The following is a 144,179-nucleotide window of genomic DNA, read 5'->3' as shown; positions in this document are numbered from 1 at the left end:
GGAAGATGCCATCTTTATTTAAAATTAGAAGGAACGTACATGTTTAAGCAAGATAAATATTCAATTACCCCTCTTGTTGATTTTCTCATTCTCTCACGTTCCTCTATCTCTCCCCCTAAATATGGAAACTTATTTTTCTTTTTGATTTTCTCTTCATCTCTCTCACAATTTTCTCTCCACGTGCTCTTTTTTTTCATTAACAATGATTTTATTAAGTAAAGGAAATTACAAGATACAAATAGAGAAAAGAGAACGAAAAAAAAGAAAGGAGGGAGATGAGCAAAAAGGAGGGAAAGAGAGGAAGAGAGAGAAAAGAAAGAGAAGAAGCTGAGAGATCAAGCTAAAAAATCAACATCGCCGTTTATCTCTGAGCGTGTGGCAGAATTGAACCTCCTTGCCTTTGTTGGCTAAAGAAATACTATCCATAATAGAAGTCAAGCACCAAGAGATTGTGGGAGGATGTTTGCACCAATTGATAACATTAGCCGAGTCTCCCTCAATTAAAATGCACACATGGTTGTTTTTCCGTCTTGAAACTCCTTCTTGCACTGCTCTTAACTCCACTTCATTGATGTCTCAGTAAGCGAGACTACTGTGGTATGAGAAAATAGAGGAGCCCTCATGATTTTTGAGTAGCCCACTAAAACCAGCCGAGAGCGTTTGAGACCTGACACTGCCATCAAATTATGATTCAACCAGCCAAGATGAGGTGCAATTCATTGAGATGATCGCATAGTATTGTGAGGACGATGAAGAAGGATGTCCGCGAAATTGGAAAAGAAGAGCTCTTTCAGGTACATCATTAAATTCAAAGAAGACATAGAATTGTAAGCCTCATAATCCGTTTAATGACATCTTCGATTGAATGCGAACCTCCCTAAAAAATTCAATGATTTATTTCTTTCTAGATGGACCAATAAATTGCCGCAACCAGAATTCGCCATAATTGCAAAGAATTCCATGATGTTCTCCGGCATCACCCATTGCCAATTAGCAAGACCACAATACCTTGCAAAAGGGCAATGGATGAAAAGATGATGACAATCTTCACCCGCATTTTTGCACAAGAAACATACATCAACAAGAATCTCCCCCCTCTTTTTCTTATTGATCGTCAGTAAGAACCCTTCCTTGCTCCAATAGCAATAGAAAAGCTCGAAATCGCTTTGGTGATGTAACTGCCCAAACTTTGGTATTCCTATTGGTTGTCTCAAAGATTCTATCATTACTGACCTCAACATGAAGAGCACTAACTAAAATAATACTAGAAGGGGATAGTCCATATTAGTGTATCCTGTCTAGAAGTGGAAAGAAGCAAAAAGAGCTTAATTTATGCAACAAATAAATGTTACGATGTTATGTGCTTTCAGTTCCTGCCCATCCACAAGCTCTGCTATGTAAGCTTGTTTATTCACCGCAAATTGTAAACTTCAGTAAACAAATCCTTCAAGGGCATGTTGTTGAGCCATTTCCCTAACCAAAAATTAGTTTGTGTACCATCCCCCACTTTCATTCTATTGTAAACCGTAAAAAGGTTGCGAAAGGGGTTAATCCCCTTTCGGTCGAGGAAAATCTACCGAAAGATAGTTTTTTGGGATATAAGTCATTCTGATCTGAGCTATATTTTAAAAATATAACCTTTTGCCAATCTTATCGCGGTGTCGTACTCACTCTCCACCACAATTTCATGTGTTTCTGCAAACTTTATCCCATCTAACGATGTGGTATTCTGTTGATTGGCTGAAAAGTTATGTATCAAGAACTCCAATTTCTTCAACATAGACGATGATGATTTAAATAAGGAGAGAAAGTAAATTGGAGTATTTGCTAAGGTGGAGTTGACAAGAGTCGTGCGCCCAACAAATGAGATATACCGGCACTTCCAATCGTCACGCTTGTATTTAAAGCAATGGTTTAAAAAACGGATCGGTGACCCGGATCGAGCTTCCAAAAAACCGATTCGGATCGGCGAATCGGCGATCCGGATCGCGAATCGGGTGAATCGGTCAGAATAAAGCTTCCAAAAAATCCGAAAAAATTATTAAAATTCATTATAAATATTGGTTTTTAGGAATTCAATAAGAAATGAGGGTACTCCATTAAGAATTTTCATGTTTTTGAATGAATATGCGAATATTGATATGTTCTTTCCCTGCATGAACCGCCATTCAGCATTTAATTTACATCACACAAAAGGATAAACATAGAATTATCATGGAATAAGTATATCAACATACATGGACTACAATAAAGCATAAAATTAGTAACATATGATCTAAAATAAAACGATAGACGACGTTGTTGTTCTTCTTGGTCACGCTGGTGCCATTGATTGAATTCGTTTGACAATTCATTGATTCGATCTAAAAACGAATCATCGATATTAGCGGGCATCTGACTATTCCCAAATCCCTGAGTGTTAGTGTTTTGTTGTGTTCCCAATCCAAAATCCCCGAAGCTTGTCCATCCTTCATGCTCACGTGCATTGTCGTGCTCATCCCTACACTGTTGCTGTTGGTACTCGATATGTGAATAATATGGCTGGGATAGGGTGGCCTCATAATCATCATCTCTCTCATTTTCTCTTAGACCCCCTTCTTACTCTCCCTCATTAGGTGCAATATCACCGACATATTGTGGATACATTGGCTGGCTGCTTCTTCTTCTTTCATGCTGCTCATCACTTTCTTTAATATCTTCATCACCGATAGCCTCAAGGAACGCTCTCTTGTGCAACACTGGCTCCTCCTCTTCAACTACTCATTGGTCTGCTGTGTCTGTGACAAATATTGTGTCTAAGTCTATCGGCCCATAGTCTTCAAGCTTCCTTCTTATTTGTCGCTCTCTAAGGTTTAAATTATAATGAACGTAGACTAGTTTATGAAGCTTCTTAGAAGCGAGTCGATTCCTCCTAGTAGTGTGCAACCATTGGAACGTACTCTAGTTGCGCTCACAGCCAGTAGCAGAACATGTCTGGGAGAGCACCTTGATTGCTATCCTCTTTAGGTGAGGTGCATCAGTACCATATATCTCCCACCATTCAGCTGGATTAAAATGTAAAAAGCATTGTAAGGGCAAGAACAATTCATAAGATTAAATATATGAATGAACAAAATATTAACGAGGGGATAACCTGGATCCATCATAGTTCGAGAATTTCTGGCAAGTCTAGTTCCGAAGGATCCTATAGCATCCCTATACATAGCAAGCTAAAACAAATATATTACGTTTTAGTGCATTATTCCTCACAAATATAACAACTCAATGAAGTTCTTATCCAAACATTAAATAATACCTCTTGTATTGCTGCTACTTGGTTTCGATGGCTTCTCTCCAACCTTGCAATAATGTATCTGACCCCTTCCATAATCTTGTGGGGGTTGTTCAGGTGTCAAATAGAAAAATTTTGGGTTGAAGTAGTAACCTAAAAAATATATAGGTAGAAAAATGTCATTTACAATTTCATAAAAAAATGATTTAAACTGAAACATTGTAATGATATAAATATATATTTACCAGCATAATGAATTGGACGTCCAAATTTGGTGTTCCACTTCTTTTCTATAATCTCAATCACTTAGCTAGCAAAATTACACTTCTCCCCAATAGTTGATTTCGCCCTCTCAATACCTTCATAAATGATACCCATGGTAGCTTTCTTGTCAGCATCCACCATTCTTAACACCGTGACCAAAGGGGCAGTGGCCTCTACAACACTGGAACATCGAGACCAGAACAACCTATTTGAGATTATGTTGTCCACTTTTATACCGGTACTAGACTTCGAGAGGCGGTCATTTAACCACTCTTCACAAGTAAACAATCTCTTTAATGCACCTTCAGATTGGAGTCCACAGCTAAGTAATCGGTTGCAAAGCGGGTTATGGTAGGCCTGATTATCTCTTTTTTATTAGAGTGTTCTCTAAACAAAAATAATATTTTAGAGTGGTTGTATATAAATCTCGACACCAACCTTGCTTCATCTAGAGTTTCCTTCACAATTTGATCTCACCGGTCTCCTCTAATATAAGATCGATGCTGTGTGCAGCACACGGGGTCCATACTAGATGCTTCCTCTTATCCATCAACTTGCTGCCCGCAGAAACATATGCACGCGCATTGTCCGTAATAAACTGGACTACATGCTTATCTCCCACCTCCTCCACTATCTGATCATATAGTCGTACGTAGAAGTTTGCATCCTTCTTCGTCCCTGATACGTCTTTGCTAGACAAAAAAACTGTACCTTTTGGGGAATAGGCCAAGAAGTTTAAAAACTCTTTTTTGCTAACTTTATTCAACCAACCATCACTCATGAGAGTAATTCCTGTCCTTGGCCAACTCTGTTTATATTCTTCAATCCACTTTTTAACTTTCTCTACCTCTTCATCTAATATTGGCCTACTGAGCTCATATGCCGTCGGGGGTTTTACCTAGGACCCGACTCTCTGGATTGCACTAATCATAGGTGGAAAATATGGGCTATTGGCTGCATCAAAGGGAATCCCTTTATCGTAGAACCATTTACCAACATATCTCCCTAACATGTTTTTTGTACCTTTAACCATGCCTTTTAGGGTCATCTGTTGTGACTTAGGCTTTGAGAGAAATGGGTCTTTACGACCATGACCTGCAATACTGACACTCCTAGGTAACCTAGAAACAATTTCTTCAACAACTGATTCTCCTTGATACATATTGCCACCAACCCCTCCATACATATTTGAGCTGGGCCCGCCATACATGCTCGAGCTGGGCCCGCCATGCATATCTGAACTAGGCCCACCATGCATATCGGAGCTAGGCCCACCATGCATGTCTGAGCTAGACCCACCGGGCATTCTAAACCCATGTTCCCTCTGATATTGTTCATGTAAACTCAATCTTGTGGCCATGTCCAGCTTATTATTATATTGCTCTTCTAGGTCATTATTATATTGCTCTTCTGTATCATTCCTGCTTGATGGTGTATATAAACTAGCTATCTCCTCATTCATCCTATGTTTGGCAATTTTTTTACCTTTGTTAGCATTAAGAATTGCCACCATTTGTTTTTTTACATTATTAGGGACACTAGTGCATGCAGAAACTTCTCCCTTAACCCCTGCCAAGTGTTGCTTGAACCTATGTACCCCACTACTTATCACTCTTTGACAGTAATTACAAATAATTTTGTCTTTCTTGTTGGGATTAAGTCTGACCCCATGTTGCCATGCAGGGTCTTCTGCAGATCTTGACAAGATTCAACTGTTTTAAGATGTAAAAAGTATAAAATTAACCTGACAGTTCAAAAAGAAAATTAATCACCATGTGTAGTGATAATATGTTGCGGTAGTTCATGTAGTCATATTCGTTGTTATTTGTTATTGCAAAATACCTTTTTTGACAATAATATTTTCGTACATATCAATTACAAACATTCAGAATAATATAATACAAAATGCAAGCTCCAAACATGGCTACAACTCAATTATCATGAACAAACATTTTTTGTATTAAAAAATTAATAATAAAAACAATTTTTCAAAGAGCCAGCTAACATCAGTCATTCCAACTAAAAAATCCATGAACAACAGATAAAAAAAATACAGATTTGCATTAAAAATATAATAACATGCATTTTTTTGCATAAATAATCCATCAACATACAATTTTTTCAACAAAAACTTTAACAATAAAAATTTAAAATATGGTTTAATATCTCATGATAATTAAAACATTGTCACGATTTTCACATCTTTTAGGAAAATCATCATTTTTCAAAAAATTCGATCATGGCAAAAAAAAAAAAATTACAGCAAACTCAAACAATAAAAATTAAAAATTGGGTTTAATACATCATGATAATCAAAATTTCACATCTTTTCGGAAAATCATCATTTTTGAAAAAATTCGATCATGGATTAAAAAAAAAAAATCACAAATTTTCAAAAAATTCGATCATGGATTACGAAAAAAAATTCGATCATGGACTAAAAAAAAAAATCACAAATTTTCAAAAAATTCAATCATGGATTACAAAAAATTCGATCATGGATTACAAAAAATTCGATCATGGATTACAAAAAGTTCGATCATGAATTACATAAAATTCGATCATGGATTACATAAAATTCGATCATGGATTACAAAAAAAAAAAAAACATAAAAAAACAAAAAATTCGATCGTGGATTACAAGAACAGAAAAAAAACAATTCGATCATGGATTACAAAAAATTCAATCATGGGTTACAAAAAAAAAAAAAAACAAAAAATTCGATCATGGATTACAAGAAAAAAAAACAAACATTTCGATCATGGATTACAAAAAAGTCGATCATGGATTACAGAAAATTCTATCATGGATTACAAAAAATTCGATCATGGATTACATAAAATTCGATCATGGATTACAAAAAAAAAAAACAAAAAATTCGATCGTGGATTACAAAAAAAGAAAAAAACAATTAGATCATGGATTACAAAAAATTCAATCATGGATTACAAAAAACTCTATCATGGGTTACATAAAAAACAAAAAACAAAAAATTCGATCTTGGATTACAAACAAAAAAACAAACATTTCGATCATGGATTACAAAAAAAAAACAAACATTTCGATCATGGATTACAAAACATTCGATCATGGATTACAAAAAATTCTATCATGGGTTACAAAAATAAAAAATAAAAAATAAAATTCGATCATGGATTACAAGAAAAAAAAACAAACATTTCGATCATGGATTACAAAAAATTCGATCATGGATTACAAAAAATTCTATCATGGGTTACAAAAAAAAAAAAGAACAAAAAAAAAAAAAAAAAAATTCTGTTCTTCACAGAGCCGTTTTACATAAGCGATTTTAACTAAAAAATCCACCTCTAAGTGAATAAATTACATCCAATTGAGTATATTTTCTGATAAACAACAATATAAGGAATCAAAACCCTAAATTTTTAACACATTATTTATAATATATCATGAAAACAAAATCAAAAAGCGGAAAAAAAAAAAAAAAATAGCGGAATTTTGGTTCCGCAGACATCTCAGTGTTCATCTCAAATTTCATGCTGTAATTGACCAGATTACGTAAAATTGAAAATTTTAAATCATACTAGACACAATAAAGATTAAAAACCCTAATTATTGAACTCATTATGTTCAAAATATGCCGTGAAATAAATCAAATGGCGGAAAAAAAAAAAACCCACACTTCTTACCTGATTTTGTGAACCGAAGCCTTCAATCTCCAAGAAACTCTGTTTTTCTCAACGATTATCACAAATTAGTAACAAAAGGTTTTGATTCACAGCTTTAAGATCAAAATGCCTAAAAATTTTGAAAGATTCATGCCCTATTTGGCATGAAACTTTCAGAAAAGGCGGAAACCCTAAACACCAAATTTTTCGTGATCCAAAAACACCAAATTTTTCAACCATTTAATCCTTGAAAAAGCTGAATAAAGCTGTTTACAGCCTGCAAATTAAATCATATGCCAAAAAAAACAAGAAAAATGATCAAAAAATGACAAATTTCAAAGAAACCAGTGAAGAACACTGTGCAACCCGTGTTCTTCACGGACTCGCCGATACCGCACAGTGACTCGGCGAGTCACTGTGCAGAATCGTCCGATTCTCTCTAAAACCGAACGATTTCCAATTTCTTAACCGATCCGATCCCCATTTCGCGATTTCCGAGTTGAGCCGGGCGAGTCCTGTTCGACTCGGCGTTTTTTAAAACACTGATTTAAAGCCTTGTATAATGGGTCACAAGCAGATCTTGGGAGCCCTCTTTCTTTCACATCTCTCTCTTAAACATAGCGATTGCACACCCTAAATCTTTTTATTTAAAAGTTACGTGGCCTACATACACTCTAGACTTTGCTATGACTTAACAATGTAGTATAGATAGATATTTGAACTTGGAATCAATTCATACTACTCCCATTCTTTTTGCCTCGGTCCTCGCTATTTTATTGTCTCAGTGACTCTCCCCTGTTTCAAACTTCGAATTACCTCTATGAAAAAAAAAAAAAAAAAAAAAAAAAAAAAAAAAAAAAAAGAAGAAAAGAAAGAAAAGTGTATAGCATGTTCCCATGGCAGTATTGTATGCTGTGTAGATCTACTCGCTCTAGCAAAAGACCGTTTCTCAAAATTTGAAACTTAAGAACCAACTTTTGAAATCACAATAGGACATCGTTTCTATGGAGAAATGAATCACTTCTCGAAAATCTATTTTTGAGATGGATTTTTGGACTTAATTTTTTAAGGATAAATAATCTCTAACATGGAGACCATGATTATGAAAAATAAATAATTTTTAAAATTAAAAATAATAATTTTATTAAGAAAATATTTGGACCATTAGTTTCAATTGTATTTAGATGAACCACTGATTTGCATCTTAAATGGGTGCTTTATACCTTGAAGACCACAAATGTAGAAATACGGTCCGTGCCGCATGAAATAATTTTCCTTGTATAAATATTACCAAAATATATGGGGGTATTTTTGTTATTTTTATAAAAGATAAAATTGAAAGTTTTACTACTCGATAAAGGTACTCGATTAAATTTCAATTTTACCTTTAATTATTAAATTATCTATTAAAATAAAATTTAAAATAAAAATTATTTTTTGATAAATATACCCGTCACAATTCATTCTAACATTGAACTTTGTATTTTGAGAGGTTGTTAACTCTAAACAAACTTTTATTTAAAACAAATCATTTTTTTGACATTGAGGTCAAAATCACTTTTAACCATTAAATGTGAAATTCAATTAATAAAAATGTATCACAATATTCAAAAAATTTTATTTTAGATTTTTCGTCCCAACAGTAACATATCCTCAATTACTAAGTTTCAAATATAATAGTGAATAATAATTATGAGCCACTTATATCCAAAGTAAATGTGGTTATTATTCACTACTTATATCAAAAGTAGAGAACATAACTATATTTACTTTTCTAAATTTTGATTGTCCAACCAAAAATAGACGCTGCATAACCCTCCTCGAATTAAAGTTGCCGCGCAATACACGCTGCACCAAAAGGAAGACGTAAGTCTCAATTGAGGAGCGGGAAATTCTTGAGAGCAAGCTCACATTTAACAACCGCAGCTACCTGACGAAATACGAAACGCTGTTGTTTGATCCCCCTCTCTCTCTCTCTCTCTCTCTCTCTCTCTTTATCGAGCACTGTAGCAAACTGCGCGCGATCACTGCGTAAGCGTTCTTCTCAACTCTTTATCTCCGCTGTCTCTATGTTTTTTCTGTTTTTTGGGTCTCTCGACTCTGAGCTCAATTTCTTTCTTTTTCTGTGGACCAAGTTTCATGGTGTTCAGAGTTCGATTTGCATTTTAATGGAATAATTTGTCAGATAGTTGCATTTAGATTACATGCACCTGCTTATGAGTGAATATTTAGGCGTTCTTTTGGGGGTTTTGTGTTATTTACTGAGTTTACTGTTCTGGAAGCTGCATGCTCTATCTGAGTTGTCCTATTGATTGTTAATTGTTTTTAATGTTCGGGTGGTGAGTATGTGACGGCAGTCATGGCAACCTCCCTCTCTCTCTCTCTTTCTATTTTTAGGTTATGCATTGTCATTCATTTAGTTTCTGGCCTTCTGGGCCATACTTTGCTGTTTTGAGGGTTAGGACATAGAGGAGTGGAGTTTGGGACTGAATGTAGTGAAATACGCTCTGCTTTTGCCTTGAGCTGAAACTCAGTACTAATTTTCATTGTCTTCACTTCTATTTGTTTGTGGTACGGATTGTTCGTTGCTTGGGCTTTATGTTGAAACAGTGAAGTATGAACAATTTCATGCGGGTTTTGTACTAGTTATGGGTTTTTGGTTTGTTTACATGTAACTCGAGAGCGAGAAGCACTTGGTCTTTCGGTTTTAATGAATTCACTGTCGCTGTTTTGATTTACTTTGTGAATAAAAAGAATTGGTGTCTTTTAATTTGTATTTGTATCATTCCTGTATCTTCTATGGTTAAAATGATTTATGGTGAATTATGAAATGTTTGTAGTTCAGTTCAAGGTTGCTTATTATACGTATTTCTTAGTACTTGAAAGAGTCTATTGTACATGTAGTTTATTTGTTTTGTAATCTATTGTTTGGAGCAATATACTAAATAGTTGCATCTAGGGAGCTTTCTAAGTCTTTGTTGGAAGAGCTTGTTGTGATTCCTATATTTCTAGTTAGTTGGTTCTCTCATGTCTAATTTGTTCTACCTTTTTGGGAAGTGATAGTTTCATGAATTGGAGACAAAAAATTACATGGAAATAAATTTTATGCATGATTTTCCCTACATGAAGTATACCGTATCACATATAATGAATTCTGCAGCATCTTCATCACCCTTGATTCTGATATAGACCAAGGAGATTCTTGGTTATATTCCTGAACCAATTATAGTTATGACCGTAATTTTTCATTCTCCACCTAACAGGCATCCCCCCCCCCCCACACACACACACAGACAAAAATATCCGAACCCAAAAAAAAAAAAAAAACCAATAAGAATGGGTTGCTTTAATGTTGTCTTGACGCTCAAGGTCTTTAGTAATATTACTACCTACAGACGAGGCTTTTGAGTCCTTGGTTTTTCAATTACTCCACACATGTGTCTCCTTAGTAATATCCATTTTTTTGAATGAAAAATTTTGATTTTTCATGGAATAGCTCAATTTAAAAGTTTCATGGTGTTTCTACCTCTCAGCTTTGAGGGTACATGACCCTCATTGTCGACATACCTTTCCTCAGTGTTTTAAAAAGCGCTAGGCTGCACCTAGGTGGCCGTGGGGGTCCAAGCCGCCCAGTAGAAAGAAAAAAGTTAGAATTTTGATAACCACAAATGAGGAAAAATTTGATATTCTAACCACAAATATTAAAATTTTGATATTCTATCCGTAATCCATATTTAATATTTCCATGAATGAGGACAAGTCGAGAAAAGAATTTTGATAGTCCGTAAGACCATAATCCATATTTTCATACAATGCTAAAACCATACAAGTATACACTGATAGTCTGATTTTGATACACACAAAACAAAAGTCAGATAGTAGAAACTAGAAACTAAAAATAAGAAAAAGAAAATATATAAGAATTCAGAAAATATACAGTCCAGGAGACTAGGACACAACAGTTAACACTCAATAGTCAACACCAAGAGTCAACACCAAGAGTCAAGTGTCTTTAACTCTTCATTCGTCAGTCATCATCATCATCAGAGGGAGTAGGGTGAGCCTCATCATATGCATCAGATTCGAAGCCATCATAGTCAACTCCCTCTTCAACGTAATGCTCGTCCTCCTCTGTTTCTTTTGAATCTTCCTCTTCCTCCTCTTCTCTTATCTCCCTCTTATTATATGCAGATGAGGCCCTATGAGTCTTGGCTGCTCGACCCTTTTCTATCTTTTTGTTCTTCCTTTAATTCAAATATTGTATAAGCTCCTCCCTAGTAACCTCATGAACATTTTCACACGGGTCAACATCACCCTTGATACCGGCAAGGTGTTTCTTGAACCGGTAAATACCCCCATTAGTATCATTTCCACGATAATTACATTGAATACGATTTTTGTCATTCGGATTCGGGTTTTAACCATACTTCCAACTCGGATCACTAATTCTAGAAGAAACTGGAGAAGATATTTCCATAGAACAATGCTCCTTTTCATCCTTTTCTGGTTCTACTAAATTCATAAATTATCTAATGTCATCCCGAATAGGTTCAGGAACCTCTTTACTAGAAGTAATATTCCCTTTAATACTGGCAAGGTGTTTCTTGAATCGGTTAATGCCCCCATTGATATCTTTTTCACAAAATTACACCTTATACAATTTTTATCGTTTAGTTTCGAGTTATGACCATACTTCCATGCGGATCACTTCTTCTAGCAGAACCAAAAATAGACCTATTCAATTGACAATGATTTTGTTCATGTTTTTGTTTACAGAACTCATATATTGCTTAATCTCCTCTCTGATAGCTTCAAGAATATTTTTACAAGGGGTAACATCCCCCTTACTACCGGCAAGATGTTTCATAAACCGATTTATGCCCCTTTTTGTACCTTTTTCACAATAATTGCATCTTATGCAATTTTTATCATTCGGATTCGGGTTATATCCGTATTTCCAACCCGGATCTCTACTTCAACTAGATCTTGAAGAAGGCATCTCAAAATAAAACAAGCAATCTAAAAAATAAAGTTTTGCACTTACTTTGATTGCTCGAACTCTAAACTTCCACCTCTGAGAGGTTTTCTGGTGCTAATATATTAAAAAACACCTTCTAATAGCATTAAAAAAACTCTAAAACTAAATCTAATCTACCTGGGTGATGTTTGGATCCATTTCCCGTAACTTTGAAAAACATTTTGATCTAATAAAAACCACAAAATCTAGTTTTTTTAGGTTTCTCTCTCTCTCTCTCTCTAAAATGCGTTATTGTGGGTTTAGGTTTCTAATAACCCTAAAACCCTCCCTTAAAAGCTTTTTTTTTTTTTCAAGAAACCCAATAATACCCTTAATAAAAGAGTCATTTTCGCCCCTGGGTGGGGTGCAGTCCCTGGGCGGCCGCTCAGGGCTGGGTGCCTGCCTAAGCGAGTGCCATAACGCCTAGGCGGCCACCCAGGGACTGCCGCCTAGTTTGGCAGCCTACGCTTGGATAATGCGCCCAGGCCTCTTGGACCGCCTAGGTGCTGGGCTGTCCACGTTTTGAAACAATGCCAATCCTTCATTTATGGCTCTCCATAGCCATAGTGCTGGCACTATATAATTTTGGATGTAAATATGTATCTTGGCTAAATAACATGTTGAAAGTGATAGAAACTATATAAAAATCTCAACAGCATGCTAATTTGATTGGAAATTGTGCAACCAAATGGAGCTAGGGGATGCAAAAATAATGGATTGAATCTTGCTAGACAAGTTGGTTGTGGGAGTATCTTAGCTACTCTAGCTTCCTATGTGTATCAATTTGATTAGGTTATGAATCTCAAGATAGCAATTTTCCAAGTCAAAAAGTGGGTAGGCAATAAAATTAGCAGAAGAGGGAGGGAGGGATGGTGCTTTAGATACTCACAGGAAGATCATAGAAAAATGTTTGATCATGATTGTTAATTAGTATTCTTATATTTTCTTGGTTGGTGATTGCTAATTAGTTGGGATTCATCATCATCATAATAGCTGATCCATTCATCATCATCATAACCACCCGAGCCTTATCCCAACAATTTGGGATCGGCTATATGAATCTTGTTATCTCATTTTGCTCTATCAGGGGCTTAGTAAGAATATATGTGATCATATCGTTTCTCATTACTTCTATCCATGTCCTTTTGGGCCTACCCCTTGCACTTTAGAGCCTTCCATTTGGACCAAATTGCACCTCCTAACCAATGTTGTATTATGTCTATGCTGCACATGGCCAGCCACCTAAGTCTACTTTCCCTCATCTTATCGTCAATTGAAGCCTCACTTAATTTTCCTCGAATGTATTATTCCAAATTCTATCATTTTTTGTCTTGCCACTCATCCATCTCAACATCCTCATCTCAGCTACACTAATCCTATAGATATGTTGTTTCTTGATCTCCCAACATTCTGTCCCATATAGCATGGCTAGTTTTACAACTGTCCTATAAACTTCCCCTTAGTTTCATTGGTATATGCAGTGATCACATAAAACTCCGGTTGCACATCTCCACTTCGCCCACCAAGCTCTAATTCTATGTACGGTATCATCCTCAATCTCTCCATTCTTTTGGATTATCGACCCAAGGTATCGAAAATAACCTCTTTTAGGTATTTATTGGCCATCAATCATAATTACTTTCTTGTTTCTGCTTGTATTGTTACTAAACTTGCATTATATATAGTTTGTCTTAGTCTGACTAATTTTAAAACCTTTAGATTCTATATCGTCCGTGAATAACATGCACCACAATACCTTATCTTGTAGGTGCTTAGTTACCTTGTCCATAACCGAAACTAAGAGGTATGGGTTTAGCGCTAACCCTTGATTTAGGCCTACTATCACTGAAAACTCACTTGTCTCTCCATTAGTTGTCCTCACACTAGTTAGCGCTCCCTCTTACATATCTCTCACGATGTTAATATAGCCTCTGGAGACTCTTTTCTTTTCCAACACACACCTCTAGCTACCCTATCATCTGCTTTATCTAAATCAATAAAGACCATGTGGAGGTCTTTTTCTTCCTCTCTAAACTTCTGAATCAAGTGTTAAGTAAAAAAAATGGCTTTAATTGTTGACCTCCTTGGCATAAAACCGAGCTTATTTTTTAATATACTCGTTTTATGCTTTTAGGTGTTTCTCGATCACTCGCTCCTACAGCTTCATACTGTGGCTCATAAGCTTAATCCCTCGATAGTTTGTACAATTATGTATTTCTCCTTTGTTCTTGTAAATAAGTACCACAATGCTTTTCCTCCATTCATATGACATTTTTCTTTGTTCTCAACAGTTTGTAACAACTTGGTCATGCAACATATGCTAATATCCACCATGCACTTCCAAACTTTTATCGGGATACCATCTGGTCCTAAAACCTTTCCTATCTTCATACTTAGATTGGATTACTTATGAAAAATCAATGCATGTTGTGTTTTAGCTAATGTCTACGGTATGCTGCCTCTTTCTTTGCTGGTTTGCTAGAGACGATTGACGTGTTAACGTGTGTCAGCAACTCAGAAATTTACGTCTTTTTTTTTTGCTTTGGTTTGCCTATATTGACAAGAGTAGATTAAGACCAGGAGACGACCCTTATACAAAATAAAAATAGGTTTATACTCCCCGGTTATTAATGTGGAAGTGCTTTTACTTCCACAATGTGGAAATGACCTTATGGAGCATCCCTTTGAGAATTCTAGTTTCCCTGGTATCCTCTCAATTTTGGTTCATGGATGACTTCTTTCTAATCTCATCGATTTATTGAGTGAACTTATCCCCTCATATTAAGTTTAGGTCAGAATTTGTGGAAGTTAACTTTGTTAACTGAAATGGGTTCACAACTTGGATAGATATATGAACAAAGAGGGCATAGCGCACTTCCATTTAAGAAAAGATAAAAATATGCTTGATTACAAAAATGTGCAGAGAACCAAACACATAAAAAGTATGGTAACTCTGATCATTCCTTGCATACTGGGGCACCAAGTAGTTAATCTATTTTTGATCAACGAGTTTGCAAACTACTAAGTAGCCTCTCTGAAGAGGTGACATAAGGGTCAAACAGTGTCATCATGTAACTCTCCTTACAAATGGTAGTGCAACTCTATAGCCTTTGTCTTGTAATGGAATATGATTTAGAAGCAATATGGATGACAATAATGTCATTCCTATAGGAGTAGGAGATGAAATGAAAATCCGGAGATCCACCTAAATAGGAGGCAAACAATCTAACTACTGGCACAATAAATTGATGTACACTCTGCTGCTACATTCGACTTGCCAATAGTAGCTTATTTCTATTGTGCGGAGGAACTGGAGAATCTTCTTGAGATATAGATTGTCTTGAATCTTTTTGATATTCACAAGCCACATTTTAATTTTCTAAAATCTTCTTCGCAAACAGATTTCTCTGTACGCTGCATATGTTGTTAGTTGAAAATTTGATGAAAAAATCACTAGTCATTCACAATAATACCATACTATTATCATTCTACTGACGTGTTCAACTAGTTATGTATGTGATCCTCGTAGGCTAAACAAACTGACCAACTAATTGTGTCTGAGCAGGTGATGCTCTTATATAAAAGTATGTTTTGGGGCTGATTCTGTGAGAATATCACGATCTTCTAATAAGAGCTTAACATCAAGTGTGAAAGTTGATCATTTGTCTTGGAATCTCTAAAATGTTCTCATGAAACTAGCATTTACTTGTATTTATGTCGAGTCGCAAATATGTTTCAAGATATATGTGGAACCTCAAGTCTGTAAAATTGGCACCGACACTTGACATCTGATATTGATGCTGCAAAATATGCTTAAGATGTTATATGGTGGAGACACCATTACTGATAATCACAATAATATTGTTTTAAATTGGAATTAGAGTAATCTTGCTGCCTAAATGTTCAACAAGGAAGTGCTGATGAAGCCATGGTACACTACATGGATTCCACAAGTCGTAGCTGCTAAAGATTTCTCAAATGAAACTCTGGGTGCTTGTTTAAGATCACACAAGATATTTCATTGGCCACAAACAAATCGATGCTATTACTTAGGTTGGATGCACAAGTATCTCCTTGTGAAGATCCCTTTTAAGAAAGCAATTTAACATCCATCTTATCAAATTGTAATGGTGGAGCCGTGGCAACTGCTAGTAAAATCCGAAGTGTGGTCATTTAGCAACAAGATCAAAGGTCTCTTCATGGCTTATCTCATACTCTGATTAGTAGACCTTAAATACCAAATGATCTTTATACCTTCCGATCGACCCATATGATGTGGCCCTCACCTTATCAACCCACTAAATGGATGCCCATTAACAGGAAGTATAATTGAAGCCCGTCTACTATTGTAACACCCTGATTTGCTCTTGTAAGACTTTTTGTCAATTAGTCATTATTTTCCCCATTCATTTTATGATAAAAGGTTCGAGATCAGAAGAAAGAGATGTAGCAGAAGTAGATTTAAAACTAGAAAAGGCATCATAAAAATAGCTATCATGTACAGAAGAAATATAACATGCGTGACGAGCAACCCCATTGGCTAACAATACTCAATGTCACTCTTTATGGTCTCCAATGAACTTATCAAACAATGCCTTATATCACTCTTTGAATTGCCAATTTTTCTTTTTAAAGTTGTAGTAAATTAAAACCAGAAATGATCCAATGCAATGTGGACACATGCTTACAAAAGTCAATTACCTTGGGCGCCATGAAATGTCATCTAAATCAATCTAGTTCAAAGTTATGTCACAAATGTATGGAGTCTGCCATATGGATAAGTGGCAGCTCAGGATGTGGTTCAAGATAGCGTTTAAGTCATCTTCAAATGCTCTTCTGAGACATCCATAACGATTTGCTTTTCTGGAAATGCTTCACTTGGCTGAGTTAGTAATGATCTTTCGAACAAAGGAGTATTCTTTGTGGGCACATCTGGGACACATGAGCTAAGAGAGTTCTTAATGAAGAATATGCTCTGTTAGTAGGTAGCAAGGATTGACAACCATCAAATCATCATTGTCTCTAGTACTTGTATGTTACTTGTCGAGATGCACATGTTGAGTAGACCCTCATAACTGTAGTATTCCCTTGTACTCAGTGAAGGAATCCTATTTGCTGTTGTATCGTTCCATTGCACAAGGCAACATGATTAAGTCACCAAGTGATTCTGGATATCTTGAGTTCTCTATGTTCACAGTTTGTTTGTCAGACAACCCTCAACCTATGTTTCATTCTCCCATGTCAGGAGTTCCGATAAATTGTAAGCATAGAAGCCTAAAATACCACTCAGAGAAGTGAGAAAATTCTTACTGGCTAAGCTATGGGAAAGCTCACTACATAGTTCCTTCCTTGATATCCTGTCCTCCTCAATGTTGGAGTTCATACCTTCCCTCAAGCCCTCTAGTTGTTGCACAAGGACAGTCTGAAAATGAGTGAGGGTCTTTGAACATGATACCCAAATGAGTTGGTAGAATATTCATTTCATCGAGTCTTAGTCAGTTATTGCCCCTACATTCTCTTCTTAGGTAATGGTGGCAGGCAAGGGTTCCTGGAATCTGAAACCTATAAGTTAACTTAATTTTCTTGATATATGAGCAATGCCGTGTACAAAATGTGGAATTATCGAGATTAACCCAAAGAAAACAAAAAATAAACAAAAAAAGGTCTATTAAGGGGAATAACCTATAACCAATTCTTGCCTATGCATTCCCACTTTAGCTAGCTACTCAGTTAAAATATTTGCTTCTCTCCAAGAATGCATAAACTTACTTGAGTACCTGTACATTTGTCTAAAAAGTCATCAAATCTCCATGGAAAAAAGATTGTCTCCACCCATGCAAGAACATTTGAACAGTCACCTTCAAGGCTTGAATAGTTACAGATGTCCACCTTGGGTTCAAAGAGCCAATTGCTAGTAGCAACACTAGAGCCTTAGCTTCATTACAGTCAGTTCATCCTGCTGGTTCTGAGGAAATGAGTAAGATTTTTGTGTCATCAGAAAATGCCCCAAACATTGGTTGGGCCAGGTTTCCTGCTGAACTACCATCAAGATTAAATTTGATAGTTCCGGGGTTCCAGTTGCTTGGTTGCTTTGTTTATGGTATATAGGACCAAGCTAACAAATGCCAGTGATTGAGAAAGTCTGTTTTTGTGGTTCTTAGAATTCTTTTTTGATGATTGCCCATGATATAGTTTTAGCCTTTATACCCTACTTGATGCTCAAGTTGGTGACATAATAGACGAACGACAGTGAGTGGCCGTTATCAATGTAATGCAGCCTCCAAGAAACAGGAGATTACTTTTCCATGCAGCAAGTCTTCTTTGGCATCATTCTGTGACATTGCCCCACAGAAACTTTCGAGGTTTTCCTTTGCATAAAGGAAGACCCAAATACTCGGTAGCATACCAGCCATCCAATTCAATTTGCCATTGTCCAAACCTCTATTGGTCTACATCCACCCCCATCAAAGTAGCCTTCTGCATATTAATGGGCAGTGTTTCAAAAAGCTGCCCTGCCTAGGGGTGAAAATGCCCCTCGTTGAGGAGAATTTTTCATCTTTTTTACCCCTAAATAAGGAGAAAAAGGGGGGTTAGGTTATTGTGTGACCTAAACCCCTTTGTTTACCTTTAGAATGAAAATGTTTTTAACAATAATCACTTTTTTACATTTCTAAGACTTTGATCGGGTATTTCAGAGTTTTGAAAAATCGATCCAAACATCGTCTTTTTGGTTTAGATTTAATTTTGATGATTTTTTAAGCTTATTAGAGGCTTTTTGGGAAGTATTTGGAAGGTTACTTAAAAATCTTCATAATTGAGATTTTATTTGTTATTTGAATGTTTTCTTTGGGTTCTTTTGGAAATGATGATCCGGGTTGGAAGTATGATTATAACCCAAATTCAAATGACAAAATGGCATTATATGTAATTTTGGTGAAAATATATACTAACGAGGGTATAAACCCGTTCAAAAAACACCTTGCTGGTATGAGGGGGAATGTTGTCCCTTGAAAAAATGTTCTTGAAGCTATCAGACAGGAGATTAAGCAATATACGAGTTCGATAAAATACAAACATGAACAAAAGTCTTATCATTTGATAAGTCTATTTTTGATTCTTCTAGAAGTGGTGATCTGGGATGGAAGTATAGTTATAACCCAAAACCAAATGATAAAAATTGTGTAAGGTGTAATTTTTGTGGAAAAAGATACCAATGGGGGTATTAATCGATTCAAGAAACACCTAGCTGGTATTAAAGGGAATGTTGCTTCTTATAAAAAGGTTCTTGGAGCTATTAGGGATGAGATTAGACAATATTTGAATTTAATAAAACCAGAAAAGGAAGAACATGAGCCTTGTTATATGGAAATATCTTCTCCAGTTTCTCCTAGAAGTGGTGATTCAGATTGGAAGTACGAGCATAACTTGAATTCGAATGACAAAATTGTATAAGAGGGTATTTATTGTTTCAAGAAACACCTTGTCGATATTAAGAGGGACGTTGTCCTGTGTAAATGTTCCTAAGGCTATCAAGAAGGAGATTAAGCAATATTTGAATTCAGTGAAACACAAAAAGCAAGAAAAGGGTGAAGAGGCACTAGGTAGAGTGGCCAAGGCTCCTAAGGCCTCATTTGCACAGATATAGAGAGGGGTAGAAGAAGAGGAGGAAGAGGTAGATTTAGAAGAAATGGAGGAGGATAGGCGTTATGTTGAAGAGGGAGATGATTCGAATGATGATGGCCTCGACTCCAATGCATATGATGAGGCTTACCCTACTTTTTTTTATGATGACTGAAGACACTTTGAGTCTTAGATTGTATATTTTTTTTTTCTTAATTTTTAGTTTCTACTGATCTACTCTTATGTGTATGCATTAATGATTGTATCATTGTATGGAAGTATAGATTATGGAATGATATGAACTATGAAGCATGGAGTATGATACTCCATGTATTGCTAATTTATTGATTATATATATATATATATATATATATATATTTTGGTTGTGCTAGTAGTCTATCTATTACAAATTTATGCTAGTTTGGAACTTTTTGGATTATGGGATTTTTAATATTTTGTGATGTATACTCATATTCTCTTGCCCCCTGCCTGTCTTCTTGAACCTAGGTTCTGGGCGGCAGCTTAGGCGCTGGGTGGCCAGGACCCCCCGGCTGCCTAAGCACCCCCCGGTGTTTTTTGGAACACTAAGATGTCAAACAGCAAGCTCAAAACATCTCACCTACTTGTTGTCCACTATGTGTCTCATAAGATCATGGTGTTGTGAGCACATTGTGATGAGGTATTACCGGCCCACTTGACACTGCCGCAAAGCCCCGTAAAATTACAGGTTTTTGGACCCTTTCCATCATCCAACTGAAAGCGTGCTCTATAATGGTGAAGAGCTAGGGTGATAATGGATCCCTTTGCCTTGTACCTTTACTGCTTGGAAAAGAACAACATGGGGTACCATTTAGTATAATTGAGAATTAGGCTGAACATTCACAGGCATGAATCCAACTTGGTATTTCTCTTCTCTTGAATTGGTCAAGTATGCCGCACTGGACAATATCGTAAGCTCTAAAAGTCATTCCACTGACAAAATGGAATGAATTATAAAAATCTCTTATAATAATTGTATATGGTACAAAATATTGAACTAGATCAGAAAAACTACTTGGATCCTTGGCTATGTTATTAGCCTTGCAGTTAGGACACAACAAGACAAGACGGGTAAATCATGAGTTGATACCAAGATCAGGTATATCGGATTGAACTGATGAAAACCTCTGAAGAAGTGGTTAGCTATACTTCGTAAAATGCTCTTGCATAACACTGGGTTTCTGAAACTTTACTCATGTCCATGCTGAAAATTGTGACTTTGTGTTATACTTTCTCATTTGCACATTTTTCTGATTTTGGTGCAGTAGTGGCATTAGCTTGAGCCAGTGTGGTTTACAGCCAGTGTGGTCTGTAAACCACAGTATAAAAGTAGTGGATTTCAAGATATGGAATTGAAGAGAAATAACACAAATCATGATGTCAATGATGCGGAACGCAGTTCTCCACCTCTGGGAGTTCTGATGTGGGTGAAAATACATGATGGTTTATGGTGGCCTGCACAGGTACACAAACTATCTCTTGCACATTTGATGAGCTTATACGAGCTCTATTACCACTCATGCTTGATCTTTAACTGGTGTTAAATAACATGACATACATATGTGTTATGTGGAAGACGGGTTCTAATATTTATTAATATAGAGACCCCATCCTAATTACTCAAGCTATCAGACGGGTTCTAATGTTCATTAATATATACACCCAAGCTATCAGATGGGTTCTAATGTTCATATCAGATTTCAGTTAACATATTTCCCAAAAAAAAAAAGAAAATCTTCAAGACTTGATGAATGGAGTCATCATTCTCTGTGAATTTGATTTGCTTATCAGGTTGTAGATGATAAGATGGTATGCGATAGCAATAAACTCAATGACATAATAGAGGGTGGATTTCTTGTGCGGCTCTATGGAAGCTATGACCAGTCTGTGTTCCTATCTGATAGATATTAAGCATTTCTATATGATTTACTGTTTTACATCTTCCTACTTACTGATGATCTAGTTCATGGTTCCTGCAGCTTATGGGTGGATCCGATGATTGATCGATCTGAGTTTGAAGATGTTAGTGTCAATGAGTAGAAAATACTTTTTTTGATGTCTTGATACTCCTAATTCATACATCTTTTATCCTCCAACTTTCTTTTATTTAACAATCCACCCATGCTTCTTGTCTGCCACACCATCCAGATTGTTAAGCAAAACAATTACAGTGAAAAGGAGACCTTCAGAAAAGTTTTAGAGCTGGTAGGTATCTTGTTTTTTGGTGCAATAGGTTGCGGTACAAGATTCTTTCACATATGGAGCGTGGAATATCGAATAAAAATTAATTGATGCTGTACCATGCTCCGTACCATGATTTAGGACATTGCTGAAACCAAAGCTGGTGATAAGTCTAAACGGAAACCTGCCCAATCTAAAGGTTTGTTATTTGATTCAACCGTGTCATTTTAGGCTTTGTTCCTCTGTTACATCGTAATTCCTTTTATTTTCTTCATGTAGATTTATAAAGGATATGTTAATAATAAGGATTGTATACAATATGACCATTTGACTTTGGTACAAGGAAGTCACAATTACTTATAATAATCCGATATGAAATCTGATAGCTTGGGTGTATTACAAACTTCGAGAACATTTCTTATGAACTTTGAGCTTGGTCAATGGAATAAATGCAAGCACCGAATTTTACATCCAATGGTCAATATTAATTGTGACCACCTTGTACGAAAGTGAATGGTCTCATTGTATATTTTTCCTTAATAATATATGTTGTTCCATGGCACCATAATTGTAATTATTACCATGTGGAACTAGTCACTCATGAATTCTAGATATGTCAAGAGAGATTATGTAGAATAATTGAAAGAAGGGAAAGAGTATGGGCTTCAATGACATAAATTAGCTTTAGTTTCCAAGAATTTGATTAGGCACTTTCATGGCTTGCTATTTTATACGACATGCAATTTAAAACTTTTTCCGTTGTCTTGTTATAAAACTTTTTCCGTTGTCATGGTAGTGAATATGCTTTCAAGGTCTATGCATGTGCACTCTTTCATGGTAATCTTATCTTTGTTATGTAATTTGTGCCTTCGTTCATTCTCTCTCACTCAGAATTTTCTTGAATTATTAATATGTATGTTTGTGTATTCATAAATGGTGAAAGCCTCCAATTTGGTTCTGTTTTGCATTTGTTTGATGACAAGATCCCAGCCCTGCCACATTATAGTGCACCATGGTATCAAGACAATTGCTTTATTGATATGGTAAATGACTTTGTGTGTGTGTGTGTGTGTGTGAGAGAGAGAGAGAGAGAGAGAGAGAGAGAGAGAGAGAGAGAGAGAGAGAGAGAGAGAGAGAGAGAGAGAGAGAGAAGAGACGTTAAGCCTATTATCCGGCTCGATTGCTTGCATTGTTTTGGCGAGGATAAACAAACCATTCAACATTGTGTTGCAAGTTACCTTAGGAAGGTGATCAATAAACTTGCCTTGCTTCATACCTATTATGATTCAAACTAACTTTGATGTGTCATGTGCAGGAAAGGATTACACCAAGGAGAAGAAACCAAAGAAATGCATGGTCGAACAGGATCAGAAAGAAACTAAAGCAGCCTCTGTAAGTTAAATTTTCTTATCGTCTCCCATATTGTCCTTCAGTTTATGCTTTGGTCTGAATATTAAGCTTGAGGATTTGGGGGCTTGAATTTTTAATTTGTTGACTTTGCAAGACCACATACCAAGTTCCAAGTCTACTGCTGAACTACCCAAAAGGGAAGAATCAACTGAGCTTTCTCTTTCTTACCATACCAAAAAATAAAACATATCTTTGCTGTCTTTGTTTACCAGGAAACCAGAAGCTTAGAATGCTCGAATGACTCAGGGACAAGGCGAGTGAAAATGATGCGTTGCCTTGGCCTTACTGCTCCACCTGGGTCTCCCTTCCAAAATTCACGTTCCTGAGTACTACAGACTTTTTCGTAATAATTGATGGTTCTGTTGTGACGGTAGTGGTTTCTGTTTTACACGGTTCTCTTGCCAAACCAACCTTTTTTCTCGCACTGAATTTCTTTGGGTGCTAAAGTAGCGGTTATGAATGAATCAATGTCCATGTGGATATGCTTTCCCTGAAGTTTTGCGGAAGCCCTTTGGAAAGAAGAAAAGCAAAATACTTGACCTGAAGTTTTGGGTTTCACTGGTTGTCGTTTGCTTGAAATACTGTACAGGGAAGCCATTGGATTGAGCTTCATTTTGCTTTAGGGTTTTGTTAGTGCAAGAAGCTCAACGCATTTTGGTTTTTAACATGCGAACGTCATTTGACCCTTAAAATGCAGTATGCTTGTTTTTGTTCCATGCATGATGCTGGTAAATGAATGTTGACTGTCAAGTCGTTTACATGCATACTGACTGATTGTTGTTTGTGATCCTGGTGGTAGAATTGTGGAGAATGGCCTTTTTTATTTTTTGAAACATTTTTACCACTTTCCCACCCCTTTTCTCATTTCTCATTATGTTTTGTATGTGAGATGAGCTGAAATCATTTCCCCTTTCTCCCCCAAAAAAGTACACTTAAAATTCTAATGATCCTTTGCAAAAAACAAAATTCAATTTAACTTTCAATTATTAAAGTTTTTGAGTTTGCAAAAATTGTAATCCATGTCCCTGAATTTGCGCTCTGAGAAACAAAGAACTTCAGATTGTATGATTGGATTCGCTTATCGCCACCATGATCCATTTGGGTTACATTCCTTTTGAGGACACATGCCTCATTGGGCATGATACCGATAGGATTGGCGATGGACCGGGGCCGGGATGGGCCACCTCAGACCGAGGGCCAGGCTTAGAACGAGGGCCATGGCTGGCTTGGCCCTATTTTTTCTTATATCTGTGCATTGTTTAAAAGAATTTTCACTAGCCCCAACCTGGATCCGGTACATGCCTGGATCCCAGACCAAGGCCGGGCCTCTAGAGACTTGCTAACCTTAGCCCAGTCGTTGCCAGCCCTAGGTACCAAAAAGTATTGCCTATATAAAGTCAGAAACATGGACTATGAAGGTTTATTATAGGCATCATTGACATTAGACTTTGCGTGGGACATAAATTATGCCCAAATTTGATTTTTGAGTGCCTAGTTCTTTGTGCCACGTGCTGGGTTCGTTTCCTTTATATATTCGAATATATTCAGTACAAGATAATGGATTGATTCACATGTGCATTTTTTCATGTATATTTTGTGAAATAATGCTTGTTTTTTATTTTTGTTTTTGCTCTTGCAGTTTTTTAATGAAATGAAAGACCCCATTTTCTAATGTAGCCTTGGTCCTCGAAACTGATTTGTTCGTTTCAATGGTTTTAAAAGCGGTTAACCAACCGTTCAATTCGGCAATTGTTGGGGCAGGTCCGATTTTGTCTAAATATCGGGAACTGGTCAAGTTTTTGGACAAGACCGGCTTATTCTGTCAAATAATCAGTCTCATTTTATTTTTAAATTTTTTCATTTTTTGTACCTTAGCTTTATTTAATTTTTTATTCATCGGTTCACTAAATCGGATTGCCGATCTAGACTGCGGATATGTTGTTCCGTACCTATTTCCCGGAGGTGCGATCTGCTACCTTACCGTGTTTTTAAACCTTGGTTCATTTTGTTTTGCATCTAAGAAACAGGTCCAGTTTTCGTTCAAATCAGGAACCTGAAACGTTTTTCACTTTTTATATTTTTAGGGTTAAATATGCTTTGGAGGCGCGAAGACATGTCCGCCAATGCCCAATGCTTACTAAAGCCTTTTTAAACTTATTATCAATAATATTAAAAAAAAGAAAAAGTTTATATAAAGTTGCAACCTTAAACTGTACAATTGCAGATGCACCTCAAAAATTTATTGAAAAAAGTTGGTTTAATGTTGCAAAACCCTCTAATTGATGTACGAATATAAAAAATAAAAAAACTTTGAGTCTCAGAAATAATGCTTCTTGCAACACATTATCTAGACCGTTCATTTTTAATATTTTCATATGTTTATAGATCTACTTGATTTTAATCATTTTTAAAATTTAAAATTTTATAATTAGATATAAAAATAGATTTTGAAATAATCCCAAAAAAAATTTACACTAAAATTACATGTTATGATAAAATTTGGAAGCGCTCATTAATTGGATTGTTTAAAGTTGCCACATTAAGAAACCACACCCTTAAAACAATGTTGGTGCATTTTCCCCTTCAAGTTTAAGTTTATAACGATTCAAAGAAAAAGCAAAAGAGAGGTGAAAAGTATAAAGTTGGTTAAGTTGTCGACAGCGAGGGAGGGAATGTTTGTAGTTGCAGGTCCTGCTGCTGCTACAACCACAGTCACCTTGTCCCATTCTCTCCCCTAAAATGGATAATATCAAATCACTCTTTACACCCCTAGAAAGAAGGATATTACACCCCTACAAAAATGGACTTGGTGCTCTTGAAACATTAATTGTATTTTTCTGCTCCTAAAATACTAAAAGCCTTAACTTTTGAAAAAAAAAAAAACTGAAAACCTTACTTATGGATCATTGAAATAGACGGTCCAGATCGCATGTTGAAACAACATTCAAGATGGGATATGTTGTCTCTTCAAAAACAAGGTTCTACACCTTTTCTTGCTGTCTACATTTTACTTCTACCCGGCAGTGAATGAGGCACATTACTAGTATCTCAAATAAGGTTTTAGAAATGGGCAAGCTTTTTATGTTCTATCCTTCCATTTATCCAACTGTCCATTTTATTTTTAATTTTTTTTCTATAAACTACTTTTACAACAAAATTTGTACGTCTATTCTTCTATTAAACTCGTATTAGCAAAAAATATAAAAAAAATATTTTCAATAAAATAAAATAACCAAAATACTTTTGAAAGTTTCAAGAGGTATTTTAGTCATTATATTTTATCAAAAATTATTTTTAATATTTTTTATTGGTGCTCCACAATGAGAGGATGACACGTACCAAATTTTATATTCATACAATTTGTAAAAAAAAAAACTAAAAAGAAACTACTTTGAGATGTTGAATCTAAAATCGAACGGTGAGTAACTCTCTTGATCAAAATTGGATAGTTGGATGGTAGAGAGATGATAGAACTTCTATGTTATAGGGGAAACATAGAAACCTTTTTTTTTTAAAAATAACAGTTTGGATTGAAATTTTCTAATCCAAATTGCATCTAGTGGGGAACTTTTCAGGTTTATGGTCCAAAAATTGGATGATTCTAACCATTTTTTATTTCTATTATCATTTTCACCGGAGGACACAAAAACCCGGTTCCGACACCGATCTCGAATGTTGGCCTACATGTCCTGCACTTTGATCAAGTCACTTGACACAGCACAACGACTTGAACATCTGCCAGCTCACACTCGTTGCTTTTGAAGAAAAACGGTGCCATGTTCGAAGTTAAGGTACAGTGCAGAAGATCCAAAAATAGGACTCTGGTTTAGTTTTTTCAAATATATGAATAATGGATTGCAATTTCATATTTAAAGATGACCCCTTTAACAAACCACATCCAATTATTTGGAGGCAAAGGATTTATTGAAAAAGTGTGTGGAGAGGCTATTTATTTTTAATACAAAAAGTCACAATCATTTGTGATTGTCATAATTCAAAGTAGTTGGTCATGAAAAAAAAATTTCAAACTTTGTGATGCACTCCAAGTCATCCAATTTGATATGCTATGAATAATTATACTATCATTGTATAAAAATAAATAGCCTTGTATATAATTTTTTTGGGTAAATACTGGTTGATATATTACTATACAATCCTAAAATTTGTAGGCACAATGGTGTTATGGTATTAACGGGGTTTTCGATGGCTACGAAATATCGGCGAGGATTTGAAAACGGGTGCCGTTTGTATAGAGCCCAAGCTCTAAACAATCAAATTAGAGCCTACCTTCAAATAATATCAAGAAATGTGGTTTTAAGACTGGAAATCACTGGGATAGACTTAAAATATATTTTCATATTTATTTATAAAGTTTAAAGCTTTAAAAATAATGTAGATGGATAGATCTATAAAAATTTAAAAATCTTAAAAATTGATGGTTCAGAAATATATTACAAAATACATTATTTTCAATACCTTAAATCTAAATTTTTTTTTATCTGCATGCATGTTAATGTCGAGATGATCAACTTAAGGTTATTTGGGCATCAAACTAACCTCATTTAGTGAAACTTTTCCCCATTGAAAAGTGGTTGGAACTTGGAAGAGAGGGAGGAGGGAGGGGATTTGGTTGATGATAGGTCCATTTTCCTCACGGGTGGGGGGCAAGAGGAGGATATTGTCAGAAAGCGGCAGGGGATACGTGGAGGGTATTGTCAGCTTTGTGTAGGGATATTTCCGACCAAAACCAATACGAGCATTCACCATCCCGTAAAAGCTGTCGGCCGCCGCCGTAACCCCGCCTGCTAATCATTGCTCCACGTTCCTCCCATCCGCACCTCTCTCTCTAAATCCCACCCACCTCTTTCTCTTTCTAAATGCCACCTCTTTCTCTCTCTAGGACTCAATTCTATCAATTTTCTCTCTCTAAATGCCACCTCTTTCTCACTCTATTACTCAATTCTGTCAAATTTCTCTCTCTTAATTCACAGTCTCTGCTCCATCTTTATCCCTTATCACTATTTCTTTTTATTTTGCTACATTCTTTTTATCTCCCTCTTAAATCGCTCAATTATTAATCTCCCGTTTCTCTCTCTAAATAATACCCTCTCGGAGTTCCCTTTCTATACTTTTTTTTTTGTTTTCCACTCTCTTCCCCTCTCTCTCTTAATTTTCCAATCCTCTCTCTCTCTCTCTCTCTGCTTTCTCTCTCTTGGGTTCTTTCGGTTAATAAAATATGTATTTACAGGATGATGTAGGGATAGAATACTACGAACCTGCTAGCGTGAAACCGCGACTGTTAAAAAGCGTTAGTGTTTCTTTTCGTCCCCTTACCAGATCCCCCCCCCCCCCTCCCCTCTCTCTCATCTTTCTCTCTTTTCTTTTCGCTTTACTGGTTCGGTCTCAAAGAAGCGTTGGAGAGCTTTAATGGCAGGAAACCTTTTCTTTTGAATTAGAGGGAGAAGCGAGTGTCTGAAGTTTCCCAGAAAGAAGTAAGCATGGTTTCAGAGCTGTTTGCCTGTAAAACTGTCAAAGCTTTCCACTCAAGGCAAAAAAAAATTGTGTCTGCTTTCTCTGAGCTACGTTCTAAAGACGAACATTTGCTTCTCCTTCTTTGATTGCAGGATATAATGTTCAGGGCATGAACCTCGGGGAAAGGATACATGGCTCCTAAAAAGCTTCCGATTCAAAAGAGATCACCATAAATAGTAAGTTTCTCTTTTCTCTCTGAGTTTTTTGAATCAGGAATCGAGTTTAATGAAGGCTAGGGTTTTACATTTGTAAGCGTTTGCTCCGAGAGCTTATCGAGAATTGTTGAGATTTTGCCGTTATTTTGGGACCGAAAATTGGCATTGGGAAGGAGATTTTATTCATGGGGGGTTTTTGGATAATATGAGAAAAAGGTTGGGGCATTATTTGGTCAAATTCCAGAAGCAGAAATGTTTCAGGAGAGAGATCAAAGGCGTTTTACCTTTCGCTCGCTTCCTCTTCTTCTTGGTGAACTTCTCACATTCTCTATCTAAAAATTCATCGTTCTCTCTCTAAATACCTCTGGCCATTTTTTCACATGCAGACAAAAACCAGGAACGCATGCATAAATGAGACAGAAAAAAGCGCTTGACCTTCCTGTTTCCACTGTTTTGCAGCACTTTGAAAGTGAGAGGAGAGAGACAGAGGGCTACCCTGTCTGTAGAAGGAGAGAGAAGTCTCTTTGCAAGTGACGCTCAGCTTCACTGTACATGTCAGAGAGAGAGAGAGCCCAATTGTCTTTTACGTGAAGCACAGGTCTCTAGAGAGAGACAAAAGAAGAGAGCCAACTGATTTGCATTGAGAGAGAGAGAGCGAGAGAGAGTTGGGGAATGATTCCTTTTGTTCCTCCCGGCTTCACTTTGCGCGACGGTTACTGCTACATGAACAACACCACCACCACCACCACCACCACCACACAGTGTTGGGACCAAGGTCGATATTTACAAAAGCTGGCCTGTAAATCATCATCTTCTCCTTGTTCGGTGCTCACTCTGTTGAATGATGATAATAATAATAACAGTGAGAAGGTGAATATTTGTTGGAGAGAGAAGGAGGCGAAAGCAGCTGCTGCGTCCAAGAGTCACAGTGATGCCGAAAGAAGACGAAGAGAACGCATCAATACCCACCTCAACACTCTCCGAAACCTCCTTCCCAACACCACCAAAGTAAGCACCACCAAATAAGTTCAATCTCTCTCACTCACATAAACTCATGCATCTAAAACAAACACAGATTCTCTCTCTTCACACCCAAACCCCACAAAGTAAGACAACTCTCTCTCTCTCACACACACACACCACACACCAGACCGACTCTCTCTCTCTCTTTCTGTTTCTCGGAAGTGAAATCCAATTGTTCCCAATAACGTCAAAAAAAAAAAAAAAAAACGAAAATACTTTCCAAGTTAAAAGAAAGAATATGGGAAATACGTAGAAGAGAATGAAGGAGAGTATGATAATATTTGGTACTTTTGAGATTTTGACTTATAGAATATTATGAAGGACTCGTAAATATATCGGAATATAAGAAAATAGTAGTTCTTCACATGGCCCTGAGATTTGCTTTTTAAAAGCAATCTTCGTCCTTTCGATCTTGACGTGATTGGATTTAGAATCCACTCACGGTTTTCTCGAAGCTTATTAAAACTTCATTTTATTTCTTTTTCTTCTTTTCTTTTTTGAAAATCTGTTTTGTTTTGTACTTTTGTATGGTTTGGATAGCAATATCAATTTATCATTTTCTGGTCTTTCATATTAATATACATCTTCTTTAGACTTTGAAAGGTGTTTATTGTATGTTTTCTTTTCACTCATTCTTTATTTTAATAATTCTTTTGTACTTTTTTATTTTTTATTTTATTTTTCTCAATTTTAATCTTTTTTGCACTTGCGGATGACTTGGTCCAGTCGGCTTGGAGTCACTCGAGTTACTCAGGCTCAAGCGCATAGTCCCTAGCCCGAGCTGAGTTTTGCAGCTCACTTCTTTCCCATGCTACCAGTAGCTCGTATTCTTATCTTGATTCTAAGCCTGTTACTTAGCAAATAATTATTTGTTTAAATTTACAAGGGAATTATATACGCGCAATGTATTAATTTTTAAAAATTTTGTTACTTTTATTTTACTATTTTACATAACATGTGAAAGTTCCAAGGCCTGCTAACCCACCCAATTATAAATAAAAATGGATGCAATGTATATGATAGTTTTCTCAATCCTTCTCATTTTATTCCTTCGCATTCTACATTTTTTTTCAACTAAAAGGTTTAAGAATGGCAGGATTTTAAACTTTCCCTTAACCCTTTCCAAGCGTGGGTAAAAAAGGTGGGCTGTTAGGTGAGCAGCCAAAATTTTGCCAAAAATTTTTACGAATCTGAAATAGAGCAGAGTGGGATTCATGTAGCTGATCTTAATTAGTTGGAAAAAAGATTTGACGATAATAATAACTGGCAACCCAAAAAAGCAACTGTTGAATATGACACCATGTCTTTTTAATGGGTTTTTTTTGGAACTAATATGACACCATGTCTTTTTAGTGGGTTTTTTTTGGAACTGAGAGTTCCAAATATTGCCACATTTGAACCGGAAATCATTGGTAATTTGGATCAAATAAGCTAAATTTTGCCATTGAAGCATTTTTGAAGTACCACTTAATTCCCATCCTATAATTGGAGAATTAATACGGCGCCCTATAGTAGGAAATTGAACATCTTGAACAAGTAAAACATTGTTCAATACTAAGAAAAGAGCCCAGGTTTAAGTGGTTAACGCTTGACTATTTACAATGCTACGTCATAGGCTAATTCTTACAAAGGGTATGGGCCATCTCAATTCTTACAAAGGGTACGGGTGCTCTCTCTAATAACTCACCCCAAAAACAAGAGTACTAGCAGAGATATTGGGCTTTATAATTGGGGGAAGAAAAATTTGTTAGAAAAAATGTTTAATTAAGGAGTATTTACAGCAGATATAATTGACAGATGCTTTTTGAAAAAATGTTTTATTAGCATCAAAACCAACTGAAGCTTAAATTTATAAGCTTTTGTTGTCGACAGACGGACAAGGCATCCCTTCTAGCCGAGGTGGTCCGGCACGTGAAGGAGTTGAAGCAACATGCTAAGGGCACAGAGGGCCATGGCCCAATTCCCGGAGAGGCGGATGAGCTCACAGTGGTGCACCCCGAGCCCTCATCCTCTCTCATAATGGCCACTCTATGTTGTGAGGATCGGCCGGGCCTCCTCTCCGAGCTCACAAATGCCTTCAAGGCCCTAAGGCTACGCACAGTCAGGGCCGAGATCACGACCCTAGGCGGCCGAGTAAAGAACGTGTTCTTTATTGATCGTGAGCATTCTGAGACTAGCCTTAGTTGTTTAGAAGACACGCTCAAGGCCATCATGGTCAAGCCTGGCCCTCCCCCTATAGTGAGGCATGAGAGCAAAAGGCCACGCATCAACTACCATAACAATGACTTCATGGTGTAAATTTGGTCTACTGGGGGCGGTCAGGGCTTTAGATCAATCGCTAGTCCTCTTTTATTCTTTTTGTTTTTGAGGGTTATGGTTATGTTTTTTCTCCTCTTTTATTCTTTTTGTTTTTGGGGGTTATGGTTACGTTGCAGTCTTTGTGGGTAGTTTAGTGGAAAAGGATTTTATACCTTTATTAAGAATGGAACTCGAGACATCATGTTTGTCACTTGCTACTTTAAGCATTTATACCTTGAGTCCATTACTAAGTCATAGTTAGATAAGGTTTACGGCAATTTAAAGTTTAGAACCTTGGAATACAATCTTTCAAACAAACTAGCCCTTCAAGTTTTGGCATGGTGGGAAACATATTGGTTGTTGGAGGGAAACATATTGGTTGTTGGAATATTGAAAATTTAACCCAAAAATTTCCTAACTTAAAGTCTTTTTTTTTCTTCTTTTTGCTATAGGTCTTCAAACTAGTTTTTCTTTTGAGGAGATGGCTATGTTAAACTTAGTGTGAACTGGTGACACATCAATGGGTGGGGGTTTATTCTTGAGGTCTCAATTTGGGTGATGAAGATGTTAAATTTGAGGGGCAACTCCAAGGTTTGAACCTCCCCTTTTGTAACCTCCTTATTCAAACTAGGTGTCACACCAAAGGGACCAAAAGCTGGTGTGAATTGATATTGATGGAGGCCCAGCTCTATGGGAATAATTTGGGAAGCGTGTATTTTTGTTTGACTAAGATGAGTTTCAAGTCTATGAAATTGGCTGATATTTGCTTTTTGTACCTTTGAAGATAATCTTTTGTTGCTTTAGGGCCCTTCTTTCATTTCTTTGTTTTCTCTTATTTTCTGCTAATTACTTTCACTGTAGGAAAATACTTCGAGATTATGGCTTACAAAGTCTCACATCATTCTTAATGACCAACAGCTAGACGCCTTCTATCATTTTTTAATAGCAAAATAATTTTTATAAAAAGAAAAATGATGACTATCATAAAGTAAAGGGAAATTTATTTAACTACCCTTGATAGATGGGTTATTTAACATTCTACGCATGTCTTTTGATTTAATTTTAAAATGCTCATCAAAATCAAAATACAAGTGATGATTACTTGGAATAATTGCAATCAGGTAAAATGTTACATTGTTGATCTCTTAGAGGTATTTTGATAAATTTCCCTCTAGTAAATAGCTATATCAAATGCCTTTATATAAGAAAAAACCCATTTTTTATGAAAACATAAGGGAATGTATTTTAAAAAATTTTACCCCTTTTCCTTTCCTGTTCTTCCCTTATTTTCTCCTTCATGATACTTTTTCCAGTCCTTTTATTATTTTTTGTTCTTATAAAATTCCATTTTTCTTTTTAACAACTATTACTGTTTCAAAATCTTGCTCAATGCCTCAAACATGATTCTCAAATTAGAATAACAATTACCCATTTGCATCCATGGACATGTATTTTTAGGATTTGCATATCCAAGGTATGAAAAAACAATTTGCATTTGGTACTCGTTTGGTCCCCAAAACATGGATATCGCAATCAATAGGACTCCTCTCTAGAACGTTAAAAAAAAAAAAAAAAAAAAAGGGACACTCTAGGATATCTCAATTAATTGGAAAAAAAAGCCAAATTTGGTATTTCTAGGATATGTCAATTCAAGGATATTATGTTGAGGGGACCATAAGCCCTTCTCAATCGTCCTTCACTACTATGTCCATACACCACTCCTTCATTTACAGATAAATAAAGAATTTAGAGAGAGAGAGAGAGAGAGGAACAACTAGAGAGAGAAATGCGCTGTCAGAAAGTGAGGAGATAGAGAGATTACATAATTAGAGAGAGAAATAACATAGTTAGAGAGAGGATATTGAGGAAGAATGCACACAGCTGGATAGAGTGGAGTTAGAGAGAGAAAATGCAAAATTAGAGAAAAATGAGTAAAAGAGAGATGATATGCAACAATAGAAAGAGTGCACACTTAGAGAGAGAGTTAGAGGGCATAGAGAGGGAGAAAAGAGTTACAGAGACAAAAGACATGGTGAGAGAGAGCACACGTAGATAGAGAAAAGAAGTCACAATTACATAAAGAGGAGTTAAAGAGAGAAATGACACATTAGAGAGAGAAGAGTTACACAGTAGCGTTCGATAGAGAGTAGAGAGAAATAGCTAGAGAATTATATAACTTGAAAAGTTAATAAAAAAGGTTTATATAAGGTTGAGGTTTTAAATAATCAAATTAAAGCACATCTCAAAAATTCACTAGAAGAAGAAAGTTTCATTGTCGAAAAACTCTCAAATCAATCATCTCGACCTCTAGATGTATAGAGATGAAAAAAAGCGATTTTAAGTCTAGAAAGTAGTGCATCTTGTAATGTATTATTTCCTTAGTCAATTTTCAATATTTTCAAGTGTTTATAGATTTATTCGATCTACACTATTTTTTAAGCTTTAAATTTTATAACTAGATATCGAAATTAATTTTCAAGCTGTCATAAAGATTTTGGCTATTGGAAAATCATCTTTCAACACACTGTAGAGGTATGCCTTACTTTGATTATTTAGGGCCTCAGCTTTATACAAACCACACCCATGACTCTCAATCTCAACGCTATCATCACCGTTAATTTGAACTTTATGCTAGTTGTAGTGTCTTGGAGATGTGTTATAGTGAATGTTATCAAATTCGCTTAGTTTCGGCCAAAGAGGCCGAAGCCTTCAGATTTTAAGTATAAACAGAAGCGAAGAGAATCATGGTGCTGCGGCCTCGGCCAGATTCAAGCTGCTTTGGTCTGTTTCGGTCTGCTTCGGGTCTAATTCGGCCGAAACTTCGGGCTGCTTCGGTCAGAAGAGAAATCCCTATATAAAAGTATATTTTTATTTTTTAAATTTTTAAATTTTTAAATTTTCTATTATTTTTATATATTATATATATAAATATATAAATTTTTTTTTAGAAAAATCTGAAGTCTTCTCCCGAATTGGCCAAATAACTAAATTGCTTCATTTTTCTCACCAATCTGAAGAAGACTCCAAAGCGGATTTGATAGCATTAGTTTAGTTCTTAGTGCTCAATTTGAGTGTTGAATTATTAGGCCGAGTCGCCTATGGGCCCACCAGGATCCTTTGAAATCTGGATAATGGATATGATTTATAACATGTATATTATTTGGCCGAGTCGCATCACTGATTAAAACTTGGATTGGTGCGGTGGATCATTGACATCATAGATTTGTTTGGGTCGCTGGATCAGTAATCCAAACTGGTCTAGATCGGTCCAAATCCGCGATCCAAAAAATATCAAAAATAAATAAAACAAAAATCTAATATAGAGATTTATGGCACAAGAATTTATGAGGAACCCAATAAAATATTAGGTAGGCTTCAAAAAAAAAAAAAAGTATAAACTAGGCGGTTTTAGTGGAAATGGTGTTGAGACTCATATCATCCTAGAACCTAACGGTCTTTGACCGATTCTGCATCCCATTCGAGAATTTGAATCGTGAATGACCGGGTTTGAAAACAAGGATAAGAGTCCTGATTTGAAAAAGCTTGGAGACTCTTTCATGACAAGAGGTCGGTCTAAAATTACGTTTCAAAATGTTTATATAAGGGTGAGGCCCTAAACAATCAAATTAAGGCGCACCTCAAAAATACATTCAAAGAGGTTTTTTTGATGCCAAAAAATCTTCAAATCGATCATCTTGGCCACAAGATGTATGAATGTAAGAAAAACAAATGAATTTCAAGTCTTGGAAATAGTTCATCTTGTAATGCCTATTCTAGACCATCAATTTTCAATTTTATTATCAAGTGTTCATAGATATGTTTGGTCTACACTGTTTTTGAAGCTTTAAATTTTATAATTAAAGATGAAAATAAATTTTCAGTCCATCACTAAGATTTCAAATACTGAAATAAAATCTTTCAACGCTATTTCAAGTTGCCCCCTACTTTGATTGTTTAGGGGTTAAGCCTTATACAAACCACACCCTTCATTTATCTATCTGTATTAAATGTTTTATCATTTTACGGATTTGGATTGACATCATTGAGTGTCTTGGATTAGATTAAACACTATGGATTTTTTTCTCAAGAGTTACACTTAAGAGTAGAATCATGCCCTTGGCAGAGAACAAGTGAAATACATTTAAGAGATGATCCGTTAGATCTAGAGGTCTGTGTCATGTGGATGTGAGTTTTGTACTAAGTTTTCTTTAATACACCCTGTGATTTGTTTCTCGCTCTGGGCACTTTTTTGTGTTTTTCTTGGTTGATAAATGCTGGTGCGGGTAATTTTCTGCTGCATGATTTAACAAGTAGTATCAAAGTAAGATTCATGATTTTCGGTTATTTTCTTAAAAGAGTAGAGTATCAAAATCGAAGAAAATAGAATTGACATGGCAGAAAATAGGAGCTTATTGGCTCGGGTTGAGAAGCCCGATAATCATAACTACATCAATTGGAGTTCATGAATAGAATCGTATTTATGAGGGCAAGATCTTTGAGAGACAGTAAATGACAGGGACATTGTCCCTCTGGCAGCAGAAGTTGTAAATGGAGAAGCCCTGTGAAAGTCGAAGATCAGAGACATTATACACAAAGACACCGAAGGAGGCACAAGACATGCTCTTGTCCTTGTTCTCGTGGTGAGCAAGCTAACTGCAATTGTTGAAGAACGAGCTAGGTTGGTTGACAAGGGTTTCATTCTTTATTTCTCAATATTTCGTTAAGGTAGGGAACAAAGTGTAACGAGGTCTGGCCAGAAGTTGCATATCGGTGACAAGCATATGCTTAGGTTGATTATCCTCTTGGATTAAACCGGTGTTTATAGAGCATGGTACAAGCCTACACAATACAGATTAACCGAGTTGGTGAACCAAATGATTAGTCAGGAGTCTCTAGCAAGATAATCGACACGGCTTGGCTTTGTGTAAAAGAAAGTGAGGAGACATTTACAGAAACCCATGGAAAAATAAAAATCTGCGCTAAAGCTAGGCCCTCTCAAAAAGGGCAGATAACAATAGCATAAAGGCAAAAGCCTTAGTGATGAATGCCAAAGAAGAAAGAAAACAAGAATGTTGTGCCAGAGTCACAATGCAATGATGGTGATTGGGAGATGAGGAGATTTGCCTAGCTCTCGCTGCATTCGAGATGGAGCAGGCAACCATGTGATAAAAAAAATTAAAGAGGAAGAACATTTAAAGGCGGAAGTGGAAGAAAGCACGTTGCATAGCAGTAAGCCACGTAAACGCAAAAAAAAAAAAGAAAAAAAAAGAAGAGAGAAGGGTTAGTTATTTAGTCTTTTTGGGTGACGGTTCTTGAGAGAGAAAGACCATGTTTTAGGGCTTGAGAGAGAACTTGTAATCTCTCATATTATCTATACTTATATGGTGTTTTTTTTATTTATTATCTATACTTACATCGTGTTTTTTTTATTAGTGGAGGAGAACTTTATTGCCTATAGACGTAGGCAACTTGCCGAACTATGTAAATCTTTGTATTTTTTTTTTTTACACTATTTTTCTTTCCTTATTTTTTCGAAATCTTGTTTTTATCCTGTACAATTTGAAGATGGTTGAAGGAAATTCAACCTGGTATTAAATTTTAAAATGTGATGGTTTGGATTTCTCAACCTGAAAATTAAAGATGCATGTGGTGTTGGTGAAAGATAGTTGTGTTGTGGCTTTAAAAGGCAAAGAAAATAATCCGGAAAATATGGATGATGAGAATGATGAATTGTCCAGGGCAGATTTTTTTTTTTACGTTGATTGAGTCTGTTTTATTCAATGTCTCCTAAAATACTTCCTCGAAAGATTTATAGGACAAGCTGAAAAATACTTATGAAGGTAAATCCCTTCCTAATAAAAATTTTATTCGTCAGAAATTTTACAATATCAAGATGAGTAATGGTTCATCTTTACAATGACACTCAAATGAGTTTAATGCTTTGATCAGCAAGTTGATGTCACTAGATGTAAAGATTGATGAAGAAGACAAAGCAGTTATTTTACTTTGTTATGTGCCAAAATCTTGGGATGGATTAATCATGAATCTTAGGAGTACGAAATCTCTTGAATTTGATTCCTCATCACTTCTGACAGAGGAGTCTTGTCAAGATTCCTTTGAGAATGTGCTTGAAGTACGGGGAAGATCAATGGGAGAACTACGCGTAGAGATCAATCATGGTCCAAATCAATAGGGTATAAAAAAGTGAAGTGTAGGAGTTATGGAAAATTAGGCTATATGAGGAAAGATTGTAAGGTACAGAAAGGGAACCAGGAAGCCTCTAAATCTTGTTATAATGAGAAACCTAGTTCCAGTGGTTCACAAGGAAATCTAGTAGAAGATGTTGAGTTTTTTTGAAGATGGGGAAGTTTTGTTTGTTGATAGAGATGAAGTTTTGCAGTGTTGATTACTTGATTCAGGTGCATCCTTTCACATGATTCTACATAAGGATTGGTTCTATAGGTACCAACCATGTGCTGGAGGTATTGTTTACATGGCAAATAATGACTAACGTAAAATAGTGGGAGTTAGAGATGTGAGAATCAAAATGTTCAATGGAGGCATATGCACCATCCCACGTGTCAGACATGTTCCAGGTCTCAGAAGGAGTCTCTTGTTCTTGGAAATATTTGATGAGCAAGGTTTCAAATTTACAACTGAAAATAAATGTCTAAATTTTTTTTAAAAAGCACTAGTGGTTGCGAAATAAGAGTTAGTAGGCAATTTGTGCAGACTTGTTGGTGAAACAATTTTGGGAGAAGCTGATATTGTAAAGGTAGACTATGTCCTGACGTGGTACACACATTTGGGTCATATAAGTGAGCATGGACTCGAGGTACTTTTCGATAAAAACTTTCTCCCTTATTTAAAATCTTTTAATTTAGATTTTTGTGAGTCGTGGTTGTTTAAAAAGTAGAACAAATTGCCATTTGCTTTATCCATCGCTAAAAGTACGAATTTTTTGGATTGATTCATTCCAATGCATGGGAATTGGGGTGTGTTGCATATTTTGTCACTTTTATTGATAATTTTTCAAGAAAAGTGTGGGTTTATATGCTGAAAAAGAAATCAAAAGCCTTCAATTGTTTCAAAAAATTTAAGGCTTTGATAGAAAAATAGAAAGGTAAGAGCATCAAGTGTCTAAGAACTGATAATGTGAGAGAATTTTATTCTGATAAATTTAATAATTTTTGTAGTGAGCATGGTATTCCTAGGCAGTTGATAGTTCTTAGAACACCTCAGCAAAATGGTGTTGCTAAGAGAATTAATCGCATCATTATGGAACGTGTCAAGTATATGTTAAGAATTGTCGGGTAGAGCAATGTTTATGGGTAGAAGCAGTTCGTACAACTTGTTTGCTAATCAATAGGTCTCCTAGTTTTGCTATTGACTACAAGATCCCAGAAGATGTTTAGATGGATAAACTTGTTGATTATTCTTTCCTTCGTGTTTTTTACCGTGATGCATATTATTGGATTCCAAAAGAGAAAAAAAACTAAGTTGGATGAAAAATCTAAGAAATGTGTTTTTGTGGGCTATGTTGATGGTGCAAAGGGATACTGATTGTGGGATCCTGCTGACAACAAGGTTATAGTTAGCCGAGATATTATTTTCAATGAAAATTCCATGTAGAAAGAGAAAGATAAGCTAGATGCAAAACCTGTTGAGGTAGAATGCACCAATGCGAACCAGCGAAATGGTGGTCAAGAACAAGAACATGAAATTATCTAAGAGCTTGAAGAATATTTAGATGATCTTGAATTAAGAAGATCTGTTATACCTAAAAATGCTCATGTGAGGCATAACGACTATGTCTTATCCTATACCTTCCTAACATATGAGGGTGAGCCAGTTTCTTTTCGTGAGGCATGTGAGATCGATGAAGCCAGTCAATGGTGAGTCTCTATGGGAAAATAAATGGAGGCCATGCGAAAAAATAAAACATGAGACCTTAATGAACTATCAGAAAAGCGAAAGGCAATTGGTTGCAGGTGGGTCTTCAAGAAGAAGAAAAGTCCTACCAATCGAGCTCTGTACCTTTCAATTGTATTATTAGGATTTTTTTTCTTCTTAAAGACCCACCTGCAACCAGTTGCCTTTCACTTTTTTGGTAGTTTAACGAGGTCCCATGTTTTATTTTTCCGCAGTGCCTCGATCTCTTTTTCCATAGATGCTCTCCAATGACCAGCTTCATCGACCTCACATGCATCACAAAAAGAAATGGGCTCACCCTCATCTATTAGAAAGGCTTAAGATAAGACATAGTCATTAGGCCTCACATAAGCCTTTTTAAATCTGTTAGATCTTCTTAATTCAAAATCACCTAAATATTCTTCAAGCTCTTGGACAATTTCAGGTTCTTGTTCCTAACCACCATCTCTCTGGTTCTCATGGGTATATTCCACCTCAACAGTTTTTGCATCTGGCTCATCTTTCTTTTTCTGCATGGAATTTTCATTGAAAATAATATCTCGACTAACTATAACCTTGTGGTCAGTAGGATCCCATAATATGTACTCCTTTGCACCATCAACATAGCCAAGAAAAACACATTTCTTGGATTTTCATCCAGTTTAGTTCTTTTCTCCTTTGGAATCAAATGATATGCATCACATCCAAAAACACGAAGGAAAGAATAATCAACAGGTTTATCTGTCTAAACATCTTCTGGTGTCTTGTAGTCCATAGCAAAACTGGGAGACCTATTGATTAGGAAACACGTTATACGAACTGCTTCTGCCCAATAAACACTAAGCATGCTCCATAATGGTACGATTCATTCTCTCAGCAATACCATTTTGCTGAGGTGTTCTAGGAACTGTCAACTGCTTAGCATTACCATGTTCACTACAAATATTATCAAATTCACCAAAACAAAATTCTCCCTCATTATCAGTTTTTAGACATTTGATGCTCTTAAATTTTTGATTTTCTACCAAAGCCTTAAATTTTTTAAAACAACTGAATGCATTTGATTTCTTTTTCAGCATATAAATCCACATTTTTCTTGAAAACTCATCAATGAGAGTGACAAAATATACAACACCACCCATAGAAGTAACATGTGATTCCCATGTGTCTGAATGAATCAATTTCAAAAATTTGTACTTTTAACGGTGGATAAAGCAAAGCTTAATTTGTTCTGCTTTGTCAATAAACATGACTCACAAAAATCTAAATTAAAATATTTTAAACCAAGGAGAAAACTTTTATCAAGAAGTACCTTTAGTCCACGCTCGCTCAAATGACCCAAACATGCGTGCCATGTGATGTAAGAGTCCACCTCTACAATATCGACCTCTCTCGAAAAAATTTTACCAACAAATCTGTACAAATTTCCTGCTAACTCTCCTTTCGCAACTTCTAGTCTTCATTTTGAAATTTTAGATATTTATTTTTACCTGTAAATTTGAAACCTTGCTCAACAAATTTTTCCAAAGACAAGAGGCTCCTTTTGAGACTTGGAACATGTCTGAAACCCGGAATGGTGCATACTCCTCCATTGAACATATTGACTTTACATCTCATAACTCCCACTATTTTACATGAGTCATTATTTCTCATGTAAACAATACCTCCATAACATAGTTGGTACCTAGAGAACTAATCTCTATGTGGAGTCATGTGAAAGGATGCAGGTGAATCAAGTAGGCAATACTGCAAAACTTCCTCCCTATCCATGATAAACTTTTCCGTCCATAAAAAAATCAATTTCTTCTACTAGATTTCCTTGAAAACCATTTGAACTAGGCTTCTCATTACAACCGGATTTAAGGGCTTCCTGGTTCCCTTTCCGTGCCTTACAATCTTTCCTCAAATGGCCTAACTTTCCACAGTTCTTACACTTCACTTTCTTATGACTTCTTGATTTGGATCTTGACTGACCTCTACTCGTAGCTCTCTCCATTCATTCTCGTCATGCTACAAACATATTCCTAGATAAATCCTGACCAGACTTTCACCTAAACTCCTCTGTCAAAAGTGTTGAAACAACGGAGTCAAATTAAAGAGATTGCGCACTACCGAGATTAATGATTAATCCATCCCAAGATTCTGGCACAGAACAAAGTAAAATTGTTGTTTTATCTTTGTCGTCAATTTTTACATCAAGTGACATCAACTTGTTAATCAAGAAATTTAACTCATTTAAGGGCCCTTGCAAAGATGCATCGTTACTCATCTTGAGATTGTAAAGTTTCCAACGAAAAAAAATTTTATTAGGATGAGACTTACCTTCACAAGTATTTTTCAGCTTGTCTTATAAATCTTTCGCGAGAGTTTCTAAGGAGACATTGAATGAAACAGACTCATCAAACATCAAGAAAATATCTGCCATGGCCGATTCATCATTTTCATCAAATTCGTCGTCACCCATATTTTTCAATTTATTTTCTCTTCCTTTTAAAGCCACTACATAATTATCTTTCACCGACATCGCATGTGTCTTTAATTTCCAGATTGAGAAATCCGAACCGTCAAATTTTGAAATTTCATATTTGTTTGAACTTTTTCCAGTCATCTTCAAAGATCTGCGATCTACCACAAACCTCGTGCCCAACAAGGGCCTAAAAAATCCCCACAACCTCGTGCCCAACAAAGGCCTAAAAAATCCTAAGGCTCTAAGAAACCTTGAGGCTCTGATACAAATCGTAAAAGATAAAAACCAATGTTTAGCAAAAATAAGGGAAAGAAAAATAATGTAGAAAAATAAAAGAACAGAGACACAAATATTTACGTAGTTCGACAAGTTGCCTACTTTCATGCAGTAGCAAAATTCTCTCCCACTAATCAGAATACAAAGGATTACAAGTTCTCTCTCAAACCCTAAAACATGGTCTTTCACTTACTAGAATACCCACCCAAGGATTAAAGAACAACCCTTCTCTGATATTTCCTTGTATATATTCTCTCTCTATAATGTTGTCTTACTAAAGAGACCATGAGACTCAGGTGACCATCTTTACTCATTCTTAATTCCCATAGATTTCCCACATCCATTAGGATTAGAAAAAGTTTCCCAATAGAGACACAAGACTCTTCCATGACCCTTAAGGATCTACATCCTATAAAATAAGATCTCCCAAATAATCTATAACCCATAAGAGGCTACAAGTTAGGCCATTCCAAATCTTCCATAGGATAACCATAAATCTCCATATGAATTTAGAACTCATATTTTCCTCCACCAATGATCACGTGAGAACACCATAACGATTTCATACCATGATATTAGGAAAGCAAAGTGTAACGTAAATGCCTTTCTTAAATCTAAGGATTTTCACCCATACCTTTAAGAAAGCTAACTTTATCCAATTCGAAAGGTTGGATTCACATGTATCCAACCGAGAACCGGGCGATTCATAGCGAGAACTGGGCAACAGTGACATGGGTGATTTCAACCGAGAACCGAGTGACAGTGACACGGGAGATTTGCGATTTCAACTGAGAACCAGGCGATAGTGACACAAGCGATGGCCGTTTTCAACTGAGAACCGGGCGATTCGTAGCGAAAACCAGGCGACAGCGACACAGGAGATTTCAACGGTTAGGGGTAAAGTCTGAATTTTTAAAAAATTGAAGGGCATTTTTAGTGACACGGGCGATTTACTATTCAACCGAGAACCGGGCAGCAGTAACACGGGTGATGACCGTTTTCAACGAGAACCGGGTGATTTGTGATTTCAACCGAGAACCGGGCGACAGTGACACGGGCGATGACAGTTTTCAATCGAGAACCGGGAGATAGTGACACAGGTGATTTTTTCAACTGAGAACCGGGCAATTTGTGATTTTAACCGAGAACCGGGAGACAGTGACATGGGTGATGACTGTTTTCAACCGAGAACCAGGTGACAGTGACATGGACGATGACAGTTTTCAACCGAGAACCAGGTGATTCGTAGCGAGAACCGGGCAACAGTGACACGGACGATTTCAATGCGATTTCAACTGAGAAACGGGCGATTCATACGGAGAATAGGGCGATTTGTGATTTCAATCGAGAACTGGGTGACAGTGACACGATGAATGTTTTCAACCGAGAACCGAGTGACTCGAAGCGAGAATCAAGCGACAATGACATGTGCGATTTTTTCAATCGAGAACTGGGCGATTTGCGATTTCAATCTAGAATCGGGCGACAGTGACACGGGCGATGCGTAGCGAGAACCGGGAGATTCTCAATGCGATTTCAACTGAGAACCGTGCAATTTGTGATTTCAACCGAGAACCAGGTGACTCGTAGCGAGAACCAAGTGATTCGTAGCGAGAAGCAAGTGATTCGTAATGAGAACCAGGCGATAGTAACACGGGCGATTTCAACGGTCAGGGGTAAAGTCTGATTTTTTTAAAAAATTGAGGGGCATTTTTTATCCCACACATTAGACACATGCAGTGCATGGGTCTCAATCCTGCTAAGTAACTAATGCATTTATTGATGGCCCGACAGAAGCATTTATACCATGCAGACTTATATTAAAGCTTCGATGTGGGATAATTTCCGCACATTGTGTGCGTAAAATCATTATAATATTTAGACGACAATTCAAAGTATATTATTATTAAGTGGTGTAGTTGGTTATGACTCACAATTTTTTCTTGGATGTCTCAACTTTGAGCCCCTTGGGTGCCATCCAACTCCTTTTTGTTGCCTAAAAGGAAGAAAATAAAGTGAAAGGAAAAAAAATACCCTTGGGCGCCATCCAACTCCTTTTTGTTGCCTAAAAGGAGAGAATAAAGTAAAAGGAAAAAAAAAAAAAAAAAAAAAACTAAAACGTTTTTTAAAAAAAAAAGTGCAAAAGAAAGAAAATAAAAGTACAAAGGAAAAAAGTAAAAAATAAAAGGTTTTTCAATAATAAAAAAAAAAGTAATACAATATTTTTTATTTTATTGTCAAAAAAACAAAAGGCAATATGACAAGCATTAAAAGGTAATATAACAAGTATTTATTGTCAAAAAATAAAATAAAAAGTATACAAAATTAAAAGGTACCTTGGTAGCATCATTTTTTTATTTTTGTTGTTGAAAAAAAATGAAAGGTAATACAACAAGTAAAAAAAAATATAGCACAACATCTTATTATTTTTTTGGATTTGTTATTATTTGTATAATAAAATAATTATAAAATATAAACCTACAATTCAATTTCAGTATATAATATTATAGTCAGGTTGTAATAATTTTGGATTATAGTCAGTTAGGTTGTAATAATTTGGATTTTTTTTAGCAGATTAGGGTTTTTCGTCAATTCGAGATTTTAGTAGCCATTTTTTCATCGATTTAATTCACTCTTTATTGTAGTCCATGTATGATTATATACTTTATCTATGATAATTCTATGATTTTTCTTTTGTATGATGTAAATTTAACGGTTAACATAATTCATATAGGGAAATAACATCTCAATATTCACAAATTGATGAAAAAAATGAAAGTTAATAATGCAATACCCTTATTTTTTACTGCATTCTTAAACAACAATATTTATAATGAATTTTAATAAATTTTTTTAAAGCTTAATCTGATTGATTCGGCCGATTCCCGATCCGGATCGCCGATTCACCAATCCGGATGGGTTTTTGGAGTGCCCGATCCGTTTTTTAAGCCATTGAATCCAACACATACTTTCTCAACATATCTATTTTCTCCCACTAAAGCAACCTATAACAAAGAGGAAACTAAGAAAATAAGTACTCGAGGCCTCCTTTATTCCGACCTTTTAGGATGTGTGGTTTCTATAAGGTTGCAACTTTAAACAATCTAATTAGGGCGCACCTTCAAATTTTATCATAACATGTAAATTTATTGTAAAAAAGTCTTAAGATTATCTTAAAGGGAAAATATCTCCATATCCCCTATTTTTAAGTTTCATTTCTTGATAAACCCAAAGTTTCAAAAGCTATCTTCTAACCGCTGGCCACTTTAAAAAAGGCAGATATTTTTATATTTGTTTGGATTAAAAAAATTTAAATTAGCTCAAGGGGGTTAGAAGAAATAAAATCTATAATTTTAATGCCCCAATATACTTTTAAAACCTTGGGTTTATTATGAAATAAAATTTAAAAATAGGGGGTATGGAGATATTTTCCCTATCGTAAAATATATTTTCATATATAATTAAAAAAGTTTAAACTTAAAAAATGGTTAAAAACAAGTAAATCTATAAACATATGAAAATCTTGAAAATGGACGGTCTAGATAATATGTTGCAAGATGCACTACCTTTTGGGACTCAACTTTTTTTTATATACTCATACATCTCAATGTCGAGATGATCAATTAAAGGGTTTTTTAATATTAAAAGAACATTTTCGATAGATTTTTGAGGTACATCTATAATTCTACGTTTCAGGGTTGTAACTTTATATAAACTTTTTTCTTTAGAAGATATAACCATATCGGAAATCCTTCTCCATATACATCATTATCCAAATTTTTTGAAGATTTGAAATTCCCCCCTGTTCCCCAAGAATTAATTGCGTTTTGGGTGAAATTTATTTGACACACGTAGAGGTATGTGTTTGGGTGATCTTAAATTGAATGTGGAGTGGACCCAATACCACTAAAAAAAAAACTTCAAATAATCACTCTAACAGGGTATATCTGAATGCAGAGCTTTGTTTTATTTTTGGTGTATCGTATAATGGAGAATTGAAAAAATTTTGTTGAATCAATCACATATGAATTCACCACAAGAGATATCCTTTTGTAGATAAAAGGGATCGGTCATAGAGACAATGTGATTTTTTCTTTGTATGCAAGTATGTGATTTTTTCTTTGAATGCCTTTCTTTTACCTTGCTTGTGAATATTTATAGCCATCAAACACTTTGATTAGTGGTTTACGAATAGCCATCAATGACTTTGATTAGTGGTTTACTATTGTATCCGATAATTGCAATGTAGTGCATATAGTGGTCGTCGTGTCTTATTTATGTAATGACATTTGGTCTTGCACGATTTTTGTGTGTCTAGAATATTCATCCCATCTTAGACATGTGTTGCGTCATCTTTATCTAGCATGTCATTCTAGAAGGGCGTAGTGTTTCCGTTAGGAGTGACTTGTAGGAAAGGTTTCGTATTTCTATTTTACCCTTCTAGCAATTATCGAGTTTGTCATCTGGAATGTGTTCACAAATCTCTTGACCTCCTGATTTACATGGTAATGGTAAAAAGAAGGGTATTTTTATCAATAATAAATCTTGAGATAAGCAAAAGGGTGATTTTTAGGCTCTATGCACTGGGGAGGTATGAGATGAAGTGATAAATGTTTGTTTTGTATATTCACCAGAAAATATTAGTATAATGAGTAAATTCACCGGAGAGTCTCAACATGGGTATAAACTCACCAAAGAGTCTCTGAAAAATAAATCATGGTTAATGATGCAATATGTCGTTATAGATATGAACTAGGGGGTCATTGCGTTGGCATTTTTGTGAATGTGTCGTACTATTGAACTTAATTCATTTGGGTCCAATACTTAGTCTAAATAAAGTCTCTATCATGCTTGACCTAAGTAAGAAATGGGTTTCTCAAGAGTGTATTATAGCAAAATTTAGGTTGAGTCAAAACTATACCTAAATAGTATGAAATAGATTTATAGATCTTATAGCCGAGATTGCACCCACATGATTCTTTTCCTATATTTTATTCGGATTGGCCCTTCAACCGGTGAAAGGTCAGGTTTAAAATCAATTTTATAAAATATATTCAACTTTTTTTTTTCTTTTTTTTTTTATAACCTGTCAAAATTGGATGGTCTAATTGAAACCGATCAAACATAGGTGTTGACCAATTTTATTATCTAAATTAGATGTTTACTTTGAACTGAACTAGCCCAAACACCAATCATGACAATTACTCGAACCGCGTGTCACATTCCAAACCAATTTACTTTGGAGAGAATATGATACATTCTAATTGACAGAGGGATAACCTATTTAAGAGAGGGGGCAGGGCCGGGGGACATCAAAAATTCAATAAAAAAAATATTCTAAAGAAGTTGGAAAAATTTCCAATTGATCATCTCGATCTCAAAATCTATATATATAAAGAAAAAAAAAAACTAAGCTCTAAAAGTAGTATGTCTTGTAAAAAATCATCTGAACCAGCTATTTGCAATATTTTTAAATGTTCATAGATTTGTTCGACCAGTACTATTCTTTAATCATAAAGTTTCCAACATCAGAACTATACATATCTGTATTGTTTTTTAACTTTAAGATTTTATAATCATAAAGTTTCCGACATCAAAACCACACTTACATCTATAGTGTAAGGGCACACCTTATGGAAACTTCACCCTTTTAATTACCCAAAAGTTTTAAATTTTAGTAAAAAAATAAGGGGGTAAAGGGTTAAGCCTCCGATTCTTTGGGAAATGGCGCACCGTGCGTCCACGCAACCTCTTTAGTGAAAGAGGCACATTTTTTCAAAAAACGAACCGGCCAAAGCCTACTTCTCCCGCATTCTTGGGCTCTCTCTCTCTCTCTCTCCGCCATTAAAGAAAGCACTCACTTCGTCTACTCCGCCACACACTTTAGATGAAAGGTACCCATCTTTATTGTCTCCTTCCATCTCTGGGAATTTCATCTCTCTCCTCTCTCTCTCTCTCTTCCGAAAATTCCCTTGTTCTTCTTTCGGAAAGCTCGCTCTCCTCTCTTTCTCTCTCTAGATGTTCGCCTCACCTTCTTTACCTTCCTCTGTCGACCTCTGCTCCTCAGGCTTCCTGGGTTTTCCTCGGAGATCTAATCAAATGGCAAAGGTATAAATTTTGGGGATCCCATTGCATTATTTTCGTTAACTTTCCGGCGTTTCCCCACCTTTTACTGACAATTTCACCTCTGTTTTTCATTTGTGGTGTTGTAGATCCAGGCATCTCTGCATAGCCAGGCGGATGTTGACTCGTTTGAAAGAACCCACCAAGAATTTGTGGAATTAATTAAGTCAGATTTCAGATCTCTGGTTTCTTTGGTCCTCTTTTTGAAGATTTGCTTCTGATCTTAAAAGAAAAATTAACATTTTTCTCAATTTTTACTGGAATTTTAGATTTGGTTTGGGCTAATTACATAGCTATGAGGACAGCGCTATCTTTTCTGTGAATTCTGCAGATTTTCAGTAAAACATGAATTGTAGCTAAATGATTTGAACACCCACAAAAGGAATTTAACCATATCCACCGAAAACAAACGTTGATCTGTCTCTTAAATTTTCCCTCTCCCTCTTGAATTTTAGTTATATTTGCACTTGAACTGGTTCAATTTCTGTATTTCCATGTTTCTCATTTGAAACAATTCACCCTGTAATTTAATGGGACAGCTTACTTTTATACAGGAAAGCCCCTGCTTTAAGAGCAGCCGCTTCGAAGAAGCTTTTAGGACTGACCCAAGAACTTAAACAGGAGAATTTCAACAACAATGGTACTGGGTTAGATCCATTTGAAGAAATGAGGTGTCGGTTTCTGACCTTCAAAAACGAGCAATTCCTGTAAGTGATGACATCAATTTTAGCCTAAGGGCTCTTTCACAGTAAGAAAGGGAGCTGCTTACATTCTTGATTGCTTAATTGTTTCAACAGGAAGAACTCAGAACGTTTTGAAAGCCTTGCAGAGGCTCAAGTTCCGAAGGTCTTTTACCTTTCTCTCCTACATCTGCACTCTTCGATATTTCTCACATAGATATGTAATACTCTTCATTATTTTCAGATAGAAAGGAAATCTGTGATGGTTCTTCGTTTTCAATATTATTACACAGAAGAAAGGTAAGTGTTTTCCTGACTGACAGTTCAAATACAGTTCATGGTGATCGCATGTGCAGACTCTAGAGTTTGCCCCTCCACTATTCTGGGTTTTCAACCAGGCGACGCTTTTACCATTCGAAATATTGCGAATTTGGTTCCACCTTTTGAGGTAAAATGTAGCTTCTGACTCTTTTAACTCGGTTTCCTATGATATATCATAGTGCTTGAGTTGATTTGTATGTAAAGCGTATGCGCCTAAAAGAGCAGTATGCAGAAATTACTTGACCATTTTTTTGAGCAATTACTTGAACCTTTTTTCTTTCCTACCATCATGCAGAATGGCCTTTCTGAAACCAGTGCAGCTCTTGAATTTGCAGTAAATTTCCTTGAGGTCTCTCTCTCTCTCTCTCTCTCTCTCTCTCTCTCTACAGCAGCATTCTTTTGAGGCTATAAACTGTATTTCACTGGTTCAGGTGGAAAACATATTTATCATTGGGCATAGTTGTTGCGGTGGAATTAAAGCTCTCATGTCAATGGAAGAAGAATGCAATTCAAGGTTAGATAACAGTTTGCTTCTTAATAACTCATGGGGAAGAATGCAATTCAAGGTTAGATAACAATTTGCTTCTTAATAACTCATGGTTTCTCCCCCTACATCTGATATACACATTGTTTCTTTCAAACAGTAGCTTCATTGAAGGTTGGGTGGCCATAGGAAAGCCCGCAAAATCTTGTATAAAAGCTACTGCAGTAAATCTTAGCTTCGATCAGCAGTGCAAGCATTGCGAGAAGGTTCTCTCTCTCTCTCTCTCTCTCTCTCTCTCTCCATTTACATGTCATGAACTTCATCCTACTCCTTGTTTTAGGAGTCGGTAAACAAGTCGATGTTGAATCTGTTGACGTATCCATGGATAGAGAAACGAGTAAGCCAAGGGAAACTCAGGATTCATGGAGGTTACTATGACTTTGTAGATTGTACCTTTGAGAAGTGGTGTCTCCAGTACAAAGCAAGTGGAGAGGAAGGAAACCATGGCTCAATGAGGGATCACTTGTATTGGTGTTGATCTCGGTTTATTGAGATTGCAAAGTTTAATCTTGTGCACATTAACCACCCCTCCATTATGGCTGTTGAGTCCCTCTCTTTTTTTTTCAACTTTTATTTGTGATGTTTCCACTATAATAAGGTACTTTTTTTCTCTTCTTTTTTTGAATGTAAGATCTTCATCTATTTATGTGAAGATTTAATGTAAGATCTTAATCTATATATGTGAAGATTTATGTTTGCTTATGTAAATGAAAACATTTACGGGCCCTTTTCTCTCTCTAGATCATTTCCTTTGGTCATTCCACTCCTAGGCCTTCGTGGAAAAGATAACGAGCCTAAGATTTCTAATTCCATACTTTTCATTATAAATTTCTTACCATATAGGATTGTGGAAACAAGTTTAAGATAAGAAGGCCTCCAGTTTTGCAATTGACACAAATAATTTCTCCTGTTTAGGAGAGGTCCCGCAATAAAAAAATCTTTCCAAATTGACAAAATCAGCAGCTCAATAAACCTACCGAATTCCCATTTTAAAAGAACATATAAAAAACAAGGGAGGACTAGTGACAAGATCATCACCTCATTATAGACCTTTCTCAACTAATTGACAAATCTTGATCCACTATTATGCTCTATAGGTCATAGCCTCAATGGAATCATAAACTCCCATATCGTTGACCCACACCTGAGTTCTTCAAGATGTATTTATTTCAAATTCTATCTCTTCTTGTCTAGTTACTCATCCATCTTAGCATCATCATCTCAACTACATTCATCCTATGGGCTTCTTGTTTCTTAACCGTCCAACATTTCGTCCCATAAAGCAAAATTAATCTCACAACTATCTTATAAAACTTCCCCTTCAGCTTATTTGGTACGCAATAATCATATAATACTTCAATTGCATATCCCCACTTCATCCATCCAACTCTAATTCTATGTGTAACATCTTTTTTAATCTTTTCATTTTTTTAAATTATCGACCCAAGATATTGAAAATGCATTTTTTTTAGTATTTCTTGACTATCAATTTTAACTACTTCCTCGTCTCTTCTCCTAGTACTACTAATTTTACATTTCATACATTTTGTCTAAATCTTGTTAATTTTAAAACATTTAAAATCTAGAGCATCCCTCCAAAATTCTAACTTTGTATTAACGCCACAGGTCTCATAGATCAAAACTATGTCGTCTGCAAACACCATACGCCACAGTACCTTATCTTTGCGAGTGTAGGACCCGTGGCAAGGTAACATACCCAAAAAAAAAAAAAAGGATGTAGTGGTTTGGTTCACTCAATTAGAAATATAGAGTGAAATAAGATAACAATTGCATTGGCAAAAACAGCTGCTCAATATACCCATGTGGTCTCATTAGACAAGAACATATAAAGGTGGGAAGGATTCGGTGGTTTGGATAATAAGATCAAGCAAGGAGCTCCTGAACGGATGGTGCTGATTCAAAAAGCTGAAAATTCCCGGAAGGAAAAGCCCTTTTCGGTGATAAGGCCTCAAAGGTTCTTTTGTTGTAAATAATCCTTCATAACCACAACCTTATAGAGCCCTCAAAGTCGATCTACGGGAGGGTTAATCCTAAATACCATTTCTGTAAAAAAATTCCACAATTAAGTGAAAGCATTGATATTTTTACTCCAAAACAAGAAAAAAACGAGAGAGACTTGACAGATTCTCTAATCAATAATGAATATGATACATCCCTCATCCTCTATGCATGCACAAAAAGCTATCACAATTATAATGCACGCAATTTCAGTTTGTTGTTTAACAAAGATAAAAGACAATCGCCATCATCTTCATTGATGATGGTAATGGTGATGAACTAATGATGAATATGATGTCATACTTGCCTCTCATCTTTAGTCCGGCAAAGCAGTTCCACGCTCAAGATTGTTCTTGATCTCAAGAGTGTATTTGCCAAAAGCTCTTTCGATCTTCTTGTTGAAGTGCTCATTTCTGTCATTGATTGAGTCAATATCTTTCTCTTCATGGAATCTGCGCCTTCTGCTAAAAGCCTTGCGCTTTTCCTCCCTTTCCTTGAGTTCATTCACCATTTTATCTATGTTCTCCTCCGAAGTTTTAGGTGCCTGTATCAGCAAATAGTGTTGTATTATAGGAAGAAAAAACTACCTAGTTTTTTAGAAACAAATAACAATAAACATTGTTAAAAAGCAGTCACCTTCCCATACTGAAGACTCGTAGCATTCCGATAGAATTCTGGATCACATTCTTTCAGCTTCTCATATTCCTCCATATCACATTTGATGTTCTCTGTACGCTTTTTGTAGGCATTGTACAGTGTTTTTTGGTTGAAAACTGATAAAACAGGCAAAATCTAGTAAGGAACTCTGTGAAGTGTCGTTCTTGGGTAAATAAATGAAACAAATAAGATTATAATGGAGAGAAGATAATGCAAATTTTATTGATTCCTGTGCATGTAGAAACTCATAAAGTGAGATCGAGTATTATAGAATAAATAAATAAATACTTGATCACAAAAATAGATAGATAGATAAATAAACAAACAAACAATTCAATTTAGCTGTTAGCAACTAAACCAGTATAATCTCAAAGAAGAGTGTATCTTTTGAAGCTTTTTCTTTCCCCCCCTCCTCTCTAGTTAAACCAGTTCCAAACTTCGGATTGTGCATGGCACAGAACATCTAGGATAAAGCAGAGAGCACATTGAAATCTTAGGAATAAAACAAATGTGCTGGGTTCTACATGGCAAATCCAGGTTTATACAATTTCCAGATTAGGCGTATAGACTTAACTGAAATACAGAAGTGTGGTACTTGGTTCTATTTGCCAAATCCCGGTTGGGACCATGGGTCTGATCACGAAATAAGTTTTGACCAAATAATCCGGTCCACTAAAATTTTTTTTTCTTTTTGGGAGATAAAGTTGACTCTGTAGTAAAACTTTTGTATATACGAAGGAAAACCAAGAAATGAGAAGGCCATCCACAAGCTGGGGGCCCTGTACAGCTCTCAAAAAATACGCGATATCAAACAATTACAAAGTTTGGTTTATCTATACATTATTTACAGAAGCAGTGTAACCATGCCGACCCATCAGCAAAAATTCAGTAGGACAGCAACACGAGAAACAAAAAGGAAAGAAAAATGCTGTCAGCTAGCATTCTTTTCAGCATTCCCTCCATTGGCACTAGCTTTGGCTAGACTATTAACTTTCCACGACATATGTCAATACGAGATATGTATATGTCTGCATCACTCAAAAAACTTGTCAAAGACATGTAGTAGGCGCCAGGGGCATGGGGAGGTCCTAGCAGCCCAGGCAAGAATGTTTCCTAGCAGGTCTACTGTTTATTTTAAATCCCTAGCCACCGCATGTTGCAAAATCCATCATTCGACCATGAAGTGTCACATGTTCCTAACAGTTAAAGGCTTCCTCACGGTCCAACAAGTTTCCAAAATCAGATCTCTAGATTGGACCTCACAAGTGACCATTGAAAAGACCATCAACCCATAGTAGAATATGCCTTTACTAGACATCAGAAAATCAACAAGAATACATCTACACAGATGAAATAGTCATCTAAAAAAACATTAAGCAACAATTGAAATTTGCTAAATTAGACCAAACAACAAATTCAGCCTCCACATTTACATCGAAGTCTCTTATGCCTTTGAGGATAGCCACTGGTGCAACCCCAAGGAAGCACATAAATCTAATATTTTATCCATTCCTCTATGATTCGCAAAGAAGGTAAGGTACTTGTAACCCATTTCACCATCAATGTCTTTAACACTTTTATTATCCCTCCTTTTACCGATTTCCTAAAAGACTACAACTCCGAGGAACAGCTAGCGTCCACAGCAACCACATCATCATCATCATCATCAGAACCTTATCCCAACTATTTGGGGTCGGCTACTTACAACAACCACGTCATCATTTAAACAATGTGCAATGACAGGGCATCTACCATATAGAAACACTGCTAATGCTAAAGAGCTATCCAACAAATGCCAAACCAAAAAGGCTGACTCAGTTAAAGGCAAATAGAAGACAACCTAACTCTATCTATACACAAAAGAGAACATGTGTAATGCAAATCACCCACTTTATCAAATCCTAGGCAAGAGCTTTAGCTTCCATGACACTTGAGCAGGCATCTTTAGAAGTCATATCAAAGTCTGAATCTTCAATGTCATATCCTAAGCTAATGTTTGGATGCCAAGTGTTTGGGGCATTCTGCAGATGCGTTTATATGCATAGATGAGTTTCTTTTGAGATACATGGGGATGCCCATGCCACACAAAGATCCATTTGTAGCATGAGGATCAAACCATGAATTAAAAAGAAGAGAGTCAACCATCTCTTCTTTTCATCAATGAAAGGCGCTCGTCAGGGTCAGCCATGTTCGTTGGGGTCAGCCATGTCTTCGAGTCTTTGCCACTCCATCACTCTCTCACTTCTTGATCATCCTTTTCCTCAGAGTTGTAAAAACAGAACTAGTAGCCAAACTGTAAAGGGCACCAGTCTAGATGGACCGGCTGTTCTGGACCCGTTCATCCCTTGGGATGGTTGGAACAAGTTTAAAAAATAAAAAAATGGAAATAAAAAAGAAAAGGAAAAATAGAGAAAATTATAAGAACATCTAGAAAACTATAAAAATTCAAAAACTTAATAGATACGAAAATAACGTATCCAGCAATATGCCAATCATCATCATTGTCAAAGCCTTTTCCCAACTAACTGAGGTCGGCTACACAAATCCTAGTCCACCATTATGCTCTATTAAGGTTCATACCCTTAGTGCGGCCATAAGTCAATACTCAACAATAAAACATGTCAAAGAAACATCCCATAGCACTTATTTGCTGTCAAAGCCTCGAAATCCATATACCATGATGTTGTCACAAACATCTAGCAATCCAAGTATAGAGTGTGTGGACCAAATAACTAACAGACTCAAAAAAGCCCTGATAGAATGGTTGGCAGAATAATACAACAAGTTCTACAAGATCTACCCAGTAGATTACAACATGGGGATGAAGAATATGAAGAGGGGAAAAATAAAAAACCAATCACCAATTCAAGCTTCGGTCACACAACAATTCAAGATGCTCTGGAAGTTGATCTAGTTATTGGGCACGAAAAAACTCATGGTGGAAACCATAAGAGATCCTAGCATTGTAGTCAACTTGCGATTAAGTCCCACAACCAAAAGTTCAATAAGAAAAGGTGAAAACTTTTAGTTTAAAAAAAATGAAGACAATGAAAGAATTTTATGAATTCCATAAGCTCGAGGTCAAGCTTCGCTCAAACCCAGCAGAATGATGTAATGGGGTTTTAATTTACTATTTTCTAGCTTTTAGGTTTGATTTATTTTGGGTATCTAGTTTTCTTTTAGGGTATTTGTGTCTTTTTCTAGTTGTAGAATTGAGGGGTAGAATTGGAAGATTAGTTCTTAAAAGATGAATGGGTTCGGATTTAGTATTGATTACAATTCCCTAGGGAGCAAGTTAGATTTTCGGGTCTTTCTTCTTTACACATGGAACTACTTAACGAGAAAAACGGAGAGAAGAGAAGAAGAATTCAACTTGGAGTTTGTGAAAGTATATTTTTAGGGTGGACTCCTTTACAGACATTGAGAGAGAGAATAATCTCTCATCCTTTGTTTATTCTTTTAGTTTTCTAATTTATTAATTTTATTTTGCCACCCTTTTCCCTATGTCAAGGTGCATAGCCTTGAACCACCTTAAGGAGGGGGCAAAGTCATGGATGACATTTCAGTAGCCTAACATAAGAAGACCTAATACGGAACCTGCTAGGAGGTGCAAGTTGGTTCAAGTGGAAGGCTTAAAAAGGGTAAAAAGTAGGCCCAAAAGGACATGGATAGAAATAATGAGAAAAGATATGGGGACTTCTAGCCTCACTGAGGGTATGACTCTTGATAGAACAAAATGGCAGACCAAGATTCGTGTAACCGATCCCAAATAGTTGGGAAAAGGCTCGGATGATGATGATGACGAATATAGGAAAGTGGGAATATGATTTTTAATTTTTCATTAGTACTTTTATTTTCAATTTAAGGTTACTTATTATTATAACTCTCATATCTACTTATTTATCCATTAATTATTTTCCATGTTCATCTTCTATTGTTTTCATCTAAATTGCAAGTATTACAACTAGGATTATGAATTCAATGCACTACAAGCTAGTTGGATTTTGGAAGGAGTATCTATGGGACATTGGAAGAAAATATCATCTATCATCTTGGAGTTCTTATTTTTGCTCTTTTGGATTGTTTTATTGAGCAATGAAAGAAGACAAAGTTGTATTTTATGGCTTTCTACCATTTTTGTATTGGGTACATGGAATAAAATAACATATCTATTTTTTTCTATTTAATTGTGCTGCATGGAATTGAAATTTATTTAATTTATTTTTCTATATTCCATGTTCTATAGAACAAAATAATGGACCCATTTTTTTATAAGAAACAATTTATATGAAATGAATCCTTTAATTGTTTTATTATTCCACCCATGTTTGGGTGAATTTTCATATAATTGGACCGGGACAGACTAGGCCGGGTCGATGCCCTATTATTTGGAGCCAGACCAAGCTAGGAACTACCCAAGCTTGACTCACTAGCACCCTTACAATAATGGACCAATATCAACTTTATTTCAAATACCATGCCCACATTGCAAAAACATGAAGACTACTTTAGAAAAGCCACAAAGCTCCCAAAAAAATAAAAAATCTAAATATCATTGGAACATGCAATAAAAAGGACCACAATGAATCCATCCTATTGGAACATGCAATAAAAAGGACCACAATGAATCCATCCTTACCATCCCAACCAAAAGGAGCAGGTTCCTTCTCCCATTTCTTATATTTCACTTCTGCAGCCTCTTGTGTATCCAACATGTAGGCCTTCGTAATATCCAAGCCATTTGCATCCAAAAGCTTCCCCACCTTCTTTTTCCTGTCTTCTATCCATTTTTGTTTGGATATGCCCCGTGATTCAGGAGGTGCTTCTAATCTCTTCTTTTCAGCAAGCATGTCACTTTGATTAGCCTTTCTTGCTTCATTCTGCAAACGTAACATTAATCTGAGCTCCATGATTAAATATATCAAAGAAAAAATAAACAATAAGAGGGACCATTACAAGCTTTCACTTCATCAAAAAACAGGGATTATCCCAGAAAAAAAGAAACATACTTGCAAGGGATTTATATAAGGGAAAAGTTCATATAGAGCCGAGGCTCTAAACAATCAAATTGGAGCCTACCACAAAAATTTCACTAAAAGAGGTTGTTTTGATGCCCAAAAATCATTAAATTGATCATCTTGACCTCAAGATTTATGGACATGAGAACAAAATGGATTTCAAGTTTTGAAAATAGTGTATTTTGTAACGTATTTTTGGACCGTCAATTTTCAAGATTTTCAAATTTTTATAGATCTGTCAATATACACTATTTTTTAAGCTTTAAACTTTATGAAATAAAGATGAAAATACAATTTAAGGCTGTCACAACGATTTCCATTATTGAAAGTTGAAACCACATTTCTCGACACGATTTGAAGGTAGGCTCTAATTTAATTGTTTAGAGCATAGACTCGATACAAACCGCACCCTTTATATAAAGCCCTAAAATGAACTACGAAAAAAACTGGTCCTCGTGTGCAAATACAATAAATTGCCAATAAAAATTGTAAATGTAGTTTACCATTTTAAGCCTCAACTCAAACAGTTTTTTCTGTCTTCCTGTAAGATTAGAGAAATCAACTACAGGCTCCTCCTCAACATGACCATCATCTTCACTATGTGGATGTTCACCTTCACCTGTTTCTCTTTCAAAAGTGGAGTCAACCATGTTAGGAGCATCCACATCCCTCTTGCCAACATTGTGTAAATTAAAAGAATTATCATCACTTTGTCTCTTTTCTGCACATATATAAAAAGGCAAACATGATTAGGTAATTTAAACAATGATTTAAATGAGAGAAAAAAGTAAACCCCAAACTATCCTAATGAATACGAAGCTAAGATTTCAAATTTCTAATGATAAATGACTATCCACAGCATTGCCATGAAATGCCATGAATCTCATCAAAGAAAGCTGCTAAAAGATAGCACAACATAGGGCCTATTTCAAAGGTTCATACGTATCAGACCACAAAAAACAGCCCTTACAAGGACTAATCGTGCCAAACATGCATCTTCCACAGGTCAATGCTATCCACAAAATGCCACAAAACTTCAAAAAGTGATTGACAATTCCTTGTAAGGGGGGGAAAAAATTCTGAATTACAAGCATATCATAACAAAAAACTGTTATGAAGAAAGATCCCGAGAAGTGTGTCCCTAACATCTATTATAAGGCACAATGAAATTATTATAAAGATATCAAGGTGCCGCAAAGCTACAAAATTTCCAAATGAATAAAAGCCAAACAGAGTTCAAGCAGAGTAAGATTTCCAGGAACGTCTACAATTTAAGAAAAAGTAACTTCTTAGAGTTCACTAGTTCATGAGATTTGACAGAAGCAATGTTCGAAAATTCGCCCGCTCGACTGCTTAAGCAGTCGATCGAGACAAAAAAAATTCAAAACAAGACTAAGCGCTCACAAGGCCGGACTATTAGGCATCCTGCTTCTAGGGGCCCGCCTAGGCAGGTAAGGCGCCGCCTAGGCACTACAGTCTAGGCGCCCGCCTAGGCGCTGCTTAGTGACAACTTGCAAAAAAGGCGGAAACGGGTCTCAATGAGGGTAAAACACAAAGTCATTTTCCCCGACTAAAAAGGGAGAAAAGGCTTTTGGGGGGTATTTTAAACCCCCAAAACCAAAAACCGTGCCTTTTAGGGAGTGAAAAACTCCCCAAAAACCACTCTTATGTGATTTATCAAAAGATCGATTCATGGGAGGATTTGGAGCTTCTAGTAGTACATTTTGAGGACTTTTGGCAACCCAATAGGCGAGGTCTGCACCAACATCGATCTGATTTTGATATTTTTAAAGTATTATCATATTTGAAAAAAGGGTTTTGATTTGAATTTGCCACAACGTATTATGTTGTGAATCATTTGTTGTTTCGTTCACTTTTTTTTTTTCTTTTACGATATATTTACATGTTTGTCGTTGAAAGAATGATATTTTTTGTGATTAATTGAATTTTCCTCATTTGGATGATGAAATTGGGCATATATCGCATTCTTTTATTGAATAGTTGCTCTAAAATTACTTACGCAAAAAAAAAAGTTGCTCTAAAATTGCCCCAAAAACTCCCTAAAGCTTAAAACCCTGCCATAAGAACTCTTTTGTTTTTTGGTTTAGGGGGGGTTTCAATTTTTGTGAGGGCACCCTGTTCCTGGGTAGATGCCTAGGCAGCCAGGCACCCAAAATGCCTAGGTAGGCGCCTGCACTTTCTTGAACACTGGACATGAGATTTCCTACATGTTTAATATGTTGTTTTGGATAGTTTGGCAAACAGGGAAAGACCTAGAGTACATTGAGATACAATTATAAACGGGAACATAAAAATCCTAGGCCTCCAAGATTTGCACCCAGACTTTAGAAATTGGGAAAAAGGAAAAATGTATCGATCAGAGATAAAGATTTGTAGTGTGAGAAACACTCACAAACTAATTTTGCTTCATTTATGGAGTTTTTGATTGGTGGAAGAGAAACTTTCAAAGTAGCCTCTTCCACCAACTCTGGAAGCCATTATTTCCGACAACATATTTTAGTAGCGGCATACAAAAATGTTACAAACTTCCCGCATAATATTCTGAAGTGCTACAATTGTGGAAGCCATGGCTTACACAAAACAAACATGCCCTTATTGATTGTGAAAAGACAAATTGACAAGTCTATGAACCCAATTAAAAGGCCAAAAAGGGCATCAATAGGTCTTGAAGGAGATCGACCAGGGAAGAACAAATAAATCTGAAATACATAACGCAAACCAATTTTCAATTAAAAAATACACATGGACTTATTGTAACTCAATGTGCTAAACACAAGAGCTATGATGCAAGTATTTCTTAGAAGTTCGAGGAAGATGTACCTAAGAACAACTAATGAAAGTCTAAGATTTTTCCTTTCTTATATACTTTCCTAAAAAAACTCATTCTCTAAACCTACAAACGCCAGAAAACCTCATTGTTATGCCTGCATAGTTCCGTTCAGTTCACCTAGTTAGTGAAACTCGCAACCCCTCAATATTTATTTTTTCCCAAATGAATTCCCCCAAGTAAATCACATGTCAGATTAAAGAGGGGTTTATTTAGGTCAATCCAAACCCAAAGAAGAAATGATTGCAGAAACGAACATGGTGCTGAAGAATCAACCCTAATTTGCATCAGAAATCCAATACAACCCATTTTATTGTGCAAAAACAGTAAAATCCTCTCCAGCAGAGTAACCAGATCAAAGAGAGAGAGAGAGAGAGAGAGAGAGAGAGAGAGAGAGTCTAAATAAAGATAAATAGAGAGAGAGATACATAAATACCTAAGCCTTCATGCTCTCTCTTCTCCTTAGCTTCGGCAATTCTCCTGAAACAGTAATCTACACACTCATGGAAAGGATTTGAGGCGTTTATGCAATCGGGATGGGCTCTTCCCTCATCCGGATTTGAGGCGTTTATGCAATCGGGATGGGCTCTTCCCTTATCCGCCTGAGCCATGACGACACCCTATCGCAACAATCACGACAACCACAACGGATAGTGATCAGAAAGATTTCCCCGCAGAAGAAAGCAAGAAGAAACGGGAATCAACAAAGACTCTCACTCCAAACCCAAGGATCGCCTCCGACCGAGATTCGCAAAAGCAAAAGACCTCTCCCTCTCTCTCTCTAAAAGAGCTCCCTCTCTCTCTCTCTCTCTCTCTCTAAAACAGCTCTGAAGGGTGCGGATTTGCTTTCTCTCTGAAGGATGTGGTTTGTATAAAGGTTACCTTAAATGATAGAACTAAGGTGTGCCCTTCGAAAGAGGGCGCTTGAGTTTTGGAAATTAATACGACGGCCGGATATATCATCTTCATTCCTAATTATAAAGTTTATATGCGGTTGCAACCTTAAAATTGTAGAATTAAGGATGCACCTCAAAAATCCATCGGAATAAGTTATTTTCATATTCAAAAACCCTCTAATTGATCATCTCGATATCGAGATATATGAATATGAAAAACAAATGAATTTACGTCTTAGAAATAGTACATCTTGTAACACAATATGTAGACCATTCATTTTCAAGATTTTTATATGTTAATAGATGTAGTTGATTTTAACTTGAGTTTAAAATTTTATAATTAGATATAAAAATAGATTTTCAAATAATCTTAATAATTTTTTACACCAAAATTATGTGTTATGATGAAATTTAGAGGTGCGCATTAAATAGATTGTTTAAGGTTGCAACCTCATAGAAATCACACCCATTAAAATTAAAGGAAAAAGTTTATATAGAGTCGAGGCTGTAAACAATCAAATTAGAGCCTACCTCAAAATTTTCACTAGAAGAGATTGTTTAGATGCCCAAATATCATCAAATTGATCATCTTGACACCAAGATGCATGGACATGAGGAAAAAAATTTGATTTTAAGTTTTGGAAATAGTGTCTCTTGTAACGCATTTTCAAATTTCAAGATTTTCAAATATTCATAGATCTTATCGATATACACTATTTTTTAATCTTTAAACTTTATAATTGAAGATGCAAATATATTTTAAGGCTATCACAAAGATTTCCAGTATAAAAACCACAGTTCTCAACATTATTTGAAGTTGAGCTTTACCTTGATTGTTTAAAGCCTTGGCTCTTTCCTTTTAGTACAACGATATTACAATCACTCTTAGTTCTTTACATTTCAAATCTAGCTAAGTGGTGAGTATTTTATTAAGTAGAATAAAAGTTCCAAAAAAATATTAAGTAGAATAAAAGTTCTAAAAAAAACTTTCTTGAACTTCGTGAATACTCTACCATCCAATTTGATATTTAATGGCTTATGAGGAATTGTAATATCTTTGTAAAAGCAATCCCATTATGTATTATGAGATGGTTTACCTTAGAGGTCACACCCACTTTCAATCATTGGATGCCAAATCTAAAAGCTCGTATGGATCATAAAGTTCTAAAAATTTTCTTTTCAACTTTGAGTCTAGTCAATAGTACACACCCAAATATCAGATTTGAAATTTAGCTATAAAAAATAGTTATGACTTTCCTATACTAAAATAAATTATCTCATTTTATATTTTTCCCTTAAATAAGTTGTCTCAAGTTGAAAAAGAATGAAATTATAATCATGTATAGCAGCTTCAACAATAGTTATCTAGACCGGATTGGACCACCCAGTTCGGCCTATCAAACCGGTGCCCTGGCCAATCCAATCTCAAACAAAACTCTAGTTTGGTTGAAAATCAATCAAAATTAGTATTTGACTAGTTTTAGCTAGTCCAACAATCCAATTTTGTCCAATTCAATATGTTAAATAAATTCTAGGAATGTGGAATGATGAAATTTCGGTGTTGGGTACTGAATGATGAGGGATATGTACATAACTTGACTCATGCAAGTCGAAGGGCTTCCTCTTCTTTTCAAGAGTCGTCCCTTAAGGAGAAGTACTCAGCATATTGATGAATGAATTTGTTGAATTTGCAATAAAAGAATTGCACAAGAGAAATAGATCAACACAGTATATACGTGGTTCGACAATTGTGCTTATGTCTACAGAGGGTAAACCAGTATTTCATTCATAGAGAATACTTTGGTTTATCAAATATTTATAGAGTTACAATTCTTGTCTTTTAGAAAATTAATCATATTACAATTGTAATCTCGCAAAATAGGAAACTCTCGATATATGAAACTCAATATCTTGTAATCCACAAGATAAAAAACTTTATATATTGCTACTATAACCTTCAACACTCCCCATCAAATTAGTGTGTAGATATCCACGAGCCCAACTTGGATAGTATCTGATGGACGTTTTCTTTGCAATAGCTTGGGTAAATATGTATGCTAGTTGGTATTCACCTCGAACATAAAAAGTCATAATAATTTTTTACTAAACAATTTTCTCTCACAAAGTGACAATCAACTTTTAGATGTTTGGTTCTTTCAATGAAAAACTGTATTGGAGGCTATATACATAACTGCTTGATTATCATAAAACATCTCCATTAGACTGACTTTTTGGAACCCCATATCTCGAAGTAGTGATTTTAGCCATATCAACTCACTCGTAGTTAAAGCCATACTTCTATATTCAGCTTCTGCACTAAATCGAACAACTACATTTTGTTTTTTGTTTTTTCAAGTAACTAATTTTCCTCAAACCAATGTACAATAATCAATAGTAGACCTCCTGTCAATTAGACAACCTGCCTAATCAGCATTAGAATAACCAATAATATTAGTGTGACCATTTGGTTTCATCCAAATACCAATGTCGGGTGATGACTTATGATATCTTAGAATCTTATTGACAGCTTATATATGACATGATCTAGGAGCATGCATAAATCGACTAATAACGCTAACCGCATATGTTATATTTAGTTATGTCACAGTCAAATAAATCAATTTGCCCACAAGTCTTTGAAAGCGACCCACATCTTCAAGACGATTTTCATTTCTGAATCAAGCATGCAATTAATATCAACACAGTGATCAACGGGCTTGACTACAACTTTCTCAATTTCTTTCAACATGTCTAAGATATATTTCTTTGGAGAAATGAAGATTCCTTTCTTTTAATGCGTTACTTTAATGCCGAAAAAATATTTTACTTAACTAAGGTCCTTGATGTCAAATTTCTTGTAAAGATAACTTTTAAGCTACAAAATTCTTTATTTATCATTACCTGTAACGATAATATCATAAACATAAATAAGTACAATTGTTATACCTATAGTTCTCATTTTCATGAGCATCAAATAATCAGTTGGACTTCTATGAAACCCGACACTCATCAAAGCTGAGCTGATGGTTTAAGTCCATACAAAGCTTTCTTTAATTTGTATACAAGACATTTTCTTTTTCTTTAGAATGTCATGGAGGAAGACTCATATAGATTTTTTCTTTAAGGTCCCCATGTAAAAAGGTTTTTTTAACATCCATATGATGCAGAGACCACCCACAATTAACTGCGATAGACAAAAGAATACAAGCAATATTCATCTTAGTAACTAGTACAAAAGTCTCTTTGTAGTCGACTTCATAAGTTTGAGTAAATCATTTAGCTACCAATCTGGTCTTTTGTCTTTAAAAATCTATGTACCTCCAACTACATCTTTTTTTTAGGTAATTTGACAAGTCCCAAGAATGATTCTTATCAAGTGCCTGAGGTTCCTCTTTCATACCTTCCTCCACACAGATTGAAAAATAGTATTTTGAAAATTATTTGGCTCAGAATTATTAGAAATAAAACTTAAAAAAACAAAATAGTTAGGAGAGATATTTTCATAAGAAATATAATTTTAAACGGGATGGGAAATTATATTGGTAAGTATAAAAATCTTGAAACTTAGATGAAGGTTGAGAGATACGAGAAGACCAGCGCAAGGGGGGATCAGGTGGGGCCAAGGCCACAGTGGAGTCTTCTTCTTTTAAACCAGTTTAGTGAGTTTCGGAGGTATATTCAGCTTTGACTTGATTCCGTGTTTGTTGGACACGTCACTGTTACTAATATTAAGCAAGGGCAAATGACCTCTTGAACACTGCCCATTAGTCATATTTTCCAAACCACTTTCCAATGTGTCATGGAAACATCAAAGACCTTGTAGCTTTCAAAGGTGTCTATTTTTCCTTTTAGCAACTCTGTTTTGTTGAGGTGTTCCAATACACGATGTTTGACGTATAATATCAATATTACATAAATGCTCAGAAAAAACTTTGTTCACATACTTTGTGCTATTATCAGTTCACAGAATTCTAATATTGTCATTATATTGAGTGGAAATCAGTTTGAAAAAATCTTTGAATACATGAAAAACTTTTGTTTTTTATTTCAATAAATATACCCAAGTAAGGGCATAAGAATCAACTGGGGTTAGTCCCCACATATCATAATGTTTCAAATAAACGGGGCTCTTTAAAACATGCATATAAGACTGAAAATTAAGTTTTATCTGTTTTGAGAATTCATAAACTTCACAAGAATGAGAGTTTAAAGATAGAAATGTCATTAAGATTTTCAAAACTTTATTTGAAGTTTTGTTTATTTTGAGAATTCACAAATCTCACAATAATATGAGTTTAAAGATAGAGATGGCGTTAACATTTTCAAAACTTTATCTAAATGGTGTCCAAATCTCCAATGTCACAATTTATTAACATCGGAATTTTCTTGACTGACAATCAAAGCTTTATTCTCCTATAGTCCATGAGACAGTTTTCCTTCACGGTATCTTCCTCCATATGGCCCGGTCTTGAAAAGTCACATAGTTGGGAGAAAAAATAATATTGCAGTTCATGCTCTGAGTAATTCTACTAACAGACATCATGTTACAGGAAAATGATGCCATACAAAGTACTTCAGAGTTATGATACTTGGTGAAGAATTTGGTCTTACCAACACCATGGATAGGAATCAATGAGCCATTAGCAATAGACACATGGTTCATTTTTTCATTATTTTTGAGGTTGGATAGACACTGCAAGTTACCAGTCTGATGATCTGTGGCCCCTGAGCCTATTATCTAAGAAAAAATGTCACAGGAAGAATCAGAACCAATGTTGTTATTTGGTTACTGATAATGATCACAGTTACAACGACGTACTTGAGTTTGAGAGATTTCGGTATGAGCGGTAGATCTGTCGGTTGTCCTGTTACTAATAAGCATTAAGCGTGGGTATAATACCCAATACGTATTCTTCACATGTCCTATTGTTGCGGTGATCACATTTAGGATGCTCTCCATTAATATGACCTCTTCTAGTGAGGTGTCCAAGCTTATATTTTTTAGAGAGAGAACGAGAAACGGCTTTTGACCAAGTAAAAAAATTAAGGTTATTCAAAAGAGCAATAGTAAGTTTCATACTAAAGTTAGGTTATGAATCTGCCATTATAAAAGAGATAATGGGAACAAGAAAACTAACCTGATTAATAGCAAGGGCGATAAAAGAAATAGAAGACACTTCAATCAAAATCGATCGAAGATTCCAATGAGAATTACAATTTCTCTCTCTAAAAATTGTCGAGGGCGCATCAATATCAAGGTCAACTTGAGGGTGCATAAAGTGCAGCCTTTAGCATTCCAAAAGAAATAAACAGCATGCACAACCTTTGTTTGCAAGAGAGGTCCACTCGATGCAAAATCAGTTTGCAACAAAGAAAAGAAAATACCAAAGAATGGAAAATCAGTCCTCACTATGTTGCAAAATCAGTTTTCAACGAAAACTCAATTTTCGCGATACAATGGAACGAAAGTACCGATGGATAGAAAAAACACTAGTTACCCCAAGTTATGGAAAAATCACGCAACGATGAGGGATTAAGTGCACGCTCACCTCACATAATACTAAATATATCGATTGTGATAGGTCTCAAGACATCCGCTCTGATACCATATTGAATTTGCAATAAAAAAAACAGATAGGAGAAATAGATCATGATATACACGGTTTTGGCAATTGTGCCTAGGGAGGCTAAACTAGTATTTCATTCATGAGATTATTATGGATATTTATAGAGTTAACATTTTTGGCTTTTAAGAAACAAATCTCATTACAATTGTAATCCCACAAAATGAGAAACTCTCAAACTCAATATCTTATAATCCATAAAATATGAAACTTTATATGTTGCTCCAATAACCTAGAACATAATTCAATATCCAATTCCACAATTCAATGTCTTTTCCCTCGCTTTTTGTTCCGTTTAGTTCTTCTTCTCTTTTATTCAAGTTGAATATTTGGTGCTGAATGATGAAATTATCCCCAAAAGTTCATAATTAGGAATGTGGAACATATTATCAGAGAAAATTGGGGGTAGCTTCATTATTTCTTGAGGAAAAAGGTCGCTCGAGGAAAACTTACTATTTTTTCAGAAACATAAAACAGAGTTTCTTTCTTTAAAAATACATGTTCCGTGTATTTTTTTTACCAGGGTTGCGATGGTCATTTCGCTCGGGCAATTGGATCGAGTAAAAAGACCAAATTGCTCCTCAAAGTTCTAGACCATGGAGTATGTACTCTTTAAGGAAAGGAACCTTGATATGTGTTTCCAAAATGAAACAACTTGGGGTAAAATGGTAAGTTAGCCTGAGCAGCCTTTTTCTCACAAAATAATGAAGTTGCCCCCAATTTTTTAATGTTATGAGTGCCAAAAATATAGTAATTTTTTCATTTGGCACCCGGTGCATTGCCTATGTGAAATGATGTAAATACCTCTCAACAAAAAGGGCTACTTTTGTCATTTGGTTACAGCCACTTTGGGGGGTTAAATACCGAAGCACCCCTGATTGTTATGTTTTATGAAAATTGAGCAAGAGTTTTTTTTGGAAACTTTTCAAAACAATTCTGGAAACATACCTGATTAAAATAGAAATTCAAATTCAAACCTTCAATTGTAATTTACGATCTTTTGACTCTTTCAGTGATATTGTAAGGATTTCAACCTTTTATATATACATATAAAGCAATGATCTAATGCAATGGTTGTTTCATAGTATAATGCAACGACACTTTTAGAAAATCATGTTTTTTGGTATTTGTATGACTCCAAATTTTACACACACACTCTCTTCATCTCAATAATCAATCCCCAAAAAAAAAACAAGTTCAATTTGAACCCTAGATATGATTAAAATGAGTCCCCTCCAAAAACGAATCTAGACCATTCGTTTTGTGAATTTCAAGATATTAGTCTTTATAAACTCAAAATCATTTTTTTATTTTTTAACATTATTCATATAATGATAATAAAGTTATCTAAAAAAATTGGAATGAAAAAATCCTTCTAATGCCTAGATCTAAACATCTCACCAAAATAAAGGGCCTATGTTAATTGGATTAAAAAAATATTTTCTAGGTTGTGTTTTCAATTTGTTCTTTTTTTTGTGATTGTTCATTAGAATGAAAAGAGTGTATATTTCAAATTTTGGATCAAACAAATGGCCATAAAATGGTTTTTTAAAGTTGTTGCATCATATTACCATACAACAGTTTCATGAAATCATTATATATATATATATATATATATATATATATATATATATATATATATATATATATATATATATATATATATATATTGTTTTCCTAGTTAAACTTGGTCTTGTATTTCTTAGGGTAGCTTGTTTTGTTTTATAGTTCAAACTTCAAGGATTTGAACCATTTACTTTCCTCACTCAAATTGATACGTCTACTACTAAGGCTTACCTCAAGAGACAAGGAAAAAAAACAAGAGAAAAGCCACCAGACATTTATTTAGAAGAAGGGAAAAGTTTATATAGAGCTGACACTCTAAACAATCAAATTCAAGCCCACCTCAAAAATTTTGCTTAAAGAAGTTGTTTTAATGCTTAAATATCCTCAAATTGATCTTCTCAACATCAAGATGCATGGACATGAGAAACAAATGGTTTTCAAGTTTTGTAATTCATGTATTTTGTAACGCATTTTGGGACCGTCAATTTTCAAGATTTTGAATTTTTCATAGATTTCTCAATTTACGTAATTTTTTAAGCTTTAAACTTTATAAATAAAGATGAAAATATATTTTAAGGCTATCAAAAAGATTTTCAGTATTGAAAATACATTTTTGGACACTATTTAAAGGTAGGCTCTAATTTGATTGTTTAGATCCTAAGCTCCCTACAAACTACACCCTTAAAAGAAAATACATACAATCTAAGAAAAGATTTTGATAGCAATATGCACATGACTAGTTAAAGAGCGATATAAAATTCAAAGAAAAATTTCTCGAATTTCATTATACACCTCAAGCTATCCAATTTAAAATATGATGGCTAAGGGTATTTGTGACCTCTTTATAACAAAAGTAAATGGTCTCATAATGTATAATAGGATATCAGTTACGTCACAATCAGACTTAGCCGTTAGATGTCAAATTGAATGGATTGGATTGTATCTTCTAGTTCGATTTTTTTTTTAATAGTCTCTTTATGTGTATAGGGCATTGATTTCATGCATTACTTGTATAGTAATATAATGCAACAATCTTCAAAAACCATGTTATATATATATGAGTTCGGTTTGTATAGAACGTAGGCTCTAAACAATCAAACTAGACCCTACATTCAAATAGCATCGAGAAATGTGGTTTCAATACTGAAAATGATTGTGATAGCCTCAAAATATATTTTCATCTTTATTTATAAAGTTAAAGCTTCAAAAATAGTGTAGACCTATAGATCTATGAAAACTTTAAAATTGACGGTTCAAAATGCATTACAAAATACACTATTTTTAAACCTTGAAATTCATTTTTTTCTCATGTCCATGCATCTTAATATCGAGATGATGAGTTTGAGGATATTTGGGCATCAAAACAACCTCTTCTAATGAAATTTTTGACATAGGCTCTAATTTGATTGTTTAAAGCCTCGGCTATATATATATATATATATATATATATATATATATATATATATATATATATATATATATGGGTGCGGTTTCGATAAGGTTTCAACCTAAACAATCCAATTAAGGCGCACCTTAAAATTTTATCATAATGTATAATTTTGTTGTAAAAAATTCTTAGTATTATCTTAAAATCTATTTTCATATCTAATTAGAAAATTTTAAATTCCAACGATAGTTAAAATTAAGTAAATCTATAAATATATAAAAATCTTGAAAATGGATGGTCTAGATAATGTGTTGCAAGATGCACTATTTCCGAGACTCAAATTTTTTTTTTCTTTTCATATTCATACATCTCAATGTCGAGGTGATCGATTAGAGAGTTTTTTTAAAAATTAAAACAACGTTTCCGATAGATTTTTGAGGTGCATTTGTGATTCTACATTTTAAAGTTGCAACCTTAAATAAACCTTTTCTATATATATATATATATATATATATATATATATATATATATATATATATATATATATATATATATATATATATATATATATATATATATATATATATATATATATATATATATATATAATGGTTGCATAGTAGTACAATGCAACCACACATTTAGAAAACCATATTTTTGGCATTTGTATTACCCCAAATTTTGCACACACATTCTCTTCATCCTCATAATCAATCCCACAAAAAAAAATATTCAATTTGCACCCTAGATATGGTCAAAATTAGTACCCATCCAACAATGAATCTCGACCATCCATTTGGTGAATTTCAAGATCTAGGCCTTAAAAAATTCAAAATCACTTTTTTTTTTTTTTAGCATTATTAATCTATTGATGATAACGTTATATAAAAATTTTGAGAATAAAAAAATCCTTCTAGGACCTATTTCTAACCATCTCAATAAAATGGACGATTTATATTAATTGGGCTAGAATGAAAAATTTCTAGAGCATTTTTTCAAAATTTTCTTTTTTGAGATTGTTCTTCAGAACGAAAAGAGTGTACATTTAGAAATTCGTGTCACACAAACATCTTTAACATGGTTTTTGAAGATGGTTGCATTATACTACTATACAACCGTTGCATGAAATCATTATCATTATATATATATATATATATATATATATATATATATATATATAAAAGCAAATGTTGAAATTAGCCCATTAGCTCCTATGAACATATGAATCCAACGGCTCAGATTGAATCTGAGTCGATCTGACAATTACGACCTCATTTCATATTTGAATTTTATTTATTTTTTTACAAATCCAAATAACTGTAAATTTTAAACGTTCATTCTTCTCATCAAGACGCACCTAATAAAAATATTTTAAAAATAATTCGTAAAAAATAAATTGACCAAAATACCCCCAAAACATTTCAGAGGTATTTTGATCAATTTATTTCTTGTAAATTATCTTTTTGATATTTTCATTAGATTCTCCTATTTATGAAGAATACAGACCTAAAATTTTAAATTATTTGGATTCGTAAAAAAAACATTAAAATTCAAATACAAAATGAGATCGTGACTGTCAAATTGGCCCAGATTCAATCTGAACCGACAAAACAATAATGTCACGTTACCGGAACAAATCCATACTCTTCCATATGTTCAATAAAATAATAATATTTAATTAATACAAATGTTCTTCTCCCAAGTTCCTCTCCTCTTATTTCACAGGAGCCCGTGGCCAGTTCACACAGAAATTTAATCAACAAAAAACAGGAAAACCCATCATTCCTTCTCAGGCAGCGGCAGCTGATTCCAATAACTCTCTCTGTGCCCTATCCTTAATCCTCCTTTCAAGCTCGGGCCTGAAATGCCTTATCAAACCCTGCACAGGCCAGGCCGCTGCATCCCCCAAAGCACAAATAGTGTGCCCTTCGATCTGCTTTGTTACCTCTTGAAGCATATCAATCTCCTCCAGCTTAGCATTCCCAACCTTCAACCTCTCCATTATCATCCAAAGCCACCCTGTTCCCTCCCTACAAGGTGTGCATTGCCCACAACTCTCGTGCTTGTAAAAGTACGACAGCCTTGCAATTGCATCAACAACATCAGTTGACTTGTCCATCACAATGACAGCAGCTGTACCCAACCCTGATTGTACAGCTTTGAGAGCATCAAAATCCATCAAAAGATCATCACATATGTCCTTTGGCAAGAGGGGGACCGATGAGCCACCAGGGATTATAGCCAATAGGTTGTCCCACCCTCCTCGAACACCTTTACAATGCCTTTCGATAAGCTCCTTGAGGGGTATGCTCATCTCCTCCTCAACAGTGCAAGGCTTGTTCACATGGCCCGAAATGCAAAAGAGCTTTGTGCCCGAGTTGTTCTTTCGACCAAAGCTCGCAAACCACTCGGGGCCCCTGCGCAATATGGTCGGCGACACAGCGACTGTCTCAACATTTGTTACGGTGGTGGGGCACCCATAAAGCCCTGCATTTGCAGGGAAAGGGGGCTTAAGCCTCGGCTTCCCTTGCTTGCCCTCAAGGCTCTCCAATAGTGCCGTCTCTTCACCACAAATGTAAGCACCAGCGCCAAAGTGAATATGCACATCAAAGTCATAGCCCGAGCCACAGGCATTCTTGCCGAGCAAACCGACCTCGTAGGCTTCTTTTCGGGCCTTGAGGAGGTTGAGCCGCTCATTCACATACTCACCGCGAATATAGATATAGGCTGCACTAGCTCGCATGCCAACGCCAGCAATCAAGCAACCCTCTAGGAGTTTATGAGGGTCATGCCGCATGATTTCTCGGTCTTTGCAAGTTCCTGGCTCACTTTCATCGGCGTTCACAACTAAGTAAGAGGGGCGGCCATCAGAGACCTTTGGCATAAAAGACCATTTGAGACCCGATGGGAAGCCGGCACCCCCACGTCCTCGAAGGCCCGACTTTTTCATTTCATTGACGATCCAATCAGAGCCTTTGAGGATGAGGTCTTTGGTTTGGTACCAGTCACCCCTTTTCATGGCCCCTTTGAGGAATGGATCATTTATACCATAGAGGTTGGTAAAGATGCGGTCCTCATCCTTGAGGCCACCGAAGTGGGTTTTCTCAGGGGGTGGTGGAGGGGATGGAGGCTGGGGAGTACTTGATGTAGTTGGGGCTTGTGTGCTGAAAGACCTGTTGAATGGCACCAATCCCTTGCTGTAGTGCTGAGTGAGTGATGATCTAGGAAAAGAGAGAAGGTTCCTCATGGGTCCCTATCGATGGTGAACAAATGGCGGAATGAGTTAAAATAGAGTCAACTATATATCAAAAAATCAAATCAAATTAAAATGGAATCAAGCTTCTTTTTTTAACACTTTGTTCTTAGTATTAAAAGGATACCAACAGCAGTAATCATTTCATCAGGGCCTCTTTACTAGATATTCAATCTTACAGAGCCACTAACATGGAATTGGCCTAACAACAAGAACGTGTGAGCACCTTGCAAGTGGCTTCTCCTGTCCGCCAAAGGTATTTTCGATTTTCTAAACATCTGGATATTTTCAAAGTTTTCACCAATACTTTCACAAATTTTGAAAATGGATTCTTTTCACATTGGGAGGGCTCATGACCAAGACTCTGGCCTAAGTGAAGCAAATCTGTACACTTGTACCAATAACCAAAACTACGAAGAGAACCCTTCAAAGTAACAACAAGAATAATTTGTTTATACCACTTACCTTCTCACCTCTAATACTGCATATAAACTCTTAATACACTCCCCATACACCCCTCCACCCCCCACCCCACAAAAAACAAAAACAAAAACAACAAGAGAAACACAATGATACCCTCTTTTGCCCTTATCATAGACATGCATACTAGAGCATCCCATTCATAATTTTAAAAGAACTGCCTAGCATCATAATCATCCTATGAATGGCAAAACATTGCGGCAAAGAAGATTATGTAAAATTGGCTTCCCCACTCTGTCTACTCATGATCATGTTATTTAATCTATTTTACATATCAAGCCCTAAAAAATCAATGCACTCTTTCAAGTGATTATTCTTTCGATAAAGAAGATCCTTGATTACTTGAACCCATCACACCCGATGTTTATTCCCTTCTTTGTATTGCAAATCTTTTAAGTACCAACAAACAGCATAATAGAAAAGTCCCACCAATCGTAAAAGTTTCTGAACCTCACTTGAATGCAAATATTGTTCCCTCACCACTATAGTCAACAACAGGTAAAGTCATATTCCCTTCAATCAGAATTCCAGATAATGAGCATTACTGGCAACAGCATACCCAGAAACTTTGATTCCTCATTCCTTTGATGTATACATGTCAACATTTATGGGCGCCTGGAGTATCTAAACATATGCCCCTCACTGATCTAAGGAAACAACTAACAATTGGATTGCCTGAAATGTACCTAAAATAATCCAAGCCACAAGTAGTCCCATGGGGTAATGTATTCAGCATTGTAGGTCCTCATCTGGAAACACCATACATGCATTCCACACCAAAACTCAGAACAGCTACTCTCACACTACCTGAATTCAAACTACGCATGCTCCACAAAAGCACCATATGCTTCACACTCTTTTCTTCCTGCATTTAGGTGGTAAGCACAGATTCAAGACTTGGGTAGCAATACTGCAAACCTGAAGCCCTACCAAGGAAGGTACAAGGCCAAATCCCACAGTCATGCTCATGTCCACAATCAAAATTCAAAAGGAAGGATATAATACCAGGCATCAATAATTCTTTCTCAAAACAAGCAGGCATCAATACTTTCCAGCTCACCAGTAAATCTGAAATTCAGATGCCCAAACGTCTTCAAAACCATTATTCTTGGGAAGGATCAGGATGTATACAGGACCATATTAAAGCATACATCATACAAAATAATACAAAAGAGCTTCCTGATATACCAAAGTGCATCTCAAAGGTTTCTTATTATCAACTCTAAAGAAAAATAAATAAACAAATACATAAATCTATACATTCTAATCGCAACGAACTTACATAGTGTGCAAAGCACCAATAAAACCCATACCGGCATGAAATGATCCAACTGACATCTCACAACTTCCCCAATAGCGGTACAATGCCAAAAGTTACCTCCAATACGGGGGAGTATCAGATATCAGAAGCCATGTATTATATTTTGTGTTCTTCATTTTATTCATCATCTTTGCCATCTGCAAATTCTTAGCGTGTCTGGATGTGGTTAGTCCATCAGACGTGACTCGCACTTGGTACCCTACCGATTTCCAACCGATCCTTGTCATCGAAAACTACGTATCATCAAAAACTAACTTATTTTATCAAATCCAAAAGTCAAAAAAATAACTTAAAAACAAATGGCCAATCCAGCTTACACTTCCAAAAAAAACCCAAATAAAGTCCTCTCTAATGAATCAAGGTCTATAACATTAGCTCAGCAGACTTATCCCAATAGACTAGGCCAGAAAAGGACAAAAGGAAAGCAAACTCACTGTCCGATTCCAAAAGAAGAGCAGGGTAAATTGGTATTATGAACAGAAAGGAAAGTATTATAAAAGGTCCATAAACCAATCTGAACCTCAAAAATGAGAAAGGAGAAATTAGGATCAGGAATACCCTTCTAATAAAAAGGATGACGGTAGTAGGATGTATGGAAATTAGAACACATATCTTTCATCAGAGCAGAGAGACCACAACTAAAAATGATAAACCACCTGATCTAAACACTAAATGAAAAGTTTTCCATGATTCCGCTGATTCATGTGTCTGCCCTGATTTTCGATAGTTTTAGGATCCAAAACACATCCCAGATAACTGCAAATCCATTTTTACCTCAGATAAGAAATTTGGATCTCTAAAACCAGTGTAGAGATTATCTTTGAAGAACTGGAACGAACAGTCAAAGAAGGGTCCGGGATCGACAATTTGAAGGTTTAAAATTCATTTTCGCCAGATTCATGATTTTGGCGCTTGAGATGATTGACCTGTAGAGTTTTGGATCCAAAATCCAAATGTATTTTGGAATGGTGGACTCGCTATAATAGGTGCATCCTCGGACGCACCTGAACCCTAACCCAAGGCTAAATTCATCACATGTTCCCAAAAGGATCAATCAAATATCAGACAATTGCAGGTTTAGAGGGGAGGGACAGAAATAAGAGCAGCCAGATCTAACCGATAAAATAGTAGAAAATTAGTTTACAGATCTCAAATTCACATATCCTGGCATAAAATCTAAGAAATTGGTCCAATACAAAAGCTGAGATATGCCCAAGTCACACCGGCAGAGCACCAAGGAAAGCAAGTTTTACTGCCCAATACCAAAAGGAAAACTTTGGCTTTATAAGCCAAGAGGAAAGTGAAATAAAAAGTCAATAAATTAACCTGAAGCTCAAAAAAGGTAAAGGGAAAACCAGTCTCCTGTAATAATTTTATATGGTACAAAGTATTGAACTAGATCAGAGAAACTACATGGATCCCTGGCTATTTTATAAGCCTTGCAAGTAGGATACAACACAAAAAGATAGATAAATCATGTGTTAATACCTACATCAGGTATGTTGGATTGAACTGATGAAACCACTGACGAAGTGGTTAGTTTTACTTCATAAAATGCTCTTGCATAACGTTGGGTTTCTGTATTATAATTTCTCGTTTTCACAGTTTTCTGATTTTGGTACAGTAGTGGAATTAGCTCAAGCTAGTGTGGTTTACAGCCAGTGTGGTCTGTAAACCACAGTATAAAAGTAGTGGATTTCAAGATATGAATTGAAGAGAAATTATGCAAATCATGATGGCAATGATGCCGAATGCAATTATCCATCTCTGGGAATTCTTATGTGGGTGAAGATACGTGATGGTTTATGGTGGCCTGCACAGATACATCAACTATCTCTTGCACATTTGATGAACTTTTACAAGCTCTGTTAATACTCATGCTTGATCTTTAACTGGTTTTAAATGACATGACATACATGTGTATGTGGAAGACGGATTGTAATATTCATTAATATAGAGATTTCAGTTCAATCTGTGAGCAAGATAATCCTAATTATTAATTTAAAACAATAAAAAAATGTTCAGGCCTTCATGAATGGAGTCATCATTCTCCGTGAATTTGATTTGTTTACCAGGGTGTAGATGATAACATGGTATGCGACAGCAATAAACTCAACGACAGAAATTGAGGGTGGATTTCTTTTGCAGCTCTATGGAAGCTACGACCAGTCTCTGTTCCCATCTGATAGATATTAAGCATTTCTATATGTTCTATTGTGTTACATCTTCCCACTAACTGATGATCTAGTTCATGGTTCTTGCAGCTTATGGATGGATCCGATGATTGATCTGAGTTTGAGGATGTTAGTGTCAACAACTAGAAAATACTCTTTTTATGTATTTGATACTCCTAATGCATGTATCTTTTATCGTCCAACTTTTTGTTTATTTAACAACCCACCCATGCTTCTTATTGGCCACACCATCCAGATTGTTAAGCAAAACGATTACAGTGAAAACGTAGGCTGTTTGTTTCCTACTCGGACTCAGCAAGGAGAATGGACTCACCCGAAATGCACCAAAAATACATCTTTCATCAGAGCAAATCAATCACAATCAATAATGCTAAGTAATATTGAAAAGTAGTTGGTTCCTAAGTATTAGAAATTCAGGATGCAAATGAAAAGGACTATGAATAGTGCTATTCCTCTAAGGGGCAGAGAATTTTGTTTCTATGCCATGACATTTACAACAACTACCAATATTGCAGTGAAAGGAAAATAATATTTCAGGAAAGGAAATGAAATTCTAGAGTCTCATCCCATCCATGAACTCGAAATTTGGATGACCAAATATTCAATACTACCGATGAAATATGTCTATAAATACACAAGTTACAATGAACTGACAACCAATAATTTAAAATTTGAACAAACTCAGGTGACTCAAACATACAACATTTCCTTTTCCAATTAGTCTCGGATGTTTTAGCCATGGATGGAACATATGTTAAAAGAAAAGAGTAAACATACAGAATCATTATCTATCAAAAAAATTAAAACAAAAGAAACTGCCCCCCCCCCCCCCCTCCCAAAACAATGGCCATTACAAATATGATTCATAAAAAGTCTAGGAAGGTAGTGAATATAGTAAAAATTTCATTGTTTCATGAATCATCGTCTGATCATAAGCATACCAGTGTAATATTTAAAAAGAGTCTGAGACTTTGAGGAAAGATGTAACAGATCAGTAGATGAAGTTAGATTGAAATTCATTTGGTTTATTTATTTGCACCAAACCCTAGAATACACAAAACCAAGAAATTACACTTGGAAGTTAGAAAGGTTACCAGGAACTGAAAAGGAACACTCTATAATACCTTTTCCTTCGATAGCTTAGGACCCCTTCAAGGACAGGGATGATCAAACCCCACGAATCACAGATTTCAGCAGTCCCTCGAGTTATACGTCAATTAATATTTACATTCATAATTACTGTGTTGGGTTTAAAATTAACCACGAAAAGCAATCAACACTTCTCATTTTAATTATGTAAACACTAATAACAAAATTTCGTAACTTATTTTCACCCATAAGATACAGCAGAGGGGCGAAGGAAAAGGAATGAGAAGGAATATATTCCAGACCGAAATTTTCTTTCCAGATGAGAAAGTAAACAAAATCAAAATCAATAAAACAAAATATTCACAAAAGAAACGAATTTCTTACAAAATGTTGAATCTAAACAGTACCCATTTTTTCTTTCTACAGCAAATTAATCCTCCTGATTTCACAAATTTCAAGAAACCAAGTGAATCAAATAAAGTGCTGCGAAATAGAACAAATTACAGAAGCTATAAGATTACAAACCCAAGAGGAAATAACACACGTTTCCGAGTTATGATACAAGAGTAGGCAAATGAGTAAGGAAAGATACCCTGTTAACTGAAAAGGAGGAGGAGAAGCAGAAGCTCCTAAAAATGGTGCAAGTCCACCGAAGAGATGGCGATTTTTCAGGATCGAAGGGCTAAGTAGAAACACCAGCAATGGAAATGGGCAAAATGACTTGGGCTCTCAATTCTCCTTGTAAATGGCAGCCATGATCTCCAAAAAGCCGGACCTCAAACACAGGAATTGAGTGAGACCGTTAAATTTCCCCATGATTTTCAGTAATGACTACCTGGACATTTTGTAATCTCATGCTCTTGATTCATTGACGTGTAAATATCACTATATCATAATTCTGGAGGTACAAGGTGGTCCTCCGGGACCACTACTTTCTTCGAAGGAAAAAATTTATATAAGGTTTCCACCTCATTGCGTGCCATAATCTGCACTACCTGTTGAAAATTTTCATTGTACTGGCCTACAAATTTCTCTTAATCATGCTGCTAAGGTACTTCAACATAACTCTTTAAGTAAATGTGTTGCGTTCTTTTGATGCTAAAAAAAACCTTCAATTTGATCGTCTAAGATTGTAATGTATTATCTAGACAGTCAATTTTTAAGTGTCTATAGATCTACTCGATCTACACTATTTTTTAATCTTTAAATTTTACATTTCGTAATGAAAATAAATTTTCAGACTATTACAATAATTTCTATATTGATACAATATGTTTCGGGTAATATATGAAGGTGAGATGTACTTTGATTGGCTAGGGCCTCAACCTTATACAAACCATACCCTTTTATTTTAGTTATAAACCGTATGAGGCCCTAAGTATTGATTTTTATAATCGAGGCTTCCATATATTGTAATCCATCTTACGGTATGAGAATCACTTTATGTTATCAAATATAGTAATATGCAGTTTGAATTAGGGTTCCACATTCCAATACATTAGGAGGTTTGGTTTTAGGTTAGGCTGGAGAAAGAGAGGGAGAATTGGAGGCTAAATCAGTGTCAAATAATGATTCAGATATATAGTTTTCTAAATCTATAAATGTTCAATTAAAATAAAAAAAATAAATAGAAAAAGTGGTCTATATCTTCTTCACCTTTCTAAATCTATAAATGTTCAATTAAAATAAAAAAAATAAATAGAAAAAGTGGTCTATATCTTCTTCACCTTTTTTAGACGTTAAGACCATGCCTCTTCTTAACTATTAGCTGTCAAAAGTTTACATAAGCCTAGAATTCAAACAAAATATTGAATTTTATGAGTAATATGCAGGTCCCTCATCATCTTTGATATTTTGTGAACTAGAAAAAAAAAAAGATTTGGGACTGTTAATCAACCCTTTGGAGGGAGATTTTTTTTTTATGCAAATCAACCATTTTCCCTCTTTATGGTATCAGAGTCTTTAGTTCTTTAATGAACTCATCCAACCCTATTATCAGACGAAACTCAGGATATCGAAGTTGTTACTTATTGAATCCTCTATATCTTTTTTTTTTTTTGGCCTTTGATTTCCAAATGGATTTTAAAAATGGAAAATAGTACCAATGATTAGTAAAGATGATGTAATAGTATGAAACGTTTTGTCATGGTTTTTCGATTTAGTATTGGGAAAACTCCTTTAATTATCTTGTAGCCAGCGGATGAGAAGTTCAGTTCTGGAAACGTGGACAACCTCTTCTGGAAGGCAAATATTTACACCTTGTGCCACCAACATACAGAAAAGAAATGATCATTTATGCCTCCCAATAAAAAGCAAGGTTTTATGCTAGAAACTGAAGAAGGGTACTAATGAGGGAAACATACACATAGATGGAGGTCACGGAGGAGGAGCTCATAAAATGGATACGGTGGGAGGTGATGGAAGAGGAGCTCATGCAATGGATATAGAGGGAGGTAGCGGAGGAGCTAATCAAATGGTTCAAACAGTGGGTGGTGAATTCTTGTTGTCCTCAGAAGCACATATGCCTTCTCCCCCATAGGCTATACCATCTTGCTCCACCCATGATTGCTGACCCAGCAAAACCTCAATATCCTGCTCTCTTGCGAGATTGAGCTTCATGGACGATGCCTTAGTACACCACTCTCTTTCGAGATCGAGCCTCATGAACAACGCCTAAGTAAGTTATTCTCTGTCGAGATCGAGCCTCATGAACAACGTCTCAATATGCCACTCTCTTTTGAGATTGAGCCTTACGAACCATCGGGCGGAGCATGTTGTCATTGTTCAACCAAGTTCACCACCAATGGGGAGGGAAGATCAAGGAGGCTTATCATAGGTTTGTGAACTTGACATGAATTCAAACATGTGTAGAAGATACACAAGTTTGTGGACTTGACATGGATTCAAGCCTGTGAATATAAGATACTCAGGCAGAACTTCATGGTGATATAAGGAAAATATTGTACCTGACAATAACTGCATGTTTCTATATTTTCCACACTCTCCCTCGAACTTAAGATGTGTTTAAGAGAGAGCAACTTGAGTTTGAACAACTGAAAACAGGCCTTAGAAACAAAGCATAAACAAAAGAAGCTTGAGCAACTGCAAATTAGTGATTTTCAGAAACCGACGCCTCAAACAAAGGAGTCTCGCATAATAGCAACAAGCGTCCTGAACAGACAGGATAAAGTAAAGAAAAAACTCAATCATCACACAAGATGAAGTAACCGAAAACTCCATCATCCAATAGGATTGAGTAACAAAAAACTCAATCATTAAACATGATCGAGTAACAGAAAACTCCATCATCAAACAGGCTATAGCAGAAAACTTGATCATCAACTAGGATTGAGAAATTCGATCATTAAACAAGAGGCACTTGGGAGAGCCAACAGATATTAGCGATGGATTAACAAGCACAGTTGGACCTTATTTCAGAGTTGAGAACAGTAAGATCCAAAACAGATACGAGGGTCGAAACATGATTCAGCATAGAGACATATCAAAGAGTTGAAGTGCGACTCGATAGATAGTTGGAACCCTACTCAGCAGATAATTGAAACACGACTCGGCAAAGAGTCGAAACATGACTCTACAAATAGTCGAAACACTACTCGACAAATAGTCAAAGCACGACTCGGCAGAGAATCGAACAGTCGAAATTCGAATCGACAGAGAGACAAATCTGAGAGCCTAATCATGAAACACGACTCGTGCCTATTTTGCAGATGGTGCAGATCGATTGTTTTCAAAGGCCATTTTTAGAGGTGGATTTAGAGGAGGGTTTCAGATCCGGTTCAACAAGGGTCCAACATCAGAGGAGAACCCGACAACAATGGTTCCAAGGCTCAGGAAAACTATGGGGAGTGCACCATATCTCTTTCCTCAACAGTGCACCATCCCTCTATCTTTTTCCTTGTGCCTCCACTACAAAAGAAATAGGAAGATTCTTAGTGGCGCAAGGAAAAGAAGTCATGCGTAAATGAGATGGAATATGTGGTGGTAGACATATCATAAACTTCTTTTGAAGGTCAGTAAAATATGGAACAAACGTCTTTATGTACAAAGCTCAATTTTAGAGAGCGAGGCTAGGGGACATCAGGTAAAACACAATAAAATTCCTACGATTTGATGGAATCTGATGTTGTGGCTCTATCAACATTGCTGGAATAACTTATTTCTTTGGTGAAGATAACAAATTCAAGAACAAGGACAGAGATGAGATGGGAGGTGACACTGAGTTGTAGATAGGTAAAGAGGCAATAGGCTGGTCAAAGAGGCTATGGCCACCTTAGATATGAGGTCAAGGAGTCTATGGATCGGAATAGATTGATATCTTCTGAATAACATGGCTTTGATACCATGTTAAGAATATTTGGGCCTTAAGCTCCTATGGAAGATGTATTTCAGAGCTTAACGGAGATGTGAGAGCCTCAATTTATAGGGTTACAAAGCTGTGTACTACTAAAGAAAGTAACATATGTAATGAACCACTTTCCTAATAAGTTCGCAGTACTAGATCTCAGGCTTCATTCCTATACGACCAGGGTAAGGGAATCTTCCCCATTGAATCATCGAAAAAAAAATAAAGAGAAAAGTGGAATACCGAAGTGTTGTCCATCATGCTTGATCTCGAAAGATAGTGGTATATTGAGGCAACGTCCATGAGGCTCAATGTCGCAAGAGAGCGAGATGATGAGGTGTGGCCGGGTCTGCAATCAGGGGAGGAGTAAGATGGTGTAGCCTTTGGGGGAAGGGGTGTATGTGCCTTTGAGGACACCAAGAATTAACCACCCATTGCTTGAACCATTTGATGAGCTCCTCTGCTGCCTCCCTCTATATCCATTGCATGAGCTCCTCCTCCGTCGCCTCCCTCCATATCTATTCCATGAGCTCCTCCTTCACCGCCTCCCTCCATATGTATGTTTCCCTTATTAACACCCTTCTTCAGTTTTTTGCATAAGACCTCCATACGGATTTATTTGAGTTTTAAGAATGGGAAGGGGATAACAGCAGATAGCAATGATTTTCTAAGGTGATTTGGTGTTTTTGAATCAGTAACCATAAGGGCCTTTGATCGAGTTGTTTTAGCAAATATTATAGTCATTTTTTTCATAATCTACACCATACTTGGAAGGGCAAAATTTCATGAAATTCTAATATCGGAGTTACTTGGATTAATAGGATTTTTTATTTTATTTTTATTTTTATTTTTATTTCTTTTCTTTTCTTTTCTGTTTGTGATGGAGGAGCAAAGGATGGTTTGGCAGAAGGTCAATGGAGCTGATAAGCTTAGAATTTTGGGGGTCAAATTAAATGACGATATGAAGGATTATGTCAAGAACTAAAGCAGGGTGCTAATGAGGGAAACGTACATACGAAAAAAGCGGCAGAGGAGGAGCTCATGGAATGGATATGGATGGAGTTGATAAAGGAGGAGCTTATGCAAACGATATAGAGGGACGCGATGGAGTAGTTAATTAAATGGTTCAAGCAGTGGGTGGTGAATTCTTGTTGTTCTCAGAGGCATATATGTCCTTCCCCTAGAGGCTACACTATCTTGCTCTACCCCTAATTGCAGACCCGGTGACACCTCATTATCCCACTCTCTAGTGAGATTGAGTCTCATGGACGACACCTCAATATACCACTCCCTTTCGAGATCGAGCCTCATGAACAACGCCTCGGTACGCCACTCTTTTTCGAGATTGAGTCTTACAGACTATCGGGCGAAGCATGTTGTCATTGTTCAACCAAGTTCGCCACCAATGGGGAGGAAGGATCAAGTAGGCTTGTCACATGTTTGTGAACTTGACATGAATTCAAGCATGTGCAGAAGATATACGGGTTTGTGGAGTTGACATGAATTCAAGCCTGTGCATATGATAGGTCACCCATTTTTTAACGGTTGACCCTTTTATATACGATAGTCATGCAGAACTTCATGGTGATATAAGGAAAATATTGTACTCGAAAATAACTCCAAGTTTCTATACTTTCTACACTCCCCCTCAAACTCAAGATACGTTTAAGAGATAGCAACTTGAGTTTGGACAACTAAAGGAAGGCTTTAAAAACAAAGCAGGAATAAAAGAAGCTTGAGCAGCTGCAAATTAGCGATCATCAGAAACTGATGCCTTGAACAGAATAGTCTCGCATAATAGCAAATCAACAGGCCTCTGGAACATACATGATCGAGTAACAAAAAAACTCGATCTTTACACAAGATGGAGTAACTGAAAACTCCATCATCCAATAGGATTGAGTAACGAAAACTCAATCATTAAACATGATCAAGTAACATAAAACTCTATCATCAAATGGGATCATGTAATGGAAAACTTGATCATCAACCAAAAATGAGAAATTCAATCATCAAACAGGAGGCACTTGTAAGAGCCAACAGAAATCAGCGGCGGATCAACAAGCACACTTGGACCTTTGATTCGGAGTTGAGAGCAATAAGATCAAAAATAGTTCAGAGGGTTGAAACATGATTCTGCAGAGATAGATCAGAGAGTCAAAACACGACTCGACAAATAGTCGAAATACGACTCGATAGAGAGTCAAAACACAACACGACAAAAGTTGAATAGTCAAAATACGACTCGAGAAATAGTCGAAATACTACTCGACAGAGAGTCAAAACACAACACGACAAAGAGCTGAATAGTCAAAACATGACTCGATAGAGAGACAGATATGAGAGCCGAATCACGACTAGGCAGACATTCAAAATACGACTTGTGGCTGTTTTGCAGATGGTACAAATCGATCGTTTTCAATGTCATTTTCAAATGTGAATTTAGAGGCGGGTTTCAGATCGGGTTCAACAAGTGTCTGACATCATAGGGGAACCCGACAGCAATGGTTCTAAGGCTCAGGAAAATATGGAGAGTGCACCATCTCTCTCTCCTTAACAATGCATTGTCCCTCCATCTTTTTCATTGTGCCTCCACTACGAAAGAAAGAGGAAGATTCCTGGTGGCGCAAACCCATGCGTGAATGAGATTGAATATGTGGCGATAGGCACTTCATAAGCTTCTTTTGATGGTCTGTAAAAATATGGAATAAAAGCCTTTCTTATGTGCAAAGCTCAATTTTAGAGAGAGAGGCAAGGGGACGTCAAGCAAAACACAATGAAATGTTGGCGATTTGATGGAATCTGATGCTGTGGCTCTATCTCCATTGTTGGAATAACATATTTCTTTAGTGAAGAGAACAAATCCGAGAACAAGGGCCGAGATGAGATGGGAGGTGGCACTGAGTTGCGGATAGACAAAGAGGCTACGACCACTTCAGATCTGAGGTAAAGGAGTCTATGGATTGGAGTAGATCGATATCTTGTGAGTAACCTGGCTCCGATATCATGTTAATAAACTGTATTTCTGTATATTTGGGCATTAAGCCCCCCATTGAAGATGTACTTAAGAGCTTAGCGAATATGTAACCGAGAGCTCCAATTTATAGGGTTACAAAACTGTGTACTATTAAAGAAAGTAACATGTGCAATGAACTACATTCCTAATATGGGTACACTTAAAATGAACTAAAATATTGTACCAAAAAATAATCACAGGTTTCTATACTTTCACAATAACCACCTCTTTTCTCAAAAATAATTACAGGTTTCTATACTTTCCACATTAACCACCTCTGCATACATATATAGAATTTCTCCTACAAGTTCAATACAAAAAAAAATACAATTTATCCTTCACATGGTATCAGAGCCTTCAGTCTAGAGATATCTGAACCTTCAATCTAGAGATATCAGAGTCTGAATAGAAAACCACTTGTTAAAACTTCAATATTTTGTAAATCACTATGCGAAGAACCACCCTTTAGAAAACCACTCTGCTCATGCCAAAAACCACTGCAAAACAAAAAAAACCACTCATTGAAACTACCTTCCAAGAAACCATTCTGCATAACCATTTTTAATCCAAAAGCTATTCCATAACCACAGACTCTTTTTGTAAACTAAAAAAAAAAACAAAGAAACGCCCAAAAAACTGCCAATAGAAATACCACCATCGAAACCTTCAGATCTACAACCACCCACCAAAACTACCATCTGAAACTAGATTTCGATACATACCTGGTTTAGAGGCATTCTTACAAATCCAATATTTTTCCTTAGCCATTTTCGGATAGTTTGTTGAAATTCGAATCTAAAGCGCTCCACCCATCAACTTACACAAGTGGATCTGTTCCAGCATCTTTTTCTTCTAATAGTTGCTTGAATCCTTTTTGTATGAGCCTTCCCTCTCTCTAGAATCACTATTTTTGTGTGGAGGAAAGATGGGTGAAGCCCCACAAAATGGGTTGTTTGTCTCTGTAACATTCTACGAAAGTTTTGTTTTCTTGAAAGATGACTTGGGATTTAGGGTTTTTCTTTTTGGGTTTTTCTGTATTCTTTTACCCGATTCTCTATCTCTCTCTTTCCCTTTCTTTCTCCTACCGTTTCTTTTGTTGGGTGCCCTCCTTTTGTTTGGGTTTTCCTTTTTACTACATTTTTGAAATATTTAAGAGACTAACCACTTGAAAATCCTTGTAAAATTGGTTGGTTATATAAACCTTGAGTTGTGACGGACCATCATTTTGAGAGAAGGGGGGTGACCTCAACATTAAGTTGTGACGCATCACATTCTTTGTCCTATATTTTTAGGTGGTGATGACACATTTCTGATCATTTTTTCATGATTTCTGTAACTCAAGCAATTAGTACAACACCCCAGACTGTTCGTGTTGCTTCCTTATCAGTCACTCTTGCAATGGAACAACTTCAGTAGTTTTTCTCACTGTCCCGATTGTCCAATGAATCAGCATCTGCTTTTTTCTTGTAAACCTCCTTCAGCTTCCTGGTTAATAAACTCCGGTGCTCCTCATCGTATGACAATGAATGAATCTATTATTGTTGATTGCAAACCTTGTTTTGACATTATTTGTACTGTTGATGGTACTACTATGAAAGTTTCTAAGGTGGACTCAATTACTACATCCTCTTGTCCTTTTGGTAAATTGAATGTTTCTAATGTTTATCATTTACCTCCAGTACTCTGCATTTGCTTTCTATTGGTCAGATTACCCATTCCAATTGTAATGTTGTTTAAACACCCTCTAGATGTCATGTGCAGGATCGGTAGTCAGTGAAATTGAATGGGACTGGGCATAAAGTTGGTGACTTCTACTTTTTTGACCATCTTCATTTGGAAACTCATACTGAAACTTCTGTCTGTTTCGTAATACATAATAAAACATCTTTATGATATCAACGTTTGGGTCATATTTATGATTTTCGTTTATAATTTTGTTCTTAGGGGTGTTATTGATTATATTTCTTCCAAAAGTCTCTTTATCGTTAAAGATTGTGAGTCGTGCAAACTTCCAAAAATGCATGCATTGCCATTCAACTACAACAATTCAATTGTTGCTTCTATATTTGACCTAGTACACATACTAAGTCTGGGGACCAGCTCCTCTTAATCAAAGAGAGATTCACAATATTATCTCATTTTTATTGATGATCATACTAGAAATACTTTGATTTTCTTTATAAATAACCACTTTGAATTATATGACATCTTAATCGGGTTTTCTTCATACATTGAAACTCAGATATCTACCAAAGTCAAAGCTTTGCAATCAGATTCTAGTGAGAAGTATATTAGTTGAATGTTTCAAAAAAAAATTTCTATAAAAAATATTCAGCACAAAAAATCTTGTCCATATGCTCCTGAGAAAAATGATATTGTTGAACACAAAAATCGCCACATTTTAGAAACTGCATAAGCTCTTCTCTTGTCAACCTTAGTTCCTAAGGCTTTCTAGGCAGAAGTTGTTTGCACAACTGTTTATTTGATTAATATTATGTCTTTTGTTGTCTTATTTGGATATTCCCCTTTTGAATGATTGTTCACTCAACCCCCAGACTCTTCAACTCTTCGTGTTTTTTATTATATATGCTTTCATCTATTGCCAGTATCTAAACAGGACAAACTGTTTGCCAAAGTAGTTAAATGTTGTTTCTTAGGTTATCCTTACCACCAAAAGAGATGTAGATGTTCTGACCATGTGAATAGGAAACTTTTGGTTTCCTGACATGTGGTATTTTTTGAACATATTCATTTTCATTCCCCTCCACTTGTTGACTCTTCCGCTACTTCTTTTATTGTCTCTTATGATATTTCTCCTGTATCTGCAACCTCACAAATGCCTCATATGGATGGTCCAATTGTAGAGTACTCAACTATTGCTAATGAACCACTTTAGGCACTTGCATCTGCTGCTCTTGTACAAACACATGTTGTTTGTCATCGTGCTCGTGTCCCTTTTTTACCTATATGTTTTGTTGATTATGAACCTTTTTACCTAAGCACCGAGCATTTCTTGCCTTTGTTCATTCTTACTCTGAGTCGCAGACTTATGAGGAAGCTGCCAAACAACTTAAGTGGCAACACTTCATGGTAGAAGAATTGATTGCTCGTGAAAACATGCACGCTTGAACTTGTTCCTCTTCCCAAAGGTAAAATAGTCATTGGTTGCCGTTAGGTGTACAAAATAGTTGATGGTAGTATCAAGCGCTATAAGGCACGACTTGTGGCTAAAGGCTATAATCAACAATTTTGGGATTGATTTTGTTGAACATTTGCCCATGTTGCCTACATGACTATAGTTCGTACCTTGATTTCTCTAGCTGCTATTTGTCAATGGCCTCTATATCAGCTTGATATAAAACATGCATTTCTTAATAGCGATCTTTCAGAAGAGGTATATACGAATTACCTCTTGAGGTTTCTGATCCTGCTAATAGTGTCTATCGACTACGATGCGCATTCTATGGGCTTAAACAAGCTCCTCATGCTTGGTGTGAAAAAATTAGTTTTGTTGTTGTGTCCAAAGGTTTTTGATAGAGCCATCATGACCCGGCTATGTTTGTCTAAGTCACACCTAGAGGCTGTGCAATTCTTCTACTTTATGTTGATGATATGATTATTTCTGGTGATGATGAGGATACGATGATACATCTAATCAAGCAGAAACTTTATCAACTATTCAAGATAAAAGATTTGATATTCTTAAATATTTTTTGGGCCTAGAAGTTGCTTATTCTCTTCATAGGTATTTGCTCTCACAACTCAGTATGCCGCATGTATTATTTCTCGAGCACGTCTAGAGGATGATACAAAGCATGTTGCCAAACCTACTGAGCTTAATGTCAAACTCTCTCTACAATGGTGAGCATCTTTCTGATCCTATATTTTATAGACAGCTTGTTGGAAGTTTGATTTATTTGACTATCTCTCGGCCAGACATTGCTTACGTTATTCATCTTATCAATCAGTTCTTGAGTGCCTCTCGTTCTATTCACTTGGTAGTTGTTTTACGTATCACTTGTTATATTCAAGACACTCTTGATCGTGCGTTGTTGTTTTCTTCGCCTTCCACTCTTGAGCTTTGTGCATATACTGACTCTAATGCTGTGGGGGATACTACTGATGGGAGTCAAATGTAGGTTTTTGTATTTTTCATGGTGACTCCCTTATTTCTTAAAAGAGTAAAAAACAGAAAAGTATTACTCAGTCAACAGCTGAAGCTGGGTATCGAGTAATAACCCAAACAACAACTGAGATTGTTGGCTTTGTTGGTTATTAGCTTACTTGGGTGTGAAGTTTTTCGAACCCACTCCCTTATATCATGATAACAAAGTGTGATTTATATTGCAAAAAACTCGGACTTCCATGAGTGCACCAAGCATATTGAAGTAGATTGTCATTTTGTTCGACATAAATATTTGGCTGGGACATTCTCTCTGCTTCCAAACTCTTAATGATTCGCTTCCGACTATCACGAGTTTGAGGGGGAGCGTAAAATTATGTATATTTACTTTCTTCTTTGTACTAGATAGGATGATCTTTCCATGATCATGAAATATGTAGTTTTTCCTTTTGTTTTAAATCACACATGTTATACAATGTAACCACTTATATATATATATATATATATATATATATATATATAGAGAGAGAGTAATGATCCTATGAGACCCTCCCACACCCATGTGTGTAGGACCCCAAAGGATCAGCATTAAATTTGGTACAGATATCTAGAAAAGTGAAATCCCACACCCAAGTGATAACTTTCTAGAGATCAATGCCAAATTTAATGGTGATCCTTTGAGGTCCTACACACATGTGTGTGGGAGGGTCTCATAGGATCATTATATATATATATATATATATATATATATATATATATATATATATATATATATATATATATATATATATATATATATATATATATATATATGGGATTTCTCCCATAGATTCTATAATTCAAAATAAATACATTCGAAAAATTTAGGTGTGGTACCTCCTAATCTTGTGGCACAAATCCAATACAATAATATTTAGAGGTGCAGATTAGTTAAAGTGGAAGGTTAAAAAAAGGCAAAAGATGGACTCAAAATGACATTGTTGGAAGTAGTACGAAAATATGTGGACGTATAAACTTACTGAGGGTATGACCCTTGATAGAGGAGAAAGGTGGGTTAGGATTATGATAGCCGACCCCAATTAGTTGGGAAAAAGATCTGATGATGATCACGACTAATGAATTTCTTAGGCAAAATACCAGAGAGACCAGAGTCGGAGACCTCTAGTTTGAGGACCTTATCCTTTTGGGTATCACAAAAAACTTATCTACATGAACAAAATAAAAAAGAAGCAGTAAAGATGTAATGGCTTTCAGGGACACCCATTTTCTCATAAAATCAGTGATGAAAGCCCATCTGAGTTGGGGCCTTGAGAGAAAGGGGGCAGGAAGAGATAGAGAGGCAAATGACCGGAGTTGCTGTAGAGAGAGAGAGAGAGAGAGAGAGAGAGAGAGCTAATGATTTGTTTGATGTGCTTGAAGAGAGAGAAGGTAGAGAGAGAGGAAAGAGTCAAGCGTAAAAGGCAAATTTGGGGGGGGGTATGATAGAAATTGATATCATACCCTCACAAATCCGATAGAAATTGATATCATACCCTCACAGGTCTGAAGCTAGTTTCCTAGATTTTGGGCCATTATCATAGAAATTAATTTCTAATGTAAAATAGTTTCCCATTTTTATTGCGAACCAAATGTAAGAAATTACCACTTTTATAAAAATGATTTTCATGCCAACCAAACGTGCCTTGAGTGAGCGTAAAAAAATTAAAAATTTTAAAAATTAGGAGTATTATTATTCTATTTCTAAATGCAAGTCAACCTCATTTATTGAGGATACGTTATTTTCTATTTTTCATTTTAATTGATGTGATTAAGTTTAACAGAAATATGATAATTATATATCAGAAAAGGAATGAAATTATGAAATATGAAAAATTAAGACAGCTTGGAAAATTGGAGTTGCTATTATCCTGCACATCTAAGGGAACCTTAATTGAGAATTGATCAAATATAAAATACAAAGGTATTTCTCATCATATTTTCATTAATTAAGAACCTATAACCTATGTCATTTGAAGAAATCCCATGGCATAAATGTCATAGGGATCAGGCTTGGCGGTTGGAGGTCGTGCTTATTGGGAACCGAGAATTGATGAAATCTAAAATACAATGGTATTTCTCATCCTAGTTTCATTAATCCAGAATCTACAACTATTTCATCAAAAGCGGTAAGAAATTACCACTTTTAAGAAAATGATTTTCATGCCCACCAAACGTGCCTTGAGTGAGCGTAAAAAAAAATAAAAAATTAAAAAATTTGGAGTATTACTATTCCTATTTCTAAATGCAAGTCAACCTCATTTATCGAGGATACGTTATTTTCTATTTTTCATTTTAATTGATGTGATTAAGTTTAGCAGAAATATGATAATTATATATCAGAAAAGGAATGAAATTATGAAATATGAAAAATTACGACAGCTTGAAAAATTGGAGTTGCTATTATCCTATACGTCCAAGGAACCTTAATCGAGAATTGATAAATATAAAATACAAAGGTATTTCTCATCATATTTTCATTAATTAAGAACCTATAACCTATGTCATTAGAAGAAATCCCATGGCATAAATGTCATAGGGATCAGGCTTGGGTATTGGAGGTCGCGCTTATTGCGAACTGAGAATTGATCAAGTCTAAAATACAATGGTATTTCTCATCCTGGTTTCATTAATCCAGAATCTATAACTATTTCATCAAAAGCGGTAATTTAAAAACCATCGGGTCGGCACGGAGTCACTCGATCTGATTAGGGAATCGATCACCCTGTGCAATATATAGAAAATCATCTGGGTGTAGAATAGAACCAGTGATTTGCTACAGTAAAACACCGTTTTGCTACATTAAACATGACGTTTTGCTACAGTAAAAATGTCGATTCACCAATCTAAACCGGTTCTTGGCCATTTCACTATTTTTGTACGTATTTATTGTTGGCTTATTATTTTTTTCGCACAGTAAAACGACAATCTAAACCATCGATTCACCGATCCATACTGGTTTTTCCGATGCTTGATCCTAGTCATTGATCCATTTTTTAAATCACTAATCAAAAGAAATCCCATGGTATAAATGTCATAGAGATCAGGCTTGGGGGTTAGAGGTCGCACTAGTAGGATCGCTGTGTAGCGAGCGGGTTTGGGGGTTAGAGGTCGCACTAGTAGGATCGCTGTGTAGCGAGCGGGTTGCCGTTTTTGCCTGGGATAGAGAGTAACAGTTTTGGTTTATGTAAGGAGCTCATTTCCTTGCTCTTAGGACTTTGGTAAACAAGATTCAAGACAATCAATAAAACATAGGAGTTGCTAGTCGAGGGACATTCAGTCTAAAGAAAGGTTTATATACTTATTGTATAGAAGATATCTACTTCCTTCCCCATCCAGCTGTCTAATTTAGATCAAGTAAGTCATTGATCATTTGATCTAGAACTAATGCCTCGAAATAAATTTTTTTTATAAATGATATGAATATGAAATTTGGTGCATATCATCATCTCAATGAAGCACACCTAAAAATAATATTAAAAAATATTTTTAATAAAATATAATGTCAAAATATCTTTAAAACTTTTATGGGCATTTTGATCATTTTATTTTATTGAGAATATATTTTTTTTAATATTTGTTAAAAGTGCAAGTTTAAGAGAGGAGTGGATTTCCAAATTTTGGTGTCAATGTTTTGTAGAAAAACAATTAAAAATAGTATAAAGGCATGAAATTGTGATTGGAGCCATCTCATCCGTCCATTCAGAATAGACAATTGGATTGAGAGAAATATACAAGTTTTATTTAATAGGGGAAGTATAGAAAACTTACCCTTGAGTCCATGAGTTCTTTGCCCTAGAGTCGACGTTCCGCATACTCTACTTTACGGTCTATTGGATTGTCTTGCCGGTAAGGTGAGATTTTTCGTGTCGTGTAATGAGGGCTTGTTTTGTGAGAAACTAAGCTTAAGCTAGTGCCTCATTCAAGCAAGTATGATCTGTTTATTGCTAATACAATACTAAACTACGCAAGAGAAAGGCAGGTAGGCCTGGGCTCAGCAAGTGAAAATAAGGTAAAATTTTTAGCTTCTTGGCTCTGCCTGGATGGCCTTGGGGCCCCACCACTGGCCACTGATAGCGCCGGGTCCAAGGTACCAAGCCATGATAAGGAGCAGGGTCGTCACCAAGGACTTTGAGCCCAGTAGGTCCCTCACGGACCCTAGCCCATCCTCTAGGATACAGGCAGGGCCTGGCCTAGCCCCAGCTCGGCCCATGGGATTCAAGATAGGGCCTGAGCCAAACCTGGCCTGGTCGAGATTCGAGAGACGACCCTCCAGAGGAGAGGCGAGGCGCATTGCAATGCCCACTAACAACACCCGCCTAGATCTGGTTGTAGGACTTGTCGCGGACCAGGTCAAGTGCCCGTCGGGCTCGCCTTTACAACCTTCTTTGCAACATTAAGTGCAATGCAGTTAAAAGATAATCCAAAGGCTTGCTACTTTTACTTACAAGAATCATCCAGATTCATGTTAATTACGCTAAAACAATGAGCAATCCGGTCCGTGTCAAATAATATTTCTAGTACCAAAGCCTCATCATATCCAATGAGACAAGAAAAACTAAAAGCACAGAGTCAATCAGCAGGAACCTTAATTTCTAGTAATAAAAGCCTATTCTACTCAAAGAACCAAGAAAAAAGACTTAATATTCAAATAACAACCGAAAACCAAAAGGCTCTGAAGTTATGAGCAAAACCCCAGAAAAAAAAAACAAAAAAAAAAAAAGGCTAGATTCGAAGTGTAAACTTATTAACAAGAGAATGTCAAAAAGAGTAGTAAATCTCTCCTTTTCTCTCATTTGATCTGTTGCCTTCCCATGAGAAGAACCCCCAATCGTGAGCAAACATAAGCATCTATGAAGGCATACTCGATCTGTGCATCTGTGTGGTCCCTTTTCGACCAGTCGCTGATCCTGATCGTATTGGACTTGCTTACCTCCAATCCAAGGACCTCTTTAACCAGAGCCTGCAGCCCATAACTAGAGAGCTCTTTCCTCTTCAGTTAATATGCGGCCATGTCCTTCAGCTCCACATGCTTTCCGCACACAATCTGATAATCTCTCGCTAAGTTCTTCAAATCATCTCCAATTCCAACTCCGACAAAGCAATTCTTCTGATAAGATATGAACATCATGAGCTCGAAAGGTAGCCGATCTAGGTGGAGAAGCTGAACTATCAGGCATTCTGTCTACACAAAGTTGGAGCAATACGACTTGGCCGGTGTGGCCTTTGATGAAACTGGGTTTCCATTCTATGTCTGGGCCCACAATGAATCCTTCGTCGTTAGGTCGATTGTCTATGATTTTACGAACCCAATTGTCTGCAACTGAGGCTGTCCTCATGATTATGGTTCGGTTTGAAAATGAAACTGGTTAGGACAGTTGAGGGTCCATCAAATGCAGTCTTACGTACGACGGCCACACGCGGTGGATCATCATATGTCGAGGGTTCATCAAATATCACTTGACACATGCCCATGGACATGGAGACCATCTGGTGGATCATCATGAGTTGAGGGTCCATGAGATGGGCTCTTCTCATGGATGGACAACATGGACATGCGTAGAGAGTCCACATAACGTGCATCATCATTGAAGGTTTGAGGTAGGCAAGGAACTTCCAGGCTATAAGGCACCCTCTGGTAAGGATCTGGGTAGTCGTAAGGCACCCTGTTGTGAGACTTGCTAGCGGGAGTAGTCTTGCTGATCATCACCTGTGCCTAAAATAGAAAAATGGGTAAGTGGGGATTTGGGTCCTACATTTTTGTGAGAATGAAGTTCGAGATTTTGTTCATGGGCTCAATAGTATTATCAACTGACACAAAAAAAACGACACACTCTAATACCCTCGAGAGAGTAAAGCAGGAAAGAGGCCCCTTACTTTCAGCTCAGTAGTAAACAAATGAGTTTGGGTGAGGTAGGTCAAGGATGGAAACCCTTGGAATTTGTCCCAAAAACCCCACAAGCTAAACTAGCCCACTTTCCATACAAATAAAAAAATAAAAATAAAGAGTGATTTACGTAAACAGATTTTAAAATTTATCCTAAAATACGAAATGCTCTGTTTATAGGTAGAAATTACAAAAGATGGTGAGTCAACGTGCGTTGTTTTATTTTTTCCCAAATTTCCCTTCATTCTAAGGATGGAATCCTTTGTCTGAATTTTATTTTATTTTTAGTTGTTTGGTTTTTTCGTTCGTAGGGGAGTGCCCCAAGCTTTAGGGTAGTGCTCTACTAACGGAAAAAATTAAAATTCTGTCCGGACCGCGGGGCAATATATGAAAAAAAAAGAAAAAAAAGTGGGTTAGCCCACCTTAGTAATTTCCACCTCGACAATTCCATATTTTAGAAAAAAAATTATGATCAGTATGTAAAAGCACGTTTGGTTCGCGTGAGAATCTTTTCTAGAAAATATTTTCACATGAAAAGATTCTCTCAGTCAAGTGTGAGAGTATTTTTTTATCAATTAGTTGTCTGAAAAAAGATGCATTAAGACCAATTGGTATGAAAATATTCTCACACTTGATTACATGAAAGAATTTTTTTCATATAAAAATATTTTCTATAAAAGATTCTTACACGAACCAAACGTGTCTTTACATACTGATCATAATTCTTTTTCTAAAATATGGAATTGTCAGGTGGAAATTTCAAATGTGGGCTCGAACCAAACATGCTTAGATCACTCCAAAATAAAAAAGAGGTAAACTAGCTCTTTTTCAACTCAACACAAATAAGTTTCAACTAAAACAAGCTAAGCTTTCTTTAGAGAGAAAGATTCAACTAAAGCAAGCTAAGCTTGCTTTAGAGAGAAAACTTTTGGAAAGAGAAAGATTCAACTAAAACAAGCTAAGCTTGCTTTAGAGAGAAAGCATTTGGAAAGAGAAAGATATGATAAGAAGAGAAAAGAGCCTTTTTCAACTCCACCCAAATAAGTTTCAACCAAAACATGGTAATCTTGCTTTAGAGAGTGAGCATTTGGAAAGAGGAAGGTTTAAAAAAACGGATCGATCACTCAAATCGGTCACACCCATACCTGTTTGGGATCGAGAAATCGGTGGATCAATTTGGTGGAATTGGCATTTTTTGTACCAATTGTTTTTTAAAAAAATCACTATAAATCTCTAAAAATAATGTTCTTTTAGTTTCTAAAAGCAATAGTGACAATTGTATTATGTTTTTTCATTATTGTGTAAATATTGGGAATCTGTTTCATGTCGAGTGTTTATTGTCTATAAAAATTATTTTATAATCAAAATTAAAATTAAAACGCAACATGACAATTAAAATGAATTTCTCCAACTCAATTTATTTATTTTATTATTGTATTAACTTAGGAAATTTTTTTTGAAAGAAGATATATGGAACAAATTTAATGTAATTAATTAGTTAGAATATCTCACTATGTTTTTTCATCATTGTGTAAAAATATGTAAATACTAAGAATATGTTTCATGTCGAGTGTTTGTTGTCTATAAAAATTATTCTATAATCAAAATAAAAATTAAAATGCAACTTGCTAATTAAAATGAATATCTCTAACTCAATTTATTTATTTTATTATTATATTAACTTGGGAATTTTGATTTTTGGAAGAAGATATATGGAACAAATTTAATGTAATTAATTAGTTAGAATATCTCACTATGTTTTTTTCATTATTGTGTAGAAAATATATAAATACTGAGAATATTTTTCTTGTCGAGTGTTTGTTGTCTATAAAAATTATTTTATAAACAAAATAAAAATTAAAATGCAATATGACAAAATCTAACTCAATTTATTTATTTTATTATTATATTAACTTAGGAATTTTGATTTTTGAAAGAAGATAAATGGAACAAAATTAATGTAGCTAATTAGTTAAAATATCCGAATTTTTGAAAGAAGATATATGGAACGGTACTACAATATCTGATCCGAATCGGGTCACCAATATAAGTTGAGATAACAAAAAAAAAGATATAATCAAATGAAAGGAGTGAAGGTCACAGCCCTGAATCCAACTTAGAGACATAAAAACACAATAATACATGACCAATAATAATACATGAGGGAGCACAATGACATTATAGCATAAAGCATAAATGCTCACCCACATTTTAATAAGACATTCAATCTTGTGAACTAACAGGGACAAAAAATAGGAAGAAATAGTAATGCAGAGGAATAACATAACATACTGGAAAACAACATAATGATAAATGTGGTAAGCGTGGCAGTAGGGGACGAGTCCACTGATGCAGTTGGTGGGGCCTACGACCAATTACACTCTAGCCAATCAGTCAAAAAATCCGGTTTAATGTAGCAAATCGTTCAAAAAATCTGGTGAATCGGTAAAAAAATCCGATTTATTATAGCAAATCTTTCAAAAAGCGATTTACTGTAGCAAACATTTCAAAAATTCACGTGAATCAGTAAATAAATATGGTTTATCGTTCAAAAAATCCGGTATGACTTCATCCAGCAAGTAGCGGTTCTCATTTTATTAAAAGATTCAGAAAGGTACTAACAATACTTGATCCGGATTGAAATGGTACTACGATACCCGATCCAAATTGACTGATTCTGAATCGGGTGACCGATATTTTAATCACTAGGAAAAAGAGAAAGGAACGATGGAGACAGCCCTGATTCTGATTCCAAGGAAGAGACATAAAAAAAAACAACAATTGACATTACAGTATAAAGCAGAAATGCTCACCACATCTACCTGAAGACATTCAATATTGTGAAATAATAGGGACAAAAGTAGGAGGAACTAGTAATGCAGGGAATAACATAACATACAGGAAAACAATGTAATAATAATATAAAACAGAGCACCATTTTTGTTTTTTTACAAAGAAACAGAGCACCATTTTTGTTTTTTTACAAAGAAACAGAGCACCATTATTGATGAGAGAGTGAGAGAAAATAATAATAGAATAGAGAAGAGTACCATTCTCGAAGAGAGAGAGAGTACCATAAGATGAAGAAGGTATGCTTGCAATAAAAAATGGGCAGATAGGGTCAATGACATTATTATGGTTATATATGTGGGGCTACGTCATTGGTGGAGTAAAGCTGAATTAAGGAAGGTATTAAACGACCATAAAATTAAATTAGAGTTAATCTATTGAGTGGAATGGAGGGTATTAAACCACCATAAAAGTAAATTGGAGTTGATCTAGCGAGTGGAATAATTGTTACCTTCATGGAAAAAATAAATAAATGATAGATAATCCCGAATCAAAGTAAAATACCAAAACAATATAAATAAAAATAGGAGATTATTTATCTTTTATTTGTAATTAAGGATTGGAAGAGATAAGTTAAAAAGACCTGAGTTGATTGCATGATTTATTTTGGGAAGTTCTATCTTTTTAGTTAAACGAATAACAATAAAGATCTTTTGGATTATAAAATAATAAGTGGTAGTTATGGAGAGACAAGTTTGTATATTCATATTAATTAATAGATACTAGACTTCTTTAATATTCTACCCTTCTTATATTTATTGATTACAATATATACCTTTTACATTAACTAGATATACAGTATATACTTTCCTTTCACACGAGAGAGAAAATAGGTAGGAGAGATAAAATAAGGAAAATTATATAAGAGAGACCGAGAATTATCTTGAATGGTTTTTTTCATCTAAAGTTTATTTAAAGAGATATGCCTTTCATTGGAGGATTCCCTTTGGAGGATTCCCTTGGAGAGAGGTATAATCTTTCACCTTTTATTTTATTTTTATGATAATTATTTTTTTCTTCCTACATCACAAAGCCATGTTTAAAAAAACCAAAAATATATGTTAAAAAAAATTAATATCAAAACCTTTACCGAAAATTTTTATATAAGGTTGCAACTTATAAGTAAGGTGGACCACAAAAACCTATTTGAAAATTTTGTTTCAAAGCTTGAAAACAGTTTAATTGATCATCTCAACCTTGACATGTATGAATATGAAAGAAATAATGGATTTCTAGTCCTAAAAAATAGTGCATATTGTAGTACATTATTTAAAGGGTGTGGTTTCTATAAGGTTGCAACCTTAAACAATCCAATTAAAATAGGGCATATTGTAGTACATTATTTAAAGTGTGCGGTTTCTATAAGGTTGCAACCTAAAATAATCCAATTAGAGCACACCTCCAAATTTTATTATAATATGTAATTTTGGTGTAAAAAAATTATTAGGATTATCTGAAAATTTGTTTTTATATCTAATTATAAAATTAAAAAAAATCAAAAAATGGTTAAAATCAAGTAGATCCATAAATATATGAAAATCTTGAAAATGGACGGTCTAGATAATGTGTTGCAAGATGCACTATTTTTGGGACTCATAATCTTCTTCTTTTTTTCATATTCATGTATCTCGATGTCAAGATAATCAATTAGAGGGTTTTTCAACATTGAAACAACATTCTCCGATGGATTTTTGAAGTGCATCTGTAATTCTACATTTTAAGGTTGCAACGTTATATATTCTTTTCCCTTATTTAAAAGGATGGTCCATTTATCTATTGTACATAGAAATCACAATTATTATTGTCCTCTAAATTTAAAATGGATAGTTATAAGAGTATCATTAAATAGACAAAAAGTTCGATAATTAAAAATAAAAATTTTCAGACTTAGTGACTCATCCAAGCCATCCAATTTGATATCTAATGAGTAGAAATGATTGTGACCTCTATATATAAAAGATAAATAATATCTTTCTAGATAATCCGAAACTTAAAAAGGATTACAAGTGTTATTAAAATCACAAAGAACATTAAAAGCTTGGGAGGGTTTATCGCAGTAGTCATGTGGTCATGCACTTTTATCATTTACTTAATTTATGTCCACACTTTTACCCCCATCTTTATTTTTCTTAGAAATATAGTTCTTTCTTATGGCCCGTTTGGGCGTATAGGTTACGCGGACATGGATTTTTAATATATTGGATATTACTAAAAAGGTGCGGTTTGTAAAGAGCCGAGGCTCTAAACAATCAAAGTAAAGCCCGCCGAGGCTCTAAACAATCAAAGTAAAGCCTACCTTTAGAGAATGTTGAAAAATATGGTTTCAATACTGAAAAATCTTTGTAATAGCCTTCAAGAATATTTTTATTTTTAATTATAAAATTTAAGGCCTAAAAAATAGTGTTGATCGAACAAATTTATGAAAACTTAAATAACTTAAAAATTGACGGTCAAAAAATACATTACAAGATGCACTATTTCCAAAACTTGAAATCCATTTTTTCTCAAGTCCGTGCATCTTGATGTCAAGATGATCAATTTGAAGATATTTGAGCATCAAAACAATCTCTTCTAGTCTAATTTTTTAGGTAGGCTCTAATTTGATTGTTTAGAGCGTGGGTTCTATATAAACTTTTCCCTTATTAAAATCCACAGTTTGTTTGCTCAATAGCTATATTGTTAAGAAAAACGTTTATGTAGAGCCGAGGTTCTAGACAATCAAATTAGAGCTCACCTCAAAAATTTCATTAGAAGAGGTTGTTTTGATGCCCAAATATCCTCAAATTGATCATCTCAACATCAAGATTCATGGAAATGAGAAAGAAAAAAAAAGAAGAAGAAAGATTTCAAGTTTTGGAAATAGTGCATCTTGTAATACATTTTTGGATCTTCAATTTTTAAGATTTTTCAAGTTTTCGTACATATGCTCGATCGACACTATTTTTGAAATTTAAAATTTTATAATTAAAAATAAAAATATTATTTTAAGACTATTACAAAGTTTTCCAGTATTGAAATCATATTTATAAACACTATCTGAAGGTGCGCTTTACTTTGATTATTTAAAGCCTCGGCTCTATACAAACTGCACCCTAATATTAAAATTCCATGGAAATTAAATCTTAGATTCCACACCAAAACTTGTTTTTTTGAATTTCCAAGGCCCATTGTAGGTAAGAAAATATTTGCATGAAGATAGTTTGGTGTGAAAAATACAGTATGCACGTTTGGTACACGACAAATTAAAAAAACTATATCAAATTTTAGAAAGAGAAAATAATTGAATTTTTTAAAAGAGAGACTATATTAAAAATTTCAAAGAGAGAAACTATATCAAATTTTAAATTTTAAAGAGACAAAATATATTAAAATTTTAGAGAGAATAATTATATCAAAATTTAGGGAGAGAAAGTATCGATACCATCTCAAAAATTTTAGAAAGATAAACTATCTCAAATTTTTAGTTTTTGAGAGAAAAAAATATTAAAATTTTTTAAAAAATAAACTATATCAAATTTTAGAAAGAAAAAAAACCCAGCAATTTTTAGATAGAAAAATCATTTCAAATGTTTAAAGAGATAAACTATCTCAAATTTAAAGTTTTTTTAAAAAAGCATCTAGAGAGCTCTTTCCTTCTCTCTCGGCCACTTTATGATTTTGATTTTTCATTTACCCACCGCTCGTGCTTCTCGGTTCTAATACCATTAGAAAGTTACACCCGAGAGCGATGGAGATTTCACCCCTTTACAATGGTAATAGTTTGGGACGTGAAATTTAGATATCATTAAAAATACTTTTGAAAACGGTAAAAATTATTGTTGAAGCATTATGTTAGAGAGTAAGATTTGGGGGAGATAAATGAGTAATGATCCTATGAGATCTTCCTACACTCATGTGTGTAGGATCTCAAAAGATCACCATTAAATTTGGCACACATCTCTAAAAAAGTCAAGTATTACCCTATATGATAACTTTTTTAGACATCTGTGTCAAATTTAATTGTGATCATTTGAAGTCCTACACATAGAGATGTGGGAGGGTCTCATAGAATTATTACTCGAGAGAAAAATAATAGTTTGGGGAAGAAGCGATAAATTTTATATATACTAAAATAGTAACATTCAACGGATATAAATTGTGTTTTCAATATCGATGAGCCTTTGCTCTCGAATTTGGTGTATCATGTTGAACATGGATTTAGGTAAGGTTTTTAATCTATTTTTTTCACTTTTTTTTTAAAAAAAAAATTATATGTATTATGTTTACCTTTTTATTTTCATTGCGAAATTCCAAAGTTGTAGTTTTTTTTTAACTTGAATGTGCAATAAGCAACAACAACCTGGCTCAAACTGGTTATCTAAATGAGTTTGCCGGTCAAAATTTGGTCTTGAATAATGTTGTTCTTCTTTTATTGTTTTCTAAGTTATTTTTTTGCCCTTTATTTTGACATTGGTTACTTCATCATGATTTGATGGTTTTCTAGCTTGTTTTCCTGCAATTTCCGAGGCTTTTTACCATCAATAGTGTGAGTAGCAGTTCTTGCGGAACAAACATGCCTTTTAAAGAGGAAGTTTGGAAGTGTTTTTTTTTTTTTAAATGTATATAATAAGACAAGTTACTACAGTAAAAAAAATAAATAAATTATTTTTTGTATAAGAAAAACACAATTATTATTGACTGTTAAAAGTGAATTCGTCTAAATAAACATGTAATATTATAACTGGACATGTAATATTGACTGGGCATAAATTTCAATTAGAATTCCTCCAATGTTATGATACACTTTAATGTGTAGGATTTCGAGTATTTTGCGATTGCCTTGTAATAAAAGTATTTAGTCTCATGATATACAATCCCTTTTCTTTAAAGCGGATGTTTACATAAACCACACCCTTGTAGAAACAACTTACATGGTCCTTTTCTTTTTGGTTGAGGTTTGTATAAGGTTGTACATCTAAATTTTCCTGAAAGATTAGTTTTGAAACGTTATGGTGAATTGAAAATTCATATTCAAGCAAATTATAAAATTTGAAAATCTAAAAACAATGTAGATAAAGAATATCCATAAATACATGAAATATTGAAAATAAATGTTCCAAATAACTTGTTAAATGATCCACTATTTTTAGTAATTGCAATTCTTTTTTTATTTATATCTATACATCTTTGAGGTCGAGATGATCAATTGAAAGGTTTTACAACTTGAGAACACTCTTTTCTATTGATTTTGAGGTGCACATTATTTCTATAGTATAAGGTTGTAACCTTATATAAACTTTTCCTTTCGCTTTTTTTTCTACTAGTTGTTGAGGTGCACCTTACTTCTATAGTATAAGACTGCAACCTTATAGAATCTTTCCATTTCACGATTGGGCGGAGTTTGTATAAGGTGCCCTTCTTATACTGTAGAACCAAGGCACATCTCTAAATTGTGTTCGGCGATGTAATCATGGTTTCAGAAACTTTGTAATAGCTTGAAAATATATTTTTATCCCCATTTATTAAAAATTTAAAATAAAAATAATATAAATTGAACATATCTATGAACACTTGAAAACTTAAATGGTGTGGTTTGGATAAGGTTGCAACCCTAAACAATCCAATTAAGGTGCATATCTAAATTTTATCATAAATGTAATTCTAATATCTAAAATTTTTAAGATGGCTTGAGAATCTATTTTTATCTCTCATTATAAAATTTCAAACTCTAAAAATGATTCAAATCAAATAGAACTACAAACACATGAAAAACTTAACAATGGACGGTCCGGATAATGTATTGCAAGATACACTATTTCACGAACCCAATTTTTTTTTTTCTTTTCATATTCATATATCTCGATGTCGAGATGATCAATTAGAGGGTTTTCCGACATCCAAACAACTTTTTATGATGGATTTTTGAGGTACATCTTTAATTATACATTTTAAGGTTAAAACCTTATATAAACTTTTTCAAAACTTAAAAAAAAAAATGGTTCAAATAATTTAGATATACTATTTTTAAGATTTAAAATTCTTTTTCTTTATGGCATTGAGACGTTCATATTGGAGGGGTTCCCAAACGGGCGTGTTTGCTAACAGGAAGTTAGAAGAGGAAGAAAGAACTTTACCTATTACAGTTTATGTTATATGGTTGATAAAAAGTGGAAGATAATTTGAGAACTCCCTTTTACCATAGAAGTTCCTACCTTTTAGGCATGAGTAAAGTTCCATGGTAAACCATGCAACTTGAAAAGGGAAAGTTTTATTTTGTCCATGATATACATATATATATATATATATATATATATATATATTATATTTATAATATTATGTAATAAAAATATATACAATGTATAATGTATTACATTATTTTATTTATATATATATATATAAAACATAATATTTTAATTTTTATTTATTTTATTATATTATATATATATATAAATAAAATAAAATAAAATAATATACAATGTATAATATATTATATTATTTTATTTATATATATATATAATAAAATAAAATAAATAAATAAAAAGTACAATATTATGTTATATATATATATATAATATTATTTTACGTATATTATATAATAAAAAACAAAGATTAATAAAATAATTCACTATATAATATATCTTACATAATACAAATATATATCAATAAAATAAATATAAAATACACTATATTATATTTTACATTACGTTATATATGATATATGTATATATTTTATTGTATAATATATAATATATTTTATTGTATAATATATAATATATTTATTTATATAATAGATATTTATAATATTATATAATAAAAATATATATTAATAGAATAAATATAGAATACAATGTACAATATACTAAATTATTTTATATAAACATATATTATATAATATATATTTATTATATAACATATATTATATATATACATTTATGTAATATAATATATTTTATTATATAATATATAATATGTAATAAAATAAAAAATACACGATATTATATATTATACTATGTTATATATATTATATAAAATATATATTTTTATATTATATATTTATGTAATGTAAGATACTTTCATATATACATATTAAAAATAAATATGAAATTATTATATGTTATAGTATGTTATAAATATTATATATAAAATATATATTTTTATATTATATATTTATGTAATATAAGATACTTTCATATGTACATATTAAAAATAAATATAAAATACAATGTATTATATGTTATAGTATGTTATAAATATTATAAAATATAATAGATATTTATAATATTATATATATTAATAGAATAAATATAGAATACAATATACAATATACTAAATTATTTTATATAAATATAAAATACAGTATATCATATATTATAGTATATTATAAATATTATATATTTCTATTTAAATTATTATCTATATAAATATAAATATAAGATATTTACCATATATCTCAGGAGTTATCAAACACACAAACTATGAACTTCTTAACTTCCCAAAGAGGTTATCAAATATCGAAATCATGAACTTCTTAAGTAAATCTAGTTTACTGTTCTTCAGTACCTTCCAATTTTGAGTTCATTTGGTTGGTTCCTGTTATCAAACACGCCATGCCTCTGGGATTTTTGAGATGCACCGTATTTGAACAGTATAAGCTCGATGACTTATACAGATATTTCCCCTTTAAGCTAAAAGAAAACAAAGGGGAAGACGCAGTCATATCGAATATCATGGAACTGAAATTCAGATATCTCTGCTATTCCTCTTTCGAAGCTCGACGTTAGCGGGTCTACTACTCGCCGCCATGATCTCACAGATTTTCGTTCTCTCACAAAGGGGAGACAATATCGTCTTTCGAGACTGTAAATGCAAAACCCTCAGATATATCCATTTCTCTTGAATTACTAGCTGATTTGGGGCTTAATACCATTCGTTGTTTATTTTTTTTCCCGCTTTGATTCCGGTCTGTTATTTTTCTTTGTGATTTAGTTGATTATGCCTTTATGTAGTTACTTATGGTGATCTGGAATTGGATCGATGTCTTTGTGTATGGCTCATAGGCGCAATATCTTCTTTCATCGAACTCTGATTCTTGGCATCAGAATTTTTTAGTAGAATTGAGACTGATTTATGGGATCCATCCTGAATTATAACTTTGGTGGCTAGCAAATGCATGCCTAAACAAGTCACCCAAATCAGGAAATGGCTATAGATTGGTGCACGCTGATATTTTTCATTTTGTATTTGATCTGGTGATGTTCATTTGTTTGGTTTAAGGTGTCTTTATTGGGAAATTGGGCTGAAGCGCCTACTCGTAATGGGCAACAATAGTACTTCGATTTATGCATTTGTTTTAGTAAATTTTGGGTTTAGGTATATCTTTGCCCTAGTGTTGTTCTGAGATTAACTTACTTAACTTCTAGGCTGAGCAGATTGCTGCCTTTAATTTTCATGATTCAATGTAGTCAGTATTGAGTTTGCTTATGTAAAGTCGGAAGTTGGACATTCTGGCAGTGGGGTTAAGTTAAAATTTCTGATGGGGCCCTAATGGCCTACTTTCTGAAATATTTAGGTTCAAAACTTTCAAAACCCTAGTACATATTGTGGTTTGCTCAATAACTCTGTAAGTGAAGAATGACCCATGCATTTGTACAGTACCAAAAAATTTATGGTGTGCATACCAAGTTATGTCATGTTTAAAATCAATGTCCACACTCTCCTGGATTACATGCAATGCAAAAAAAGAAAAAGAGAAAAGATCTGAGCATACATATCTTTAGGAAAAAATCAGCACGAAACATGCTTTGATTTGAAAGAAATAACTTCTAAACATCTAAATGTAAGTATTACTAATCAAGATCCTGAGAGTTGCCACTAGCGTGCACTAAGTAATGATGTGCACTAGAGTGTGTGTGTGCGTGTCTGTGTGTGCTTATGTATGAGAGAGAGAGAGAGAGAGAGAGAGAGAGAGAGAGAGAGAGATGCGATGCAAGTACAATGTCCACAATTCCACATTCGCGTAACAGTGTATCAAGTTGCGAAATTTTCAAGCTATTGGTTTTGTAAAACGGAATGTATGAGCTTAAGTTTTTCTCGCTTTATGCATGCAGATCGTGGTGAAGTGCCAAAAGGAAGTGCAGAGATTTTCTTCCGCAATGTAAAGTTTTGGAAAGGGGATGAAGGAGAGGAGGCACCACCTGTCTTTGTAGGTATTTGTTTACTGAAACTGATTGGTTTGGTAATTGTGATTTGGTGATTTGTGTAATTTTTTGGTTTTACTTTTGTACCTAGTCTAATGTTTATAAATGATCCATGGAAGTTTCTTTTATAACTAATAATGGTCTGATGTCAACTATTGTGAACAATTAAAAACAATATTTTAATTTTTCCAGTTCTTTATGTTTGCTATTTGCTTTAGTGGTCCAGAAGATGATTGTTGATTGGTGCTTGTTATTTAATATTTGTTAACTGGATAGTATTTTTTATTGAAACTAGATTAACATTTTCGTATTCAGATTTTACTTAAGCGGTCCAGAAGATAATTCTTGATTGGTGTTGATAACAAAGACTAGGACCAAAACTAGATTTGATTATAAGGAATCTTAAAACCCGACAAAGACTAAAGTTCTTGAATAGAGGTTATCTTCAACTTTCATTTTGAAATTTTAAAGTTATCAGCAGTGCAAGTGTGGTTGATTTATCAATTGAATCATTTCTAAAGGTCTCTTTGAAATTAGGACCCGCATAACTTTATTCATTTTTTGATGAAAACCTGCTAGTAACTTTTGCATAGATGGAAATATTACCTCAACTCCTTAGGTCATGTTAAAATTGGATCCTCCACAAAATCATCCTCCACACAGGCTTGCCTCATCCTAACCAAGGTTTAGAAACATGGACATGGGTTGGGACTCTTTAGTGTTCCCATCCAAGTCAACTCGATAATACTGGGTATGTCTCAAAAAGATTGGGCCAAGTTCCAAAATTTGGGAACCTTCTAAGGCGAGTCAACTAGGGTGAGTCTGAATTCGACTTACCGAGTTTTAAATGTGATCCATATTGTAAATTAGATCTTTTCAATGAAGATTAGTAGTTTATTAATTGAATGCTGACTACATATATATTTAGTTGGGATGGTGAGACATTATTCCAAGAAGAACAGTAAAGGGATCATTATAACCACATTGATGCAGTTTCCTGGCCTATCCTCTCTGGGCAAATGAGCAGCGTCTTTGTTGGCTTCCCCCGAACTTCACCACCAAAGTTTCGTAGTTGGAATGATATGTAAGAACTGGAAATTTGTACATTGTCCTTCTAGGTAACTCATTCACTTAGTCATATCCAAATATGATATGTGAGGGCTGTTGGGTTCTGCTTTCTGAAAACATTTTCTATTTTGTTGAGCATTGGTTCCTGTATCCACCATTAGAACTTTGAGCTTTGTCTCAAGCACTCAATTTAAAATTATTAGGGGAATGAACCCTCATTGCCACACCAAAGGTTAACATGTAATTAAAGTTGCTTCATACTGGAATATGCTTTTTCTCTTTCAATAAATCTTTTTTTATTAAAAGCCATAAAATACTACCATCAGTGTAAGTACAAGAGCTGCCAAAATGATATCTTATTGGTCCACAAAATCTGAGATGGACTCATGACATCTATGATGGCTCCTTAATACCGTGTGGCAGTGAGCAGCATTAGTTATATTGAACTTAAAGAGGTGCTGTTTAGTCTTCGCTTAATTGCACTCATGAGATCTGGTTAGAAGTATTATTTATACTTTGTTCTAGAAGGAAAATCTCCTTACTATTTTATCCTAAACATTCATATGTATTTTGACTTTTCCTAATTTAAGAAGTGAATTTTATCCCATCTTCCTATACCTATTTGGTAGATTTTGTAGCTTCCAAACTTTCTTATTTTTTGTTCCTATTTTCACTATCCCATATCTTATGTTACTTGTGGAGAATGCTTCACTTTTGTTCTGCAGCCATATCACTGAAAATCCTATTGGCTTGTTCTGCTTCTTTAACACAGAATCTGGATGGGGTTAACTACATACATGTGAAGGTTGCTGGTTTGTTATTTGTTGCAACTACAAGAGTCAATGTTTCCCCTTCTCTTGTTTTGGAACTCCTACAGAGGATTGCACGAGTTATTAAAGATTACCTTGGAGTTCTTAATGAAGACTCACTAAGGAAGAACTTTGTGCTTGTATATGAATTGCTTGATGAAGTCATTGTAAGTATGATCCTTATTTCTAATTTTTTGCTGGGATGGATTAGGGTGATAAGGAGGAACTTGAAGTTTGTAGCTGCTGCTAAATGTTTTAGTCTACAATACTGTTTCACATTCCATTTCTTCAAATAAAATTAGTGATAGTCAATGAGTACTTATAAGATGTGTCTACTTTTAGAAAAGTTGTGTAGTTTCATCTTTAAGGTTTTTCTTGGAGTTGCTTGTGTTATGAAACATTAATTGTAGGCTTGATTTAATTACCTTGGAGGATTTTACTTGAATGATGTTACTATATATATATTTTTCTTTCTCAAAAAAAAAAGATGTTACTATATATTTTAGGAAATGTCAATAAACAGTGTTTTGTTTATTGCCAATGAATCGGAACAATTTGCTAATTTCTGAAATTGGTGGAAATGCTGAATTAAACAATGTGGTACGGTTCAATGAATGACTGCAAAGCTTTCTTTTTTCCCAATAGCATTCAAAATGATTATCCATATTTTAGTTCGTTTTTACTGGCTCCATTTGTTGGCTCGCTAAAGGGTTTGACCGTCTTAAAAGGGATGGTAAAATGTATCAGAAGAACTAGTCTATGGATTTCACAAATAAATGCTAAATGATCTTACAATTATTTAAAGGCTTGTAGCAGGAGCCTCTTATTGCATTTATGTTTATGTGGATGACTTTTATGAATGACATTTATCCTCGTTTACTTCTCAAAGATGTAATTTTGGGTTGTCTTTATTCACTTTTTGCCCTTGTCATTGTCTTCACCTCCCCCTGGGGATCTATAGTGCTATACGTTGCCCTTAGAGAAGTTACTTCATTTTTTATCAACTCTCTCTCTCTCTCTCACACACACACACACACACACACACACACACATTATTTTGGGGATCTTACATTTAAGATTTAGGAAGATCATCATGTTTTGAGTCTATTGACCTTAAAAGTCCACCCCATTGTTCCATGAAGCCAATTGAATGTGGAAGACCAAACCTGGTTGGCTTTTTCCTCAATATTTATGTATGAATGTTCTAAATTTTCCTTCACAGGGAAACTTGACTGCTTTCCTTAATCTATAAGGAAAAATATACTAGATTCCGATGGACTCTTGTATACGGTTTCTGCAAGGCTGAATTCAAAACTGTTTCCCGCCAATTGTTGATTGCATATTAACTTGAGTGGAACCTTCTGGAACATTCACCGGGGTGCAATAAATATCAACCACTTATTAATGGGAATGATGGGTGGATGTATACTTTGAGTGTGGTATAACATAGCGGAAAGCTTTCTATGTTCCCCCTACAACATAGAAGTTCTATCCTCCCCCTACCATCCAGCCGTCCATTTTTTATTAGAAGAGCCACTCACCATTTCTAAGTATTTTATTTTTAGTTTTTTTAATACAAATTTTCTGAATATGAAATTTGGTACGTGCCATCTTATAATTGGGGCGCACCTATGAAAAATATTAACAATAATTTTTCGATAAAAAATAATGACCAAAATACTCCTTGAAACTTTTAGGGGTATTTTGGTCATTTTATTTTATTGAAAATATTTTTTTTATATTTTTCGTTAGTGCGAGTTTAATAGAGGAATGGACATCCAAAATTTAGTGTCAAAATAGTTTATAGAAAAAAAATTAAAAATAAAATAGCGTAGAGACGTGACATTGTGATTGGGGCAATCTTAGCCCTCCATTAAAAGTGGATGGTTGGATAAGGGGGAGGATCGAACTTCTATGTTATAGGGGGAACATAGAAAGCTTTCCCATAACATAGTCCATTGCACTATGGCATACTTCCCTAATCTATAAATCCTCTCCCATGGGACTTTATATGTTACGCAAGAGGTGTGACATTCTGAGTAATGCATTTACTTTGTTTAGTAATTGGGTTTTGTTGTGGTTTTTAAGGATGTTTCTGACAGACCTGTCATGTGTGTATTGAGTTGACGATAGAACTGCTAATAAGGAACTGTTTTCTGCGTGGAGTTGACACATCTCAAATTTTTGGAAGCACAAGTGAATATCTAAATGGATGAAATAATTTCTTTCTCCTTCAAGTACTGCATCAAGTTTTATTGTTTGTTTGAATCAAAGGAAGATGGTAGCATTCAATTTCTAAAATTAAGGCTTGACAGAAAAATGAGAAACCTTTATTTGTGGAATACTTTTCTTCCCAATGAAAAGATTGAATGGAATCAAACAAGCGATCTTGACCTCTCAGATTTCCTTTAGAAAGTTATTGGAGGTCTCTCCTGATTAGGCAATCTAGTCATGTTACCTCTCAAAACTGGGGTTTGATGCAGAGATCGCTCCCTTGGAGAGTACTGTATTATCAAATTATATGCATCATCATTGCACAGACATAGATCTGTTCCAAATATTGGGAGACCCTTCGTCGACGGAGCTCTATTGTGATGTCAAATCTTCAATTCAAGAGTAAATGGAAGTGTTATAAGCTTAATTTTTTTTTTTTTTGAAAATTTGTCATAAACGTAAAGTTTTGCATCAACATTGCATAGTAGATCTGAAATAAGTTGAACATCACTTGATAATATAATATTTTATTGAATCACTGCAAAAGTTGTGTGCTTTATGTGAAACTATATCTCCTGATTAATTATCTCTGTTTGCGTAATATTTATCTTGCATTTTCAGAAAATGCAATTTCATTCAAATTTGCTGTAATCTGATGACATTTTAGTCGTGAAACTGTTGTGTTGTTAGTCGAATTGCTTGGTAAAGGAATGCAATTGCTGCTATTTATGTGAAATTGCATTAATTGTTCAATTAAGTAAGTCTAATATTTCACATCTATACTGGCCTTATCTCGTGGCAGTGTATTTAAACTATTCATTATAGTTGTGGAAATATTTATCATATGGGGTTTCAAATTTCAAAAGCCAGGAAAGTGATAAAAAGCATAAAACGTTGTGATGCTATTTGTAAATGCACCACGTTATTGGGCAGGCATGTGTCTTTCCAAAAATCGTTATACATGTAGACAAGGTAGATAAGTGAACAAATTGCTAGGTAGAAGCTACCAAAAGATGAGGCAACCCTAACAAAGAAAAACATGAATTTGTATATGGTTTGTGGTTTGCTCTTAATCTTTAAATGTCATAATGCTGCCAAATGGTATTTGTATTTGAACTGTGGTGAATGTCAATATTTTCCTATTTTTGCAGAGGAAGTGATCATGTTGCAGAGGAAATGATTTTTTTTTTTGGGTTAGGGTATTTGTTGACTAATTTTGATGTGACACATTTTGTATTTGCTTCCAGGATTTTGGTTATCCTCAAACAACCTCCACTGAAGCATTGAAGTCCTATGTGTTTAATGAGCCAATTGTAGCTGATACTGCACGTTTGCCACCCCTTGGCCCTGCTGCCATGTTTATGGTATGATGTGATTTTACGGTCATTGTGCACTTCTGTGCCTGAATCCATAATATGTTTGTGTTTTTAATTAATATGCTTGCTTTATGAAGCTTTTGTTGCTGTGACATTTTTGAGCTCCATCACATCATGTGTGATATATTGCTGACCTCTGATATATGTTGCTGCAGCAAGGGTCTAAAAGAATGCCCGGGACAGCAGTTACAAAATCTGTTGTTGCCACTGATCCTGGTGGAAGGAAAAGGGAAGAAATCTTTGTTGACATAATTGAGAAAATAAGTGTGACCTTCAGCTCGAGTGTGAGTATCTTTACAGGTTTCATTTTGTAAATTAGTTTTGTAACGATGCATTAATGACAGAGTGGAACTTGTTATATACTATACCATCATGTTAAAACATTCTGTGGTTTGAAATGAGAATGTGCTCTGCCGTACATGATTGCATAAAATATGGTACTAACGAATGGATACTTTTGGGAAGTGATTTTCATAACTGTAACAGTTTTTTAAGTTTGGTTTCCCATTACCATTGGTGCTTGAATTTCTTTTATCCTTCTCTTAAATTTGTTTATCTCTGCACTAATGTTAGCTTGAACAGGGTTACATCCTTATGTCTGAGATTGATGGTACCATTCAAATGAAAAGTTATCTTACTGGGAACCCAGAAATTCGTCTGGCTTTGAATGAAGACTTGAGTATTGGAAGGACAGGAGGGTCTGTTTATGGTATGCCTCTGCTTTATCTTTGTATTTTTGTCTGTCTGTGTGCAGTCTTTTGTGTGTGTGTGTGTGTGTGTTATAATATTGTGGGTGTGGTCTTGCATGCATAGCAAAAGTGCTTCCATAGTCCCATATGTATGTCATTGTTTTGAAGCTCGTTTAACTGCAGACTTCTTGTGGAGGCTGAATCATGGGTTTGCTCATGATTAAAACAATTTTATATGTTCTTTTAGCGGATTTTTATCTTAGTATATATGCAAAACTTTTTATGTTATGTAGAATGTGTATATTCCTCTGCGTCAGGGGAATCTTTGCAACTATTAGTGGTAATCGAAGGTGAACTTTGGTATTTGTATATGCTATTTTACCTTTGAGGGATTTTTGGACATTCATACATACCCTTGAGGTATTTCCATCATTCTAATTTTCACCCCCAAAAAACGAAAAATAAAATAAAATTGGGCCGACTTCACTACTTTTTTAGGTCTGCTTCAAATCATGGGTTATTCATCCATAATCTCCTGATACGTACATAGATTCATCTAAGGCCTAGAAATATGAAGAATTTTTACAATTGAAAGTATTTATCATCATGATCTTCATTTCAGATAATTTCAATATCAAAGTCTTATGCTTGAATTCATGGGGGAATATCCCTGTCATGACCAACAAGATTTGTCAAATGTTTGTTGAATTTCATAATGTCATGCCTTTATACTCCTTTTGGAAAATGACCTTACTGAGCATAGAGCTCGATGCATGGTAGTCTCGACTCATACTCTTCTTTACTTATACTCTTCTTTACTAAGGTAGATCAGTTTAGGATTTCTGGGCTGAGGATATTCCATTTGCAGGTTATTTGTTTTCATCATATACCTCTATCTTCCTCTATTGGTCATTCCATTGTACAAACTTTTGTACAAACTTTCGATGATAGATTTCTCACTGCATTCATCTTTGAACTAGAGTGCTGTTGCTTCTTTTCCTTGTTTCGAATAGACTTTATCAAGATGATTTAAAATTTATAGAGATCCCCGTCATAAAGATAAATCTGTTATGTTAACTTTTGATGCAAGATAGTCTTTATTATTGTTGTTCTTGTTGTTATTATTACTATTGTTATTATTATTATTTTCTTTTTTGACAGTTTCCTAGAATTTTTGTTTATAGTCCTTTTATCATACTTCCTCTATCTGCTATCTCTGTCACGTGTATCATTGCCACTCAAAGTCATTCTCACTGTGTGTTTATGAACCTGTTCACAGACACTGCCAAATTTTGATCCTCTTTGGTGACTTACAGGGGAAAATAATGGAAATTCTTGTACTTTTCTTGGATCTCTCCCCCATTTGTTTTTATTCTCCAACCATTTATACCCAGTTAACTCTCTACTTTTCCACAACTTATCTTACCCTTGTTGGTTATGGAAGAGGAATTTACATGTTTTCACAAAATTCACACATACTTCTTCAGTTCTGCCCGAGGGATGTCATTGGCGTCTAAATCAAACTCAGTGCTTCAACTAATAGAGATAAATATAAGGCCCAGGCTTTTGCTAAGGCTTTTCGTAGGCGTATGAGCTTTTATTGTGAGAAGACCCTTTCTTGCTGGCTTTGGCCTTTCCATTAGTATTTTCTTCAGCAGCTAGATGCGCAGAATTCTTTTTTACATTGTGACTTATGTGTGGAATATGTTTTAGATGCCCTTCTTTAGATCTTCAATTGCTGATTGTTCTATTCCATTTGTATATATATATATATATATATATATATATATATATATATACATGCACACACATACAGAGGCCTCGCCATGAAATACTTAAAGAATATCTTCTTTTTGTCTTGTCTGATATGTAGATAAGAGAGAGAGAGCATATGGATCCGTGTTTGTGAGAGAGAGGTCTTGAACAATTGGAGTACGTTCTTCTTTTTCTCCTTCTAATATGAAGAAAGAGAGACAAACACAGAGAGAGAGAGAGGGAGAGGGAGAGGGACCTCTCATCGAACTCTTGGAGGCCCTATTTTTGTTTTGCTTCTTCTTATATGGAAAGAGAGAGCATATGGGTGCATGTGTGTCTTTGTGTGTGTGTGTGTGTGTGTGTTTGAGAGAGAGAGAGAGAGAGAACCTCGCATTGAACACTTGGAAGCCATCTTCTTCTTCTTATTATATGCAGAGAGCACATGGGCTCATGAGAGAGAGAGAGAGAGAGAGAGAGAGAGAGAGAGAGGGCCTTAAATAGGCCTTGAGTGTATTTTTTTTATTTTTTTAAGGGGAAGCAGGCACTAGTGGGCCCCCAGACCCGTCTAGGTGTCCGCCTTGAGCCCGCCTAGGTGGGCACCTTGGGCAGGCCCGCCTAGACCCACCTTCCTAGACGGATTGTTGACCAGGCTGCCTAGGGAGTCGGGCAGCCAATTCTTTCAACTTTGGGTATGAAAAATTTGTATGGGCTGCTAACAAGTTCGCATAACTTGAAATGAGAAATTTTGTGATGGTTTGCTTCATCTCAATTTTAGACTGAGCTGTTGTGTTCACTTTCTTGTTGTTTAAGGATTGGCTTCTAGCGATGATGTCTTGTATTTTCTTGGATGTTCAAAGCTTAAAAGTACTATACTTACCATGATTCTTACTTGAGCATCAAATTCCTAGTACTTGAGGAAATTCAGGCAACAGTTTTACAAGGAAGATTTTTATCTTTTCAATGTCCTTGGTATTCAGGTTCCCTAAACTTTACCATGATTCTTACTTGAGCATCAAATTCCTATTACTCGAGGAAATTCAGGCAACAGTTTTACAAGGAAGATTTTTATCTTTTCAATGTCCTTGGTATTAAGGTTCCCTAATCTATGCAAGGCTACTATAGTGGATGCCATAATCATGTATGAGACCTCTTTGCTTATGCTGTCTCATAGATAACAAACCAGTCGAAACACCATTTGAAATGAAGATGAAGTTCTCTCGGAAATGCATAACCATAACCTTATGTGAAATTCCTCATTTAATGACCTTGGCTTGGGCTCGGGAGTGAGACCCTCCAAGAGAACGGAGGGTTAGAGCTATCATGAAATGCATCTTAAAGTACTAAATCTAAAGAATGTTAACTGCATAAAAATCATCGAGATTACATAAAAAATATCCATACATTGATTCACAATTTGATATAATTTTATATCAAATTTTTATTTTTTAATTGCCCCCAGTTGTTCCTGAGAACTTGGCTCAGCAAGGGGGCCAAGTCCAAGTGTACTCTGCCGAGTTTTCTATCACTGTTCTTGAGTGAGTGTTATACAACCATGTCCATGAGATAATCAGCATAAATTGTGTGTAGCTCATGTGTGTGGATTGTGAAAGAAAGTAATCTATGCGGTCATCATTGTCTGATGCAATGATGCACACTGATGCAGAGAGAGTTTGACCCTCCATTGTGGGTGGCATGTTTTAGTGAGTTGCACTCTTTCTCCATAGCCATCCAGTATTTCGTTGGATGGTGATGGCCTCAATGGACTTTGAGGATACCCATAGTCCATCGGATTTATGATATATTTTTCTTTATTATAGTTCTTAAGTCCATTATTATTATTATGTGATATGTAGATGATAATCTCTCTACTGTTTTCAGATTATAAAAGTTCCACTGGAGGGGGGCTTGTGATTCTTGATGATTGCAATTTCCATGAGTCTGTCCATCTTGACAGTTTTGATTTGGACCGGACATTGTCCTTGGTAAGTATAAAATTATGGTCTTTCTTTCTGCAAAAAACAAAAAAATGGCTCCTCTTCTGCTCGGGGATCTTGCTGAACAAGAACATATATTGGTTTGGGCAAAAGAAAAAAGTCACTTATTGGGGTCTCTGTTAAGATCAGTTAGAAATTGTTTCTATTAAGATCAGTCTCATGGATTGCTAAATTCCTTTTCCTTTCTTATTTCTTAGGTGCCTCCTGATGGAGAGTTTCCCGTTATGAACTATCGTATGACTCAGGAGTTTAAGCCTCCTTTTCGAATTAATGCATTGATTGAAGAAGCAGGACATTTCAAGGCACGTTGGGCTTCTTTCCAGTAACATTTGTTTTTCGTGATTACTAGATTTCTGTAATGTAGGTGTAAACATGTTATGTTAATGAAATGTGCAAAATTTTAATAAACTTTTTTATCTGTTAAATTGACAGGCTGAAGTGATTCTGAAAATCCGTGCTGACTTCTCCCCGACAATTACTGCAAACACCATTCAAGTGCACATGCCTCTCCCAAAATATACAGCTAGGTGTTTCCTCTATGAATTGCTCTTCTTGTTTCTGGTAGTACATAAGTTGCATCTGTAAATGACAGAAGCCGACTAGAGTTTTATTTACATATCAAATCTCCAACAGCATATTGATATCCATCTACTAGTTCAGCCTCCTCTCATGTTTGCCAGCTTATTTGTTGATGTGTAAATTTGTCCACAGCAATTTGAGGAATTTTTAGCGAATGGTGCTCTTCCATTGGCCTAAAGAAATCACTATCTCGGGAATGCCATATGGCCCTTTTTGAATATCAATCTTGCCAATGTCGCATCCATTAGTCATTTCTGCAGATGTGATTGTCATTGGAGAAATACAAGGGACTTCTAGAGTGTCATGCTTCTTCGAGATTTTTTATTTTATTTCACCTGGCAATTTGTCATTGGCATTCATTCTTTTGCTGACATTGGAGAATATTAGAAATTTCTAAGGACTTGATATATAGAAGTCTTTCAGAGTTTCACCAATGCATTCTAATTTTGCAAACTATAAGGTTCAATGATGCCCTTCTGATGCATGAGAAAGATAGTATCGTGTTGATGAATAACTATCCTATCGTTTGTTAATCGCGCCTCTTGAGTTCTACTATTTTTGTGTTGAGCAATTCTGTTGGCTCCCTCAATTTTTTTTTTGGGTCTTGTAGATGCTTTAGGTGCTGTTGTCATTACTAATATAAGACCAATACAATATGAGATCAATGCTAACACTGGATTCTACTAAGATAGTTATAGATATAAAATGATGTAAATATTTATTAATATAATATACTTATGTGAGGTACCTTGGGAGGTGCTACCAAGCTTTCTCTATTACCTTCAATTAAAATGTTCAACTTTTCTAGGGTTTTCCTTTCTTCACAAAGTTCTCAAAATAAACATTCTAAGGGGCTGGACGCCCCTCTTTCTCCTTTTACACATATTTTGCTTAAAAAAAAACTTAAAATACCCCTAACTAAAATAAAACATGAAAATAACGAAATTGCTTCTGAATTGTCTACAACACCCAAACGACATAAGAACCCTAGCATAAATAAAATATTTAGAAGTCCAAATAACCTTGGTTTTAACTCCCAAAACAAATAAAAAACTAAAACCCTTAATAAAAATAAAATAAAATTTGTCCCATAGAAGGACGCAATGCCCTCATCAATATATATGTACTTATGTATGGATGTATATGCGTGCATGCACGTGAGAGCCTGTGCATGTTTGGTTGTACGGGTGCCTAAACTGGCAGGTATGGCGTAGGTGTGTTTGTGGGCACAACGGCATGCTTGTGTATACAGATTTTATGGGCTGGCTAGCCTATGCCCCATTATAGGCTAGACAGCTCGGATTTACCAATCTGGATGGTCAAGCCAACATACACGAGCATGGGCATTTTAGGCATTCTTTATTTTTCTTATGCTATGTATAATATTTTTTTCATGTCAGCCTAGGTTTATTGCACCTCCCCAAAATCGTAGCTCAAAAAGATTTATTAAAAATGATAACGTGTCCATATACGGTGGCTATTGGATGTGCTTATAAGGATTTTGAGCCATCCTGCGTATGCTATTCAGAAGGCCGGTTGGCGTTGACTGCACCTTTCCTGTGTATGTATGTATATATGTATGTATGTACTGTATGAATTTTATTTATTTTTACAAACAAAGGCATCCCCGAATCGGCCAAAGTGCTGACGTGTTTTTCTTTCGAGCCAAAATGAAGAGTTCTCTGAAGTGAATCCAATAACATTGCTTCAAAGAGCTTCACAGGCACATAATTTGAAGGAGCATCATACTGTGCATGTCTTCATATGTGTGACTCCAGTGAAGCATAGGCATGGTACTTGCTCATTGGTCTGAGGATCCTAGATCCAAAGTGGGTAGCAATCATTACAGTGGGTTATTCAAGCAATGTGATCACTCAGGCTAATGGAGAAGACCTGCCCTTGGGATATGACCAGTATCTTTAAAGACACTTTGAGATGTACTAAACTAACTCAGGATATTCTTCAGCACTGTGGAGAGAGTCTTACGAAGAAGCAGATGCATTGGCAAGGAAAGGAACCTCTAATCCCTCTTTTTTTATTTTAAAAAAAAAATGGTACAAGGAATATCATTGCTAGACAAACGGGTCTCCAACACTTAGTTTATAGTTGTTGGGATCTCGTATGAACCAGGAGAAGGATAGGGATTGGGAGCGGGGGGATTGTGAAAAGCTAGAAGATCCCTATGGATGGGAGCGTTGTCAGTACAATACACATGTTTGAACTTTTGGGATCTCGATCCCAAACTCTTGGGGATCTTGCCCCTTACCTTAAATAGAAAAATGTTCTAGGACTATGCATACTCTTTCAAGCAAGGATCTCTTGGTTTATAGCCAACAAGCAATGCAATTATATTAAAAGTAAAGTTGCATTGCAAGTTGGCTTGAAAATCATCAGTTTGGTCATTATCTTGGTCTTTAAGGTGGGGATCGAGATCCTCAACAGTGAGGATCGAGATCCTTAACAAGGAAATCGAGCTCCTGGATTTTAAAAATGGAGATCCTTTGAAGATATCTGAAATGCAGGGTGAGATTCCAGGGTGGGATTGCCACCTAGATTGAGAGATCCCGGCAACCATGGCTTGAACATTTGCATCCTATGAAGGAGGTGATGAGCTAACACTTAATTCATTTATCCTCCATTGCTAGGATATGGATCCATACCGTGGGTAATGGGGAAGATTTATATACCTCTAGTTTGTGAATTGGTCCACTTTTTGAAGATGACCTTCCTGAATGTGGGAGGGATGCTGCTTGGGTTCTTGTCCCTTCTGGTGAATCATTGGTTCAGTTTCAAAGTCTTGGAAATCAAGATCGTTTAGAGGTATCCAGTGGTCAGTTGAGATGGTAAGTGTGGTGGTGAGAGCTTATGTTCAAAGGGTGGTGCCAGCTCCATCTCTACTTCTATATGATGTCATGGTGCGGCAATTTTGAGTCAGATGTTGAATTGGGAAGGATCAAACTGACCATGTCTCCATTAACATATGGTCTAAATTTTAGAAATAATTGTTTCTCCTGAAGCTTGAAGCAAATGTCTGATGTTTATCCGTATTCAGTGGTTCTGGTTCTCTTTTTAGTTTTTCTTTTTTCATTCTTAATAGTAGTTGGTCCTTTTTTTTCATAATGGACAGTTGATTTCATTATCAAAAAAGTGAAATGTTCAATGCTGTGTTGCTTTGAAGCGACAGAAGGTTTCCTTTTGGAAAAGCATTAACTCTGATGGTGTTATTTGACTTCCCACAGGGTTAGTTTTGAGTTGGATCCTGGTGCAGTAGGAAACACAACTGATTTCAAGGAATCAACAAAGAAACTGGAATGGAGTTTGAGAAAGGCAAGCTCTGATGGATTTTATGTCATTCTTACCAATTGCATAGTTGTCGGCAAATTAGATTTTTTTATGCATGTGAATTTAATTGGGATTCTTTCGTAGCGATAGAATAATAATAGGCATATTTTCTGTTCTCATTGCATTCAAGAGATGCATCATTAAAATGACCTTGCCAAGAAAATTTCACAGATCGTTGGTGGCTCTGAGCATACACTGCGGGCAAAGCTCACTTTTTCTCAGGAATCGCACTGTAAGATGAAACTTTGTTTTGGTTTTGTACTTCTCATCGGTGCTGCATAATTAAGTTTCCAATGCATTTGTTGCTTATCCTTTGGCTGGTAAACTTTCTTATTAACATTGTATGCGATTGATTACATTTAAATGCAGCTAATATAATGAAGGAAGCAGGACCAGTAAGCATGACATTCACAATACCAATGTACAATGCTTCGAGGCTTCAGGTAACAATACATTAGAAGAATTGTCTATATTAGATGTGCAGTATGGAACTTTATTACCATCTGCTTCTTGTCAGCCATGCTCTTGCCTAAATAATTCTTGAGGTGCATCAATTTACTTCTCTGAAGATTCTTCCCCATATAGTTATCATATTCATTAGGAATTGGTTATCTTGGTTATAATTATTTTGTGGAGGTTTCGCTTTCTTCGTTGTCATTTAGAATACATTAAAGTTTATATCCTGCAGCATCCTTGGTATCGTTAGTCCTTAGACTAAAACGGATTGCATTGTTTTCATTGCTACCTTTCCAAAAAAAAAAAAGAAGAAAAAACTAATATTGAAGTTTATTTTAGAGATTAGGGTGATTTTGGATCTATTAAATTTTAAAAGAACTGCAATTTATCTTTTTTTTTTTCTATTGTAAACATGGGTGGTAAACTGTGATGCAATCCACCCTTGGAAACACTTTTAAGTTCTTTGACTTCATCAAAAACTCCACTTTCTCATATGCTTATTCTTGGGAATTATGATTAGGCATTCATATTATACCATGTGGATTGGGTACTGGGTACTTATTTTCTTACATGTGGAAAAATTGCTATATGTTCCAATACGAAAGGGGACGTACTATTCGGATGGTCTATGGTCCTGCAGTTGTTTATTTATTGCTTGACGTGTAGGATGAATGTACACGTACTATTAGTGATACATATTTCTCATCGTGTGCATATACCACATGTTAATTTTGTGGTTTTGGGAATATTTCCCGAGGAATTTGCGGGGTGAATAGTTAGTTTATTCTTATTGTTAATACTGGTTTTTGTTTGTTCCTGTTCATTGGGATTGACATCTAATAATTGAAGGAAAAGTTTATAATGAGACCATTTATCTTTGGTACAAGATGGTCACAATTAATCTTGACCATTGGATGTGAAATTAGATGGCTGCATTTATTCCATTGACCAAGCTCAAATTTCAAAGAAAAATTTCCTAAACTTTGTGACACACCCAAGCTATCAGATGTCACATCGGATGGTTGTCCATAATTGTGACCAAAGGTAAATGGTCTCATTGTATACAATCCCATAATTGAATACTAATGAGAATACTACTATATTTGAACAGGTAAGGTACTTGCAGATAGCAAAGAAGTCCAAGACTTCTAACCCGTATCGGTGGGTGAGATATGTGACACATGCAAATTCGTATGTAGCTCGCTTATGATAGTCAATCTTTGTCAAAGAAAATAATGTCAAACAAGAAAATGTGCCTGCCCTTGTGAGATATGTGAAACATGCAGTTCATGCTGCCAGCATGTGATGGTCAATGTTGGACAATATTGTGCTCTCTCGTACTTGGAATGCATTGGTACAAACATGCTCATAGAAACATCCTCACTTCTATCCATGTACTAACAGCTGTTCTATTTTTACTTTCTATTTTTACTTTATTGTTATTTTTTATGCTTAGACCCCATTAATCAGTAGAATTAGGGGAGTCCATGAACTTTGTTAATGTCTATTTTGGACCTCTTCTTGTTTCTAAGGGCCTTTTCAGTCACGCTGAATATCAGGAATAATTTCTGTAATTTTATAGATTAATGTCTGTTATGCCAACATAATTTCTTCTGTTACTGGAACTTTTGTCCATTTGCTATTCCAACTCATGTATTTTTCTGTGGGTAATGTTAAATTGTTCATATGTCATGGGTAATTTGATAATTCTCTAATTGATAATTTCCCAATATCTAATTCAGGTTTGACCTTGAACTATGGCGGATCACTATATAGATTTTCGATCCAGAGAGAGAGAGAGACTCATCTTACCTTTGACGTATTCCTTCTCTTTAAAACATCCTTTAAACTATTCAAAGCATTCCTTCTCACAAACAAATAAGTCTTCTTTCATGGTCGTGAGCACTCTTCCTCTGATATTTTTGTTGTCTCAACTCCCACAAGTCCAGTACCATCCCTAATACTCTCTCTCTCTCTCTCTCCCTATCTGCCCCATCCCCCACGGATTCTCCTGTTTGCAATCGTGATCTTTCACAAGGCTTTGATTGTTTGCATCTCTATGGATTTGGAAAGACCTTTGATTGCAATCGTGATCTTTCACATGGCTATGACTGTCTGCATCTCGGTGGGTTGGGAAAGAACTTTTATCAATTGAGAAGGTTTTAGGGTTTTGAAAGGGAAACTGTTGCTTCTCATGCAATAGTTTCTCATGGAATTGCTCCTTCAATAAATTATATTGAGGGCCTTTTGTGCATACATATGCGTTTCAACCCAAAGATCAACCGCAAAAAATAAAAGAAAAAAGAAGAAAACTTTAGCCTTTCATCCTGAAAGGTACCAATGTATCCCTCTCCATCAATAAACATAGGACATCTATTATGTGGATATTAAGATCTAGGTCTTTACAAACTCATAATCGAACAGTTGTTATTTAAAAAATTATTCATGTATTTTTTAAATTAGTGACTCAAAATCAATTTGGTTTTTAACTTCATTTATTCATGCATTTATCTTCTCTTTATTCATCCTTCTTTCTTATTTTAGAATTCGGAATTTGAAAGTAAACGCGTTTTCAAATTATTCATACAATGATGTTAAAAGCCAACAACAAAATTAGGGGTAAAAAAAAAGAAAAAAAATCCTTTGATAAATTGTATCGTGGGCTTTATATGACCAAAATTTCGCATACATATGCTTTTCAACCAAATATCAATCTCGAAAAAATGAAATTTTTAGACATTCATCCTGGAAGGGTCCGAATGTATCCCTCTCCAACAATAAATATAGGACATCTATTAGATGGATATTTAGATCTAGGTCTTTCAGTACTCAGTCATTTTTTTTTAATTATTCATGTATTTTTTAAATTAGTGACTCAAAATCAATTTGTTTTTTAACTTCATTTATTCATGCATTTAGCTTCTCTCTATTCATCCCTCTTTCTTATTCTAAAATTCAGAATTTTAAAGTAAACTGCTTTTCAAATTAGTCATACAAGGATGATAAAAGCCAACTACAACCTTGGGGTAAAAAAAAAAAAAAAATTCACTTACGGTTCATGTCTAACCCTTCCATCAAATAGACAGCCCACACTCATCGAGTTTGAATATTTTCAACTTCCTATAGTGCAAGTTTATTTATTTTTAGTATGAGAATGAAAGAGGTGTATGTTTTTTAAAATTTGGGTCAAACAAATGCTTTTAATGTGGTTTTTGAAGGAGGACTTTCATTATGTTATTATTCAATTAACAGGAAAGAGACTTCACACTAGCTTTCTCGGATAAATCTATTGCCTTTTTTAAAGCTGGTGTAAAATTGAAAAGGGCCACTGTCTTTTTCTTTTTGAGATTGATATTTGATCTGAGAAGAGTATGCATGCAAAATTCGATCTTATGCCATCTCTTTCCAAAACTGGTATGAAGGCTTGCATTTTTTGATTTTACAGCAATTTCACCATGGGGCAGTAAATGAGCCTCAAAGGGACACAGTGAAAAAGGCAATGATCAAGTGACGATATCAGATCCCCTTCAACACAGCCAATAACCTATATTACAACCCGATCGTCGCTATTGGGTTTGAGGTGAACCCTCCCCTTGCATATGAGTTGCAGGGTGTTGCTTAGATGAGGAGGTGAGAGATATGCTCAAGTTTATTGAGGACTTCAAGGAGTCTAAATAGGTACACTTTGTTCAAACCACCTGCCATGGGTGAAAAGCTTTAACACAATCTCCATTACACTTAAGATAACACTCAAGATAAAGTCGTCAATGGACCCCAATTAAATTCAATATTTAAAAGTATTAGGACCCAAAAATTTCGGGATCTATCGGCACGAGGCAAACTAGCTTTCTTTGAAATAATAATAAACACCCCTAACTCTGAAAACTTTTGATATGCAATTCATACCAGCGAGCTCACTCCAAGGATACAACCAGATTAGATTAACAAATTTTGAGCTTTTGAGTTGCACACTCAAAAAACTCGTACAAAACCGGCTAATATATCTTATCGGTAATAAAATTCACAAGCGTTGATATTATTTTCGAGTCATTATTTTATTGCTATTTAATTTTCTTTCCAATCTTTTGGAAAGCAAATTAAATAGCAACAAAATAATATTGAATGACTTAAAAATAAAATACATCATCTGTTCCATCTACGGTATCAACCGTCAACTGCAGTATCAACGAATTATGCATACACAATAAAATGAAATTAACGAATTATGCATACACAGTATCAACCGTCAACTGCAGTATCAACGAATTATGCATACACAATAAAATGAAAATAAAGAAAAAAGTAAAAAGAACTATAACTCCCTAAAAAGCGAAGCATAAAGGAGATTTGTTCACATAAAATATATTATTTACCATGCAGCAGGATCGATATCTCTCTCTCCCCAACTTTCAACAAAAGGAGGTTTAATATAAGCCCAAATTCTTGTACAACAATGACATCTACATTTGTTTGGTTAGTATGGTGGGATCTCAGAGCATGAGAAATACCATTTTACACATCAAGGATACAACTTCTCTAAACAGTTTTTTCTTCATTTTCTTCCTATCTCATTTTTGTTTTTTCCTTCTCCTTTTTCTTTTTTGTGTTTCTGCACTTCCATTATTCTTCTAATTGACTCCAAGAATCAACAGATACAGGGCAACTTGGAGGACACTATGAGTAAAGTGATCACCAATCCAACTATTGTAGTTGAAACCTGACTTGCCTATTGCCCGTGGCTTTTATTGTGCTCTCCAGGCTCTCAACCTTGTCATGATCAACCCTGAACATAATGAGTGTCACACCATCGACACCACTCTCATAGTCCTGTTTTATATCATCGACATGAAAGGGTTCTAGCTGACATATCCAACAACATAATTAATCAGTTCTTTCTTTGATAGGTTAAACATAACAGCAACAACAACAATGACCACAACAAAAATGCACCATGAAAAAAGATGAAAAAATCCACAAAACACACCAGATGGTATATACGTCCTAAAAGATCAAAGGGGACCTCTAGGTGAATGGAAACCTGAAATAAACAAACAGAAACACAGTTTAAGAGTGATTTGAACAGGTTTTTGACATATAGCGATAAACGATAATATATGAAATACTTTAAAACCTAGTTAACTATTTGCATAGAGGACTTACATGCCATCCTATGAGATTATAGTTGAAGTGGCATTGAAGGTAACAATATTCTTAACTAGATACACCAAGCCACGGTTCATCACCTTATAACTTAATCCCTCCAAAATGCCTGAATATATGTCACATACAATGCAAAAAACATTGAATAGTATAAATAAGGATGGTGATACCTCTTGGAACCATAACAAACCAAATGATTGAGGGGAAGTATACTATGCCCAAGGAACTATGGAGCAGGGAGACTGTTGTTCTCCGGGTCATTAACAACCAATGGAATCATGGATGGTGATGAAGAGAGTGGAACCCGCAAGAACAGCAATGGTAGGCCTTTCTCAACTGCCATCACCATCCATCACAGCATCAGATGGTCATGAGCCCAATGAAATGATGCTTTCTGCAGTCAGCTGGATTACCCAATGATTAATGTCTAAGAACTAAAAGTTCCATCATGGACAATCAAAGTTATCATCAATATTCGAGGGAAACTTTTCTAATATTGCTCACCTGATCACAACCACCATGACCTTGTCAAGTCCCGAAGAAGCAATTGCAGAATATATAGGTTTGCCAGCAGTACCAGATGGTTCACCATCATCATTGCACCGGAATTGATCTCCCAACTAAAGGAATGGGCATTTAGTGACATATGAGTGAGGGATAGCATGTAGTACAGAGAAATCTGTAAAACCAAATCTCATCAACTGAGATGTAATCTCAGAGAATTTTATAATAGAAATGAAGGTTTTGAAAAATTACCTTGTAGGCCCAACAGTTATGAGTAGCACGTGGATCCCGAACCTGGATTCAGAACAAGATCATCACACAAACTTGAACTAGGAAAACCAAAGAGCAGAATGACTAGCTTCACGGCAGCTTCTGCTAGTATTTGTTTTTGATAGATTCAAAGCAACTTTTATAATTTAATAATCTCCCACATAAGACAACATGATATGCACATGTCATCCTCACAGTACACTATTGTAGAGCAATTTTTCAATCAATAGATCGTCGATAAAAGATTATTAAAAGTTAAGAATTTGTACATGCAAAATTAGTTCTCTGGTGAGAATAGATATGCCGCTGCAAAAAAGGAGTCCATGTCATTACATAAAAAGAAAAGCCCTTGACAAAGTCTTTTGAAGGAAAGAAATAAAAATAAAGGAAAGTTACGGAACCAAATTGATAAGTAGCATTGTGTGACTCCAATACATGATAAAGCATACACCATCATCATCATAGCCATTTCCCAACTAACTGAGGTCATCTACACAAATTCTTTCTTACTACTTTCAACCATGTCCTTTTGGGCCTACCCCTTGCTTTTTTTCAGCCTTCCACTTGAACTAATTCGCAACTCCTAACAATTGTTGTAATGGATCTGCATTGCACATGTTAACCCACTTAAATCTACTTTCTCTTATCTTATCGCTTATTGGTACCACATCTAAATTCTCCCAAATGTACTCATTTTGAATTCTATCCGTTCTTGTCTTGCCACTCATCCATCTCAACATCCTCATCGCAGCTACACTCACCCTATGGGTATGTCGTTTCTTGACCGCCCAACATTCTACCCCATAAAGCAAAGCTGGTCTCATAGTTGTTATATAGAACTTGCCCTTCAACTTTATTGGAATGCAGCAATCATATAAACTTCGGTTGTACATCTCCACTTCACCCACCTAGCTCTAATTCTATATGCGATATCTTTTTCAATTTCTTCATTTTCCTAGATTATCGACCCAAGATATCGAAAGTGCACTCTTTTGGTATTTCTTGGCCGTCAATCTTAACTACTTCCTTGTGTCTACTCTTATAATTACTAAACTTGCATTCCATATATTTTGTCTTAGTCCGACTAATTTTAAAGCCTTTAGATTCTAGAGCATCCCTCCAAAGTTCTAACTTTGTGTTGATGCTGTTTCGGGTCTCATCGATCAAAACTATGCCATCTACGAACAACATACACCTTGTAGGTGCCTAGATAAGTTGTCCATAACTAAGACAAAGAGGTATTGGCTCAATGCTGGCCCTTGATGTGGCCTATTGTACTGAGAACTCACTTGTCTCTCCATTAGTTGTTCACATACTAGTTAGTGCTCCTCGTACATATCTGTCACCAAATTGATGTAGTGTTTGGAAACACCTTACTTTTCCAACACCCACCAAATCAAATCTTGAGGTACTCTATCATAAGCTTTCTCTAGATCAACAAAAACCATGTGGAGGTCTTTTCCCTTCGCCCTAAACTTCTCAATCGGTTTTCTAAGTAGGAAAATAGCCTCAGTTGTTGACCTCCTTGGCATAATACCAAATTGTTTTCTGATACACTCATTTCATGCCTTAGTCGTTGAATAATAATAATAATAATAATAATAATAATAACAATAATAACAATAATAACAATAATAACAATAATAATAATAATAATAATAATAATAATAATAATAATAATAATAATAATAAAGCATATGTTACTAGGCATATATAATAATAAAATTACCCATGGACATGCTACAAAATGGCCTTGCAATATCTAAATGAAACTGTTCTCAACATCATAGAAATAATAAGGACAGAAATTCTTATGTACTACTGTCAAATTTGACATGTAAGAGAAAGTTTTAGATCTGTTACAATAACAATCATAAGGCACCACAAAATCTGTAAGGAACATGAAAGGATAATGGGCTACTTACCAAAAACAATGAAAGTAAAAGGGGTTCTCTAATGCAATGGGAAAAGATTTTTGTATAATAGAAAATTCATTAAATGGCAAAGTTCTATTAACTATCACAATTTATGCTAAATATATAATGATATAGTAATATGAACAACTTGTCCATGCGTTGAAGTGTTGATTTGGACTATAAAACAAAACCTTACAACTTTAAAATGGAAGGATTTCTGTTCATCTAGTTGCCAGAAGGTAGCATCCAGACTGATCAAGACATTCCATTTGGGAATAAAGCAAAGAGTATTTACATTTAATATGCCAGAAAGTATCCACATTTAATATGCCATACCTACCTTGGAAATGGGGTAGAAAATGTTCTCTTTCATTGTTGTACACCTGAAGTTTTGGTCCATGCGTCACTTATAATCTATAATGCAGGTTTTCAAGATGTATCCATTCTTTCTGCAATAATATATATTAACATATGAAGGATCTTAGTAGGTTGTTATTTGTAGCATGAAGGATCTATGCTACAATACCTGATGAAGCTTTGTTCGAGATGTAGATGGAACTCTAGGGACACAGGAATCAAAGCCACCACTGGCTGGCACTTCCATGTGTCACTTATAAACTATAATGCAGGTTTTCACGATGTATCCATTCTTTCTGCAATAATATATATAAATATATGAAGGATCTTAGTAGGTTGTTATTAAAACACAGGTCTATGCTACAATACCTGATAAAGCTTTGTTCAAGATGAAGAAGGAAATCTAGGGACATGGGAATAAAAGCCACCACTGGCTGGCACTTCCATGCCCATACGTCATTATTGTTTTCTCTAAAAAAACCACATGTATACATGCAGACCAAGAAATCATCAAGCTAACTAGCCTGTGAAAAAGCCATAAATTCATCAATAATTTCATATTTGTGATGTACCATCCTATAAAAGATGGACCACCAATCCTAAGCATATTTTGTTTTTGTCTTGATGTTTGTTTAAATGTTTTGGAATGATCCTTGCATTGGTTATCCACTAAAATCAATGAATGACAAAATCATATACTTGCAACCAATCTGGACAAGGTCAATCTGGTAACGTAAGAAACAAAAGCAAATAAGCAATTATATGTGGTTAGGAAGGAAATCCAGTTGAACTGGGCAATTCTGCCATCGAGAAGAATCAAGCTAAGCATAAAAACTTGATATTCGTGATGGTGCAAGTACTAGGAGGTCAGTGTGCTTTCAATTTTTTTCAACATTTCAGCCCCCTAGAAGCCATTTTTAATTAATAGTTACCGGGAAGTCCATCAACATAAAACCTCTTATTCTTGACAAACTGGAGATTTATCATGTTTTTGCAAAGCCTAAGTTTTGCAACATTTTCGTAAAACTTCAAGCAGAGTTGGTCTATAATCATAGGTCTAACACATATGGCTAGAGTGCTTGTAAATCACTTTTTTCTTTCTTATTCAACAATTCAAGCGACTTATTAAAAACAAAAAATACATTCTTTTGATGGGTATATTAAAAAAGAAAGAAAAAAAAAGATGTACAAACTAACCAAAGTATCTTTTGCCAATCTATGGGTTTTGAAATGGAAAATTGTTTCATGCGGTCTGAACCGCATTTCTACATATGCGGTCCAGAAAGTGCAAAGAATCCATCTTAAAGATGGAGTTTCATCTAAAAACAATGGAAACTAACGGTCCAAATGTTTTCTTAGTAGAAATACCATTTCTATTTTTTAAATTTTCTTTGTTTTTTCATGTTCATGATCTCCATGTTAGAGATTACAAGTCCTTAAAAATTAAGTCTTAAAATCCATCTCAAAACTAGATTTATTAAGAGGCCCGCATTTCTACATATGCTGGCTTGGCCGCATAGAAACTAGGTCCTTTTGAAATTGTTTGCGATTTTCCACTTTCTATGTGAGAAATCCATGCAGTAAAAGATTGTATATTTGCATTTATTGCATAAGATTAATTCAATAAGGTGCATGTTCTCATCCAAACAACATACCTATAAATCTAAAGGTGAACAGGGCATCTAGAAAGAGAAAAGAAAAGAGCTCTACTTTTGTTGAATGAGTAAACTACATCTTAACAAAAATAAGTACAATTTTAGGATGATAAAGTGAAATCTCAATGGGGCTCACATACTATGCTAAGAGGAAGAACAATACTTAATGTAAAGAGGAAAACAGAACATCAACCTAAGGAATGAGGAACATCTCCCAATACGATGACCTCCACTACCGAGTCATTGACAACACAGAATGGCATTGACATGAAAGATGGAAGTGTGATGAAGAAGGGGAAAAGACATAAAAAGAGAATAGCTTTCCATCAAGAGAACGGAGTTTCTTCCTTCCACATAAATGATAAGATAGCCGATAACTCGAAGGCGCTGTCCTTCAAGCAACCATTTGATCAAGTCAAATACGGATATTGAACCATTTATATATGATTTAGTTTATTCAATTCAACTCTCAATTAATTAAGGGCATAAGCAATGTTGGTCCCTATTAATGATCACCTCATATCATAATTGAAGGTGAAATGTTTCACATGTATGGGGAAACATAAGTTTGTGATGTAACACAACTTTCCTTTCCTTAGATTCATGGAGGAGTTATACTAACAACAATAGTTGGATAAATCAAAGTGTTTGTTTAGTTAACTGCGCTAAGAGAACCCAATTCACAAGATCAATAGATGCAACGCAACTATGATGGTCAAAAAATTACAATTCGTAAGTCACATGGTAGCTAGGGACTCAAACACAAAATCCTCATCTCACTTTAAAGAAACCCAATTGTTCTTCCTACTTCCTATTAATCCAAATGGAAGAATTTATTGATTTCAGAGAAAACCATTTAGATTTCAGTACTTAACCAAATACCCCCGTCTTTCTATTAACCTTTCCAAAATTTCCTCACTCTATTAAGATTACACAAATGGGAACTTGGGTTTCTACCCAAACCCTCATGCCACAAAAATGCGAAAAACCAACCTCATTAGAGTTATACAAAATAAAGAAATTGTGGGGATTAAGTAACAGAGAGAAAGTAAACTGGAACCTCGGAGAGGAAGGATTGCGCAGATACTTCATTGGTGATCGGAGCAGCGATGGCTATGAATTTGCTGCGTTTGATTTCGCGTTCGCAGGTAACCTGATGGTTGAGAGTGGTGTAGATTTGAGCACGAGAAGAAGAGGAGTGAAAACGAGGAGGAGGGGGCATGACGACTCTCGTCCTCACTTGATATTTCAGAAGGAGAATTGCAGGGAAATTATCGAGACACAGTCTTCTACTCATTCAAATCGCGGGAGGGTTTAGAAATCTTTGCAAGAGAGATGCATAATGAATATATGTTTCGATTTATATAGGGGTGAGGACTAAAACAATTAAATGAAGGAAAATTAATAAATAAATAATAATAATAAAAAAACTCACTTTTTATGCAACTTAAATCTTTTCTTCCACTTTTTTTCTCAAAACAAGCCTTCAAATAACCCCCAAAGAAAAAAATTCAATTTTTTAGACGAAAATACGACACAAATATCATTTTGGGTAGATTTGATATTGACTTTTGGACCTAATAGCACATTGTCAGAGTGCACCATCACATTCAAAAATCATTTTGGATAGATTTGACGTTGACTTTTGGACCCAATAGCACATTACCGAGTGTACCATCACATTGCCAAAGGTACAAGTGTCGGACCGCCCTTTACAATTGCTCGATCGCCTTCTGCAACTGCCTTTTCAATTTCCAGACCGCAGTGCCAAAGCCCTACGGTTGGACCACATTTTACATAGTACTGGAGCGCTATTGCCGGATCGTGCTTACATGATACCGGAGCTCCCTATTTTGGTGGGATAGAGGAAAGAGAGGGGTGGGTAAGGTAAAAGTAAAGGAGGGTAATTTAGGCATTTTTTTTAGTTGAGGGTTTGCATAGAAATAAGTTTTTGGGGGAAAAAAGAGAAAAAAGTTAAGTTGGGGTAAGCTGCATAGATAAGTTAGGGTAAGTTGCATAGAGAATGTAGTTTAGTTTTTTTTTTTTCTTTGTAATTTTCCCTTAAATTAACCCACACATCAAAAATTTACTTTCGATGCCTAAAAATCCCCAAATCGTTCCTTTTGAAATCAAGATGTATGAACAAGAGAATCAATAGATTTCGAGTTTTTTAGAAATAGTGCATCTTGTAATATATCTTATGGACCGTAAATTTTCAAAAAAATTTAAGTGTTCATAGATTTGCTCGATTTACAATATTTTAAATATTTAAATTTTATAAATAGATATGAAAATAAATTTTCAAGCCTTCGCAAAGATTTCTAATACCGGAACAACATCATTCACTACTATTTGAAGATGCGACTTATTTTGATTGTTTAGTACCTTAGCCTTATACAAACTACATCCTTCTAGGAATTCACCTAGGCTAACTATATTGAGAGACCATTTTAGTATAAGGATGTTACAATCACTCTTGTTCATTCTTATTTTAAATTAAGTAGTTTTGAGTGTGTATTTGAGTAGGCTCAAAGTTCAAATAAAAGTTTATTGAACTTCATGACACATCCCATGCCATCTAACTTGAATAATTGTGACCTCCTTTAAATTAACGTAAATGGTCTCAAAGTATACAATCCCATTCCTATATGTCACTCTCCCCGCTATTTGATGAGTAGATGGCTAAGTTGGCTTCAATGACAAATAACTTGGAAATGTGATGATGATGGATGGCTGAGTTGGCATCAATTTTAATGCCATGCCGAAACACTATTTTAATTTTATTTTCTTCTACAAATCATATTAACACCAAATTTAAGGCATCCAATCCTCTCATAGAGTCACACCCATAAAAAAAATATTTTTGAAAAAAATACAATAACGAAAATACCCTCAAAATTTTTAAGGATAATTTAATCAATTTATTTTTCAAAAATAGTTTTCGAAAAGGTGTGAAAACAATTCACTAGCCCTCTCTGACATATATTTCCCAAATGTGTGTAAACAACAAACAACAGTTATTAGGGTTTCCACAAATAAATTTATCTCTAGATTGTGTGGAAAAAAAATATAGAAACATAGACGTGATACACTTAAATCCGCGAAAATTGAAAAGCAGTCAAACTAAAATCTCATTCTAAAAGCATAGTAAAAGTCATTGGTTTCTTTGGAAAAAGGCAATACTATTTTCTAATTATTATGTTGAATTTTGTCAAGGTGTTTGTTCTAGAGCATGCCAGGCATGATTTACACATCTATTTGATGATTTGTTATTTAGTTGGTTTAAGTTTGAATATGCCATGTTAATAAAATTTTAATTTGGTTTCCAAAAAATAAGAATTATTTAATATAATTTTAACGATTTTTATGTCTACTTTTTTTGGTATTTCTTGGTTGTGTTTAGAACAGTGATTGAAAACCCTAACAATTTGATCAAGAATAGCAAATCTGGATCGCGAATCTCTCGGGGTGAACTTGTTCTTGGCAAGTACTAGGAATGAACCACGACCTGAACCAACCAGATCACCATTGTTCCCAAATATTACAATTTTTTATTTTTTATTTTAAAATTTTTATGTTTTTAATTTTCTAGGGCATGATTCTCACACTAGAGAACCAATCAAATCTCCGATCCAAACTGATAACTCGTCGATTCGGATTGAATTTGCCTATGATTGGTTCACTCGACCGATCCAGGTTCAAAACACTGGTTTAGAGTAATCAATGCTAAGTCTAGGTGTTACGTGATGATCAACAGCTAGATCAGTATTTCTTATTCGCATTATGAACTTTATGATAAATATGTATTTTACTTTGAGATTGTATATAATGAGACCATTTACTTTTTATACGAGGTGGTCACCATTCTTTACAACCATTTGATGTGAAATTTGATAGGTTGGATGTGTCCCAAAGTTCAAGAAAGTTTCTTTTGAAGTTTGACTTTGGTCAATGGAATAATTTCAGCCACCCAACTTTACATCCAATGGTCAAGATTATTGTGACCACCTTGTATAATAAGTAAATGGTCTCACTCTATACTTTCCCTTTTTCTTTTTAAAAAGTGAATTGAGGAAAACTTTATTTTACTATTTTGGAATACTGTTTTTTCATTTTGATGTTACATTTGATCATTATTAGTTTATTGGATTATTTGCTATCTATTAGCAAATGTTTTATTTATAAGATTGTCACTTGTATTGAAATATGATGAATTATATAGATGTCAGTATTGTGATTTGCCACATTTTAAACTGTAAAATAACTGTGTGCCACTTAGATAGGAACCACACATTCTGTAGTTATGGCTCTTTGACACTTCCATTGAAATATGTAATATATTCTTCTAATTCCATTGAGATAGGTCATATATTCCTCTAGACTTTCTTGCATGCCCACCTATTTTCATTTTAGAAATTTCTTATCATTTTCTTAAATTATTTAGTAACTTGGTACAATTGAAGCAGTCCAATCCAAGTTGGATCATAGAACTGGAACTGGTGGGTGATCAGTTCCACCCACCGATTTATAGTTTTAAGTGTTGATATATAAGGCTCAAATCAAAATATACTTTCATTTTATGAAAACAACATATGGGTGCCTAGTGTTTCTATATTATTTTGAAATAATTAGTGGAATTGTTAGTAATTTTTTGTGCAAAATACTGCAAGTTATTTCAAAATAATATATATATATATATATATATATATATATATATATATATATATATATATATATATATATATATATATATATATATATATCATAGTATAATGCAATGACACTTCTAGAAAACCATGTTTGTGGTATATGTATGACCCAAAATTTTGCACACACACTCTCTTCATCTCAATAGTCAACACCAATAATCATAATAATAATAATAATAATAATTTGAACACTAGATATGGTCAAAATGAGTCCCCTTCAAAAATGAATCCAGACCATTCATTTGGTGAATTTCAAGATCCTAGCCTTTATAAACTCAAAATCAATTTTTTTTTTCTTTTTTAACATTGTTCATCCAATGATAATAACGCCATCCAAGAAAAATAGAAATGAAAAAATCCTTCCAAAGCCTGGATCTAAGCATCTCACTAAAATAAACGGCCCATGTTAATTGGGCTAAAAAAATACTTTCTAGATTATGTTTTCAAATTTTTCTTGTTTATTTTATTGTTCATTAGAATGAAAAGAGTGTATATTTCAAAATTTGGATCAAACAAATAGCTATAACATGGTTTTTTAAGGTTGTTGCATCATATTACTATACAACCATTGCATGAAATCATTGCCCTATATATATATATATATATATATATATATATATATATATATATATATATATATATATATATAAGCAATGATCCAATGCAATGGTTGTATCATAGTATAATGCAACGACACTTCTAGAAAACCATGTTTGTGGTATTTGTATGATCTCAAATTTTTCACACACACTCTCTTCATCTCAATAATCAATTCTCCCTAAAAAAAAAAAGTCAATTTGAATCCTAGATATGGTCAAAATGAGTCCCCTCCAAAAACGAATTTAGACCATTCATTTTATAAATTTCAAGATCTTAGCTTTTATAAATTCAATGTCATTTTTTTTTTTTTTTTTAACATTGTTCATCTAATGATAATAAAGCCATATAAAAAAAATTGGAAATCAAAGAATCCTTCTAAAGCCTAGATCTAATTATCTTACCAAAATGAATGGCCTATGTTAATTGGGCTAAAAAAATACTTTCTATGTTGTGTTTTCAAATTTTTTTTATTATTCATTAGAATGAAAATAGTGTATATTTCAAATTTTGGATCAAACAAATGACCATAAGATGGTTTTTAAAGGTTGTTGCATCATATTACCATACAACGGTTGCATGAAATTATATATATATATATATATATATATATATATATATATATATATATATATATATATATATATATATATATATATATATATATATATATATATATATATATATATATATATATATGACAATGATTTCATGCAATGGTTGTATCATAGTATAATGCAACAATCTTTAAAAACCATATTAAGATCATTTGTTGGATCCAAATTTAAATATGCACTCTTTGCATTCTAATGAATAATAATAAAAAAAATTGAAAACACAACATAGAAAGTACTTTTTTAGCCCAATTAACATAGGCCATTCATTTTGGTAAGATAATTAGATATAGGCTTTATGGATCTGGGTATAACTGTATTAGATTTTTCTATGTTGGTCTGGAAAAATATTGTTTGTCCTTTAGCATCCATCTGAAGTGCATTTGGACACAAGGTATTCATAACTTTATAACATATTCTATAAATTAATGCAATATTCTGTGATCCAGGGTTCATGTCAAACCCTTGAGTTTTTATGTTCAGAGTAAGAACCTTTAGAAGATTGGGGTTTGCTAAAGAGACAGAGAAGTTTGGTATCAGAGTCAACAGGTTTTACAGTGGTGAATTGTAGTTGAAAATACTGTTTTAGAGGCTAAAAGCTTAATAAAATTTATCATTCAAGATAAGTCCGAGTATTGGAACTAAAAGTCGTCGTGACCTGTACTACCGAAGAAAGGACAGGAAGAGCCGTCATAAAGGCATAGGGAGTGTTTACGACTGACTCAAGTATCCAACTGTTATCTTGAAATGACAAATTTTATCAGCACTCTATCCAATAGAACAACCTCTTCATCTAACAGTACATTACGAGTAAAAAGTAAAGAGGAGATAATCATAGATAATATTAAAACACAAATAAAAAATTGGAATATTTCAAAAGTTCCAATAACTGATATTTATAAAAAAGGTACATTTGAGTTTAAGTCTAGTTATGCTATTAAAACAGTAGAACAAAGTATATTTATTACAAACGAACAGGAAAGTTTTCAACTTCTATCTGAACGAATGATACAGAATCATAAATTTAAAGAATATAAATATTTACATATAGGACTTATACAAATAGCAATAAAACCTTTAACCCGACTAGGTTTAAATAATTTTGTCTTGATATGTTTGAGAGATAGCTATCATAATAAGTTTTCAGATTCCCTACTAGGAATAATAGAGCAGCTATTTTAACAGCTCTTTTTAACTAATAGCTATTTTTGAAGCACAATCTTAACCATATTTATAAACATACAACTTATTCTAACAATACATGAATCTTTATAAGAAGAAATGCTATCAGACAAATAGTAATTAAAACTGGAGATATATCTATCACAAACCAATTAACATTAGTAGAATTTCTAAGCTTTAAACAAAATATCAATTTAACTTGTATAAGAAAGAATTTCAACGCAATAAAAGACTTACATTAAGCACTTGCAATAACTAGAAACGATCTTCCAATCTGCTGAGCAGTAGCTCGGTAGAGTGTTAAGGTTACAATCACAGATTAACTATCTTTTTACAATCTAGAAAAGAAACTCGGTGTGGCTAAATATACCACCCGATATACAGTAGTAAGAAAGGGAGAAAGGATAATAATAAAAAGGAGAGAGAGAGTGAGAGTTGAGAGAGAGTAAGAGTACAGAGAGAGTGAGATCAAAAAGATTTCTGCAAAGTGATGGTAGAGCAGAATGAGTATCAAAGAGCAAGGGCTATAGAGCTTTACAGTAGAGAGTGACCGAGAGTCGTGAGTAGCAGCAGATAACAGAGAGCAGATAACAGAGAATAGTGAGTGGTAGAAATGGTAAAGTATATTAAAAGAGATGGATTACTGAGAAAGCAGCAACAGATAGATGAGAAAGCTTACTGAGGGCTGAGAGACAATTTGAGTAGTTCTGAAGAGCCCAGAGAGAACAGAAGGCTTCTCAGAACATAGAGAGAATAGAGAGCTTCGAAGAACCCAGGGGGCAGGGAGCTTTCAGAGATTATAGCAGAGAGCTATCAGAAGAGATTAAAGCAGAGAGCTATCAGAAGAGATTAGAACATAGAGCTATCAGAGATTAGAGCGGAGAGCTATCAGAAGATATTAGAGCAGAGAGCTATTAGAGATTAGAGCAGAGAGCTATCAGAAGAGAGTAGAGTAGAGAGCTATCAGAAGAGATTAGAGCATAGAGCTATTGAGAAGTGAGGTAGGCACTGGAGGAGAGCACTCGGATGCCCTTCACTTCTGATCCTCCTTCCCTTATATAGGCAGCAGATCCCAAGTTGTTATTAATTTTTGCTTTGGAGATGCCAGCTCAAAAGGGATGAAGTGACCCAAAGTAGTCGGTGGCACAGTGACTTGAAGTGACGAAAAGGTGAACAACGACTTGAGGTGACGAAAAGGTGAATAGTGAAAAGTTGTCGGCAGCATCTAGCAATAGTGGCATAGTGACAAAACGGTGAATCATTGATTTGAGGTGACAAAAAGGCAGCATCTGGCAATAGTATATTTTGTCAGTATTTGGCAATAATGGAGATATTGGTGTCGACAGCATCTATCTTTGTCGGCAATCCTTTATTCGGGCTTAGGTGAAATCGGGTCGTGGTTGTTGAAGCTTGCAGTCTTCATTTTCTTGAGCGTAATCTTCGTCATTCTGTGTTGATGTCGACATGGCTTCTTCCTCATCTTCAAACATTTGAAGCAGTTTTCTTTGAGTTCTTCTTTGCTTGCTGAGGGGTTTTGCTGTCGCATTTTATTTATATATTCTGACATGTTGATCCCTGTATCTGAAGAGCTGACGGGGAACCTTTTTATTTTGATATTATCTGGGTCTAGAGCTTTGTTCTCATAGATGTCCCACCATTTTATGTATATTTGCCCTCTCAGTTCGAGAATGTATGCCCATGTATGTATATAATCTTCAGATATCTGATAAGACCATTTCATAATTCATGCTATATAGATCCTGGCGTAGTTTGGTATCAGAGCCAACAAGTTTTACAGTGGTGAACTGTAGTTGAAAATACTGTTTTAGAGGCTAAAAGCTTAATAAAATTTATCATTCAAGATAAGTTCGAGTATTGGAACTAAAAGTTGTTGTGACCCGTACTGCCGAAGAAAGGCCAGGAAGAGCCGTCATAAAGGCACAGGGACTGTTTACGACTGACTCAAGTATCCAACCGTTATCTTGAAATGACAAATTTTATCAGGACTCTATCCAATAGAACAACCTCTTCATTTAACAGTACATTACGAGTAAACAATGAAGATGAGATAATCATATATAACATTAAAAACAATACAAAATTGGAATATCTCAAAAGTTCCAATAACTGATATCTATAAAAAGGGTACATTTGAGTTTAAGTCTAGTTATGTTATTAAAACAGTAGAACAAAGTATATCTATTACAAACGAATAGGAAAATTTTCAACTTCTATCTGGACGTATGATACAGAATCATAAATCTAAAGAATATAAATATTTACATATAGGACTTATACAAATAGCAATAAAACTTTTAACCCGGCTAGGTTTAAATAATTCTGTCTTGATGTGTTGAAGAGATAGTCGTCATAATAAGTTTTCAGATTTCCTACTAGGAATAATAGAATCCAGTCTTTGTAATGGACTCATATACTTTAACTGTTTCCCAAACGTCTCTGTCTCTTTAGCAGACCCCAATCTTCTAAAGGTTCTTACTCTGAACATAAAAACTCAAGGGTTTGACATGAAACCTGGATCACAGAATATTGCATTAATTTATAGAATATGTTATAAAGTTATGAATACCTTGTGTCCAAATACACTCCAGATGGATACTAGAACAAACAATATTTTTTCAGACCAACATAGAAAAATCTAATACAGTTATACCCAAATTCATAAGTTGGTCCCAAATAACTTTATCAGAAAATTGGTCCTTACACTGTGAGAACCAACAATCCAGAATTCCAATCAATAGGGAACCAGATCAAATCATTGAATATCCCGACGGTGATATCGAAATACAATTTAATTCAAACAGGCGTACTAGAATTAATTTATCTGAAGAATCTATACGCATACCATCTAGACTTTCAATACCATCTAGACATTCTACCTCGTCCATTCCACAAAGACCCATATTAGATGGATTAAGTAGAACAAATAGTAATATACAAAAACCGGTTTATAAGGTCTGTGAACCCAGTTCATTAGAAAATGAACTTACTCCTTCTGATTTGGATTTTAATATTCTTACCCTTTAAAACGAAGAAAAATTTAAAATAGATATAGAAGGGCTTAAAAATGATTTCCTATCTGAAGAAAATAAAAAAATACGAGATTGGTAGCTAGTTGAATTTCCTCAATAATTATTAAACGCTTTCCATAAAAGATTCAATAAATTTATAAAGAAAAATAAACAAAACATTGGATTTTTTGTCTGGTTAAGGCACACCTTAGAAGAAAAAGATATCCCTGTTACAAATTTTGGCCTTAATTCTATAGAAAACCAATACCAGACCTTTCATACTACTAGAGGAGAAGAAATACATAGTATTCATCCCCTTGAAGAAAGTCTCCAGTTAAAAGGAGCATTAAAAGAAAAGCCAGAAACTATGACCTCTCCATATAAAATAATTCCAAAGGAAATAGATCATCACACGCACAAAATTGATGTAATACCCCATATAATTGAACAAAATAATTAAACTAATATTTGTCTTCAAACCATAGGAAAACAAACAACAAGAATAGAAAATTTGATAGGTAAACCCCAAAAAATATCGCAAGAAAAGACAATTGAGAAAAAAACTTTACTATTCAAACCTCCGCCTAAACTCAATAAAACCCAGTTCAGCCTCAAAAGAATAAAAAGGAAGGAAGATAATAAATAACTAATAGATGAATTAGTAAAAAAGCTGACGAAGCTCAGTATAAAGGACAAAGGAAAAGAGAAAATTACTGAGCAAGAGGCTATGGTATTACAAAAAGAATATCTATCCAATAGCGAAATACAACAGATGGAAGAAGCCTTCAAGACGGAGAACCTTGAAGTAAATAAAATAGATTATGGTAAAAAATTTAAACCAATTTTCCAAACTCGAATGTATTACCCAAGACCAACTCCTGTAGACAGTTTGAAGAAGACTTAATAACTAGTACGGTATCATACTCAGGAAGAACGATAGTCCATTGGAATATAGACGGTATGTCGGACCACCAAGTACTTGATGCCATGAAACATATGACCATGTATGCCACAACATGCAAAATAAGTAGTATTCATGACCAGGAAATAGCCAAAGCAATTATTTGTGGTTTTACCGGATGGTTAAGAGAATGGTGGGACTTCCATATGGATGAAACAACCAAAGCTGAAATATTGGCCGCCACAAAACAGTGGAAAATAAAAAATGAATTTGGTCAAGAGATAGTCAATAGTGAAAGTGATGCAGTTAATACTCTAATACATACAATCACTCTCCACTTTGTAGGAAATACTGCATTATTAGATGCCAGGTCAAAAGACCTGCTTTCCAATCTTAGATGCCTTACATTGTCTTATTAT

At 34.9% G+C, this 144,179-nt stretch overlaps 7 protein-coding genes and 1 pseudogene across 33 annotated transcripts; 4 read left to right on the top strand and 4 right to left on the bottom strand.

Annotated features, from left to right (window-relative positions):
• Window positions 1-9,038: 9,038 nt before the first annotated feature.
• LOC18429009 (uncharacterized) lies at window positions 9,039-24,214 on the top strand. Of its 2 annotated transcripts, XM_006838301.4 has the most exons (8): window positions 9,039-9,214; window positions 21,125-21,322; window positions 21,651-21,742; window positions 21,839-21,881; window positions 22,008-22,064; window positions 22,182-22,239; window positions 23,356-23,432; window positions 23,663-24,214. In XM_006838301.4, the coding sequence occupies exons 2-8, from the start codon at window positions 21,206-21,208 to the stop codon at window positions 23,774-23,776; spliced, it is 558 nt and encodes a 185-aa protein (XP_006838364.1). In that variant the 5' UTR covers window positions 9,039-9,214; window positions 21,125-21,205; the 3' UTR covers window positions 23,777-24,214. The 2 variants fall into 2 exon arrangements, with proteins under 2 accessions (XP_006838364.1, XP_088721570.1); XM_088865444.1 differs by lacking the exon at window positions 21,651-21,742.
• Window positions 24,215-28,250: 4,036 nt separating this feature from the next.
• On the top strand, window positions 28,251-32,669 carry LOC18429008 (transcription factor bHLH30). Of its 2 annotated transcripts, none has more exons than XM_006838300.4 (4): window positions 28,251-28,942; window positions 29,075-29,158; window positions 29,597-30,145; window positions 32,033-32,669. In XM_006838300.4, exons 3-4 carry the CDS (start codon window positions 29,810-29,812, stop codon window positions 32,456-32,458), a joined length of 762 nt encoding a protein of 253 aa, XP_006838363.1. In that variant the 5' UTR covers window positions 28,251-28,942; window positions 29,075-29,158; window positions 29,597-29,809; the 3' UTR covers window positions 32,459-32,669. The 2 variants fall into 2 exon arrangements, with proteins under 2 accessions (XP_006838363.1, XP_020519842.1); XM_020664183.2 differs by having other exon boundaries at window positions 28,254-28,942; window positions 29,524-30,145.
• A 16,056-nt stretch (window positions 32,670-48,725) lies between these two features.
• On the top strand, window positions 48,726-51,488 carry BCA5 (beta carbonic anhydrase 5). Of its 21 annotated transcripts, none has more exons than XM_088865437.1 (10): window positions 48,810-49,006; window positions 49,180-49,220; window positions 49,325-49,401; window positions 49,790-49,942; window positions 50,033-50,081; window positions 50,250-50,363; window positions 50,532-50,585; window positions 50,668-50,750; window positions 50,881-50,986; window positions 51,167-51,488. In XM_088865437.1, exons 1-10 carry the CDS (start codon window positions 49,000-49,002, stop codon window positions 51,233-51,235), a joined length of 753 nt encoding a protein of 250 aa, XP_088721563.1. In that variant the 5' UTR covers window positions 48,810-48,999; the 3' UTR covers window positions 51,236-51,488. The 21 variants fall into 21 exon arrangements, 13 of the variants coding, with proteins under 13 accessions (XP_088721562.1, XP_011621456.1, XP_020519797.1 ...); XR_016054644.1 differs by having other exon boundaries at window positions 48,816-49,006; window positions 50,668-50,802; window positions 50,884-50,986; window positions 51,061-51,488; XR_016054645.1 differs by having other exon boundaries at window positions 48,816-49,006; window positions 50,668-50,802; window positions 51,061-51,488.
• Window positions 51,489-52,547: 1,059 nt separating this feature from the next.
• Window positions 52,548-62,151, bottom strand: LOC18429000 (GCIP-interacting family protein). 2 transcript variants are annotated; one of them, XM_088865431.1, is made up of 7 exons: window positions 62,040-62,151; window positions 61,759-61,942; window positions 58,978-59,195; window positions 58,096-58,336; window positions 53,436-53,572; window positions 53,107-53,343; window positions 52,548-52,844 (listed from the first exon to the last, which is right to left on the bottom strand). In XM_088865431.1, the coding sequence occupies exons 2-6, from the start codon at window positions 61,931-61,933 to the stop codon at window positions 53,116-53,118; spliced, it is 999 nt and encodes a 332-aa protein (XP_088721557.1). In that variant the 5' UTR covers window positions 61,934-61,942; window positions 62,040-62,151; the 3' UTR covers window positions 52,548-52,844; window positions 53,107-53,115. The 2 variants fall into 2 exon arrangements, with proteins under 2 accessions (XP_088721557.1, XP_088721558.1); XM_088865432.1 differs by having other exon boundaries at window positions 61,759-62,151.
• A 10,268-nt stretch (window positions 62,152-72,419) lies between these two features.
• On the bottom strand, window positions 72,420-79,987 carry LOC18429014 (NADH dehydrogenase [ubiquinone] flavoprotein 1, mitochondrial). Of its 3 annotated transcripts, XM_020664487.2 has the most exons (3): window positions 75,534-75,861; window positions 75,215-75,393; window positions 72,420-74,048 (listed from the first exon to the last, which is right to left on the bottom strand). In XM_020664487.2, the coding sequence occupies exon 3, from the start codon at window positions 74,040-74,042 to the stop codon at window positions 72,585-72,587; it is 1,458 nt and encodes a 485-aa protein (XP_020520146.1). In that variant the 5' UTR covers window positions 74,043-74,048; window positions 75,215-75,393; window positions 75,534-75,861; the 3' UTR covers window positions 72,420-72,584. The 3 variants fall into 3 exon arrangements, with proteins under 3 accessions (XP_020520146.1, XP_020520147.1, XP_006838360.1); XM_020664488.2 differs by lacking the exons at window positions 75,215-75,393; window positions 75,534-75,861 and adding an exon at window positions 79,659-79,987; XM_006838297.4 differs by lacking the exons at window positions 75,215-75,393; window positions 75,534-75,861 and adding an exon at window positions 79,726-79,987.
• Window positions 79,988-95,274: 15,287 nt separating this feature from the next.
• On the bottom strand, window positions 95,275-96,605 carry LOC18429039 (3'-5' exonuclease-like; annotated as a pseudogene).
• A 10,485-nt stretch (window positions 96,606-107,090) lies between these two features.
• On the top strand, window positions 107,091-124,485 carry LOC18431079 (Clathrin adaptor complexes medium subunit family protein). Of its 2 annotated transcripts, none has more exons than XM_088865429.1 (13): window positions 107,091-107,246; window positions 108,495-108,589; window positions 110,425-110,628; window positions 113,923-114,039; window positions 114,207-114,335; window positions 114,634-114,760; window positions 118,374-118,477; window positions 118,687-118,791; window positions 118,922-119,016; window positions 122,308-122,395; window positions 122,582-122,642; window positions 122,780-122,853; window positions 123,978-124,485. In XM_088865429.1, exons 1-13 carry the CDS (start codon window positions 107,189-107,191, stop codon window positions 124,074-124,076), a joined length of 1,356 nt encoding a protein of 451 aa, XP_088721555.1. In that variant the 5' UTR covers window positions 107,091-107,188; the 3' UTR covers window positions 124,077-124,485. The 2 variants fall into 2 exon arrangements, with proteins under 2 accessions (XP_088721555.1, XP_088721556.1); XM_088865430.1 differs by having other exon boundaries at window positions 108,495-108,593.
• A 2,727-nt stretch (window positions 124,486-127,212) lies between these two features.
• On the bottom strand, window positions 127,213-134,076 carry LOC18431051 (ribosomal protein S5 domain protein). The gene is made up of 7 exons (XM_088864656.1): window positions 133,789-134,076; window positions 128,783-128,824; window positions 128,531-128,646; window positions 128,118-128,135; window positions 128,027-128,069; window positions 127,851-127,904; window positions 127,213-127,726 (listed from the first exon to the last, which is right to left on the bottom strand). The coding sequence occupies exons 1-7, from the start codon at window positions 134,023-134,025 to the stop codon at window positions 127,568-127,570; spliced, it is 669 nt and encodes a 222-aa protein (XP_088720782.1). The 5' UTR covers window positions 134,026-134,076; the 3' UTR covers window positions 127,213-127,567.
• Window positions 134,077-144,179: the final 10,103 nt, after the last annotated feature.

This window comes from Amborella trichopoda, chromosome 4, assembly GCF_054954075.1.
Source record: "Amborella trichopoda isolate Santa Cruz 75 chromosome 4, AtrichopodaSantaCruz75HAP2 v2.0, whole genome shotgun sequence".
Taxonomy (NCBI): Eukaryota; Viridiplantae; Streptophyta; class Magnoliopsida; order Amborellales; family Amborellaceae; genus Amborella; species Amborella trichopoda.
This window is presented reverse-complemented; position numbering and strand designations above follow the sequence as displayed.

Excerpts from the sequence above, each read along its gene's own strand:
- LOC18429014 (XM_020664488.2), bottom strand. The coding sequence starts at position 74,042 with ATGAGGAACCTTCTCTCTTTTCCTAGATCATCACTCACTCAGCACTAC.
- LOC18429009 (XM_006838301.4), top strand. The coding sequence starts at position 21,206 with ATGGAATTGAAGAGAAATAACACAAATCATGATGTCAATGATGCGGAA. Across the intron at positions 22,240-23,355 it reads GAAACCTGCCCAATCTAAAG|GAAAGGATTACACCAAGGAG; the intron begins GTTTGTTATTTG and ends TGTCATGTGCAG. Across the intron at positions 23,433-23,662 it reads AAGAAACTAAAGCAGCCTCT|GAAACCAGAAGCTTAGAATG; the intron begins GTAAGTTAAATT and ends TTTGTTTACCAG.
- LOC18431079 (XM_088865429.1), top strand. The coding sequence starts at position 107,189 with ATGATCTCACAGATTTTCGTTCTCTCACAAAGGGGAGACAATATCGTC. Across the intron at positions 108,590-110,424 it reads AGGAGGCACCACCTGTCTTT|AATCTGGATGGGGTTAACTA; the intron begins GTAGGTATTTGT and ends TCTTTAACACAG. Across the intron at positions 110,629-113,922 it reads AATTGCTTGATGAAGTCATT|GATTTTGGTTATCCTCAAAC; the intron begins GTAAGTATGATC and ends ATTTGCTTCCAG.
- LOC18431051 (XM_088864656.1), bottom strand. The coding sequence starts at position 134,025 with ATGAGTAGAAGACTGTGTCTCGATAATTTCCCTGCAATTCTCCTTCTG. Across the intron at positions 128,825-133,788 it reads CGCAATCCTTCCTCTCCGAG|GTTCGGGATCCACGTGCTAC; the intron begins GTTCCAGTTTAC and ends TTCTGAATCCAG. Across the intron at positions 128,647-128,782 it reads ATAACTGTTGGGCCTACAAG|TTGGGAGATCAATTCCGGTG; the intron begins GTAATTTTTCAA and ends CCATTCCTTTAG.
- LOC18429008 (XM_006838300.4), top strand. The coding sequence starts at position 29,810 with ATGATTCCTTTTGTTCCTCCCGGCTTCACTTTGCGCGACGGTTACTGC. Across the intron at positions 30,146-32,032 it reads TCCTTCCCAACACCACCAAA|ACGGACAAGGCATCCCTTCT; the intron begins GTAAGCACCACC and ends TGTTGTCGACAG.
- BCA5 (XM_020664138.2), top strand. The coding sequence starts at position 49,131 with ATGTTCGCCTCACCTTCTTTACCTTCCTCTGTCGACCTCTGCTCCTCA. Across the intron at positions 49,402-49,789 it reads GAATTTGTGGAATTAATTAA|GAAAGCCCCTGCTTTAAGAG; the intron begins GTCAGATTTCAG and ends ACTTTTATACAG. Across the intron at positions 50,364-50,531 it reads ATTTGGTTCCACCTTTTGAG|AATGGCCTTTCTGAAACCAG; the intron begins GTAAAATGTAGC and ends ACCATCATGCAG.
- LOC18429000 (XM_088865432.1), bottom strand. The coding sequence starts at position 61,933 with ATGGCTCAGGCGGATAAGGGAAGAGCCCATCCCGATTGCATAAACGCC. Across the intron at positions 58,337-58,977 it reads TTGAGTTGAGGCTTAAAATG|AATGAAGCAAGAAAGGCTAA; the intron begins GTAAACTACATT and ends TTACGTTTGCAG. Across the intron at positions 53,344-53,435 it reads CGAGTCTTCAGTATGGGAAG|GCACCTAAAACTTCGGAGGA; the intron begins GTGACTGCTTTT and ends TTGCTGATACAG.